The sequence below is a fragment of the Rhyacophila brunnea genome, unplaced genomic scaffold (assembly GCF_057557595.1).
Source record: "Rhyacophila brunnea isolate RB1 unplaced genomic scaffold, BYU_Rbru_1.0 scaffold_3, whole genome shotgun sequence".
Classification (NCBI taxonomy): domain Eukaryota; kingdom Metazoa; phylum Arthropoda; class Insecta; order Trichoptera; family Rhyacophilidae; genus Rhyacophila; species Rhyacophila brunnea.
The window spans coordinates 18,257,609-18,401,787 of NW_028232965.1; the positions used below are offsets into that span (position 1 = coordinate 18,257,609).

At 32.6% G+C, this 144,179-nt stretch overlaps 4 protein-coding genes and 1 long non-coding RNA gene across 12 annotated transcripts; 2 read left to right on the plus strand and 3 right to left on the minus strand.

Annotated features, from left to right (window-relative positions):
* Positions 1–495: 495 nt before the first annotated feature.
* On the plus strand, positions 496–81,915 carry Npc1a (Niemann-Pick type C-1a). Of its 6 annotated transcripts, XM_085953134.1 has the most exons (21): positions 496–813; positions 15,147–15,266; positions 55,392–55,626; positions 56,837–56,910; positions 57,027–57,242; positions 57,929–58,124; positions 60,208–60,309; positions 63,248–63,460; positions 63,835–64,113; positions 67,488–67,695; positions 67,816–67,987; positions 68,524–68,785; positions 68,876–69,077; positions 69,172–69,372; positions 69,464–69,638; positions 70,263–70,485; positions 70,721–70,852; positions 70,989–71,770; positions 74,525–74,612; positions 76,637–76,719; positions 79,678–81,915. In XM_085953134.1, exons 1-21 carry the CDS (start codon positions 715–717, stop codon positions 79,681–79,683), a joined length of 4,068 nt encoding a protein of 1,355 aa, XP_085809260.1. In that variant the 5' UTR covers positions 496–714; the 3' UTR covers positions 79,684–81,915. The 6 variants fall into 6 exon arrangements, with proteins under 6 accessions (XP_085809260.1, XP_085809258.1, XP_085809263.1 ...); XM_085953132.1 differs by lacking the exon at positions 76,637–76,719; XM_085953137.1 differs by lacking the exon at positions 60,208–60,309.
* Positions 81,916–82,792: 877 nt separating this feature from the next.
* Positions 82,793–102,498, minus strand: Scp1 (Sarcoplasmic calcium-binding protein 1). Of its 2 annotated transcripts, none has more exons than XM_085952054.1 (4): positions 102,323–102,498; positions 90,821–90,987; positions 84,786–85,019; positions 82,793–83,158 (listed from the first exon to the last, which is right to left on the minus strand). In XM_085952054.1, exons 1-4 carry the CDS (start codon positions 102,372–102,374, stop codon positions 83,033–83,035), a joined length of 579 nt encoding a protein of 192 aa, XP_085808180.1. In that variant the 5' UTR covers positions 102,375–102,498; the 3' UTR covers positions 82,793–83,032. The 2 variants fall into 2 exon arrangements, with proteins under 2 accessions (XP_085808180.1, XP_085808179.1); XM_085952053.1 differs by having other exon boundaries at positions 90,806–90,987.
* Positions 102,499–110,140: 7,642 nt separating this feature from the next.
* On the plus strand, positions 110,141–125,210 carry Mlf (myeloid leukemia factor). 2 transcript variants are annotated; one of them, XM_085951953.1, is made up of 8 exons: positions 110,141–110,311; positions 110,601–110,779; positions 114,655–114,743; positions 115,080–115,182; positions 115,592–115,712; positions 116,366–116,470; positions 120,440–120,532; positions 122,933–125,210. In XM_085951953.1, the coding sequence occupies exons 1-8, from the start codon at positions 110,259–110,261 to the stop codon at positions 123,039–123,041; spliced, it is 852 nt and encodes a 283-aa protein (XP_085808079.1). In that variant the 5' UTR covers positions 110,141–110,258; the 3' UTR covers positions 123,042–125,210. The 2 variants fall into 2 exon arrangements, with proteins under 2 accessions (XP_085808079.1, XP_085808080.1); XM_085951954.1 differs by lacking the exon at positions 120,440–120,532.
* Positions 125,211–126,350: 1,140 nt separating this feature from the next.
* On the minus strand, positions 126,351–129,218 carry LOC147068008 (uncharacterized). The gene is made up of 4 exons (XM_085952225.1): positions 128,959–129,218; positions 128,376–128,580; positions 127,270–127,423; positions 126,351–126,897 (listed from the first exon to the last, which is right to left on the minus strand). The coding sequence occupies exons 1-4, from the start codon at positions 129,071–129,073 to the stop codon at positions 126,724–126,726; spliced, it is 648 nt and encodes a 215-aa protein (XP_085808351.1). The 5' UTR covers positions 129,074–129,218; the 3' UTR covers positions 126,351–126,723.
* Positions 129,219–129,429: 211 nt separating this feature from the next.
* On the minus strand, positions 129,430–131,158 carry LOC147068009 (uncharacterized). Its single transcript, XR_015071320.1, has 2 exons — positions 131,066–131,158; positions 129,430–129,711 (listed from the first exon to the last, which is right to left on the minus strand). It is a non-coding gene; the product is annotated as an uncharacterized LOC147068009 (long non-coding RNA).
* Positions 131,159–144,179: the final 13,021 nt, after the last annotated feature.

Genomic DNA, 144,179 nt, shown 5'->3' on the forward strand with positions numbered 1-144,179 from the left:
CTTTGCATAGAAAATATGGCTGGATTTTGAGATAATAAGACCAAAAGCGGTGTCTTGTTCGCGTATGGTTACTTATGAATAATAGGTATTGATTATTAATCTATAATATATTTATAATTCAAGTGAACTCCTATGGTGTAAATATCTAACATATTAATATGAACACCTCACGATATATAAATGCCGAATAATGCTTATCAACACTTTGACAGATTGCCATTAGTCTATGGATCGTCCGAATTGGTTTGACGTTTCATGTCAAACCATTTCTGATGATCCGAGAACGGTTTGATTTTCAATGATACACTGAACCAAACGTCAAATCTCAAACCATTTCCGGTCAACTACAATTTGTATGTATATTGTCTATGGTTTAATTTGATTTGTTTCGTCCATGTTGAAAGAAACGAACCTGATAAGGCTCTTTTGTCGGATTATTCTCACCTAATAAATTTCGGCATTCAAGTTGGGAAAAATAGAATTGAGTAGTGAAGTAGTCGCAATACTGGCAATACTAGCTAGCTCAGTTTTCTTGCTGTCGTGATCTGCGCCTAGTTCGTTTAGTATCGCTATCGCATTAACAATTACTCGACTTCCGTAGATATAAATCAGATTGTGCTTATGGAATACTTTTGACAACGGGTGTTTTTCAATGAGGTGTGGTGTGTTAAATTGTATATTCCATCAGTTCTCATTGTGACTGGACTAAATAAAATGGCACGCCATGTCGAGTCCAGTAGTGTATTTTCAAGGTTGTTTATGTCTTCGAACCGAATTTACTTCTTCTTTATCACAATATGCGTCATAGCTAAGGTGAGTGTATCTAATTATTCTTGTTTATCTTCATACACCTAAAACCCAATTAACGATAGTCTTTGATTGGCAAAAACCGCCGAGTGCGGCGTATTTCTGTGTAGTAAAAATTGTTTCTTTTTACCTGTCAATTTCACCGATCGGAATTTGTAGGTGGGCATTCCACTGCCATATTTACATATTTTTATTTTCCTTGGTTTACATTCTCTAATCTTTGTATAATTGAATCTATTATGAAATATTTTGCAAGCCTTGTGAAATAGTTCATCCAGTTTGACGTCATTTTTTTCGTGTTTATGACATTCCAATAAGTTTTTGCCAACCTACCCAACTCGACTTTCCCCGTTTCTGTTGGCTTGTCATTCATTAGTCATTTTTTTATCACAGACAATGTTTGATAGCAGTAAAGTAGGTAGGTACCTAATATAATAATTAGTTCAATGCATTGATTTTATCAATTTGTCAAAAAAATTGTACCTAACTGATGTGTATGGATGCGTCAGATTATAGAAAAATATGATGCGTATTCTAACTCTGCCAGGGGCGGATTAATGCCTTGAGACCGGCGCAGGAAATTCTCTAGTAAAAGTATATTCATGCATGAATATATTATAATACCTTCCAACCTCTTTGGAACACCGTGCACTGTAACCGAAAAATAACTAGTTAAGTTGTTTTTTGGTTTGTCATCAAGTTAGGGTTTTGGTTTGGTTTTTATCTCAAAAACTATATGGAGTATTTTTTCTTCTTCTGTAGAAAGTAGGCTTAGGGGACGTCAATGTGATAAACACAACACGATAAGGCGCCAGAAATTACTGCATGCGATCTCGTCCGACTCACCCTTAAGCAAACATTCCCTTTCATTTTAAGATACAAATTATCTGAAATTTCGTTAGGTACCTACCTACTTACCTATCCTATCATTTATTTTCATAAATTTTAAACATACAAATATGCAAAATAAAATCAAATTTACGTACCCACCATATACCTATCTATGTAGGTATCTACTCCGAATTAGACCATTTCCACGGTTTGTAGGTACCCTTATAAAATTGTTGCCTGTGTGATAAACCGCCATTACAAAGGGTATATTAAAATACAGTAATAGTTATGATTTTTTATGGTTCGATTAGTTTTTAAACTAAGTGTACTTAGATACTTTTTATTAAAACTACCGCATCTTCTGCATGATTGGAAACCGTCACTGCTCTTAAAAGTTGTAATATTTGCATTTGTTTCTTTATTCGCCGCCCTTTATAATGTGCCGCCCCTATACAACGCGTGACCCGCCTACCCCTACGGGACGGCACTGTCTACGTGTGTTTTAAAAATGTTTAGCAATAAATACATTTGGGACTCGTTGTCCTACTGGGATTTCTGAGATTTCCCTCGGTCTCGCCGGACCAACTCGCCCCTGTTCACTGCCATCGTAAATACGCTATCAGGATTCTATATAATAAAAACTGGAAGCAAAATTCCGAATAACAGAATTTCAAGTGAATGTCAGATAAAATAATAATACTTCGGAATAAAACCCTTCCGTATCTAATTTTAAGTAGATTAGTCCCACGAGAATACCATCGCCTTTTGAATGGAATTCTTACTATTAATAAGTCATCACTAAACTGTGATGTACTTACTTACCTAAAACATAATATATTATGAACACCCTTGTATAATACAAAAATTCTCTTCCGTCAGAGTGTGAATCATTTGACCCTCCACACAGTACCTATTGTTACATATAGAGCATTTTACTAAGAATGGTTGTTAACCATTGGTTCAACCACCGCTATCTTTAGAATAACACAGCCTGAGCATAACTTTTTGCACAAGCAACGAGTGGTCCACTTTTCGGCTGTCAAAATCAGATCCCAGATTGCTTCACATATTGATTCGCCCTCTCTCGTTTCAAATTGAATTATAAAAAATTCTCACATCCAATATATTAACTATCAGTGTTACTCAATAAATAATATACATTCCTGTTATTCATCAGCTGTCAAAAGTCAGACTAACCCTTCACACAAAAACCGGTGGTAATATCGATTTCCAAAAAATATGTAGCATTGATCTATGCATTACATTTGTAGAAGGTGTGTTAATGCTAGTGTATTATTTGTCATGTAACTCATCTATCCAAATCAAACCATTCCCTGTGTGAACACGACAGACGCGTCAGTATGAGCACTCTATAGAATAGTGACAGGCAATAGCTCCCCATACACATACAGTTTGAGTAGTAGGTTGAACATGGCACAGACAATAACTTTACGTTAGTGGGCACACCACAGATCAGTTCAAACTACCCCATTTAAATATGTCGAACTGTCAACCGACGTGCCAATATACGTACAGTTATTGTCTGTGGCAGAGCAAGTGTCAAAAACTATGGAGGTTAGCTTCGCGGAGATAATACACAGGGGTAGTGTTTAAATTAGTTTTAAGTAGGGTATACTTGAACGATATTGATACACGAATAATTTTACTCTGAATTTATTATGATTATTATAGTTTTTATTACAAACAAATTGACATAAAATACACACCAATGACGTTGGTAAAATAAATGATGATTTCACTAGTGCAGGGGGGGGGGGCAAACTGCGGGCCGCATGTGGCCCGCCGGGTATTTTTGTGCGGCCCGATATCATTAATTGTACTTCTGATAACGAATAACTTTTTTATATTTTTTGAAAAATATTGACAATCGATTAAAATTTGTTTAGTAGTACGCGATCCATTTTCAATAGATATTGATAGTGTACCGACAGAGCTACAACTTGAGATTATTGATCTGCAGTGTGACACTGATTTAAGAGAATTGCTTCAAATTTTGCAATGCCCTTAATTCAGAAAAATTCGACCAACGTAAAGATTATGCAAGAAAAATGTTCGTTATTTTTGGATCAACCTATATAATTATGTGAACAAACATTTTCGATCATGAACCTCAATAAAAATTCTTTACGATCAAATGTCTCCGATGTCCATGTACAAGCAGTTTTGAGAATATCAACTGCAAAATTAACACCTGAATTTAAAAAAATGTACAAGTTTCATTCTTCTCATTAATTTTTTTTGCAATGTTTATTTTTCGTGATAATAAATAGTGTATATCTAAAAATGGTATTTTACTTGCGGCCCGCCGCTCATTTTGAATTCTTGAATTTGGCCCTCCAGCCAAAAAGTTTGCACCCCCTGCACTAGTGGATTGTGTTTTTTATCGATTCACCGAAACAATATTATACACATTCATGTAAATATAAAATATGATCGATAATCTGTTCTTTTAAATAAAATATTCCGTTTAATGGACATATGAGTCAGTATTTATCTATTTGGTCATATTTTTAGAATACGGTAATATTTATAAATTGATTTTATAAACAATAAATTTAAACAAAATTATATTTACATCAATTATCAGTATAATATTTAATTACTTAACTATGATATTATTAAAATATATACGTAAATTTTATTTAGATTTACTGATTCACAATTAGGCATATTAATTTATGTTGTGAACGTCTTAAATTAATAATTTGTAATATACACAACATACAATAAATAAAATTTGAATACTGAGTTATTAAGTGTCACCCGAGAACTTTCGGCGAGTCGAAATTCCAACAGTTTTACAAAAACACGGGAGTAGGGGGTCGCCGGCAGTTTGAACATGGCAAACATCTGGCAGGTCGAAAACTGTATGTCTATAGCTTCCCATACACGTACAATTTGAGTAGCAGGTTGAACATGGCACAGACAATAACTGTTCAATAACTGTACGTTAGTGGGGACACCAAAAATCAGTTTAACTACCCCATTTAAATCTGTCGAACTGTCAACAGAATCTGCTGTGCCTATAGATACGTACAGTTATTGTCTGTGGCAGAGCAAGTGTCAAAAACTATGGAGGTTAAGTTCGCGGAGATAATACACAGGGGTAGTGTTAAATTAGTTTTAAGTAGGGTATATTTAAACAATATTGATAGATACACGAATAATTTTACTTTGAATTTATTATGATTATGATTGTTTTTATTAGAAACAAATTGACATTGACACACCAATGACGTTGGTAAAATAAATCATGATTTCGCTAGTGGATTGTGTATTTTATCGATTCACCGAAACATTATATACACATTCGTGTAAATATAAAATATGAACTATAATCTTTTCTTTTGAATAAATTATTCCCTTTAATCGACATATGAGTCAGTATTTATCTATTTGGTCATATTTTTAGAATACGGTAATATTTATATAGGTATTGATATTATATACAATAAATTTAAACATGCCACAAAATTATATTTACGTCAATCATCAGTATAATAATTAATTACTATGATATTATTAAAATATATACGTAAATTTTATTTAGATTTACCGACATTGTCATTCACAATTAGGTACCTATATTAATTTATGTTCATTCATTCATTCAATTCTATTCATTTATTTTGCATATTGTGGACATTACAAATTATAAGTTAAAGAAGTTCACAACATGACATTTAGAAACAACAATGTTAGGTACATAATAAAAGAGACAGTTTGAACCTGGCAGACATCTGACAGGTCGAAAACTGTCCGTCTGTGGGCGCAGCAGATTATCTACCAAAGATAACTTAAAAAAAGGTCATCTTGAAAATCATTTGAAGACGGAAGCATAGCACAAGGATCGCACTAATTTTATTTTCTTCCGACTTTTACATGTAACGTAATGCATATACATTTACCTACTTACGAAAGTTAAATTAAAAATAGTTTTGCCTATGTGCATTTTTCATTTGAAGCAATTCATTTTTTTTTTCAGAATTAGTTAGGTAACTATAAAATTTTGGTAAGTGGGGGTGGGGTAAGGTTGGGAACTTGGAACTTAGACGCTAAGGGAAAAGGCCACCGAATGATGTATCTATAGTCTAAGCACCGAATACAGTTTAGTGCGGTGTAATGAATTCAAATTCTTTGTTTTTACATACCGTGAACATTACAAATTTAAGACGTTCACAACATGACGTTTAAAAACAAAGAAACAGTATAAAGAAGAAATAAATATATGCAGTATCACAAAAACAGTACATATGAAAAGTAAAATAAAAGGTACAAAATTATAAAAAGAAAATATATATAACTTATAAAGCATGGAAGCACACTGAATGAGCTAAGTGGACCCTATATTAAGAAATTATAAAACAACATCCACCTGTACTCATCCTCATGTAGATGGAATATATCAACATCCGAAGAGACTTGGTTGAACAGAGTTATTGCCCTCCCAATTGGCACCGCCAATGGCAGGTTGAATAAATTACTGATTACGTTGCTGCCTTTGCTTAAAACATTCTAAAATGAATAATAGCTGACTATACAAAAAAATTAATATACCGTCGTCTCACAATAAAACAGCCTCCTAATGTAAATGAAATGCCTTCAAGATATTATTACAACATCTATGATCTGTTGATGTGTTATGTTGATATTTTTAATACCATACATTTCTGCGGCCTTCGTGAAGTTTATTGTTTTTTTTAATGTGCTATTTTTATAAATACAGTTAATAATCTGTCAAATTTGCAAATCTATCTCGCGTTTGGCTACAACTGTATTTTTATGATATTTTGTTCACTGTTCAAAACTATCACGTATAATGTATATTGTATCGTAATAGGTAATATTGTTATAATTATAAATGATTTAAGTACGTACCCATACTCATACGTAAATTATATTAGACGTCGCAGGATAGTTCAATTTTGAATACTAACTTTACTAATGTATGTAGGTATACGTATAATCTTTGCATGTGTTCCGTGAGGTGCCTTGGGCAATACCTTTTTTCCCGCACGTATCTATCAATGCTCCTTCTTTTATACAAATGAATTAATACTGATTGAAATAAAAAATCCACGATTACTAGACGTGTGGTGTTATACAATTACATACTATGCAACTCTAGATACAAATACAAAGTTTATATAAAATCTTATACGAATAATCGAATAAATAAAATAAATTATTCGCCTTCAATTAGTTTGGTAAATTGACCCTAATACTAAGGTCACCAGTGGAGTTGGTTGGTATTCGGTAGCCAGTTTAGTGCCGTGCCTATTCAATGACAGGTACCTACTGATAGATACTTTATCAGTTCGTCTCCGCCATTTTTATCATTAAAAAATCATTTTATTGGTACATTGGTAAGCATATTATATTGTCCACAGGGATATAACGTAAATTCCACGTGTATAAAATATAATAAGCACAATGCAGGGAGCACATAAATAATGGGAAGTGTGTTACTTTCTGAGCCTAGTTAGTTTAGTAGTAACAAGGTTTAATTCTGAAGTGTGTAGACTAGATACATGGGATAAACTTAAACACGTGTTAAAGAATAATTATGTTATTTTAAATACGTCTGTAAGTATGTATTAAAGTTTGTCATGTAACCGAAACGCACATTCAATGTGTGCATTGGTAATATTTAAAGATATTCCGGAGGCTTTGTATTTCAAGCATTTATGACCTGGCCGTCGTTACGTCATAATATACAAAATTCGGCTTCAAAACCTTGGTAGGTATATTGTGTGATTAATAATGAAACAATCTCACCAAAAAGCGGCGCGGCGTCCGTTTGCTCGTGTTGTATGAATATTTTTACACACATTGGAGACATTATGTGAGGTCCCCAACTGCAAAACTCGCTGAATAATAAAAAACGGTTTTTCGCACCATATTATTCTCTGGACAATTCATTCACCTATGAGAAAACACCTTCTAAACGGTTGCTTAAGTTGTCTAAACTCTTTAAATTGAACCCCAAAAAGAAGTTACATCAGAAAAAGTTGCATAGGTATATTTTTGTTTGGCGCTGAACTTACTATATTATTCTTTGTTGTCATTCAGACGCTACAGATTTTTTTTATTAAACCCATAAGATTTGTCGTTTATTTTCAAAATCGTACCTACTTTATATTTGCTCAATCCGAGAGAAAATCCGGTACAGCAGAACTTGGGATTCACGTATTTTCTTCAGAAAAAGTCAAAATAGCGTTAAAAACTTGATTCTGAGCGGAAATTGTTTAACTTTACGAGTGTTACAAATCAATAATATTATTATGATCTTTGAAATATTATTTTTATTGCTACGATCACTGCGGTGTTATTCCGCAACAGACACGCAGCACCAATTCTCAATAATCAACTAATGTCTAATTGGATACATGAACGTTTTAACAATTTTGGTCGTTGGAAGAATTTTTTTTTTATTACCTATGCATACTGACAAAATCCCCAAAATGATAGTTCACATCAGTTTGACAGTTTAAAATCTTTAAAAGATAACATTCGTTTTAAGCGTGGTTAGGAGTATTTTGGTTTGTCACGATATCTACAACATGACAGGCGCTTGTATACATAAGTAGCTGATCTAAATAATCTTATTCTGAATTATTATTCGGTTGTCCCTACCATTCCGGTGGCTGGTATATACTTCGTGGCAATACTGCTAGGGTGAACTCTTGAACTTGAATCCGATGAATAAGATTAATATTAATTTGTGTCAGACTACTGATTGGTTTCTCAGTTATAAGAGGATCATTTAATAAATTATTTAATACAATTGTACCTACTGTGCGGTCAAAATAGGAGATGTGCAACAAATTGTGATAAATGGCGTATTAAAAGACAGTCGTTATAGTTTATGGAATATTGGGAGACAAGATCAAAGTAAACAATGACATAAAACAATATATTATTTAACAACATTGACATTTTACCGGAATAACAAAACAACTGCTTTGTAAGTACGAACATGAATGTAGACTTTCAATTTGTTTGATAGTCTCTGAAAAACTTGATTTGTCTCAATAACAACAGGAATGGGAGGCTCGCCATCATCGAGCGTTTGTAACAACAGTAAATGGTCTTATTAAAATGATTATAAATATCTAATTATATTTTAATTTTGGCGTCCAATAAACAGTGTTACCAACCCTTTTACATTTGAGATGGTGACCGTTGAAAAACGAAAACTTGACGTAGAAAAAACTATTATTTATTTCATTGGGTATGAGTATTTTGTTTATTAGTTTTTTAAATAAAATACATATCAGTCATGTTGCGAATATATTTTTTTACATACAAATTCGATTGTTAATTGAAATATTCAGAAACCAATCAGTAAATAAATTGTTATTAATAATAGAATAGACCTTCTGGAATTTAGAGAAAGCAATATTTTTTTTTAAAATATTGCGAAATCTGCTACTGCATTAGCTAGAATATATACACAACAACGGATATTTTCATAGATGTAGGTAATATATTTTGAGCGTATGTTACGTTTATAAATGTTTAGGAAAATACATAAGAAATTCAAACCAATTGCTTATTTTTATAAACTAATTATAACAAACCAATTAAGCTTTTGAAATTTCATCGATTTAGCGTACCTATTCATCAGTAGTAATATTGGGTTCTTCTTATTTCCCGTAAATATATCTGACAAGCATGGTTACTCCCACAGCCTGCCTCTTTCAAAAAGTCACCCTTCGCCACTGATAAGTAGTCCCAGGATATTGCAATAATTTATTTATCTAATGTCGACGTGAATAGATATAGCTATATTATTATGTAAGGGGGTAGTTAAATATACGTTGATTTAAAAATATAGGTATAACGACGCACTTTCTATTTAGGACATTGCCAACGTAAATTCAGATTAGTGTATACACCTACATTCTGCAGTCTACACTCTACACTACAATCTACCTACATAGTACCAACCTGTCTACTACAAGTAAATGACTGTTCGCATGTCAATCTGCATTCCTTGGGCTGCAGACGACACCCATTGTATAGTAGCTTATCAACTTTATCATTCCTATTGTTGTTTGCTTTTATGATTGATTATGGTTACGTTAATTCTTACAGCATAAATACGAAGCTTATTGTACCTACTGCAAGTTGAAACCCTTAACGGCTCTGATTAACAGAAGTTGACGATATTAGTAAACATGTATTTGTAAACACATTACTTACCAGTTAAAATGATCTTTTTATGAACATTATTCATTTCCGTTGCATATGACCTAACGACATTGCTGTCGAATTCTTTGGAAGTGATTTGCAAAAATGTCATATAGGTATGTGGTTATTTTTAGATAACTTAATTGATAATAATATACCATTATGTTGATAATACATAAAAAAATATTCTTAAAAGCCTTCGGCATTATTTTACCATTAAGGTATAAACACGGTACAATGTAGAATTAAAACAACAATAAATAACCTACGTAAGTGCCTACCTAACATTTTTTTATTTTTTTTAAGGAAATGAAGTTCCATATATGGGGACTGCACTTTGGTCATAGAATTAATACCGACTAAAAAATATGGTTATGATAATTACGGAGTGGATTTATATGCAACAAAAAACTATTATATGCACTTAAAATCATTAAAATACGCATTAAAAATGAAAAATATGCAGTAAAAAATTGGTTTTTATGTGAGAAAAAAATTGTCGATACCCACTTCCCCCAATATTACTGATAAAAATCGAAAAATGAATTATACATTTTAATCATTAGGTATAATACCATATCAATGAAAAAAGTGCAAATAATTGAATAAGAAATACAATATAAACTAAGCACAACTTTAATAAACAAAAACAACACGCTTAACTGTTTCTAAATACCATTTACTATTTTTTTCCTCCGAACCAATATTTTTTATTTAAATTTAAAATGTGTTAAATTTTTCCGCATTTTAGCTAGTACCTATACGTTTATATGCGGAAAACGACCTCTCAACGTCCACAGAGATGATTAGGCAAAATTTAAATAAAGTTGTCTGACTGTTTTTACTTTTTCTGGTAAAGCCACACCTGTTCAGTTATGTAAGCATTAATTTTGTCAATGATTTTCTAAATCTAGATTTCTAGATAAAATATTAGCGAATTTTTCGTTTATGTCTCCCATCACCACATGGTAGACAATATTTTTCTACATCTTCCACCTTGTCCAGTGACGAAGTTCTCATGTCTCCTCCGGTTTTTTTAATACTTCGGGTAAAAAAATGAGTCCTCGATCACAGCTATCGTCGGGAAATCTATGATATTTTATAAATATGCATTTATTTATGGAATATGCATTAATGTCTCAAAAATTGAGACATTTCATATGCTCTAAGGAAGTCTAACGTCTCCAATATGCATTTATATGCACAATAAATTTTTATTTGATTCTGTGTGCTGAAAACGGATTTGTGTGTAACTCTCATAAGTGTGCATACACCCTAACAAAACATGCACTAGCACTAGCATATAAATTAAATCCTGCCCCTAATAATAATATACATAATATTATTACAATGTTGTGGCAATTTATTCTGAATTTATCAAAAATCGTCATAACTATGATATCTTTACAACCTTCAAAATAAGTTAATCTTTTTCTAGTTAAAATTATATTAGGTACCTACATTATTTATGGTAGGTGGTACTGAGAATATTTAATATAATTTTTTTTTTACTAAATACTGGTCCGGTGTTAGAAATAACAAGCACAACTAGTTTTATTTTTTGTACTTGCCCCAATTATTGCCCATGCTCAGTGCGGTGACTTTTTATGTGATAGATTCAACTGTTGTTTTTTGTGTGTATTTTAATAATTGTATTATCAATACTAACAGAAATCTTATAATTATTTGACACCAGCGAAGAGTTATAATCAGAAAACTGACAAAAAATCGAAATGGCGAAGTTAACATCCGAAAAAAGCATACCAAAATAGATACAAGCTACTCAAGCAAGTAGGTATCAAAACTCCTGCGAAACTTTCTGTATAAAATGACCAAATGACTGACAACCGCCATGGAGAACTTTACTAGATTTAAAAAAAATCGATGATACTTATTGTTCAGTATGATTATCTGTTGAAGCCAATGAAATATAACATCATTGGTTGAAGCAGTTTAATATCTGAAACATAATTTGTCAAAAATTTACGTTTTTTCCCATATTGAATGATACACATACCCGATGAACAGCTACATTTAACATGCGATGTATCCTCAATTAAATTCTCACTATACTTAATTATAATACAAACATAAAAGTAAACATACGGAAGACCTATACAAATGCAACGATAGCTCATTTCCGATAAATGAAAGCCTCCACGTATATTAAAAAGAACGTAATATTCACAAGGTCCCATACTTCCTTGGCTTTAGCTAAAATCATGTAGGTAGTTTAAAAAAACTAAAGTATGGATTTATGATCATTTTACTGATAATGTTTCGTCTCGATTCGAAAATTGGTAAGCTTGCAACTTGCAAGTCTCATGAATTCTCGCCGTCATTCATGAGCTGTCAGTTTTCAATTCAATTTGTCAAATTAACTTCGTTTAGCGTCGATGCTCGAGTAAATTGGTCCTCCAGTCTCCTGTTAGACTGTTATTTGTGATACACTATACTAAATTGCTACATCTCGGCTCGAAATAAAGGTAAGTTAATTGACTACGCTGTGGTCTCTGATACTAGATCCATTATTGCTTTCTCCGAATTGAAAGTCTTGTCCCTCGTATCGGGTAAGTTTTCATTTTACTACTTGACAAACTGAATAGTGATGATGACGTCTTATCTAATACAAATTAATTAAATACGTAGATACCTCCGCTAACATAGTGGTATTATTGTATCGGTATAAATACCGACTTATAATTAATTAATTTTTAGATTAGAAATATAACATAGCAATCAGTTTTTGTGGTAGGTAGGTAGGTAGGTAAACCTATGAAATTTAAATATGATTATTGATTAAGTATGCACGTGCAGCGATTACCTGTAGTTTTTTTTAATCGTATTCTGTTATCATTGTAAACAATGAAATTAGATCGATATCAAAAAAAATAATGATTATTGCCCATATACGTATTCTACTTGCTGTATGTATGTATAATGTTTATGTGATCTGTATAATATGCCTATTAGGTTCAGGGCTTTGATGTATCAGATTTATGTCGCTTGTAGAGGAAACTGCACTTTTTAAAGAGAGTACTAAACTTGGCATACGTCATGTCCACACTCCACACTTAAGGAAAGGCAGCCACCGGAAATTTGCCCACCCAACAAAATGGCCGTCGTGCTTTCCAAATTATCCCCCGTAACTGTGGGGGGTGCTGAATTAAAGAAATTAGTATATGTATAATGTTTTTAAATGTCCATATGACAAGATATCCTACGTGGCGACCAAAATGGCCGCCTTATAATAACATAAGTTTTTATTATTATTATTATTTTTCGATTAACATATTTTATGCATGCAACCTTTAATGTTTTACAGTAGAAAACACTGTGTCGATTCTATAAATTTAAGATTGACATCACTTTTGCCTTCGCGTTGAGATATTTATATTCTCTAAAATACACTATGTGTAAATCTACTGTGCCTTTATCAATTTATTAACACGTTTGTATGATTTAGTTAGGTATTATAATATAATATATTATTTTATTCGACAAAAAGTGGTACCAAAACGAAGCAATCCGTGTCTTAATCAAGTCATTTCATTGGCTGCCAACCGCGCACTGCGTAAAGACCAACCAATGACTGGCTGCAGGGTTTTTTTTTTTAAATTTTCCTTCACTTTCATGGCCTTGCTAGTTGTCCTGGTTATTTATGTTTACCCGTTATAGAGCTCTCATAAGTTGGTAGCTTGTTGGATATTTGCAAAGAAATTTTTATGAAAAACTCTTTGAAAGGGAGCTTGTTAGTCAAAGTTTTCATTCCGATTTGAAGGCGAAGCCCACACGGACCTTCAACATAATATTATTTTAATTCGCTCGTTAGAAGTTAGATTGACAGTGGATGGTCGGTGAAATGAAACGCCAGAAGCCGCTGAAATAGTCTAATTTTAAAACAGCGCGAGGCCAGGGGTAAACCCTGCGTGTGGCGCAAAACACCCGTTGTATACATTATTATTTTCATATTTCAATGAAAGATTCATTTCTTCGCTGTAAATTCGTGAAAGCATTTTATTTGGTTGTTGTATTCCGGCAGTAGGTTTGTCCTACCGGAATGGCCGAACAAAATAACGGCGTCCTTCGCCTTCACCTCTTCGTTGGCGCTTTTCCAACTCGTTTGCACTTTTAGTGTTATTGAAACCAGTCTCTTTGAACACAACGAACTTTTTATTATGTTTCGAACTTCCATATAAAATGACCATCGACACTCACGGTATATTAAAACTATTTTTTTTTGCAAATTTAAATTATGTAATTAGTATACATATTAATTTACATAAAAATTGATCGAAATATATTGGATGTTGAAGATATTTCCATATTTTATAGGTAGATTATCAACGAGTATTTTCCTACCGTTGACGACATTTTCGAATTAATTCTTGGTTAAATTAGTTCCTGTATCATAAAATAATAATTAATTTACCGTTCTTTTATAGCATGCGGAAAATATTTGAATTTTCCGTTTTCCTATCACACAATATTTTACCTCCAGAAAAAGTACCACTTCTTTCGCAACAATGACTAAAAAGAAACAGATTGCCAATATCTGAGGTGCCGAATGTATTCTCCGTTTCTGGAAAAATAAAGTACGACTTTGTAATTGTTACAATAAGTGTTAATATTTCGATACTTTCCTACTTTAGTCAGCTGCCGTAAAGGCCGAAAGCAGTCTTGTGTATAGATAAAGGACGAATGATCACCCGTCACCGTATTATAGGCACCAGTACCAATAAACATATCACAGTAGGCGTAAGGTTCGATAGTTTAAACAGAAAATAAGACAAACCGCGACAATATATAATGATTCTTCCTCAATTCCTGCGCAGTTGAAAAAATTACATCTTCGCATGTTTATTCTACTATAATCCGTAGTAATTGAATTTTGATGCACACCTCCGAATTATCCCTAATGCTGTATAGTCTTCCTGTCAGGCATGGGAAATCTTTTCCATTTCCTATCCGAATATATCAAAATAACCACCATGTACCGATGAGGGAATGGAGTAGGTACCAAAATAAATGAATTCCAATATTATATTATGATAGCAATAATTAAATAACTTGTTATAGGAATACGTGATTTTTAATTTATACAAAAATGGGTTGTAATTTATTTAAAATGTATGTTTTACAGCAGGTACCATCTGAAATTACAAATTTAATTCTAGATATATCTTTGTTATCGATATATATATAACATACTGTTTGTAGTGAATGGATCACTGTGTTTGATATAAGCGTGAAAATGGTGACTAATTGTTTAAATTTCTTCTGTTTCAAAGGTTGCTTCGGCGGCGGACGACGGCCACTGCATCTGGTACGACGAGTGTTACACGGACGCGGACAAAACGAAGAACTGCTATTACAACGGCACGGCCAAAGTACTGCCGGTCGAAGGACATGTAAGTTTGCATGCTATCAGTTAATTATCACCCTGGATCTGATTATTACTTTTATTTTAAACTGTGTCGTAAACTCATAAAACTCATGAGTCATAAAACACCCAGTATTCAAAGTTAAATAAATTTTGAATAAATTGTACTTTACATCAAGCGTAAAGAATCAGACATAAAATTCCAAACTTGGAGGAATGTTTACTCAATCCCCGTGAATTTCCACTTCTCTATTACCATGTCGCCCTTTAAATTTTCGAGCCAACCCGAACTTGTTTTGACGTTTAAATCTCCACTCAATCTTGTGTTTAAAAATCTCGCTTTTTCACATAATAATAGACCATATTATATTGACTGTCCAGATGACCGCTTTTGAATGGACCACATCAAAGTACACTCTTCGACTTCTTTATTTCGCGATTTTTTCATAACTTTCCGTTCTAAGTTGCCATCCTAGTATGTTATAGGTACAATTCGTAAACTGTGTAATTTCTTCACCTCTTTTCAAAGCATTGCTTATACCCACTTTGTCTTTTAATGATAATACAACACGTTTTTTTCTGATGGCATATCGATAATATTAAAAATAAATATTTAAATCGCGGAAATAAACGTCTAAGAAAGCTAACCTGTGTTTGTTTTGAATAATCCGGATAAACGAGGTTCTGCAGAGTTTATTGAAACCTACGATCAAGGAACACTACATACGGCATCTATTATAGTTCCCCTGTATTAACAATAATTCGAAGGACATTATATTGCCTTGCCTTAGGGATTAGCGGACCGGACCGCGCCCCAAAAATTTAATATAAATTAATTATATTGCCATCGCAATTGTTGCAATAATAATGGATGAAAAAGCCACGGCAGATCAGCGGAAAGATATAAAAGAATATTAATAGCAGATACAGTTATCTTATCAATCATATTAATAATATAAAAGACGATGTTAAGCTTGGTTAGTAACTAAAGTGATTAGGGTTATAATTAAATTACTTTACATAGAAAATGTCCTTATAAACACGAAATATAAGTGCACACTGTTCCGGTAAACCGTACATAAAATGAAAAATAATATTTTTATATTATTGTTATGTATTCCCAGAGATTTTGCAAAATATGTTAAGGATTCCTTCCTATGAAAAGGTTGGGAATCTGTCGTTATAACCAATACAAACATATTATTATTATGTATATGCCTGACGATAATAAATACGACAAAATAGCAAAAGAAAAAAGTATGGCAATAATTAGCAAATAATCATAATTATCAGTTATCAGTGTCATCACAAATCTCTTGCATCTCATCAATATTCTCGTTCCAGTTATTAGCCGTTGGTCTACCAACAAAATCATGGAGATTTGCAACAGTAGAAAGTAGATATCATTTTTTCTCCCACTTTTTCGTTATCATTACGAAGTAGTGATGTTGGAATATATTATTTTACCAGTCTTATATAATTTCTATTTCGAAAACATTGTGGCCATCAAATTGATTTTTGACTAATGGTTGATTGATTTCAACCTCGGTTTAGGTTAATAAGGCACAGTATAGTTTTATAATATATTTATGGTATGTAATGTATACTTAGAATGTAATGTATATTAGTGATTATCAACCTGTTTTGGTCGGCGGAACACTTAAATTTTCTCGCTAACACGCAGTAACACGCATAAACAAAATGGTGTCGAGTTCTACTTTTTCCCTCGAATTCTTTATACAGCTCGCGGACCTGACTGGGAATCACTGATTTAGGTACCATAGGTTGGTCGGTACTATTTATTGTTGAGTTATTATTCAGGCAATAACGTAGAACGGAAATTAAAACATATGCTTTTAACATCACTCGATGCTCAACGTAATAAGTATGTTTTCTTTATTAATTAACGCTTTGATCAATTTACACAACATATTTTTGTAGTTGGCCTGGACCAAAGCAGTTTGGGCGGCATACCATAATATTGACGATGTTAAAAACTCTAATCAAAGTGTTATTAGTTAAAGTCGATTATTGTTATTTTTACGTACGACGCAGGTAAGTGCTATTCGTGAATATTTCACACGCCTCTGAAGTCGTGGGTTGCCGGTTCGAATCCCGCGTCTGGCAAAAAATTATATGCCGTTTCTTCAATGTGTGTTTGATCTATATTGCAAGGAACGCGGGTTGGGCGATTGGCTAACCATTCCACGTTAGATCGCCTATTTATACAACCTCCACTCGGTGGAAGTTTATAATATGCTCCTCTTAGTACCGAAAATAGTAAGAAGTAATATACCACTTTTTTATTCGTAAACATCGATGTCGACCGACTAATATGACTTCATTACCTATATACTTAAAATATTGTATTACAGCGTGTTAGTAATTTTTTGTTGTTTTAATAAACATCATACTGATGATGACACCATTATTTTTGGTTACATTTTTGTTAGTGTTGTCACCGAAAAAAATGTTCTATCAAATTAATCAAACTAGCTGAGCCAGCTGGCTCTCGCCAGTCTTGTCTCGCTAGGTCTTGCAGACGGCTTGGCGTCCTAATGACATGGTGTTGGATTTTAATATAATTGTAAAGTATGTATAGACGGCGCCATAGTTTTCCTTTCGGGATGGATTTTCATTCACGTCAGACAGTTTGACATTTCGCTGTTTTGTCAGTTTTACGATTTGCATGTCGTCACTGCCAATACAAATTTGTAGTCATATGCGTAGTCTATTCTAGAGTCGGGCCTTCACAATATCGTCTGACACCATTTCAGGCTGCTAGGCCTAGCAGAACAGCTGGCAATCGCCGATTGCTACCACTGACATTTAAATTTTAATACAATATATGTGTAGATATGTGCATTTAAATTTATGATAAATAATTATACATCTCAATCGTGATTATCATAAATAGCGATCCAATATAACGCGAATATTAATCTCTTTCGGGTACCATTTACATAATAGAAAAAGGTTAGCAGCATAAAAAAATTAATTTAAACATTATTTTGTTTCATTGTCTATAAAAAAATAAATGCTTACAGCCATAGAATAATATTTAAAAAATCATATTTTGAATTAAAAATTAACCTTAAACAATATAGTTTCCCGGTGCGGGACATTCATATCGAGACAAATGTTGATAAATAATAAAGCAATACATATTATATCTGAGTCTATTCTAGACCAATTCTGATAAGAATAGGAATTTATAAGACCTTAAGATGTGGAATCAGCTTAAAGAGGCCTTCCTCCAGCAGTGGATTGATACAGGTTGATGACGATAATGACGATATAAATGGGTAGGTATATAAAATCACAAGTTTAAAAAAAATATAGCAGTTTACATGATCAAGAAGAGTAGATTTATGTTGGGATAACCTTCATCCAGCAGTGAATTGATCTTGGTTGATGATGATAATGACGATATTATGAATGGTTAAATATAATATCAGCAATTTTGATAAATATAGCAATTCATATGACCGACAGAAATGCAAACAACTTAAAGAGGCCTTCATCCAACAGTGGATTGATTCAGGCTCACGGGCAATATCTAATATATAAAAATTAATATTTGTTTGTTTGTGTGTTTGTTTGTTTGTTCGTATTTAATGCGCTGCCATACCGTTCATCCGATTGCGATAAAACTTTGTCAACTTATTGCTTGCACTTGCGCGAAGAGTATAGGCTATACTAATATATAAAAATGAATGTCTGTCTGTCTGTATGTCTGTCTGTCTGTCCCGTATGCGTTCCTATACCATTAATCCGATTGCGATGAAATTTTGGTAAGTGGTTGTATGCACACCCATGAAGGTTTCTGAATTAGAAAAATCATCATCTACTTCTTCTTCTTCATTCTATTTTCTTTTTTTCGTATGGTTCCTATACCATTCATCCGATTGCGATGATACTTTCATCAGTTGTTGTGGTAACACCCGTAAAAGTTTCTGAATTAGTACAACCATCTTCTTCTTCATTCTATCTTCTTTTATTCGTATGGTCCCTATATCATTCATCCGATTGCGATGACACTTTCGTCAGTGGTTGTGCCAACACCCGCGAAGGTTTCTGAATTTGTACAACCATCTTCTTCTTCTTCTTCTTCATTATATCTTCTTTTATTCGTATGGATCCTATACCATTCATCCGATTGCGATGAAACCTTCGTCAGTCGTTGTGGTTACACCCGTAAAGGTTTCTGAATTAGTACAACCATCTTCTTCTTCTTCGTCATTCTATCTTCATCTATTCGTATGGTCCCTATATCATTCATCCGATTGCGATGAAACTTTTGTCAGTGGTTGTGCCAACACCCGCGAAGGTTTCTGAATTTGTACAACCATTTTCTTCTTCTTCTTCTTCATTATATCTTCTTTTATTCGTATGGTTCCTATACCATTCATCCGATTGCGATGAAACCTTCGTCAGTTGTGGTAACACCCGCAAAGGTTTCTGAATTAGTACAACCATCTTCTTCTTCTATCCGTATGCGTTCCTATTCCATTCATCCGATTGCAATAAAACTTTCGTCAGTAATTGTGCCAACACCCGCGAAGGTTTCTGAATTAGTACAACCATCTTCTTCTTCTATTCCATCTTCGTCTATTCGTATGCGTTCGTATACCATTCATCTGATTGCAATGAAATTTTGATCAAGTGTTGTGCTCACGCCCGCAAAGGTTTATGAATTGATACAACTATTTTCTTCTTCTTTTTCTTGTATTCTATCTTCTATTCGTATGCGTTCTTATACTATTCATCCGATTGCGATGACATTTTGACCAGTTGTTGTGCGCTCGCCCGCGAAGGTTTCTGAATTAGTACAACCGTCCTCTCCTTCTATTCGTATGCGTTCCTATACCATTCATCCGATTGCAATGAAATTTTGATTAAGTATTATGCTCACGCCCGCAAAGGTTTCTGAATTGATACAACCATTTCTTCTTCTTTTTCATCTATTCTATCTTCTTCTATTCGTATGCGTTCTTATACAATTCATTTGATTGCGATGAAATTTTGACAAGTTGTTGTGCGCACGCCCGCAAAGGTTTCTGAATTAGTACAATCATCTTCTTCTATTCGTATGCGTTCCTATACCGTTCATTCGTTTACAATGAAACTTTGGTGAGTTGTCGTGCGCATGCCCACGAAGATTTCTGAATTAGAAAATCATCATCTTCTTCTATTCGTATGCGTTCCTATACCATTCATCCGATTGCGATGAAACTTTTGTCAGAAGTTGTGCGCACACCTGCAAAGGTTTCTTAATTAGTATTATATAAAATACAAAGTTTGTTGTTTGTTTGTACCATCCAATTTTGGTTTTTCACTGCATATTAATAGCATTAATAACGTTTGCATATTTTGGATTCGATTTTAATTTAGTGTTCTTTTGTTTGACCTTTACTCCTATTAGAATTATTTTCATATTGCCATATTGTATTACACAGATGTTTTAATATTAAAAAAATAATTACCTCTTATTATTTTTTAAATATTTAAGATAAATATAACCACGAAGCGATCCTGTGCGAAGCCGGGTACTTCAGCTAGTAAATAGATATAATTTAATAGCAATTCAAATGACAGAAAGGAATAGAATCAGGCTAGGGAGGGCTTTATCCAGCAGTGGGTTGGTTCAGGTCGATGTTGATAAGGATGATAGAAATAGGTATAATATCACAAATTCGTTTAACCGCTAGTAGAAGAATCAGGTTGCGGAACCCTTCATCCTGGAGTGGATTGATAATGATTTAAATAATATGTATATTACAACACCAATTATTGTTGAATACCTTTTAAATATTTTTGGGTTATATGAGCTAATTAAATGTATATACGTTTCATTGGTTCAAAAAAAAATATAGCAGCCATACAAAAATTAAAAAAAAAACAAAACAGAACGTTATCAAATTTTGAAATATTATTCTAAGGTTGATCGTGAAAATGCGGAAAAATGCCCGCGGTTAAAATGAAATAAGTAAACAGTTTTAATGGGAATTCGTATAAATGTTATTGTTTATTTGAATAATTATAGTTATCTATAGGTACTTGCTATAAATGTGAGTAATTATAGTGCTGTGCATTTTCAACATCGATAAATTATTATAAGACGTAAATAATATCAGCTGTCATTTTTTACATAAACAACTACCTAATGAAATGACGGATGGTACGTTTTTAAAAGTGGTTTTTTTGTGACTATGTTGAGTTTTATAAAATTGTGCTGGATTCAAATTGAAGCTACTCAAATGCATCCGATAAGTAAATATGTGGTGAGTAAATTAAAATAATGTAATTTAGTATACATATCGTACAATATAATCAATAAATACATTGTGTCAAAAGACTTTCTTTCCGTCAGAGGTGTCGAAACTTACCTTAAAACAAAGAACTTAATTCATAAAAATATAAATAAATCAGTTCTAATATGTTTATCGGTTAATCTTATTATGATTAGTTTGTGAAAATTGATTGTATATCGGTTAAAACGCATTTTAAATTTAAAGCTGTCATCTTGTGAGTGTTGCAAACACTGTGAAAAAATAAATTCCCCGATATAATATCAGTTGTCAATAAAGTCACGTGTCGATCGAAAATATATTGAGAAATGAACAAAAATCACTGAATTGGTATGGAAAGTAATGATCGGGTGTCAACTGTGAAATAACCATTTTATACGATTCGAGAACGGATTATTTTTTTGAACCCATCGGTCATAACCAATAAGGCACATAATCGCTCGCCAAAACGGGAAAAGCTGTAGCATTATAATATATAAAAGATTATCCCGTCATACTTGCATAATAACAATAATGTAATTTATATCACTTACTTTTATTATTCTATTTGGACTTTGAGGCAAGAATTATTAATAAATGATAGGTCATTTGGGAAACATATGACAAAGTCATAAAATATGGCATTCGTAACAATATATCGATCGCCTTCGCATCATGCATAATAAAAATTACAATATATTGTTTTTATTATTCATCTTGTTAGGTACCCACTGTAAAAGATAATAATTTTATTAATGATTATGCCAGTTTTAACGCAATGTATGAGACATTGCAATGCTATTTATTAGTGTTGCTAATTTCCAATTCAACTGCCAATTAGAATATTAATATATTTCAGTAATTTAATACTTGTGGTACTTTTTTATATTTTTAACAAGCAGTTATTATAATATCACATTAGTACCACCACATCGACCATTAAGGTAATCGATGATTTACATTTTAATATGTTTTAATTAATCAACACGTAAGGGGAAAAAAATAATCATCGAGTTATGTTTCTATTTGTATCAAATCGATCTTCGTTATTAGAAATTAGATTCGATATAAATAAAAAGGCTTTCTAGTTATGTATATTTACTTACTTCCATATTTTTATCTTCTAGAAAAATCAATGTAATTGAAAATAAAATATAAATTACATTCAAACTATGAATTATTCAAAAATACTGTTAATAGGTACTTACACAGAAAACTTATAAACAAAAGTAAAATAATATTGTAATAATAAGATCGGGGATCCGTTCGAATTCACATTTTGTAATGTATTTTTTTAAAAAATAAATTTTAGGTTCATCTTTGTTTTTGGTGTTTTTAGATGAATTGATTAAATAAAACACTTTAAAAATGTAAAATATCAATAATTTGTTTCAAATTACAAAACATAGCTTACTACAACAGCCGTAGAAATATTGTTTTTTTCAATAAACTGTCGAATTAGTATTCAATTTAAATATTACATAATAAAAAAGAGGCTCTCAATTTTGACGGATTGGTAGACACCTAATCTGATAGTGGAGGTCGTTATTTACCATCTTGACATACTTTTTATTTGACATTGGACGGAATTTGGTATTCATAAAACGCACAAGTGTACCTATTTGTCGGCAGAAGTTCGAAATGGGCATCCTTATCCTTGCTGACCTTACCTGTTTCAGGATGATGCTCTAGTTTTTCATGATTTATTATTGTAAAAAAATTGAGGAATATTTTGATCGAATACATACACAATTTCATTTGTGACTCGTATGAGTAAAGAGTAAAGCATATTTGAAAATTAGTTAACCGTATAATATTTTTTTTTCAATAAATTCGCTTGCTTTGAGGATGTAATGTTCGTTTAAGTAAAGATCTTAATATGTATATTATTTTAATGCGATAACCTTGGTTTGGAATATATTATTATGAATAAACTACGAAAATATAATAAAGGAGTATCCTATATGGATTTGGATACTATGTGTTTTTATTGTTATTTTGGTATGCTTTGATGTAAACGACGATCTAACGTGAGTTTTTGACTGCTTGTTATTTATTTTCGGCTTGAATGATTGGTATACTTATAAACATACTTAGTAGTACTCCTCAAGGTCTAAACACGACAGATAGTTTAATTTGTCATTTGAAAGTTTCCCCAAAATGTCCACTAAACTAAACCAACAAAGTATATGAACCAAAAATTCATTTACGTAAATGCCTAGTTGTAAAGTAACACGCACGTGTATATTACATTATCATCAGTCATCACTAGACACCGGATATCTGGAGTCCTTTTTTTTTTGGGACGGACTCGAATATTACAACATTTTTTAATTAAAAAATGCGTTAATAATTTATGGAACCTATGTTTTTCAGAAAAATAAGTTGTACGATGTAGTAGGTACAATGAAATATGAAATAAATGATATTGATAATATGTGCAAGAGACTTTATCGATACTTAATTATATAGAAACGCTGCTATTAGTAGGTAGATATACTATACTATTTAGAGAAATTAATGAAGCGCTTACGTATAGAGTGGAAAAATTAGTTGTTAATAGTAATATCTATAATATTTAATAATATTCCACTTTTTATATACATACCTATTATTGTAATCAAAGTTTAAAATTTCTACTAAACTACTTTTATTTTCACTATCAAATAACAAATCACACTTGCTCCCATAATGAGAAGGACCTGACAGCTAGTGTATTATTAAAATCGTACCAAATCTGAATGATTTCGTATATTATGTTGATACTACGAAAATATATAATATGAAAACATATTATTATATTATATGGATTTATGGATGGGTAAAATGGGGAATATCGGACCTATGTGGTTAATGAAACCCTTTAGAAAAAGTTTCGTACGAAAGATACTTCAAATCGTACTTTTGTGTTTCAAGCAAGTGGTTGGACATATTGAGATATTCAATTTTAATATATAGGTACTGATGTTGTAATGTTTTTTTTGACATTTTATAGGCCATTTTCAAAAACTTTATATTCATCATGCAAAATATGTAAGTACATGCGTTTTCTGTTAATTGCTACTCCCTAATACTATAAATTATATATCATAGTATTATTTCAATGAAATATATAAACCCGATATAATTATTTATTTCGGAAGTTATCAAAATGATACAATCATAATTAGTCGACATTGATACATTGTGTATATATAGTACCTAATACCATTGATAATAAATTATTTTATCAAGAAAATATTAGATATAAATAGGTATAACACAGTTGCAGTGCCTACCATTTGCCTTAACAAGTTGACCTTGGTTCTAATAGTTCATTGATTTATCCAATCTGGGAGTTCACACATGAAACTATAATTTGATGTTATAGTAATATGGTAGAAAAAACAAAAAAAACTTAACCTGCGCGTTTGTTAACTGATCTACGTATTTTCTTAAAATCCGAGATCACTTCAGTTTTAACGATTATGGATTATAGCTTAAAATTGTTTATTTGTTTTTATTTAGTGAGTAGGTATATTTTGTGATATTTCACATTAGCTGGTTCCATTGTTTACGGGAAATGACGATTTAACGGGCTTACCTATTGAATGTATTAATAGTATGTAATATATTCATTACGGGTTTTTCACAAACACTTCAGATAATCAAAATTTGTTTTTTACTTGATCCTTTACTAATAGGTAAGAAGGTTTTAACAATCTTTTATTATGTCAATGTGCATTTACGATCGGTGAGTGCGCATAGTGCACGAAGAAGCCAGAAGGCCATAAGCCAGAAGGCATAAGCCGGGTCGTAAATAATGACTAATAGAATACCTAGTACAAAACATACATCAATTAGAATTTATTGATTAATATTTTTGCCACTCGTACCCGTTAGATATAGGGACCATTATACCACTTTCCTCTAGAAGGTGTATAAGGTACTTTTAAACACTTTGTACATTTTGCATTTTTGTTTATTGTTATTAAATCTTAGTTGATATTATTCTTTTGACTTATTAACTTAAAAATAACAACAATGGATGAAATATAATATTCCTAAATATTATAATATGTCACATATATAATATTGTGTAAGTATATAATATATAATTATCAAGCCTCGATAGCGAAGGCTGCGTGACTAGCAAATGCACTTACGACCTATGTAAACCTGCCGCTTTGTAATTTTATTCTTGTAAATCCACGGTATTATAGATGGTTGCACTATTATATCTAAAATGTAAACATAAATTTATATGCAATATTGGTATATACTACAGCTGATGATGATACATACTATCGTATGGAAAATAATTCATTTTTAAGTTGTGGGTTTCTTGTACGTATCATGCGATAAAAGCAATAAAATCGTCTTCAAGTTTTTGTCATTGGTCGGGAACCTTTTTTGATACATACACCTACGGCAGGTGAATTTTAAACACAGCAAATTTTTCACAGTTTTGAAGTTACGCTATTTCGTAATGTATATAAACCAGTCATTTTATAAATAAGGACAAATATCACCAACAAGTTAGTTCAAGTAAACAATCGACTCCCACGTCCTCTATACTTAATTGACTTTTTATGCAATAATATGTACCTAGTACCTACCTATATTTTGTACTGTTATTCAATTGAAAATGTCCATTAGGATAAAATCGGTTGAATATCAACATTATGGAATAAATGTGGAAATAGTACGAAAGTACATATTATAAAGTGTTTTAATGAAATATGTATCTAGGTACCAGTCGTTTTATGTGATGAATAGTTCTTTACACTTTATAATATGTAAGTATTTAAATCATATATCAGATAATTTCTTTTTAATAACAACATTTAAATATAATGCTAATTATGTCGAATGGCCACCTAATCGGCGCGCCTTTAGCGTACAATGTATTAAATGGGACGGCGGGACTTTTTTTAATGTTACACACCTACAAACTTACCTGTAGAATGGCCAAAAATGGAACTACGAATTACCATAGGACGCCATTTTGAAAATTTCATTCGAATGTCAGATTTTGTCCAGTTACTAGTCTTGATTGGGTAGTTTTCGACAATGGCTCCATTTTTTTTGTAGTACTTATTCCACTTTTAATCAATAAATTAGGACCGGTTTCATCCGCCTCAGAGGGACATTTTCAACTGAATCTTCCCTTGTTCGGTTGAAAATGTCCCTCTGATGCGAACGAAACCGGTCCTAATTTATTGATTAAAAGTGGAATAAGTACTACAAAAAAAATGCGTTTTTTTAATTAAACAACAATAAATATTAACGTAATACAATCACTAAGTGAAAATCTGAAGTATTACATGGGACGGCGGGACTTTTTTTTAACGTTACACACCTACAAACTTACCTGTAGAATGGCCAAAAATGGAACTACGAACTACCATAGGACGCCATTTTGAAAATTTCATTCGAATGTCAGATTTTGTCCAGTTACGAGTCTTGATTGGGTAGTTTTCGACAATGGCTCCATTTTTTTTGTAGTACTTATTCCACTTTTAATCTATAAATTAGGACCGGTTTTGTCCGCCTCAGAGGGACATTTTCAACTGAATCTTCCCTTGTTCAGTTGAAAATGTCCCTCTGATGCGAACGAAACTGGTCCTAATTTATTGATTAAAAGTGGAATAAGTACTACAAAAAAATGCGTTTTATTAAATTAAACAACAATAAATATTAACGTAATACAATGACTAAGTGAAAATCTGAAGCAATATTATATTGCAAAACCTTTAGAAGAATGCAATTACGGCTTACGCAATACATAATATTATAATAGTAGGTTCAAACGAATATTTTCAGGGATGTCTCGCATCTTCAGATGTACGCCACTGGTATTTTGAAGATGAAATTTCTTACGATCGATTTGATGAAATTCTTCAATGTTAATAGTTTATAATCAAATAGACCAGTTTGGGCAGAGCATCCTCAAAATATTTAAATATCTAAAGAAATAAACAAGTAGGTATGTGACTTTTTTATCGATATGTAGGTACGGTATTGTTGCTTGTAATACTAATAGGTATCAATATGATACATTAAGAACATAAAACGGGTCAGCGGACAAAATCTTCCAATATTTGTATTTATATTAGTGGTAGGTACGCAAAAGCTATTCGATATTTAATTATGAAAAAACATATTCTACACGCATTTTATAAAAATGGTTTACCATTACTTACCTGCAATAAAACAAACCATCAATTTTGTAATGCGATCTTTTTAATTGCATTTTGCGAATTTGAATTCGTTTGTCGTAGCCGCAAGTCGCGTTATAATATTGGCAAGACGATTATCTTAATTACAATAATTACCATCGCACCTGAGCTGCCAGAAAAAACAACTGACAAATTGTAGAAATCCATACTAAGAATCATTTGGGCAAAAGTCTCCTTAGGATATTGGATTCGTCCACCATTTTAATGTGTTTTTTTATGGGTTGACGGTTAAAAACTTGAAAGATCCGGCCTTTAGTCATCACTGTCCATTTGTATTGATCGTAAATAAAACTGCGAACAAAAAAATAAAACAAGTATTGAGGAAAAAAATAAATTTAACTAATCAGGTAGTGGGAGTCGCCAACCCCCACCCTTTCAAATTTAATTAAATATTCTTTGGTACACGTCAGAGTACCGCTGCCAGGTGATCCATTATGATTGATGTTATCACTTATCAGAATATTATACATGCAGATTTACAGAAACTCACTCGGGCGAAGGCGCGTGTTATCGGTACTAGGAAAGCAACTTGGCGTGTCTATTATGATTAAAAAATAATGTAGGTACCTACCGATGTAAACATCTTTGGCTAGTGATTCAATTATTAACAATATAAAATAATGTGCTACTAGTCATACAGTACCCGTGGATAGATTAACTGATTATGGTCTTTGACATAATTGACATGTTTATTTCAACTTCCATCACAATCATAATATATTAATAAATAATTGCACCTAAAATGTAACCACTTTGTAGTCAAAAATAATTGTCTATCTATCGCTATTTCGGTGTTGGATCTGTTACTGGCTGTCGTCCAAAATACTAGAGTAAGTGTGTAAACATAGTTATAGCATCCGCCCAAAAGACGTCATTACTTGTGGGAGTTTTTTCTAAAATCAAATAAACAACCATATAACGTTATAAATGTTATAATGCTATGATTTTGATTATGATGTAATTAATATTACCTGCTTTCGATTTATACACTCGTCAAGCGAGTAGCCATACTCCATAGTGAGTTAGCTACCTACTAACAACTTATCCAATTAAATTTACTAAATCAAATACGGTGTGTAATTTGAACAATATGTATATTTTTAGCTTCTTGTAAGTACTGATTAGGCAACATTGTTTACTCAATTTACTCAAAGTAAAGGAAAAAAAAAGAACTTACGATTCGTAAATATTTTTAAAATCCTTCACTGGAGGGAGGGGAGCCTCGTGTTTTTTTTTTCTATTAAGCACTACTTAATAATCTTGTTATTGATAATAATAAAACGCAAACTACACCCGGAAATATGGCATATTAATTAATAGAGTACGTATAATGTAGATACATTTACGAATTTACCACAGTGGTGTCTTAGTTTGTAAAAAAGACTTAGTAATTAATATACCTATACAGTTTGTTGAGCTTTAGAGTAAATTCTTAATTAAATTAACAGAAACTAGGTATGGCAATATTAGTGTATACTAATTTAAACCCATAACTTTAAGTAGACATTCACAATTTTTAGCATGAATTGTTTGTTGTTGTTTTTTTTATTTAATCATGTACTTATTGTTTTTATTGTAACAAAATTGTGTGGAAAAAATGATAATAGTATAAATAATATTAAATTTCCCTGGGCTTAAAAAATATAATTTACATTATCATTAAATGGTTGTTCGTGTAATTTGAATACAAATTGACAAATTATTATATCTACTCCTTTGGTATATATTATTTATTTCAAAATAAATGATATTTTATTTACCTCAAATTCAATATTTCCTTAATAACATATTATGTCATTTATATAGATTTTTTTAACTTAATTGTAAAAAAATTATGAAACCATAGAATTTTATTAATAATAATAATATGTCCTCTGGATGAAACAAACGGATCACTCCAAACGGATACGGAAATGAGTAATCACCTGTATGTATTTATATTATTGTAGATATTAATATACTAGCAAAAAAAAAATTTTTTTTATTGTAACTAGATATAATATAATAGGTACCTAGCAACGGTTTTAGAATACTCGTTATAGATAAGAGTATATTATATTTATTGTGATTATGCATATTTCCAAATTTGATAATAATATATTCTTTGTTATTGCACTTATTTCATTAATTAGGGCGTATTACTTGTAAGTACGTACATATGTATATTACGGCGTTTTGTGTCACTCGGGTTAATACTTATAATTGATTATATTTTATGAAGGTATCTAACTATCATTCGTCGCAAACTTTCGTTTGCGTCTTACCTTTTACATCACTTTTTGTCTTTTCGCGTGATGCCCAATATATACCTTTATGCCACGTTGTGGCTATTAATGTATGAATTTCTCTGTTAATGGGAGATCAAACTTCGCATGTATACATGAGCACTGGAACCACACATTGGTTGTGTGTGTGGCCCTACGGTTGAGGCACGGTCTTCAGTGACGTTTAGATCTTCGAATGCACTCCTCGCCAACTTTGTTTTTCTTTTCAATCTTTATCTCAATCTTTATACCTACTCAATGGCTTTTTTCTGCTAGTGATAACTACGAAAGTTTCAAATTTTGGAGCTCATCGAATCTCTTGGGAAGACATTGTCATCCGCAAAGCGTATATAACTGAGATAATCGCCATTAATTCGAATACCTTTGTTTGTATTCCCAATTGAGTTGTCTGAACACATTTTTGACAGTGCCTGGCCATAAAACGTTTAGGTTGGCTTGTATCACCTTGACAGACACGTTTGCTGGAAGGGAAATCTGCGAGACGGTTTGTGACGATTGACGGATGCTGTTGTATGTACACATTTGGATTTATATATTATATTGGATGTTAAATGGTATCTAGGTATATTTACAAGCTATTTAAATTTTAAAAAAGATGGTCTTTATCAATTTGTCTACGTGATAAATCATATGTATTAAAATAAAACAGTATGTTGTGCCAATTACTTAGTTTAATAATAATTATCAGGACCGATTTCGTCCGCCTCAATGAAATATTTTGTATAAGTTGACAATGTCCCACTGAAGCGGAAGTAACTAGTCCTGCTGATTATTGAATATGCGGACTAAGTAGGTAGGTAAGTTCCTACGGAATAATTATTGTGTTTTATTTTACAACGTTTTTCTTAGCTCGTATTCTTATTTGTCCGGTGGTTGTTTGTTCGGTACAAATCTTGCAATCGATTTTTAACTAACTTCCCGACTAGCTAGTCATTTGATACTTTTAGAATATATCAGAACACGATGCCAATGCATTTTTTAAATACTTTTAGCCATCTTTGAGTAGAATTTAATTTATTTTCAGTTAATTCTGTTTTGTATGAAAAGTTATTTCGATACCATTATTGGTTGCTAGGGGGTCCTAGCAACTAAATTATTAATATAGGTATACGTGCGTTACTATGGAAATCAATATGAAATGACATTTCATTATTCAGTATTTCTATCAAGTACATTTTTTTTTTATCATTTAAGCTAGTCAAGTCAAGTTTATATGATTCAACAGAAAATTTAAAAACGTATATAAAAATTTCTTTTTATCTTGTAATTATTAACTAATCTTTCCACCGAGAATTGTCAATTGACATTATTAAATAAATTTACTAATTGAACATACATAAATTTCGAAAATACTTCTGAAAAAATAATATATTACCAATGGAAAAAATCTTTTTTGAAAAAAAAATATGACACCCAGCAGGAATCGAATCTGCGTTTTTCGGGATTCGACCACAATGCTATTATAGGCATCCTATCTAATTGCGACAATTTTTAACTAATCTTCAGATAGTGTTGTAAGAAGTATTTTTAAATCTTGTGAATTATTCGTCGAATAAAAAAAATAGTTAATTTACTTTAAATCCCATGGGGGTCAATCTTCGTGATTTTTTTTCCTTCGGTTATCTAGCACCGGAGTCTCATTAGTAAAGGCCGGCCTGTTGGAGTTTTTAACCGTCAACCCATAAAAAAACACATTAAATTGGTGGACGAATCCAATATCCTAAGGAGACTTTTGCCCAAATGATTCTTAGTATGGATTTCTACAATTAGTCAGTTGTTTTTTCTGGCAGCTCAGGTGCGATGGTAATTATTGTAATTAAGATAATCGTCTTGCCAATATTATAACGCGACTTGCGGCCACCACAAACGAATTCAAATTCGCAAAATGCAATTAAAAAGGTCGCATTACAAAATTGATGGTTTGTTTTATTGCAGGTAAGTAATGGTAAACCATTTTTATAAAATGCGTGTAGAATATGTTTTTTCATAATTAAATATCGAATAGCTTTTGCGTACCTACCACTAATATAAATACAAATATTGGAAGATTTTGTCCGCTGACCCGTTTTATGTTCTAAATGTATCATATTGATACCTATTAGTATTACCAAGCAACAATACCGTACCTACATATCGATAAAAAAGTCACATACCTACTTGTTTATTTCTTTAGATATTTAAGTATTTTGAGGATGCTCTGCCCAAACTGGTCTATTTGATTATAAACTATTGACATTGAAGAATTTCATCAAATCGATCGTAAGAAATTTCATCTTCAAAATACCAGTGGCGTACATCTGTAGATGCGAGACATCCCTGAAAATATTCGTTTGAACCTACTATTATAATATTATGTATTGCGTAAGCCGTAATTGCATTGTTCTAAAGGTTTTGCAATATAATATTGCTTCAGATTTTCACTTAGTCATTGTATTACGTTAATATTTATTGTTGTTTAATTTAATAAAACGCATTTTTTTGTAGTACTTATTCCACTTTTAATCAATAAATTAGGACCGGTTTCGTTCGCATCAGAGGGACATTTTCAACTAATATACCAGTGGCGTACATCTGTAGATGCGAGACATCCCTGAAAATATTCGTTTGAACCCACTATTATAATATTATGTATTGCGTAAGCCGTAATTGCATTCTTCTAAAGGTTTTGCAATATAATATTGCTTCAGATTTTCACTTAGTCATTGTATTACGTTAATATTTATTGTTGTTTAATTTAATAAAACGCATTTTTTTGTAGTACTTATTCCACTTTTAATCAATAAATTAGGACCGGTTTCGTTCGCATCAGAGGGACATTTTCAACCGAACAAGGGAAGATTCAGTTGAAAATGTCCCTCTGAGGCGGACGAAACCGGTCCTAATTTATTGATAAAAAGTGGAATAAGTACTACAAAAAAAAGGAGCCATTGTCGAAAACTACCCAATCAAGACTAGTAACTGGAAAAAATCTGACATTCGAATGAAATTTTCAAAATGGTGTCCTATGGTAATTCGTAGTTCCATTTTTGGCCATTCTACAGGTAAGTTTGTAGGTGTGTAACGTTAAAAAAAGTCCCGCCGTCCCATTTAATACATTGTACGCTAAAGGCGCGCCGATTAGGTGGCCATTCGACATAATTAGCATTATATTTAAATGTTGTTATTAAAAAGAAATTATCTGATATATGATTATATTATGTATTTGATTTAAATACTTACATATTATAAAGTGTAAAGAACTATTCATCACATAAAACGACTGGTACCTAGATACATATTTCATTAAAACACTTTACAATATGTACTTTCGTACTTTTTCCACATTTATTCCATAATGTTGATACTCAACCGATTTTATCCTAATGGACATTTTCAATTGAATAACAGTACAAAATATAGGTAGGTATATATTATTGCATAAAAAGTCAATTAAGTATAGAGGACGTGGGAGTCGATTGTTTACTTGAACTAACTTGTTGGTGATATTTGTCCTTATTTATTAAATGACTGGTTTATATACATTAAGAAATAGCGTAACTTCAAAACTGTGAAAAATTTGATGTGTTTAAAATTCACCTGCCGTAGGTGTATGTATCAAAAAAGGTTCCCGACCAATGACAAAAACTTGAAGACGATTTTATTGCTTTTGTCGCATGATACGTACAAGAAACCCACAACTTAAAAATGAATTATTTTCCATACGATAGTATGTATCATCATCAGCTGTAGTATATACCAATATTGCATATAAATTTATGTTTACATTTTAGATATAATAGTGCAACCATCTATAATACCGTGGATTTACAAGAATAAAATTACAGAGCGGCAGGTTTACATAGGTCGTAAGTGCATTTGCTAGTCACGCAGCCTTCGCTATCGAGGCTTGATAATTATATATTATATACTTACACAATATTATATATGTGACATATTATAATATTTAGAAATATTATATTTCATCCATTGTTGTTATTTTTAAGTTAATAAGTCAAAAGAATAATATCAACTAAGATTTAATAACAATAAACAAAAATGCAAAATGTACAAAGTGTTTAAAAGTACCTTATACACCTTCTAGAGGAAAGTGGTATAATGGTCCCTATATCTAACGGGTACGAGTGGCAAAAATATTAATCAATAAATTCTAATTGATTTATGTTTTGTACTAGGTATTCTATTAGTCATTATTTACGACCCGGTTTATGCCTTCTGGCTTATGGCCTTCTGGCTTCTTCGTGCACTATGCGCACTCACCGATCGTAAATGCACATTGACATAATAAAAGATTGTTAAAACCTTCTTACCTATTAGTAAAGGATCAAGTAAAAAACAAATTTTGATTATCTGAAGTGTTTGTGAAAACTCGTAATGAATATATTGCATACTATTAATAGATTCAATAGGTAAGCCCGTTAAATCGTCATTTCCCGTAAACAATGGAACCAGCTAATGTGAAATATCACGAAATATACCTACCCACTAAATAAAAACAAATAAACAATTTTAAGCTATAATCCATAATCGTCAAAACTGAAGTGATCTCGGATTTTAAGAAAATACGTAGATCAGTTAACAAACGCGCAGGTTAATTTTTTTTTGCTTTTTCTACCATATTACTATTCCTACATCAAATTATAGTTTCATGTGTGAACTCCCAGATTGGATAAAGCAATGAACTATTAGAACCAAGGTCAACTTGTTAAGGCAAATGGTAGGCACTGCAACTGTGTTATACCTATTTATATCTAATATTTTCTTGATAAAATAATTTATTATCAATGGTATTAGGTACTATATATACACAATGTATCAATGTCGACTAATTATGATTGTATCATTTTGATAACTTCCGAAATAAATAATTATATCGGGTTTATATATTTCATTGAAATAATACTATGATATATAATTTATAGTATTAGGGAGTAGCAATTAACAGAAAACGCATGTACTTACATATTTTGCATGATGAATATAAAGTGTTTGAAAATGGCCTATAAAATGTCAAAAAAAACATTACAACATCAGTACCTATATATTAAAATTGAATATCTCAATATGTCCAACCACTTGCTTGAAACACCAAAGTACGATTTAAAGTATCTTTCGTACGAAACTTTTTCTAAAGGGTTTCATTAACCACGTAGGTCCGATATTCCCCATTTTACCCATCCATAAATCCATATAATATAATAATATGTTTTCATATTATATATTTTCGTAGTATCAACATAATATACGAAATCATTCAGATTTGGTACGATTTTCATAATACGCTAGCTGTCAGGTCCTTCTCATTATGGGAGCAAGTGTGATTTGTTATTTGATAGTGAAAATAAAAGTAGTTTAGTAGAAATTTTAAACTTTGATTTCAATAATAGGTATATAAAAAGTGGAATATTATTAAATATTATAGATATTACTATTAACAACTAATTCTTCCACTCTATACGTAAGCGCTTCATTAATTTCTCTAAATAGTATAGTATATCTACTAATAGCAGCGTTTCTATATAATTGAGTATCGATAAAGTCTCTTGCACATATTATCAATATCATTTATTTCATATTTCATTGTACCTACTACATCGTACAACTTAATTTTCTGAAAAACATAGGTTCCATAAATTATTAACGCATTTTTTAATTAAAAAATGTTGTAATATTCGAGTCCGTCCCAAAAAAAAAAGGACTCCAGATGTCCGGTGTCTACTCATTAGGCATTATTTAAGTAGTATAGAAGTAGCAATCACTACAAAAAATCAAATTACCTACTTATTACTCAGATTCAGTGATACCAACTAAAACTCGTGCTGACAAAATTATGCCAGTCGAATGTGAGAAATGTGAGTCAAATTCAAATTATATGATGCAATAAACGCTTAGGCAGAGTTAATCGCGGGATATAATACAAAACATTAAATTTGATATCATAAACCGATGTATATTTTTTGCAACCCTAATGAAAAATGATAGATTTGATGAGAAAAACACTAACTTGCCAATGGTAAGTAGATATTATTATGTATTGTCCTTTGAGTAAAGTCATTTTAATTGTTATACAATATACGGTATGTAACCTCAGTATAGGAATAAAATTATTTATTTTACGCAGAACCAGTAGTGCCTCGTAGTACGAAAAACGTTTGGTAGATTTCATTGTAGGTTGGTTGTCTATATATTTTTTCTTTTAACCAAACAAACTTATTGTTGGTTTAATACATTATTTACGTATGTATTTACACCATTAATAATACATGTGTTTATATTGCATCTATAAATAATTAGTGGTACTGTAATCAACTGCAATTGCTTAGTGTTGGGCAAAAAAAATGGGTTCATTTGATTAACTGCTTTGTATTTTTAGTTCCAATTTTCCTATTATAATTATCAATTATTGGTAAACGCGAATGAAAAGTATTTTAATACTAACTTATAATGCTCCGACAGTTTTGATAATTTTAGATATATGTTTATGTGATGTTGTTAATTAAATTTAATCCCTTCATTGTTTCGAAGAGTTGTGCGAAATGCGAATGTAGGCTGCAGTCCCGTTATATTTCCGAGACATAATTTAGTGGGTAGTTATTGTGAATACATAACATTGAATGCAACATTAAATTATTTATAGATTCATCAGCATTTATAGACTGCACTAGCGGTTGGTTATCCGAGAAAATAGTTGCAGTACGAACTGTCGTAAAGCTCTTTATTTTCATGTACCCAAATCAATGGTTTTAGAGATCGTATTTACTGGTGTCGATAAAAAATGTAATAATATGGCTTATTAAAATATCTCTCATTTATTTTCTACTGAATACTGATGTATCAATGTTATTTTGTGTTTGTACATTTTAAACTACACGGGTTTTTTTTTCGACCATGTCCGATCCTAATAGGATCATATGGGGGGTCTCCAAAGAGTAGAGGTTTGTATTAACAGATTTAGCTTTTTTTTTACGAGAAATGGATGTCAGCCACTTGCTCAACCTATTAGGTCCATACCCTGACTCACACACAAATTGAAAAACAATATATACACGGGTTTACGATGGTATAATAATTATGTAGGGTCGTCAAGTTTTAGTTTCATAGGATTATTCTATGTAATGTAAACATAAACAAACCTTGTTCTACTAATTAGAAATCGCAAATTGTACCTGAACACGTTTGCTATGTGGCTCAATTTGTCGACCGATGGTAATCTTGCCTGCCTTGATGTGGTGGGGTATAAAATCACAGGCGGTTGAAGTCAGCTACTCGTAGTGCCTATTTTATATCAAAGTCCTAAATCAAGATAGTATTATGGCGCATATTGAAGATGAGACTTTTTAAACAAATGTTCATTTCATTATTACGGCTGTTTTGTGGCTTAGGAGAAAAGTGGTTGCCATGTTTAATAATCGGCTCGAATATGAGTTTTAATAATCAATTCAAATAAGATGATTGTAAGTTTTCGGTATTTTTTTGTTGGCAATGATTGTGTAGTGCCAAATTTCCTCTAAAAATATGGGTGGAAAATAGTAATTATTTCCCATTAAAAAAATCGTCATCTAAGTCGGAAACACTCTCAAATACAATTGCTTTACTAAGTTTACTAGGTCTACGTGTGCCGATATAATATAAAATTTGATTTTGAATAAATTCAATTCGACCTGGATAATTATTATTGTATTCATTTTCGTCCCAACAACCCGCCCCAGCATTTAAGGAGTTGACTAGATCTCTCGTGGTGAATAGGTAATACATTAAAACATTATATTGTACCTACCTAGCCTCATATTGAGTTATTTTTTTATAATTACTATTGGTATCAGGGTCATATTTAAATATTACCAAAATTGTTGTGTACAAAATACATTTATAATTATTATAATACTTAGTGTTTATTACGAATTGTTTGCCATTATCGAAGTTTTGTAGTAACAATAATAGTATTATAACACCAGTTTCCGCCGTTTACCTGCTGATTCCATCAATGTTGCTTTAATCTTAATAGCACCTTAATAACATTTAATCGGCTACTATATAAAACACTCGATGCAAATGATAAGCATACTAATTATAGTACCCATATATAATTGTAATATTCCCGTATCAATGTAATTTTCGTGACGTGTAGATAGTGTTAAATATTCGTGTGTTTGACTTTGTCTATCGAAGTATACATACCTACTAACATTACATATTAATAGTATAAATCAGTTTTTTCAATCTTTTTGAGTAAGTGACACTTTTTAAAATTAATTTGAATTTGGCGACACACCAGAATTGTTGGATTTAAGAGTTTTGAATAAATAATAGCACTTATTATATTTTACGAAAAAAACTGGTATAGATTTATAGTAGCTTGACTTCTTACATCATGCTGTTATTATTTATCGATAATCCAACAGTCGCTCGCTGCAGTCAATAAAATTAATAGTAGGACAAGTTCCTTGTTGCACATTGTACATTACCAATTAGGATAATATTTCGTACTCTGTATACCTATAAGGTTAATAATAATCAAAGATGACTGTTTAACGAATTTGGTATTGAATTAAATGATGGCTGAAAAATAAAACTAAGAACGGAAGGATGAACCACGAATGAACACGCCATGTTCCGACGTACACAGTAGCCACATATTTATGCATCACCACGAATCGAGTCATCATATTTTGGCTAATTAATTAATATTTTAAACATGATTTCCATCATAAGGAGTTGCGGCACGCGTATTTTGATTTAATAAAACAATTTAGGTATCAGTGCAATACATTCTTTCTATGTATATTCATGTACTTACGTCATACGTGCTAGGGATTATAAAAAATCCGGTTTTAGGGATCTGTATTTTGTTGCAACCCCCCCACATCAGATTTTTTTTACAAACAATATTGTCTGGTTCTGGTAAGCCCTTGCCTAGGTACAACATGAAATTTATATAAACGTACAAAACGATAAATATAATTTATTTATCGATAATTTAGTATATACCTAAGTGCCTACTCACTATGGAGATTTCAATACATTTGTATGTATACTAACCGCTGAATTTATGTTTATATATTAGGTATATTATATATTATGTTTATTATCAAAATACTTAAAATTATATAAAAAGTAATCTCGAAATCTTGAAATTCCACATTTTAAAAAACAGGTATTTAGGGATGAAGAAATTGAGAACGATCCCAGTGTCGCAAACCCTATTACATGCCCAATATATGTGTGTATTCATAATAAAATGATTGCATCATATTATTATTATGAAATTACATTTCGTTCTTCACGTTGGTACCTTTCACATCTGTCGTTTTTTTACCATGTCAATTATTCTTCTAAAAAAGTGATTAATAAAATAGTATTCTACTCGTATCGTTTGATATAGATTCAGATCGATATTTTGATTGATACTATTTTCAGTATTACAATAATTGTTGTTTTTTTATATTAATATTAAATTTAGATACAGAAATCGGTTTATACGTTCTATGTACTTACATACCTACTGTTATTTTCTTATCTGGGTTATGCGTATTACGCTGTGAGGATGCTAGAGCGTAGTGAAAATAAATATTAATGTTTACGTTTACATTGTACGCAACTACTAAATGACTCAGTGTTTTTTTGTATTACATTACGATTACATTTTCATTAATAATTATAGCAAAAATTTGATATCACTTAATATGTGTAAAAATTACACATCATTACGAACGGTCGCGTGGTCTGTTATCTTGGTTAACATGGGGCCCACAGGAAATACCGGACAATGGTTAGACACTTTTTTTTATCTCTACGTGCATACTATTATAATAATCTTTCAACTTAATAATAGGTATTTGTTTTGTTTCATTTAACTTTTAAGTATTTTTGCGGGAACCCGTTCGTGCATTATGTATACCTACATTGTATTGTACTGAAACCTCTTCGGAAGGCGTCCAAGATCTACAATCTACATACTTATTAAATATGATTGTGACGTTAGAGCCAGTAATAATTATAAGTATATACCTAGATCTCGGAAATGTATGAAAAATTATTTGTAGTGTTTTATCAAATATTTCTGTATTCTTATTCTTTATTTTTTTATTTCGTAAATTTAGGAGCGTGTGTTGTGTGGTCAGTGTAATAAAATCAGTCTGCTGCCATTCATTATTCATTTGAAATATATCAACATTCATCTGTATCGATTATTTTCGTCTGAATTCAAAATGGAGAACGGACTAGGTATATTATTTTCCTACGACTCCACCTTTGTCGGCGATGCTATTTTCTTTTTGATGGTATTTATTACGCCTTTTTAGCACGGGGGGGGGGGGGGGTTGTGTATTCGTGACTATTTTGAGTCACCACACTCTAGCTGCGTATGTAAAAACTAAATAAGGCTGTGCTGCGGCGTAAAAGGCATCGGCGGTCATCGATCGGACTTCGCGTCAATTTGTTTACGTAAAATACCGGTTGGAAAGAATTTCTTCAATATTGCATAGGTTTAGTAATTATTCATTTGGGATTTATTTTTATTATGGAATCATGGTCGTTGCACGGATTATTATGCTATATATTATTAATTAATATCTACATGAAGATGGTACTATGTAAATTATGGACTGGAGGTTTTCGTTTTCTTAGCATTCGAATGAAATATCTATATACCTACATATATATTTACGCAGTTAGTATATTTTAGGGCACTAATTTATTTTCATTGGGTAGATCGAATTTGTTATTGGTTGAATTTGTTTGACTAGATCACGGGTAATTAATTAATGTACACATGTACTTGTTTCACCCTTCATCTACTTATTTTTACTGTGATCATATTTTCTCACCGGAAATAGGGGACATATCGACTTTTTGAGCGTTTCGTGATGTTACTGAACTGTCGTAAAATTTCGTCTTAATAACAAAAGTAATAGTAAGTATTCCGAAAAATATATTTTCTAACTGATTCCAGAAAATTTTATCTCACCCAACTTATATTATTCCATCCATAATCAAAGACGACTCATTCTAAGTATTTTGATATAAAAATATACATACGTTGAAATGCGTATTGTTTTCAAAAATAATGAAAGTTATCAATAAAATGTATTCAATTTACAGTTTTTACGTAAAACGTTTCTCTCATAAGGCGCCGGCGCTCTACTTATTGATAAAATAATAAATGTTGAATTAACTAAATCATGTGTCCAATGTGTCGGTCTATAACTCCATACTTATGTATGGTCGAAGCATGATTAATTTTCCCTATCAATCTCATAATATCGCTATCTTCCCTATAGTCTTATCTAGATCAGTTTATCATTTTTACCAATGTTATCTTATCATCAACCACGACGAGCCAGAAACGTTTATTACGTTCCTAATTTGCAGCCCTGTAGAATTACCTATTACCTATTTATAGGTAGATTAAAGTAGCCATGTGATTAAACTTATAATTCAATACATAATTAAAAGGTATTTAACAGTAGGCCGATTTCAAAATGAACTAATAATTTCGACCGGTTTAAGTTTTGTGAGTCATTCGTTTAATTTGCGAGTTAGTAGTCATCGATATCATCTGACTCGAATAACCCAAACGAAAACGAAATTATAATATTTTAGTAAGTAAATGAAAATGTGATGATCATATTATGTAATTAAATTCATTTTTAATGGTAATTAAATAAAATGTCTCCCATTCAATTGTCATCCAGGAGTTACCATTTTTATTATTATTTCAGATTGGAGGATCGCACATCTCATTATAGTTTAACCACGAATATGCGCAGATGCGATTTCTTGTTATTTTCGACTCTAAGTACTTACAACAAGCATATTGCATAGCTTTTGCCCTTCTGACTATATTATCTAGTATGCACGAAAACAATCAAACCTCACGCGTTGTATGATTATCACTGCAACTATGGATGGGTAACTGAACACCGACTGAAAAATGAATCTTTCTATATACATCGACCCCAGTGGTGTAAACATCTTACACCCCTATTTATACATCATCAGTACGATGCCGCCTTGCGTAAATATCATAAATTATTCATACAAAAAAAAAAACCATTTGTTTTTAAATATTAGTTAGTGCCAAGTACGTAGAAAGTAAAATCTTAATAAATCTAGACGATGCCGTCCAGGAATCAACCGCTAGGTAGGTACTTATTTTAATGCGTTGATTTAAAATCACAAAAGATTGTGATGGTTGTGGGTTCGAGTCCCATTTGTTAGGTAGGTACCATTTTTTATAATAAATGTATATATAATATAATATATATATATAAATACATATTATTCTTTTGTAACACTACAACAGGACATGCGGCCCAATGGCAGTAAGTAGAAATGAAACATCCAGACTTTGAGAAAATCTTCTAACATATATTGTGACTTGTAACATCGGAAATCGAGCCCGGAGCCCTCGATAATAAGTCATTCCCTTACGCATTGGACTACGAAAGATGCCCATATTTCTCAGATTGTTCCAAATTACGTATTTTCAAGAAAGCATGTTACTTTCTTAAATTTTGTCATTGAATAAAATAAAATAAATGTATAATAAAGTGAATTTTGATTGAACGTCGATTCATTAAGTATTTTAGTATAGTTAGCAAGTTGTAGGCACGGACTTATTTGCGTTTCGTCAAACATGGTATTTATTATGTATGTTTCGGGCGGTTTTTGCCACTCCCATTCGCAATATTACATAACGCACCCTTATTGAGAACAGCTATATAGTAATATTGCGTCCATCGGAAAAGCAATGTCACTTTACGTCGTTTTCCGGCCGGCGTCAATCGCATTAGGAGTGTGGCGTGTTGTTTTCCAGTGCGGCCGGCTGCCTCAGGGCGGGGGCTGGGGGTGCGCCGGGGGTGGTGAGGAGTATTGATTTTCCTTCGGAGGCGCCAAGGTTGCCTCCACAGGTTGCGGCCGCCACGGCGCGCTGATGACGCGACGGCTCACGCCACTTCCATACGTACCTTCTTTCACTATAGATGTGTCCGAGTAGCTATGTTTTTCACAGTGGCCATAAAGAGAAAAATTAATAACTGTTTAGTAAGTTAAATTTCGGGTGGATAAATACGATTATATTATGCTATATTTCATTTACTGTTCGTTTGAATTTAGTTCTCGCATTATAGGCATTTCGACATCGGAAAATTGAAATAATAATAATACTGAGGTAGGTAACTGTACCTAATCAAAAAGTCACGTACAGCTTAATTATATTATTGAGACTTTCTTCTTATCCATGATCTATCTAATCTATGAAAAATGGCATATGTTGGGCCTGTAATATCAATGTTTAATGATTTTTCCCCATGTCGTCAAAAACGAAACTGATTTTAGCAAAATGGCAGAACTATATTGGACCAGAATTTTTTAACACTATGATTTAGATTCACGGCGAATATCAATCTATTTTATCTCATGATTGTATTTCTCCTCATTGCTTACTACTGTTAAAATACTAGTAATATAATGCGCCTGCTATTTCTGTATGCTGGTGGTAAACTACGGCAAGTCCATATTTGGTGAAAATTAGTTGTTATTTTATTACCATATTAAGATTTCATTTTTCGTCCTCTATAATAACATGTAGTACAAATAGTAGTAACTAATAATATTTTTAATAATAATAAAAAATGTCTTTCAAGGTAAATTAAAAAATGCCCGTTTTGAACACGAAAACAACTAAAAGCAAAAAAAATATTTTAAATTTAGAAAGAGCATAAAACAAACAATATATTATATTAAAGGAAAACTGTTGGTACCTTAAATGTTATCCTTCAAAATCGTCTTCGGCCATCAACGCCCCTTAGCTGGAGCATATGGACACCACACGGCGCCGTCAAGAATCCCTTTCGCTCGCCAGTCTTCTTGCGTCATTCCAGATCATACTAGCATCCCGTATCTTTGCCGTATACCTATATTCTATAGATAGTATTTAGCGGTCTTCCAGGACGCCGGAAACCGATTGGTTTGTAGAACAGGCAAGCCAGGTTGAAATTCTCGTCTGGCGTCCGCACCACGTGGCCGAGCCAGGTCCATCGTCGCCTCTTCACTCTCAGCGTGATAAGAGGCTCTCTTATCACTTAAAATACCAGATGTTTAATGTGCGAAAAATCAATTTGTCTCCCGTAGAGTTGTCCATATTGACTTACCTCGCACACAGATTTTTCGTAAATAATATATAGGTATGTTTTATTACTGTTATTTCCTACACCAGTGTTTATGTTATAAGTAATTTTATAAAGCTGTGGGGATTTATTTATACATTACATTTGGTAATCCCCATAATGTGTATATTATTAATTATAGGTATTACTCAATCTAGTCCAGAACCCCACGCTTTAAATTTAAATATTATCTTTTTGGGACCCTACTACAAGAAAATGGAAAGATTTAATCGTCACTGACAATAGCTAGTAGACTTGTAGAGTTGACTTATTTTTTATATCTCGTACATTATATAACGAAAGCGCGTTCCCCGAAGTGAAGAAGTTCGTCATATTATTTGAAAAGAAAACAAAATATTGTTGACGTATTTATTGAGAATTCAAAGAAAATCCTGTTCGCAACGGTGTCGTATCAAAAGCGAGAAATTAGCATAAGGAAATGATAGGTGAACGAACCGGAGTCAACTTTTTAGCGGCATTTCAAAACAAAAGAAAAATCAATATGGTGAAGTCAATCAACCGAGATGATGCGGTATTAGTATTATTTCATATCGGTCATTCTCTGACATTATGCACCTAAGAGATAAATGAAATAATAGTTCATTGGGGTTAATATGAAAATAAACACGATATTGTAATATTAGGTGTATGGTATTACGAGCATAATATTATAGCGTAATTCTGTAATCTCAGTTTATATTATTGCGTATTTCGTATGTTGTCTATACTCTGTATTTTATTTTTTAACTGGCTCTATAATCCGATATGGAAATTGGCCGCCCGCCCCCTGCCATATCCATACTCTGTGTCGAAACACACATTGCAAAATAACATGTGAATTTTCGTGGCCCGGGATTTTAACTCGAGATTAACGACTTCACACGCCGAGGCCACTACCACTCATCCACCATGGGCGCATTAGTTTTTAGTGTTAGGTATAGTAAGTACACATTTTCTTTATATTTAACGGTTGCAAAAACCATCCAAAGGTTAGTAAGCACCACGCAGTTAGAATAGGCACTAAACAAAGAGAAACAATACATATATCTGGGATAACAAGAAATCGTCTATAGACCAAAGCTGGCTGGAGTGTTTTTGGCCACCTGAATACATAATTTCAAAAGTGACCTGCCATTGTATAATCCGTAATAATTATATGCGTGCGAAACATAGGCTCTCAGCAGACGATAGGTCTAGACCACTACGTGGTATGGAAGGTGCATGCTAAGCATAACGTGTTAAGTGCATAAAAACGAAATATTTTGATATTGGACATTAATAAACCAAATGGGCATGATGCATAGCTCGAAGAAGACACAATCATTGGACAAATCTAACCACCAAGTAATACCAGTACCCAAGAGTTAGAAAACATGCGAAAGATACACTTAATGGGTGGGGAAACGATGGTTTAGTTAGGTTTTGCGGATGATGTACGTGGCAAAAGTCCGAGGGCCGAGAAGAATGCAGTCATCTTTGGACGCCTTCATTCAGTAGTGAATTGTCTGAAGCTGATTATAATATATTAAGAAACTAACCAAAATATGTGTAAAATATTCCATATAGATTATTGAATTTTAGTTCTAACGTTGAACTATTGCCAGTAAATGGAGTACGATACTTTATTAAATGTATAGCTACTACAGAGGGTGACTGAAGTTACCCTGAAGTTTATTGTGTTTACTTTTTATACGATAAATGTATGTAATCATTTTGATATTGAGAATGTTTTGATTTTCATTCGTGATACATTTTCATTTGACATTGTATGCCGTCCTTTAAAACTGCTTGTTACGCCGGTCTACTGAAAAACAAAACTATGCCGCTTTTCGTATAATTTTCCTTTTGAGAATTTAGTTCAAGGATAGCTGTGAGTGTACACATCGTATTATAGGGTGAATAACGTCGTATTCACTTTACATATTGTACCAATCCCTGTTCGTAATGAGCGTATCAGGGGAAATAAATTGCCCTCTTGAGTGCTTCCATTTCATTAAAACTTATTCGGTCCATACCGAGCGTCGTATGAATTTGGAAGTAGGTATCGGAAGTGGGTTAATAGTATGTATATTTTGATATAATATGCGGATATGATATGGGATTTTGTTATCCATGACTATATCTATATCTACATATTGTATTATTGTATCAAATGTCGCAGTAATTTACTACATCAATACATTGTCATACATATTCTTTTCTGGCGCTATATCCGGTAAGTATCTCTGTAAAGTGTAAGCCATCTAGCCATCGAAGTCATTGTCTTTACGCATTCCGCTGATCTTCTGGTCCTCTAAAACGTGAGGCGATTCGTCGGTTTTTGATAATAATAAATAAATAATAATACATAAAACTCATCAAAGAGCTTATAGAGCTCACGATTGAAGCGACAGCACTAGACAGATTATACGTTCAAATATCTGTAACATCTGGGAGTCACTGGCAATTTATGATTACGTCTTTGAACCGTAGTACATGTTTGATAGTATACATTACGAATTTTCGCATTTCTATAGAGCATTTTATGTGTCTATCTATAAGACAATTTTAACACCAATTAATTATTATGTTATATCTATTAACCTGTTAAACAAGGTGGACAAGCTTAGTTGCGATATGTACAATGTACATCGTCCCTAGATAATAAAATTGCACATATCCTTACTATGCTAGTAAGTCTGTTAGTAATTTTCGTGTAGGTACGTCTTATAATTAATTATCTACGAGATCCTGCTATTTACATAATATTATTATATTGCCAACGGAAATTGTAGTAACTATGTAAGGGTAAGCAGTCCCCGGAGAGCAAGAAGCCTTACATCATGATTAAGCATGATCTTGTACTTATGTTAAGTATTTACCTAGCTGTATTACTTATTGGTTATTATATCATACGAAACCATATTTGTGCTTGTTTCTCCCGTCTCTGGAACGTTCATTTCACACGAACCATCGAAATAAGACAGTCGGGTAGGCGCCGAGATAGAGAAAATGCTATAGGCTTGATGTATGATGTTCTGTCGACGATAGAAATCGTTTCAATAATCCCATTAACCTTGTCTAATTCCTGCGCATAGGAAGAAATTCCATCTGAGCATATTCACGGGTAAATATTTTGTTAAATATACCTATAACGTCGTCTAAACTCACTTCTCACTATAATACTATAGTACTCTTATTATGTCGATGTCCTAACTAAACGGTTTAGTTAAACATGGCCATTGGCATTGATTGAGCTCTTTATTGACGTTTTTCGCCATAAGACATAAAATGTTATATTATTTAGTTGTACAGTAATAAAATTGTCAACGGACTACATTGCGGTTGGCGCATCGACTTTTAATGTGAAATTTCGTGATCCATTTTTCAGTTGCAGACAATGATTCCCGTGCCTCATCTCGAATTAACATCAATTTTTATCTATGACATTTCAATTTTATAATAATTATTGCTTGCGTTTCTTTTCTTGACTTCTGCACTGCGAAGCCGCCGTTCGTTTGGTCAGTCAGACCTTCGATATTGTGTCGAATCGTTATTAAAATCTTTGGTAACCATCGCATTCTGAGATGTCGCCTTTGATGGATTAGCATAAACGTTGCATCGACCCAATGTCGTTTTCAATTGAAGGCGGTTGTAACATTTTTTAGTACTACAAACCAACTCATTGCATTTTAAATGTTATTCATATTTTATATGAGCGACATCATACGGCCTTTCATTGTACTATGTACTTTTAATATACATATCTTATAAGGAATGGAATTAAAAATTCAATGTTAAATAATTATGGGATGTAAAAACTTCTTATCAAAAACTATCGATAGAAGATACGTAATATGTTTAACATCATCGTTAGCCTTAGTTGAGATCGATCCAGAGCTGGATGATTCCCGGTAACTCCTTCCACTACTCGGTGCCTACTTCACTGCCTCGCGTTTCTGCATCTTCGATGACTTCCTCGATCCGGCAGGCTTGGGGCACCTGTAGCCAATTATTCTTCCGATACTACTGTTTGACTGCATCTGTCCAGTGGTTATCCATCCACCTGCCGAGTGACATGCGAGCCCAGTGCAATTTCACCAGTTTGGCAACATCGGATATTCTTGCCTATCGGTATATTCTGTAGTCTTTCCGGGTTATGGCGTATGTGTCCCTTTCCAGGTCACATCGATTAAAACCAGAGTTGCATGTTTGTTCATTTATGCCAAATTCGTTAAGTAGATATTTGGCGTACGTGATTGAATATAGAATAAACTGCATGCAGGTCTAATGGTATAGTTTTCCTCACTATTCCCGATCGCATATAAAATATTCGCAATATTATAAAATCGACCGTGGCATTATAGTTCAGTTTGAATTAAATGAAATAAAAACTACGTTATACATATATTATTGATAATGGATTAGCATTGAGTCTGAAAGTTGGGTCGATACTTTCCAAATAGTCGTAATACTGCTCATCAATAAACTCATTATTTCTTGTTCATTGTTACCTGCGTACACGAATTATTATAGTAATTTTGTTTAGTGATTATCAATTGATTGTGGGTTCACATGGCACGATGTATATTATGTAGAAGTCCACTACTATAATGTAGACAAGCGATGTCGAACCTTTTCCCACGTGTATTTCAAATTATTTCGAGCATCAAATCTCAAATTAAGTGTTTATTTTAGGTATCGTGACGTGACATGCGGTGACTTTTACCTGTCGGGATGGTTTTGGAAAAATAAATACACACCTGTCTATTATTGCCACATATTATTATTTATCTATTTAGTGTTTTGTAACAAATTGAATTATGGCGTACATATTGTGATGAAGTAATATGGTATGCGGCTTAAGCGTTTGCGTATAGTGTCGTGGGTCCCAAGTTCGAATCCTGGGTCTAGCAAAAGTTTGTTTTTAAATTTATGTATGAGTCAGAGTTTGGACCTAATAGGTTGAGCAAGTGGCTGACATCCATTTCTCGTAAAAACAAAATCTGTCAATACAAACCTCCACGATGTGGAGGCCCATATGATCTTATTAGGATCGGACATAGTTGAATATAATATAGAAAGTCAACAATGAAAGTCTCTAGTACTATATTATGATTAAATACATTCCAGAGTAATTTATAAAATATTTCTGGGGATGCTCCTTATATACTGCATCTATGAACATTGCTGCTTACAATTTTTTTATTTAACTTTTTTATGTTATATTACACAAATGACGAAAATTATACCCCAGAAAGTGAAAAAAAATAATGAATAATGAATTATAGCGTGTCAACAAATTTCATTCGCTGGAAAATGCATTGCTGGTTGGTTACCTGTGCGGCCTAAATTCAACAAATGAATAAGAAATCGAACTTGTTTTCTGGTAAAGAATGTATTTATGACATATTATATTATGTGAATTCAGGTGAATTAATGAATAGGTACTGAATACGAGGAAAATGCGAAAAGTGTCATGGTGTGTGTTGATTTATACCTAGTATTTATTTTATGGAAACAGCTTGTTATTAAATGCTTATTAGGTGTGTGGGTACATTGCTTAAATATTGGTGATTCTATTTTATCATGTTATCTTTATTAATCTGCTATATTAATCACTATCACTATCCTCTCACCATCTCGATTTGTCTCATTGTGTGAAACAGACACTCCCTTAGACCTAGCTAGACTATGTGTAAAAATCAGCGGTCTTCTGAATGAATTCATAATATGTATCTCCATTTTGAAGTTAGTATGTACATACTTGTAGTAACTACCCAGTTAGATTTCTACAAAATAATGTACAATTTGAAGGACATACTGGGCATATTAAGTTACCGCTAACTTAATGCGGCCTTCAAACATGAAAAGTTTCCTTGCTCCTGGCATATACTGTGTATACATGTGTGTGTTGTGTTCCAATCACAACACAACACTGGTTCCAACAATCATATCCCAAGAAATAATACATAGGTATTATCAAGGCATGTCAGCAGAAACCATTATCACATCCTACAGATACATCAGTGAAACGGTAAATAATTTTCAACTATAGGCGCGACAAAATTTTGGAGTCGCTGGCATTCGGAGAGCGAACGTCGAGGTGTCAATACGTAAATTTGTTTCGTGATGGCGACGGGGGTATTAATTTTTAAATCGTGTAAAGGTGACTAAAAACGTTACCCATTTACTTGAAAAACAAAACATGTCAGTGAATATATTATTATTGTTACTAATAGAACAATAAACAGAACATTAAATGGACGCATGTTGGATTTATATGACAAATCATATTTCGTTCGGCATGCGTCATTTGCACCCGCAATCCGCGTATCGCCTAGCCACGATCTTTTTAGACCATGCCTCAGGAATTATCCCATCCTCCATACAATGCAGCATTTTTTTCAAATGCCTCAAAGTTTACCTTGGTTGATGTCAAGTCGGTATAATCAGTTCAAAAGATCTTTTTAGACCATGCCTCAACTGAGGTATAGCCGTGATGTGTGCCCGCATTGTGCTTTGATCATTATGAAAAAAAATATATACCTACACATTATTATACTATCGTATTATTCCCAGTCTGTTGGTCAGAAAGAAGTCTTCAAAGTGGGTGCGTGCATCTCTAGTGGGCTGTGAGTGTAGATTAGGGAATCATCATCATCATCAGCCTGAATCTATCCACTGCTGGATGAAGGCCTCTTCAAGTTGCTTCCACTTCTCTCGGTCCTGTGAATTGCGTTGCCACGTACTTCCGCAGAACTTTATCATTTCATCGATCCAGCGGCCTCTAGGTCTACCTTGTGGACGTTTGGTACTTCTTGGATACCACTGGATGACTAGATTTGTCCAACGATTGTCTCTTCTTCGAGCTATGTGTCCAGCCCATCTCCATTTAAGGCTTTTAATAAACTCTATTACATCGCAAACCCTTGTCTGCTTCCTTATCCACTCATTCCTCTTTTTGTCCTTTCGCGTTATGCCCAGCATGCACCTCTCCATACCACGTTGTGCTACTCTGAGTTTCTGGATCTCTCTTTTACTTCGGGTTCATGTTTCACACGCATATGTCATCACGGGAAGCACACACTGGTTGAACACTTTGCGCTTTAGGCACAGTGGAAGGTCACTTTTGAAGATATTATTCAGGCAGCCAAAAGCACTCCAGCCTAGCTTTACTCTGCGAACAATTTCATCAAATATACATCCATCTATAGACACTTGTTGTCCCAGATAGATGTAGCTTTTCACCTGTTCGAGCTGAGTGCCATTGATGAGGATCTCTTTTTGGCCTGCAAAGCAGTTGAACATGACTTTCGTCTTTGTTACATTTATTTTCAAACCTACTTTGTTGCTTACTTCAGCGAGTTCCTGCATTCTGCTTTGGAGGTCTTCTGAGTCTTGCGAGAAAATTACTATGTCATCGGCAAAGCGCAGATGACTCAGGTATTCTCCATTTATGGGGATCCCTTTGTCATTCCAGTCAAGTTGCCTGAATAAGTCTTCAAGGGTAGCTGTAAATAGTTTAGGTGAGATTGTATCACCTTGTCGGACTCCTTTGCTGATAGGAAATCTGCGCGATGGTTTATGGAGATTTACAGATGCTGTTGCGCTACTGTATATATTATTGAAAATATTTATATATCGCCCAGGGATTCCTTGTTTTCTGAGTGCGTCGAGTATTGAACATGTCTTTATCGAATCAAACGCCTTCTCATAGTCTATAAAACCCATGCATAGTGGCAGTTTGTATTCCTGGCACCGCTCTATGATTTCTCTGACGACTTGGATATGGTCCATAGTGCTGTATCCTCCTCTAAATCCGGCTTGTTCTCTCGGTTGGTTCTCGTCTAGTACATTTTGCAGACGGTTTGAGAGAATTTTTGTGAACGTCTTGTAGAGAATAGGGAGTAGACTTATTGGACGATAATTTGCTAGGTCTTCTCTGTCACCTTTTTTGTGAAGAATGACAATGCTGGCCATACCTCTGGGACATCCTCTTTGCATATGCAGGCTGTGAACAATTGTGCAAGTACTTCATTTGCATCCTTTCCCGCTTTTTTGAGGATATCTATCGTTAAACCGTCTTCCCCGGGGGCTTTCCCACTTTTCATGTAATTTAAAGCATGGGTTACTTCAACTTACAACTAAGGATCGTCTGTTGGATTTGCGTATGAGGAAATTAACGTCAACTAATAGATGAATCTAGCGAAATTTAGTATAAATCGTCTGTTTATAAATGATTTTCTTCAGCTTATTCTATAATAGGTATGTATTGTAAAATGTTCTCGTCTGCGGTGGTTCATTTTTTTTTTAATAAGGGCATAATATAAATGCCACGATATGTACACAGATTACATTTGTGGAGTATGCGCGCGCTTATACCTATTATTATACGTACTAAGTGAAAACAGTTTGGTGACCACTTTCATAGATACATGCTACGATTATATTATGAACAAATCAGTAAAAGGACAAGGGCGACTGATTAAATAAATTAATATCAATATATTTTTTTTATTGAATTCGTCCATTATGAATTTATGACGATGTTGATTGATATCCACTGAATAAAAATTCTATTCCTGGTTTGGCCGCGTACATAATTTATAAACGTTGTTTGTTGAAAAAAAATATAAGAACCTAAGTATACGGAGAATGCGAACAGATAGATCTGTATGATGAAAACTATCGGCATGGAATTTTATAAATATTGCAAGCCAATAATAGAGACAGAAACAATCGAACGTTTATTCACGTACCTATTAATTTTATTTTAATACTTTTGAAACGAGAGTGCATGTAATTGAAAAGGGAAATAGTTTATTGCATTTCGAAAGTAAACAAGATGGGTAGGTACCTACCTACTGATTAAACAATGCCAATTTTCTTCGTTAATTGCGCTGTCATGCTATTTCTTCATTTGCTTGTTATCAACAATCATCATAATGTCATTATGTACTAATAGTCAAGTAAGTAGTAATTCATAAAACTGAAACATTATACACTTGAAAACTTATCGTAGTGCAGTCAAGTTATGCACCGATAATAATGTAGTGTGATAGGTGACGTCATGCGCACCACGTGATCGTTGGGTGTGACGCGCGCGCGAGGAAAACTTTATCGCGTGATTAGTATTCAGTCTATGCAAGATCACTATTATAAAATTTTATAATATTCTATAATAATTTATTTGCCAAGGGACATTCGCACGTATGCTATTTTATACCGACTCACATTTTCTCTATGAATTTTTTATACATTATTCGCACGTATGCTATTTTATACCGACTCACATTTTCTCTATGAATTTTTTATACATTTTTTTCGGATTACCAACGTAAATTATGTGCGTCAAGGAATGTCTTAACGGCGGAAATCGTTAACATCATGAAAAACCTTGGTACAAAGTAAGAATTATATTAACGCTACAATTATTTTTTTACGGAATTTTTTGTACTGCTAATAACATTTTTTTTTCATTATTATGAAAATTAATCATTGATGAATGATGCATGCATCAAGTAAACAGGCGTCCAATCAAAACTGTTTTTAATGAATAACAAATAAAAACATTATAAAATTATATACTTTGCATTAAGTAGCTAATCATTTATTATAAACAATAATTTCCCTGAGAAATAAGGATTATGGTAGGTACTTAGTATTTTATATTATTTCAATGATTGTAAAAATCAAAATATCAATGGGTGGTCAAACATTTTCTTATTATCTATTCTTTTTCATTCCATTCAACTTTGTCAATCCAGGTCTATACCTGCTTCCCAACCGGAGTTTTAAAGTCTTCAGATTCGACACAGTCTTGTACGAAGTTGACAAGCCCTTCGTTTACCTCCCAGTTTCCCGAATGTAAATTTTATATCATGCCGTGACTCGTCCGTCCTACGCGTCGGCCTAGCCACCTGATTTGATGCACTACTATGCGATGCGTGAACCCATACAAAGCGTAGGGATGGTGGTTGTATCTTAGCCTCCACCTCAACTGTGTAGCATAGAAGGGTCTAAAGTCTTATTGGAAATGACTATTGTATCCTTGGATTTATTTACAAACTATGATAAATTTTCTATATTATATTATGTACACCTGTAATATTTCACATTTTGTGTAAGACTAAATTTATATTATCTTATCATAATCTTATTCATAATAAGCAATAATTACCTATGTTGGCAACTCAACATGCACCTGCTGTTTTGTCACTGTTAATCTTTGATTTCTTGAAATCAGGTGGCTGTTTCGACATTTTCAGTGTTACTTTCTTGACTCATCAATCTATGAAAGATAAAAACTCATTTAACATTAACTTTTCATTTTGAAAGGATCATTCATCATTTTAAAAAATAAGCCTTTATTAAATATCATTCACGTTATGATTTCAAATGATGAGTATAATAGCTATAGATTTTGTTGCCTTAGCATACATAGTATACATTTTAATATTCAGGTAGTTTCAAAACTTGTAAAAATAGAGTTATGGAATTATAGTGAATAAGTAGAATACTGCACTCTTTTCACCCGAATAAATCTCAATTTTGTAACTATGTATTAAAATAATATATACTTATGGTTAAACGAATATAGTGTCACTATTATCCATCAAATAACTCTTTTGCATGTGATATTGGGTCCTTTTTTTGCTTCGCTTTTTTGGGTTTCTTCAACATTCTTGTATACCACCTATATTTTGAAAAGTAATGGCAATCCTGTAAAATTTAGCTTTTTCAGAAAAATTCTCAAAAGAAATTTCAAAGAGACAGTATCTTAGTATGTACTGGATTTAGCAGATATTGTGCCATGCTATATTATAATTCCTTTGTGATAATTATCATATTATAACTGGATTTTTTTTCAAATGCTACATAATCGATAATATAATTATTATTGTCATCAGTTTATGAAATAAAAATCTGAAGTCTTCTGAAATTTGATGAGATTCCTATCTTTTTCAATGCAGATATAATATGTTAATATTATTTTATTTTATAGATTCGGCATTTTACTTTGTGGTAATCAATTCAGAGAATGTTTGACTTTCAATCTTAGGAAATGAAATGTTTTCTTTTATAAATTTCAATAATTAAGGGTATACTAGGTATTCTACTATCTCTATAGGACATAGGTGATCCCTGTTTAGGGCTGGTTATATAATATTTTACTGTATGTTTTAAAATGTTTTTTTTTTTCATTCCAGAAACTCCTAGCGCAATGGTGTCCGGAACTAGTGGTAGACACGGGGTCAGGGGTGCGCACATGTTGCAGTACGAAGCAGTTGGAGTCATTCACAAGGAGTGTGAAGATAGCGGCGAGTTTCCTCAGTCGCTGCCCCACCTGCATGGACAATTTTGTCCATCATCTGTGTGCGCTAACGTGCTCCCCTCACCAATCTGACTTCATCGAAGTAGTAACCACTGAAAACACAACAAAAGGTAATCGCTGTCTTTATACACAAAGCATTTGCATAATATATATATATTTGAACCTTTTCTAATAATCAGAGAAATACCCATTTTAAAGCAGTCTTTATATAGGGAAGTTAATTCACGATAACCAATCATCCACGCCCTGAAACACGGGTACATATTAATCCTATGTAGAGCAGGGCTTGATATCTAATCTTACTCATCCTACTCGGTATGATCCAACTATTGTCAGAGTAATGAAAATTTAAGCGAATATTTCATTATATTGGAAGCATGTGACCACTGCGATGAACGAGTGGCAGAATGTCTATTTCCAAAGTCGTTGGTTGTGAGTACAAGTCCTGCATCTTAAATTCACATTTTGTTTTTAACCCAGAGCAAAGTAAGCTATTTGGGAGGTGTCCAAGATCCACATCAGGTTATGCATGAAGTATCCTTTTTGTATTACTTTTGTAACAGTTACTCCCAACCTGGAAAAAAAGCAGTTATCTGATGGATATGCCAAATAATTTTAACCATAATTAATTTTTTTTTTGTACATGGGTGACTTAAAATTATATGTGAAATAGTTAAAAAATTGAAAATTGTTTGAGTGAGAATAGTGCAGTACCTATATAAGATGCAAAACCCATAGAAGGCGACAGGGTGATGACACGTTAGTAAATTTTGCGAATGGCGTGACCACTAAGTGAAACAGGGCAGAGGGGGCCACTCAATTTATGCATGTAGAGGTTAGGTTAAGCGACATCACTACTTGACTATTTTTTCTTTGTATTTTGGTCGAATTGTTCCTTTTCCGCCTATCGAATCTTTGTAGTTGGTTTCCAAATTGAAATGTTGAAAAAAATATGCCGTCAATCTACTTTCTGATATAACAAAAGGCAAATATTCCACTACTTCGAAACTGACACGTGCAGTGCGGTTAGTGTATGCTTCTTATGTGCGTTGAGCATTGTCTCGTAAATCTATCGCAAATTTCACAGCAAACCACTGCCTTCTGTGAGTGCCATATGAGAGTCATTTTGGCATTCTCAACGTAGAAAAAAAATACCTATTTATGTTGAACATAGTGCACTATAATTTCAATATTTTAGATTTATTAATTGAGTCGCAATTGGCAGAATTTGACTTTCCAATAGTATAATATTTGATAATATGATCATTATTATAATATTGTTAATTTGACATTTTTGTGAATCTATTTTTTTGTCTACAGGTGAAGTAGTTTCATCCATTAAAGTGTACTTACAAGAGACGTATATGAATGGAGTCTTTGATTCCTGCAAACAGGTTAGATTTTCATATATAATTTTTATTTAAATTAATGAACTGCTGAAATTATGCATGATTTATTTATTGGCTTAATTGCTTTTTAATCGATAATACATTTGTCTTTAAATTTACAGGTTCAAGTGCCTTCTTCCGGCCAATTGGCCTTAGATATGATGTGTGGAACCTGGGGAGCATCGCGGTGCACGCCCCATAGGTGGTTTGAGTACATGGGAGACGCTGAGGGAAATCCTTATGTTCCATTTCAAATTACATACATAGGGACAGAGACACCGATTGGCGATTTCTCTCCTATTAAACTACCCGTTTACCCGTGCAGTGTCAGTGTAAATGTAAGAAAATATATATTTTACAAAAATTTTATGAACAATACTATTTTATTTATTATTATTATATCGTTTAAAATTATATTTAAAATCCAGAAACATTCTATTTACACTTTCATCTGTTTGTCAATCACACAATCACATCCAGAAGATATGTTTTTTCAATTGTTTTTGTGTTCCCTGTGATTTTGATATAATTAAAAGACTTTCATAGTTTTAATTTGAAGTACCTACTGACTTGAACATAACAGCGGTGAAGACTCATTACTAAGTGATTATTTTAACGTTTACCTTGACTCATAAAAATAATTTTGACGCGAGAATTTTTTGAAATGAATTTATCTACAAAGTAGTTTTCACAAACAGCATGAATTGATTTATTATTCCATACTGAAATACATTAGAAACTAGCTACACCTTTAAACAGTATGAAATTATTGAGACTGTAATTGCAACTAATGGTACTTTGGAGAAATAAAAAGATCAGTTTGTATACAAAATTAATTGAACATATTCAGTTCATTCTGAAATTTTTGATTTAAACCAAATATTATCGACCAAAAAAGCACTTGTTGGTTGGTATTGCAGGTGTTGTTTTCGTATCTTTTAATAGTTAACCTCTGTCCAGCAAGCAGTCTTTGCAGATGTATATTACATTTATACAAATTTTGATGTTTTTTATGATTGTGTAGAATGGAACGGCGTGCGCATGTTTGGATTGCGAATCGTCTTGTCCAGTGGCACCCCCTCTGCCCCCGCCACCCATCCCCTTCACAGTGGCCGGCCTTGACGGATATGCTCTCATCATGCTTCTTGTCTTCCTTTTGGGATCGCTCATGTTCCTCGGGGGCGTGTTCTGTTGCACGCCCTCTGCAAACAACAACGTCGGTAAGTCATTGCTCGCATTAGTATCAGTTGTACCCTCACCCGTCATATTCGGTGTGTCGCTCTCACTGTGCTACTCATGCCATTCACCATTTTTCTGGCTAGTATAATATTCATCATTGTTATTGTGTTCTAACAAATTTCATATCTTCTCGATTTCACTATAGTGAATTTTTTTTCTATATACCCGAGTGAGTTTCAAAGTTTATTATGATGTTCGGGATGAATTGTTAATTAACACCGTGTTTAATCTCAAATTTTTGCATAGTCAAATAAGTTGGTTATAAATAATGCATTGACTTAACCTATAAAGATGCTTGACTGACACAAAAGCTGATTAACCTTTAAATGAATTCATTTTGATGGTAATTAATTCATGATTCATTTAATATTCTAAATATGAATTGACAATGTGTGCTATATTATAATTTATAGCATCTATAATAATTGATGTGTACAAGTGTCTCTTAAAAATTGTTTAATTTGATAAATCTACATTTTTTTATTCAGCAAATAATTAGTCTGGTTAATGCATTAATTTACAACATAGTGGAAAATTGTTTTGATTTGTGTTTGTAAATAACATTTTTATATCATTTAAGGTATATTATATTATTAAAAGATTTTTGTGACTAACAATTTTAGGTCAGGTATCTAGTATAACATTCTCTCAAAGCCCAAAAGTCATTGTCAATGTTTTTAAAATTCACTGTGATAGTCGTTTGCTCTTCAAGAGTGTGGTAGATATATTTTTGTAGCTAGTGGTTAGTGCACTAACAAGTGCTTCCATTTTCAAGACATTACTTACCTATGTCAATTCTGAATAATCATATTTTCCTTTTGAATGAAATTATCTTGCTATCACTAGATGTAATGTATACCTACCACATAAAATTCCTTGTTAGAGACAATTTATATTTTCTATATATTTTTTTATGATGGCAATTTTTTTGTCTCTGTCATGTAGCCCACCACCGTGAGTCAGTTAGATAGCCATTGTTATAATATGGAATGATTTCCAAGTAGGAACATGAGTTTCAAGAACTAAATTTATACACAAGCTTCATTTATGACATATTTATCTGTTACCCAACACACATCATTATTTATGTATACCAAATAGCTGTTTAAAATGCATAGGGCTAAAAGTTTTTTTACTGTCTCGAAAGAATACGTAGTATTATACAACATAATATACATAACAAATTATTATATTTATATATAAATTCACATAATTTATATTAATCGTTTTCATTGAAAATTAATGTGATAGTTTTTCATTGAACAGGATCATATATTTCAGTTATGAGAAAACATCTGATCAGTATATTTTTCTTACGCATAGCTTTTTACCAGCCATTTTCACTGCTCTCGTGAAGAGCCACCTTCATTGCATACTTTCCCATATTTGATTGACTTTAGAGGCCGCCGATCATTGATGATCCTGCACATTGATTTAGATCCTTTTACATACCAGATTTTTTCAAGTCGAATTCGTAATTTCAATGGATAGAGTTGATAAAATGTATTCGTTCGAAATATTCATGAATTAAATTATCTAATATCGATTCCAAGGCGTGCCATTTTTGTCAAATCAATAAAGATCAATTGATTAAACAAATTAACACATTTTTTTAAAGTAAATGTGGAAATAAATATTGTATTATACTTTTGGAAGTAGCACTCTCAGATCTCTCAATATTTTGAGTTTCATTTAAACCTATATTTATATTATAAATTTTGTTTCTTTGGTGATAGATTTCATTTTGATATCATATATATTTAAATATGAATACATAGCATTCAATTAAGTCTGCTATTTATTAGTATTTGTCAAAGTGATATTTTTGCTGATATTTTATGAAATCAGTGTCTGCTTATTGATTTGTTGCCGGCGTTAGTACCTGCGACAAAAGCACACGTCCGGTCTTAAAATCGACGGAATACAGTTAATATTTTATTAGCAACATACGGCACAGAAAAACAATCTCGAAGAATGTGCGGCTATCTGTTGAGAGACAGAGAGCAGCGGCATTGGCTTTGGGGTGCATGTAGTGAGATGGAAAGGTTGGGGTGTGTTTTTTAGATGGTTGGATGAGGGCGGGCGGTGTGGAAGCAGTGGGGCGGCGGCTGGCGGTCGGCACGAGGCAGGGGCCCGAAACTTCGCCGCTCCAATCGCACCGATCCAGTACGTCTAATCTTCAAATCAAACAATCATTGTCGACATCAACGCACCCGCAAACTTCATTCTGACCGAGGTTCTTCCGTAGGGAATAACGCAGTCATAGGCTACACATTACCAGTTTTGAGCTGAATCGAATCCTGATCACGGATCCAAGGATTGCACCAACCCATTTGTGTCGTTGTACTTTGTTGACATATCAATATTATGAATCCTCATGTTTATTACTGCGATTTCAACCTCCCTATGAATCCTGACTTTCAACTTCATTCCTCAAGAGATATAAAGTAGATCTTGATTTGCCTCAAAGATCATTTCAAATCATGAAAGCTTCATTCGTCTTAATAATTAATCATCATTAATTGGGTCTGACTCAAAATACACATGTTACACCGAAATCCCCAAAGATATTAATATTATACCAACTTTAAAATGACACTAGTATGTATATCAAAGAGTTTTCGTCCGTTGCTAATGAATAGCTCTATATCTTAAAAGTAGTAAATTCAATGTCAAACTGATTTAAACAAAACTAAAGCCATGGGTTGTGGGTTTCATTCCGCCGTTGACAAAAGTGCGTGTTGTTGTTTTTTCAATACCTATGTGTTTGATCTAGCGCAAGAATCCAATGGGTCGAGCGAATACCTAACATGTCTGTTATTATAACCTTTACTCTATGAAGGCCGGTTATACTCCGCTTGGGAGTAAACATGGTTATTTACTTTAATCTTTTTTATGTGTATTGATTGACTGGGTATTGATAACATCCTATTAATGGACCAAAAATTGTATTCTTACTTTCCGAATTTTTAAAACCTTCCTTAAATCCACACGAGGTTGAAATCATTGACATATTTAAAAAAAAAAAATGTAATTTACCATTATTAAACATATAAAAACTTAAAAACAGGTAATGGGTGGCTCACATTTTCATCATCACAATATCATTTTTCACATATTTTTATTATTTTAGTCATTCAAATTATAAAAATATAATAAATGAATTTGTTTCAGACCATTCTTCATCTCATTTTAGTAACAGATATAATCATTTTACATTTTGGTTTTTCTCAATATTATCTCTGTAATATTTCCCTCGGTTTTTCATAACTTTATTTGGCAAAATCAACATAATTATTATGCGTAATGAAAGACAATTAACTAAGTCTCGCTGCTTTATGTTGTTATTGTTTCATTGTAGTGTTGCCCATACCTTAGAGCAGGGGTGGCGAACCTATGGCACGCGAAATGATTTTGCATGGCACGCGAATGCTTCATTTTGAAGTGAAATTACTATTTTATATATACATAGGTACTTATTTAAAAAATGTTTTTATATAAAAAAAGTTTTACAAATAAATATTTAAGTACCTACTTACTTATATATAGTATTAAAAAATAATGACGACATAGCCATGCATATTTTTTTCGGTTTTTCATATTATGTTTACCAATCGATGAGCAAACGGAAACGACGAAATTCGTGCATAAATGACAAATCGCATTGTAAAAATAGCAGGCAAATCCTTTTCAAGAATATTCATTATGTTTAATGTAAATATGCAATTGCATAGGTTGATCCTCAGGATCGGGAAATTAAAAATAAAAATATTCAATCTACAAACCTTATGAAATTAATTATCGACAGTCATTCAAATATAATAAATGCTTGTTATTTTGCCTCAAACATAATCGCTAAAAATGGAAAACTGTTCAGTGATGGAGAATATAATATGAAAGAAGAGTGGTTTAAATGCTTCCACGATCTCTTTGAGAATTTTGAAAACAAGGGAAAAAATATTCAAAGAATAAAAGATATGCCTTCGGCTAGAAATACGATGAAAAATAGAATATCAAGAACTCAATTGTAATTTTTAAACTTTTAGAAATCTAGAATTCTTAAAAAATATTTTTTTCGAAAACTTTTTTTCCGCCATGAAAAACTGCTTGGCACGTACAGTCGAAAAATATTATTCAGGTAATTTTGGCACGCAAACGTAAAAAGGTTCACCACCCTGCCTTAGAGAATCTTGTTGTTACCATAAAATACATAACACTGATTATCATAATATTCATAGCAACCATAAAACTTGTCATTGATCTAACACTCTTACATTGATATACCTATATACTCATAATGAAACTTTACCACATGAAATCCATATTTATCATTTATTAAGAAAACACCGATGTATCACATTCTGATAAGAATTATCAAGTAAATAAACACAATCATTCGAACATGACTAATAATTAACTTGTGAGAACAATAATTAATTTATATGCTGTTATAAAATTGGCATTTTAAATACAATAAGTCTTTTTATGGACGTTTTTATTAATACTGCATGTATTATATATATTGGAAATGTTGATATTGTTTTTGTTACTATCCATATTTTCTTTCTTTTATTTTATGTTTCTGGTTGAGTTGGATGCAAGAAAGATTTTAATAATTGTCATATTCGATTTGTAATGACATCCAGATGATAAGCTGATTTGACTGTCATTAAATCTAATAATGCATGTTGTTATTGTGAGATTAACTATGATCATTTAACGTAAATTACATATGTATTTATTTGATTTTGATGTTTGAAATTACATATTTTTTATTCATTTCAAATTAAATTAGTGGTATCTATGTATACAAAACTGTTCATTTAGTTCATTTTTGTTGTAAAATATTACAATGTAGTACCTATATTATAAAGATATGGATATTGCAACTGCAAATTTAAAGTCATATAGAAAAGTAATAGTACATTTTCATATTTATAATATACAAATCTTTTATATTGAGACTATCACGGTGAACTTTAAAAGCATTTTTTTTTCAGATTATATCTACTGTTGAAGTATGTAATTTGTGTAATAATATACAACATGCTCTATGGATTATCAGTATTGTAAAAAGTATTTGTGTTGATATTTTCATTATTAGGCATTGCATCTGATACCGAGCAAGAGCTATCGAGTGCCCCCCGAGGAACATCCATCGATCAACCGGATGCGGTGGACGACGACGGAATCAGCCCCGCCCCGGCTTCATCGTTCATGGAGAGAATCGGAGCCGACACCGAGACCAAACTGGAAGACTTCTTCTGCTGGTGGGGCACGCTGTGCGCCGCTAGACCCTGGCCCGTGTTATTTTTTGGTAATAATTGAAAACCTAAAATAATATTCTAATTATTACTGTCGAATTTGGCTATTTTGTTCATAATTGAATTTTTTTTTCCGACCATGTCCGATCCTAATGGGATCATAGGGCCTACACAGAGTGGAGGTTTGTATTAACAGATAGTTTTTACGAGAAATGGATGTCAGCCACTTGCTCAACCTATTAGGTCCATACTCTGGCTCATACAAAAATTGAAAAACAATATGTGTAATTGCCAGATCCAGGATTCGAACCTGGGACCCACGATGTCATAGGCCGATGCTTACGCCGCGCTGCCATTGTGGGTTCATCGTGGAATTTATACTTAATCTTTATTTACACGTCATTTACATTTGATTGTATTGTTACAGGTCTGTGTGTCGTAACCGCTCTAGGACATGGAATAAAATACATGAAAGTGACCACCGACCCTGTGGAGCTGTGGGCGTCACCGAGTTCGAGGGCCAGATTGGAGAGAGAGTATTTCGACGCTCACTTCGAACCTTTCTACAGAACTGAAATGATCATCATCAAGGCTGTCGATCTACCGTCCATTGTACATAACACTTCCAATGGTCAAATAACATTCGGTCCGGTATTCAATAAGACCTTCATGAAAACTGTTTTTGATTTGCAAGAAAAAATCAAAGGTGTGTATTGATTTGTGTTGGTTATAGGATTTTTCCGTAGGTTCCACATTTTCATTAACAATCACCGAACAATCTAAGTGAAAATTGTGTTGCAAAATAAGAATCAAGAGTTTAAAAAATATGAGTTTATGTAATTACTCATCCAACATAGGTAGTTATGACAGCTATTTGTTTCATTTGTATTTCTATCCCCTGTTTTGTCATGTTGCGGAACATAACAGTCATGTTATCTGCTGAAGACCCTGCATAATGTATGGAAATCGTCTTGTCTTGACCAGTGGCGGCCGGTGGTTACCAAAATTGCTTTCATAGGGGGTGCACTAAAAACTTTCTTACCTTATTTAAAAAGAAGATCAATTCGGCGTTGTTTCTGCTTAGCGAACACCTCAATCACTTTCTCATTAAAGTCTGGAACTGATTGTAAAAGTTTTTTCTCGATGCTTAACACAGATAGACAATTAAGTCTGTCCTGGTTCATGGTATTTCTTAAAAACGATTTAATTCTTTTAAGGGTTGAAAAACACCTTTCACTTTCCACAGATGTCATCGGAATTGTACAAATGATTTTTAAAAGTTTAGTACATTGGGAAAATGATGTCATTAAATTATTATTATAAAACAATTGTAAAATAGCTATAGCACCATCCGCGTTTTTAAAATCGTCTCTATTGTAAATAGCTGATAATTCGTGTTTAAGTTTAAATTTATCCAAAAAGTCATATGATTCCAGGGTCATTTTAAAATCATTCTCAGGAAAATTAACCCTGTATCCTTCAAAATGTTCACAATAAAAAAGTTTCGCCGCTAGCAAATGTTTATTATATTCAAGCCTATCTTTAATTTGGACTAATATTAAATCGCACACATCTTTACACATTTCTATATTGTTAAATTTTATTCGTTTACTGGGAGGCTCGGATAAACTTTCAAGGGAACTTTTAACATTATTAACAGACACTTCAAAATCACAAATAAAACGTTTTATCAATGCGGAGTCTAAGTTTCGAGATTGCAATTGTTTAAATAAAATGTCACAATGAGGCATTATCCGCCGAAAAAATGATAGCCAAAACATGAAATGTTCATCTGTGAGATACCGCAGAAGCATATCTGCTTGATTTATTGTATTGCTATCATTTTCACTGTTTAATATTGCTTCCATACACTCCTTAAGTGGTTCGTAATATATGTAAACGGTGTCAACAGTTTTAATGTTAAAATTCCACCTAGTTTGTGGGGCTGATGGAATTTTTTTCTTCACGATCTCAGATAGAAATTTTACTCGTTTTGGGGACCGTGAAAAAAATTTGGGAAACGCTTGTAGATTGGCAAAAAAATTCTGCACTGGCTTGTGTTTTGATACACTTTTTTGAATTATTAAATTTAGTTGATGTGCATAACAGTGTACATAGTGTGCATGAGGAAATCTTTCTCTTATTTTGGATTGCACACCGTTGATTTTCCGCTCATTACTGATGCACCATCGTAGCACTGCGCGATTAATTTATTTGGAGAAATATTTAAATAAGTCAATTCTTCTAAAATTGCTGCTGACAAATTTTCAGCACAGTGTGATTTTGGTGTTAAATATTTCCAAAAGCGCTCATAAACATTTCCTTTCCATTCATAACGAATTATTAATACCATTTGCATTACCGTTGACACATCTGTAGTCTCATCAGCTTGTATTGACAAAAATTCAGATTCAGAGATTTGATTCTTCACCTCATCCCGATAGACTTCAAAAATCGAATCTAAAATATCATTTTGTATTGTTTTTGACGTTCCCTTAAAAACAGTAGATTCTTTCAAATGAGTCTGCATTACAGTGTCAATCTCAGCAACAAAATCAATCAGTCCACGGAATACACCTCGATTTAACGATTCTTCAGTTTCATCGTGATTGCTAATTCAAATGCACCACAAAATTTTACACAGTCAATTAACTTTGATAAAATATACCGATTGTTTTCAACATTTTTATTAAATTGTTTAGTTTCAGCACGATACGCAGAATCCAATTGTTGCCTTATATCAACCGAACCCAGAATCGATAAATTTATTATATTATCTAGATGTTTCTGTGAGAAATCATGTTTTTTAACCTTCTCGCCAAAGTGGGTTAAATCATTGACACCTTTCTCTGTCCAGTTATAATCTCCTCCAAAAATTAGACAAGGAAAACAAAAAAACGTATTCAATCTCTCACAACCACATAACCATAAAGCCTTGTCATACATTTCCTTTCGAAAAGGACGTGTAAAGACTTTTTGTTTTAATCCAAATATTTTTTTAATATTTAATTCAGGCTTCGGTGGACCAGCCTTTTTTATTTTGATTCTTTCTTCGAAGGAACTCTTGTTATGTTTAATATAGTCTACATTTATCGACATCATTATAAAACACACACACTTCACTGATTAAACAATCATATAATATTATTCATAATTTCTTTTTACGAAGAAAATTATCGAAATAAAGTGATAGACAGAACGTGGCTTTACGTCGCGGCAGCAGAAACTGAACTGCAATAATTTTTCAAGACAATATAAAAAAAATCGTTTGTTTTGAATACGTATTTTTCGACACAGGATATTGAATTATCGACGACAAGGCAGACAAGGTCAGACCCTTCGTCTACAAAATAAAATAAAGTCTAAAAAATTGCGTCGGCAGTAAAACTTAACGCGAGTCGGGTATTGTTAAACATATGACATCATGTTAACAGAACATGATAACTCAGATATTATTTTTTTATAAATTATATTCAAATATTTGTAAATATAGAACGATTTAAGGATTGTAACCATAATTTTTATGTTGATAGTCAATTTGTATTCAATATCAGCCTATTTCCAATGAATTTATATGAGATTTAAATAAAAAAAATCTTTTTTTTATCAATCCTGCTAAATCTCAGTTACTACACTTTTCCGCGTATTCCTACTGTTTTTTTTTTCTGTGTCGAATTTCATGAACTGGTCGGCGTCCCAGAAAGCAATAAAATCTTGGGTTTTTATGACATGTTTATGAGTTTCACGTGTCGGGTTGATCTGTTATTACCCAATGTAATATGAATGGCAAACTAAGATCGATATTAGTGCGTTACCACGAGCGCTCTCTTATGGTGACTGTTCACTGAGTACATGATTTTGGTATAAATTTACATGGATTAAATTGCGATAAACGAGTGATGACTTATGAATAGCATTGTTGCACATTGAGTGATGTTTAGGAAAAAGCAGTGCAGCGCACATGCATGGTGTTAGAGGAGCCGCCGCTGGTCTTGACAGTTTATTTGTATGGCGCTTACAATAAGATATTTTATAGTTTTTTGATTTCAGATCTCATATTGCGATGTTTTTTCTTTACAGCAATCGGTAAAGAAGACGGATCGGGTCTAGAGCATATTTGCTTCGCTCCATTGACATCCCCTTTCTCAGGGCCGCCTACTGTCGAACAGTGTGTCGTCCAATCCGTGTGGGGCTACTACCAAGACGATCTTGAAACTTTCGACTATGAAGACGTAGATCCTGACGGCAATGTCATCAATTATCTTGACACTTTCAAAGCATGCACTCAGTAAGAATTTTATCAAAATGTGTTCATACATAACATCATAATTGACATGAAATAATCAAAAGAATTTTTTGCTTGAATTGAAATTTGTGATATTTTAATAATTTGAAATGATGTTTGTAGGAATCCATACAACCCGGACTGTCTGGCACCATATGGCGGTCCCGTTGATCCCGCTGTGGCATTGGGAGGATTCCTGCAGCCAGGAGAGGTTCTCAGCAAGCAGGCTAAATACGAACAGGCCACGTCCATCATCCTCACATTTATTGTCAACAATTATCACAATAAAACGAAGGTGAAAATTTACCTTTTAAAATTGAATTTTTTCCGCATTCTGTAGGACATGATAAGATACGTCAGTTGGTGTCTTAAAATTTCAGAATTGACCAAAAGTCTTGTTATTCTAAATCAATAGTTTGTCTAAACCATGCATACTGATTACTGTGAACAAAAAAACTGTGTATGAACCATTCAGCGGAAGAACCATTTTTTAATAAGGTACAGTACGCAAAGCCAAACCCATGTAACAAGATTTTTTTGCTACTCTATTTTCAAAAATAGTTTATTTGTTGAATTGCACTTGCTCTAACGGTATTTTACTGTTTCTTTTCATTGGATTTTTTTTGTTAGGAGATACTGTCAATTCAGTATATTGATAATTCTATCTGGATAATTAACAAATTGAATTATACTATGGAGAGATCAATCGTCACATCGATTTGAGAACATGCCAGAAGCAGTAAACTCTTTACAAAATACATAGTATGTATTTATAAGGACTCTCTTGATTATGTTTGATTTCATTTAGTAATTCATCATTGCAATTTCTAGCTCGTGCCGGCTATGGAATGGGAGAGAAAATATGTCAGTCTGATGAAAAATTGGACCAAGACAGAGATGCCGGCTTACATGGACATAGCGTTTACATCCGAGAGATCAATCGAGGATGAATTATACCGAGAATCTCAATCGGATGTGCTCACCATATTGGTGTCGTATATCATCATGTTCGCTTACATCGCCATCAGCTTGGGACAATTGAACTCCTGTGGCCGACTGCTTATCGACAGCAAAATCACATTGGGCTTAGGAGGTAAAGTGGCTATTTGAAAATAATCGCGCATGACTTAATGATATCACTACTATTTTTTTTTTATTATCTAATTTGCCATTTTCTTTCCAGGTGTCTTCATAGTCTTAGCATCGGTGGCTTGTTCCGTGGGCTTATTCGGCTTTGTTGGTCTTCCGGCAACTCTCATCATCATAGAAGTCATTCCTTTCCTGGTATTGGCCGTGGGAGTCGACAATATATTCATCTTAGTTCAGACACACCAACGAGAAGGACGGAGACCTAATGAAACTGTCGCTGAACATATCGGAAGAACGTGAGTGTCACTATTTCTTAACTCGTTAAACACAATTTATTAAACGTCATTGTTTTTGATAATATTTGCATAAAATTGTTTTCATTGTCTATAGGTTAGGTCAAGTGGGACCTTCTATGCTCCTGACATCAGTATCAGAGTCGTGCTGCTTTTTCTTGGGTGGCTTGAGCGATATGCCGGCAGTGCGAGCTTTTGCGCTGTACGCTGGTATGGCTCTACTAATCGATTTCCTCCTCCAAGTCACAAGCTTCGTCAGTCTCCTGTCCTTGGATACCATGCGACAAAACTCAAATAGGTTCATTACTTTTTCTTCAGTACACCAAAACATATTTTAGATATCTAGGCCGGGAGTAGATTTTTATCTTACTTTGGACTATTATTTTCAGATATGATATTGTGTGCTGTTTGCGAGGAAACAAAAAGGAAATAAACCCGGAAGATGCATCAGATGGCATGTTATATAAATTTTTCAAGAGTATTTATGCTCCGTTCCTAATGAACAAAAAAGTGAGAGCCGGCGTGATGGTTGTATTCTTTGGATGGCTATGTTCTAGTATTGCAGTAAGTATTTATATCATCTAAATTTACATGTCAAAATTGATGTAACTCAATGTGTAATTACTATATTTGAATGTACAACTAGAAGACCTTCTTCTATACATTTTGTTTATTGCAAGTGAGAATATATTGTATCACATTAGTTCATCTATTTACTTTCACCCACGACACTTGACACCAACGGTGGCCGCGCGGCTTAGGCGTTGGACTATCACGCCGTGGGTCCCAGGTTCGAATCCTGGGTCTGGCAAGTGCACATATTGTTTTTCAATTTGTGCGTGAGTCAGGGTATGGACCTAATAGGTTGAGCAAGTGGCTGACATCCATTTCTCGTAAAAACAAAATCTGTTAACACAAACCTCTACTCTGTGGAGGCCCATATGATCCTATTAGGATCGGACATGGTCGGAGATTTACTTTCACTATAATGTTAATATTAATTTGCTTTAAAAAAAAATCTCTTTATGGTACAATTGGCCATCTATATATGTAGGCATATTATATTATTTCAAGATGACAATCAAGAAAAACGAAGAAAGATAAAATATCATTTATGCCCTTCTTACGTGTGCATCAATTAGGTATTGTGGACCCGGTGAATTTAATAAAAATAAAATTTTGTTTCAGGTCGCCCCTCATATTGAGATCGGGCTCGATCAAGAATTGTCTATGCCCCATGACAGCCACGTGCTGAAGTATTTCAAATATCTCAAGTCATATTTAAATATTGGACCGCCTGTATATTTTGTTGTCGGAGAGGGATTAGATTATAGCGAGACAAAGGTGCAAAATCTGCTTTGTGGCGGGCAGTATTGCAACTCAGACAGTTTGTCAACACAGCTTTATCTTGGTGAGTACCTATCTGCAATACTTTTCATATTCAAAATTATATTAATTATTATAAGTACCTACTTATTGTTTTGATTTGCAAAATAATTAAATGCGATGGTGCTGAATCGTTGTTTGGGATGGACAAAATTTTTAGAGGAGGCCCAAGAACCTCCGAGGGTTTGTTTTGAAATTATAGTAGGTACTGATAGAAAATGGGCATAGTATGTACTGATAATTATTTTTTTATTTTTCAGCGTCGAAGACAGGAAAGCAGACATACATTGGAAGGCCTTCGAATTCGTGGATTGATGACTATATGGATTGGTCTGCAATCGATCAATGCTGCAGATATTTCAAAAACAACGGCAGTATTTGTCCGCATGATAGTAAGTGGAATTTCATTTCATCTGTTATATTTTGGTCTCATTTTACCTTAGGGATAGTTTTGCTCATATCTTCATAGCTTATAATATTTTAATATCTGCATATTATATTTAAATTTCAATAAAATATTTCTTTCAGATCGTTCTTGTCCAACATGCGAGATCGCTCTTACTGGGAAAGAAAACAGACCGAACGCGACAGGCTTCAAATATTACACGCCATTCTTTTTGCAAGACAATCCGACCGCCACATGTGCCAAGGCCGGCCACGCGGCATACGGCCAAGGAGTGAATTACGATTTCCCCGACCCCAAAAATCCAAAACTGGCAAGAATCGGCGCTTCATATTTCAGTGCGTATCACACCGTATTGAAAAGCAGCAGCGACTATTACGAAGCGCTGAGAGCCGCCCGGAAGATAGCGGCAAATCTCACCCAGATGATCAATACGAACTTACGAGAACAAGGAAAGAAGGAGACCGTCACAGTATTCCCGTACTCAGTGTTTTATGTATTCTATGAACAATATTTGACCATGTGGCCGGATACATTGAAGTCGATGGGAATATCTGTGTTGGCCATATTTGTCGTGACATTCTTGTTGATGGGTTTCGATACGTTTTCATCTCTGGTCGTTGTAATCACCATCACCATGATAGTAGTGAACATCGGAGGACTGATGTACTGGTGGAACATCACCCTGAACGCTGTTTCTCTAGTCAACCTGGTGATGGCGGTGGGCATCGCTGTGGAGTTCTGCTCTCATTTAGTTCACAGCTTCTCTGTCAGCGTGGAAGGGTCAAGAGTTCTGCGAGCGACGGACGCTCTTACCAAAATGGGAAGCTCTGTCTTCTCAGGAATCACCCTGACCAAATTTGGAGGTATCATCGTGCTGGGCTTTGCCAAGAGTCAAATATTCCAAGTAAGTTATAGCAAACATTAGTATAATACTGTTAATTGAAGGTTATAATTTGGTAGGTCTAGTAACGGTTTTGCGAATCTGACAATAATATTAACCATAATAATTATATAATATATAAGTACTTACACCATTTTTCATTACACATCAGAAACATACCTATTTCAATTTTTCCAATTCGGACACAAGATCCCAAATCCCATTGGGTGCAAAAATTTTTCGAATAGGTTTCAGATGTGTTACTAAAAATATGTAACTACAGTAGAAGAACCGCTATAATTCGAAAAACGATAAATCGAATTTCGCCATTTTTTTGTCAATTTTAACCCCCAAGAATCATTTTTCATACAAAAAGTTCGTTATAATTCAAAATATTCGTTATTTCGTAATTCGAAATAAAATTTGGTCCCAAAGGCCATTTTTATCCATATAAATCGAAATAAATAATAGTAAAATACTTATTTTCTTGTACAGTAATAAATTTAATGACTGCAATTAAATAGGCTAACACCTGCAAATTTACTGATGGGAGGCAAAACCCAAAGTTTAAGTTGTGGAAATACCCAAAAACTCCTAATATACTATGACACAAATGACTTATCCAAGCATCAACATTATTGCAGTGGATGTCAATCAAGGTTCATTTACTTGTCATTCATGTAAATTCAGAATCCATTATTTTATTAATGTGAAAAACATGTTTTACAAGGTAAGCTTAGCACATAGCCATTAAATGTTTTACAGTGAAAAAAAAAACATTTATTCCCGAAATTTCGTAATTATTAAGTAACTAACTTGTGACATTTTTTTATAACTGACAGAATTACGTTTTTAATATGTATTTTAATAAACAATGAGTTTCTTTTCTTTTAAAATTTAAGTTGATTACAACTGAATGTTAAGAATAAACTGGCAATAATGAATACACAGTGACCCTTTGTTTGACAGGACTAGTTCACTACATAATTGACTTAATGAGTTCACTTGACATTTTTATTATTGTTTATAGGATATTAAAGAATTTTATTTTAAATAAGTACAATATACACCTACATAGGTACCGGTTTTTACTGTGAATTTGTATGAATCTAGATTAGATTTTTGTAAGGAACAATATTCTTATTTAAGAATTTTTATTCTTGGTAGGTAGGTACCTAGCTAACTGGATGTCTGATTACTCAGTAATTAGTGCTTAATTACAAAGTGTAAAAAACACATATTTCGAACTAGTTCACCATTGAATTACTTTTTTCACTGGTAAATACCACATAACACTATTTTTCAATACTACATCGTCTTCATACAAATTGACGATTTTTTTTTTTTTTTTCGAAAAATTCGATTTATAGCGATTTTCGCTAATTCGAAATCAAATTTTCAGGGTCCCTTGGATTTCGAATTATCGAGGTTATACTGTACATATTTTTATTAAATAATGAATGTTACAGTCCTAAATTTTGTGTTTCATTCATTATAAAAGATGGTTTAATTAATATCTCTTCCCATGATGGCCGAGCTACTAACGCATCAGCTTATAATGCCATTGGTTCCAGGTTCTAGCAAATACACATAATATTGTTAATAAATGCGTGTTTGGTGTCAGAGTATGGACCTAATAGGTTGAGCATGTGGTTAACATCCATATCGAGGGTATACTGACAGAACGCATTATTTCAGTTTTTGCCGTTTTTCTGTTTTAAATGCCAAAATGTATACAATTTTACGTTCTACGTCCTGGTAAAACGCACAAAGGCATAGGATATAATGGCGAGAAAATAGAAACATTATTAAATTATATTGTTATTTTTTTATTCTGATAGAAAGCATGATAATGACCTAATGCGTTCTGTGTATACAAAATACAGGACTTGTAACATGTCGTATATTGTGTTTTCCATAAAGGTTAGTCTTTATAATGTAGAAAAAATGTTTTTAAATCATAAAAAAAACTACGTGGGAGAACGCTTTGAAAAAAAAATTAAAGTCCTTTTTGCGATTATCTCAGAACTTGTTTTAATGAGTTAATGCTTTCTGTCAGTATACCCTCGATATGTTGTAAAAACAAAATCTGTTAATATATACCTCCACTCTGTGGAGGACCATTTATTATTATGATCTTCTTAAGATCGGACATAGTACAAAAAAAAATTCTTTGTAGTTTTACTGGAGTGAAGTGAAGTGAGTTTTGTGAAATTAATTACACTACATACATAATATTATATTTCCAATGACATTAGTATGGACGAATCATCTGGGAAAGAAAATGACACTCACTTTATTGTCGGGTCTGCCGAATGGCATAATCTGTTTTAACGCCGTTACAATAAAGGTGATATTGCTATAAATTCCTGATGCTTTTTGTTGGGTCTGCCGAATGGTTCGGTTCGAACGGGTTCACTCAAATGAACATTGACATTAGAAACACTGCTCTAACGCCATTACAATTGAGGTCATATTGCGATGCGTGATATCGCATAATGGAAATTGCGTGACGTCTACCTATACATGCAAATGCGCGAATTTACTTGCTAGCTACTGTATTGAGTGCGTCGTCCATTAATAATGTCATTGTATATTTCTTATTGTAAAATAAAAATTCAGTAAATAAATGCTATTTCAATGAACAAATTTAATTGCATAGAAGGTTTCATTTTATTCTTTTTGTTTTGTTACCTGTTGAAATGAAAGTTCCATACACTATTACATATTAAATAATTAAATCCATTTTAAATACAATACACTGATGATTGCTTTTAGGTGTTCTACTTCCGGATGTACCTCGGTATTGTGCTGTTTGGCGCGGCTCATGGATTAATATTTTTACCGGTGCTGCTCAGTTATATTGGTGAGAATATTTATTTTCAATTCGGTCTGTCCTCTTTCTTACTTTTCCATCATTATAACTTTCATGGCCCATCCACTTAATCAAATGCTTCGAAATTTATGGATCAATTCTCTACAGTAAGCTCTCACGCGTAAATGTATGTTTTGCATTAAGACAATTTAATATTTTCGATTTCATTAATGGTGTTGAAAATCGGCAATAATATATATAAATCTCTTCAATTAAAAATATTATAATATATGAAATGAATTACCCTTGGCCTGCAGCATTTAAAACATTATTTATATATTGTATACCACTAACAATCTGCATGATAATGTATTGTTAAGCATTGTTCTTAAATAGATACATACTTGTATTGATATATCAATATATTATTACTCCGTTAAATTATAAATACTTACAATATTATCTTGCTTCTTGTTATTTAATGCATATTGTGTTTTTTTTTATAATTTTCGACTGCCGGCCGGTACATGGGAGTAAAATCAGTCTTGGTATTATAGTGTTTTCATTTGATAAAAATTTGGCATATATATATTATGAAATTGCAAATTCAATCAGACATATTGTCATGTTCACATATTAATCTTTTAATAGAAATTCATTTACATATTATTTAGTAACTCATTTGAAAATTTGACATCACCACATATTTTTGCGTCGGACTAACATGCACTTGTGTGATTTTTGAATTCATTAAGCTAACTTTGCACATAATGTACTATTATGCTAATTATTAAGTTATAATGCGGTTCTTTACTGTGGAAATAATATATTAAGGTGTTATATTGAACACTATTTCTGATTAATTTTGTATTATTCAGGTGGAACTAGTCTTGTTAATTTTGTATACTATAAACCAGGGGTGGGCAAACTGCGGGCCGCATGTGGCCTGCCGGGTATTTTTTTGCGGCCCGCCATCATTAATTGTACTTCTGATCATGAATAACTTTTTTATAATTTTTTAACAAATATTGACAATAGATTAAAATTTGAAGAATTTGTTGTTTCGTAAATGTATTATCTCAGTACGTCTTTCTTGCGTCTCGTCTCACACTATGTAACCACTATTTTCTACGTTGAACATCGTGACGCATTTAAATACTTTTAACTCCGCGTTGCAAGGAAAAAAAATATATCCCCATGATATGATAAAAAGTTGAATGGATTTCAATTAAAACTCAAGTTATTCCTTCGACAAATATCGAATAACAACGTGGACGACTTTCCAACTTTGAAGTTGCTGAATATACCAGAATATAAATTTGAAGAATATGGTAAAATTATTAGCTGTGAATGACGATTTTTCACAAAGATTTGGTGACTTTAAAAAAAATTGAGACAAGTTTAGCAATAGTACGCGATCCATTTTCAATAGATATTGATAGTGAACCGACAGAGCTACAACTTAAGATTATTGATCTGCAGTGTGACACTGATTTGAGAGAATTGCATCGTCGTGAAGAAATCTCCAAATTTTACAATGCCCTTAATTCAGACAAATTGAACCAACTTAAAGATTATGCAAGAAAAATGTTATTTTTGGATCAACCTATATATGTGAACAAACATTTTCGATCATGAACCTCAATAAAAATTCTTTACGATCAAATATCTTCGATGTCCATTTACAAGCAGTTTTGAGAATATCAACTACAAAATAACACCCGAATTTAAAAAAAAAAGTTAAAAAATGTACAAGTTTCATTCTTCTCATTAATTTTTTTGTAATGTTTATTTTTCGTGATAATAAATAGTGTATATCTAAAAATGGTATTTCACTTGCGGCCCGCCGCTCATTTTGAATTCTTGAATTTGGCCCTCCATCCAAAAAGTTTGCCCCCCCCTGCTATAAACCTATTTATAAACGTATATTATCGTTCTATCAACGACTGACTTTAATTATATAAAATTTATGACAGGGTATATCGGTTAGAAAATGTTTTTCCCTTCAAAATGTATTATGTATGTTAACTTACTGTCTTGACATTAGAAACATGGGGGCATATTAAATTTCACAGGTTCACCGATAAACAAGGAGAAACTGGCCAATCATAGACGAGCTCAATCGCAGAAAGGCGTCCAAGAGACATCGCTAACAAGAGTAAGGACCAATCAGAGGACGGTAGATCCTCGAGACTACAGACACAACCAATCTCTCTTGGGCTGACTAATGTTACACCTTCTAAGCCTTTAAATAACTATCTTATCAGCACCTCATATTATTAACATTTTTTAAATAAACTATGTTTATAATGATAATGACGTTAATGTTTGACTGATTCTTTTTACAAAAAAAGTTTACAGACTGTTCCGTTAATTTTTGAATGTGATTCATCTCTTCTGAGAGGATATGATTTTTTCGTCCACGTGAGTGTAATTTTATTCGTAGTTTTAGTTATTTTTAAATGGTTCACTGCAATTCGTAAATCCATATCTGCAATTGAGTATTATAGATGCGGTCAAAGCTGCGTCAGTATTTTACAGTTATCGATTTAAACAATTTGATGCAATATCATTTCATGGCTTAAATGCAATACATATTTTTTGCATTTAATCACAATATATTATACCTACATGAATAGTGTCCATGAGCAATAAATTTCTGTATATTCATTTATTCAGAGTAATCTTGGTATCGTAAGTTATTATGTCATTAGCATTGTAACACATATTGAAGATATTAATTAACACTTAGTAATGCATGAACAAATTTTATTTATTTATAGTCGCATGAAGTTTTGCCTGGCCTCTCAAATGTGTTAACAAAAACCTGTATATGTACTAAAATATATTTTACAATATTTATTACTCATTCATTTTTATTTTTTATTAAATTGAATGATTAAATTATATGATTTTTCTTATTATTTCGTTTTATTTGTTGCCACTAAATAACTCTTCACATTTTTCAGTAATTAAAAAAAATACTTATTACACAATATCTGGGATTGAAGATTTTATTAAAAATTCTTCCCTTTTTAATTTTGTTACATTGCATCGTTTTAATAATACATGTAAAAATGTTAAGATATTAGTTAATATAATACATAATTGCCTCAACTGTTTATGGAGAATATGACATCGTTGTATAAAAATTAATAGTCAGTATTCAAATGCATTCAACAATAACATAAACCATAATAATTTTTCTTTCTTTATAATTCCAATCAACAATGCCAGTAGAAGTTATGCTTAATATGCAATTAAAAGTATTTTTTATCTGTATACTACATATATCTATGAAAAACTTTGTACAATAACCTGAAGAGATTTTATTATTTTTGCTTACTTTCACCACTTGCATTATTGTTGATTTTTTTGGAACTACAGTATAACCTCGTTTTTACGTGCCCGGAATTCACATTTTCCCGGCAATTGCGTGTAATTTTATCAGTCCCGATGTATTTCAGTACATTTAATACCCGCATTTACGTTTTTCTTTCCCGCGATTTACGTCGGAAATATTCAAAATATGCGAGTTACGCGCGTTTGAAAATGATTGGGCCGTGAACGTCGAACGGCGTAAGGTGTTTGGAGGGAAAACTCCATGTCTTTAGAACGGCACAAACTATACACGATTTTTTTAATAAAAAATAAAAAAAATTTCAATAAAAATTTAAATTGAATGTTGTTTTTTAAGAAAACGTTATTTTTTTGAAACATAAAATTTAAATGTTCCTTTTTTTCAATACCCCCCTTTTACATTTTCCCTTCAATTAGGATTTTTTTCAGTCCCTTAAAAAACGTAAAATAGGGGTTATACTGTATACACATTTTTTCATATAAAAGTTTTAAACTGAAAAACATCTAATAAATAGTTATTATTCCGCACACCACCTACTTACTTACTATTGGTTTATTTGCCTTCGTTTTGACCATACAGAAGTTATTTTTCAAGAAATGACAACCATCAAAGTGTTGTTTTTATATTAAACATTCTAACTATAGTTACTTTGACAGAATATGCATTTATAATATATATAAATTAAGTCAATTTTATAATATGCTTACCTAAAAATATTATAACCATCATTTACAGCCGGTTTATAATATTATATTTCCACCGCTGTCTTAATTATTGCATATTGCTTATTGCTATGAATAGAATAATATCATTTGTGTCAAAGTGATTTTAGTGAGATACCTTCTTTAGAGAATTTTTTCTTCACTAGCCTAAATATTTTGTAAATAACTCAGGAGACCAATGTTCTCATTTTCTATCCAGAAAGTATTATTTGTCACATTATTTTCTGGGTTTTACAAACTTCAATATTATCTATAATTAATTCCCTGCTTAATTTACCTAAACCATCTATTCGTTTCTTTTTTCTATAAATTACCTAAAGTATTTATTTGTAGACATATAACTTGGCTTAAACCTTTACCATTTAACAGACTTGAAAGACGCAACTGTAGTCTTTTTTTAATTGTAAATAATTAATCTTGCTCTTCTATTACTATAATATCGCTACTGAAAAAACCCATTGTTTCATGCTACTTTTAAGAATACTAGTATTTTCTGTGTTAATAAATTAGTAAATATTGTGGTAATTAAATATAATTTTAAATGTACATACATCAGACCAAACTCTTATCAAAAGAGTGTCATACATCGCTAATAACATTCCTTATAAAATGTGGTACATTAACAAGGTTATTTTTTGCTGGGTAATTCAAAAGTACAGTGCAATTTTTCAGATCGTTAAATTTTAATTGAGACATTCACGTGAATTCAAGATTGTATGTCTTGTATAATTTCCTTTACCTGGACTGATTAAATTACCCAAGTAAGTAAGATGCTATCTACATTTTGCAATTTGAAGACTTTTTAGTCAGTGTTTGTAACATTTCATAAATTTTTAAGATCAACATTTTTTGTGCTTGGAATTAATATTTTTCATCATTTCTTCCGCAAGCTTTATTTAGGCAATGGTTTCTCTATCTTTATTCTGGGGCCATTGGAATTGTAGTTTTTAAAATAAGGAAATACGGGATTGTTTAAAATTTATTGTAATATAAAACCGGCTGATATCTTTACGATGTACTGTTACTTACGCAGGCATAACGCGAAGAAGAGGCAGGTTCTGCTCCGGAAGCGGTCACCTGTCTGAATTTCAATCTGACAGCTCTCACTTGCTGGACGGCCCCTCAGGAAGGTCTCACCACTCCTACCGAAGTATAAATGCTGACCGACCTGAACCGCATTCTTCCTCATTCACTCGCTCATGAATCACGTTCAATGACATCTGTGTGTGTGGCAGTGAAGTTTTTTTTTAAACACTACTGTTGGCCTTTTATCGTAACTAATAGGTAATAAAATATTATATAAACTAAATGAATGTACTCTCGAGTATACATTACCTGAGTGATCTTTAACAATTGCTGACTATGTCCTTACTAAATTATCTTTGGTCGGCCGGTGCGTGGGTCTCTGGCAATGTACGAGTCTAACAATATTTGGTGTGAAAGAAAGTGTTTTTTGTACTGATGTTCCAATTTTATAAAGAGGCCACCAAATATCATTCAATTTGTAAGATTATTTTTAGCGATTAATGAATATAATATCAGAGTTTAAAAATACAATATTTCTTCTGCGGTACTTACTGATTCACACTCAGTGAAAAAGTTTCGTGTATGATGAGTAAATCTGATAATATCTCAAGAACTACTGTCTGTGTCGGAAAGACCTACCATTAGAGTTTGATGGTTTTACTTTAATGCAGGGTAATTTTCATATTTTTATCATAATTGAAACACTCCTTAGAATGAGAAAAAAATCAAAGAAAACGAACTCATTGAAAGATGTATTATTTTTTTCGAAATTGTCTCGAAATCAAATCAATTCTCCCCATTTGCTGGATCTTGTACCCTCGAGACGAATATTCTATTTAATTTGGTGATGTAATTTACTTGAATAGTCAATATTCTCTACCTCCTCTACGTAGGATTACTAAATGACTAAGATTTCAATAGTGAACAAAAAGTACTTTTATGTCATAAGCTAGTCTTATTTTCCTATATTATATTATAGCCCATTCTGAGGAGTGTTGCGTGTTCGTTTCTTTCAAAAATCCAAACAAGCAGATAGTTTTCTTTATTGAGATTATTTTAACGAGTGTGGTACATAATAATATGCAGTATCTGAAAATTTTCAATGACAATGTACTTAAACTCTGATTATAAACGTGTATACCTAACAGCTGTGGACATATTTAATATGTGATCGGTTACTTTTTCCTTACGAGTGTGCTAAATAGGCAGAAAATATACTGCGTAATATAAACTTTCCAATTATTTTTTACTTAGAGAATGGGGTATTTAATATTTTTTAGTGAAATTAAATTATCGAATAAAACATAGGTATACTTGTAAGATAGGTGTCCCCAGAGGAAACGTGTTTCATATATCAATTAACTGCATAGCAAATTAAAAAGATTTTTATAAAATACCTGTTTCTAATTAACTAATTTGGACAGCTCAGGAAAATTACTAACATGTTGTATATGTGTATGTGTAAGAATAAATAAATAAAGGTGGCGAATGATGTTGACTGAATAATGTTTAATGTACTTTCTTATCATGGCCACTTTACCTGTTAATAGCTGTGATTGAGTATGCCGTGATCATATAATATAAAAGGGGTACCGAATGGTATATCTCCAAACCTAAATTACTGCGAGGCAGATCAAAATTTATAGGTTAAAATTAGTATAAAAAGCTTCTGTATTTTTTAAGTTAAATTAAGGTATAATAATAATTGTATTTTTCATAACTGTCCAAGAACTCAGTATTTTTTATTATTATTATTATTATTTCAATTGGATATGTTTTTTTCTTGGATGAAAATTATTCTATGGTTGCCTTTGTAAATTAATTAGATTAACTAAAATGTAGGTCTGTTCTGATTTTTATTTTTGATTGTTTCAAAAGCCTGTAATTGAATCATATTTTTTTGTATTTCACAATTTGTTCAGTCAGATTAATCTTATTTTTTTTACATTCCAATACATTTACTATATATTTTTTTTTCAAATGCATTTGTGATTATTATTTTGGGTATTTTAAAATGTTTCATTATCATAATGAAGCAAGCTTTTTTGAGTTACTCTGCCATCTTTTGGATAACACAAGTAACCTATGGATATGAAAGGAAAGGCTCTGGTGGTGACGTTTGATTTCTCTTGAACAAATTGTGACTGATTTATAGAAATAAGTTGCTTTACTTGTTTAAAGTGCAGGCTTTGATTGAATCGTGTAATTTGGTTTTATTAAAATTTCCTAAAATAATTTACTATAATCTCAGACTTTTAATTACCTACTTTCCCTATTACAGAAATTATTATTGCTGTCAACTGAAGATATCGATTGCACATAATGTTGAATTTAGATAAAATATGACTTTTTTTTTTGACCATGTCCGATCCTAATGGATCCTAATGGCAGGATTAGGGATGGGAATACTACAAAATTTATATATTTTTTATACGATACAAACAAGTCAAATTTTGCAAAAATAAACAGTTTTTATTCCGTAGTTTTGTACCAATATCAGTTGTTGATCCTCAAAGTTTGGACTGCTAAACTTGTGTGTGCGTCTCGCAATCAACATAATATTATGTTCCTGAAATTCTTTCATCCTCAAATGCAACTACGCCACTCATGTGTGAAAAAGGAAACATCGATTAACACAATGTGCATTCTCTTTTCGTCAAGTCTTGTTATCTACAAAAATTTATTTTTAAGTCTAGGAAATCTGTTGAGTATATTATATAGTTTTGTTTTGACAATATGTTCAGCGCTCGAAATAGACCGGAACGCATCGGAGCCCACCTTTAGTTCGTAAAATTTTCGAAAGATCACTTAGAAAAATTATAAAATAGCACTTTAGCACAAGAATTATTATGAAAAACATTACATTAATTTACATTTTTTGATTTAAGAAGAAATTTGACATGTAACAATAATAAAATGTTATGTAACATAATCTTAATTAATGTCTATTCAATTTTGATCTTCAGTGGACAGATTTTGTTTTTTTTTTATTTTAAAAGAGAATGTACAATTTTTACATACAAACAAGTTTACCTTATTGTGAAAAATAGTTTTTATAGTGGGGATGGAATTCAACAGTTCTCGAAACCAAATACATAAATAGGTAAATGAAAATACACACATAATATATAATTTTTATTATATATAGGGATTTTTTAAAGGAAGTGTTATATACTCATAATAATATAACTTTTACTATTTATTTATTTTTAAAAAAGTATTGAAATATCCTTAAAGCTAATGTATATTAAATTTAATGACATTTGGTTATTGCAGATAAAATACCTCGATGGATGGTGGATTATATTTCTTAGTTTTTTAATAACCTCGTGTGATATTTTTATTGATAATATAACTTAATTCTATGCAAATTCGAGGGGGCCGAATAGGTACACCGATGAATTATTATCACTTTGATCGCCCAAGAACTGTGCAAATAAATCTTGATAGCGTGCCAATGTCAGACCGCCCAGTCTTCGATCGTCATCCTATAACAGTAAAAACAAAATTAATTAAACATAAACATTAAATCGACATGGTCATTGCAAGATGAAATTAGACTCAAAGTTATAAAAATATTTGCCTTCACGACACAAGCAATGTATAAATATGGTCTTCTATCATTTTAAATTCAAATTAGATCGGAGAAGATATAAGAGGTTGTATTTTTTGTCCAGTATTTGTCTTTGATTAACATTTATTTGTTTATAAATAGCGCATTCACCTTAAAATAACAATTTATGTAGTTTCAGTTATACTCGTAAATGAGAATGTAATAAGATAAATCATTATATAGTGGCACAATAGGCGATTCGCAGATGTGTTGGCATTTCAATGTTGGCAAACATTGTTGCTTATGGTGTCACTGTAGAATGATTTACTATACACAAACTCTATACTTAATAAAAACAATAATTATTATTTTTAGATAGGTGGTACCTACACTTTTATTAATAATTATTTTTTTTATCATTAAAACACTAATAAATTTTATTTGAATAAATATTTCGTTTTTCACTAGGTGTCTTTATAGTACACACATCCTTTAGGTCAGTGGTTTCCAAACTTTATGTTACTACGCCTCCCTTTAAAAAAATCTAATCTTGGCGCCTCCCCCCCTTTATTTCATTAAATAATGAAAAAAAATAAACAAGGTTTTACTAAGTACTTAGATTATATTAATTTGTTTTTCATGCGATGAATGTGTTTGTAAATAAACATGTGCTAATAAGCACAATCAATTTCAATAGTAGTCAATCCAAATTCATCATCGTTAATTGACAAATGGATTCTACCATGGGCCCCACATCCTGAAGCGGGCCCCCAGGCCAGGATCTTTGCCGGGCACACCTACCTGTGGTGCTCAAATGTAATGTTTCCTAAATTATACATGGGAGTTATCAATTAAGTATATCAATCATCATATAGATATCACGTCAAATTGCAACACACAATCACATATTTAAAATATCTAATAATCCTGAAACAAAGCAGCGCCTTTTTTTACTATTAATGAAATAATGTGAAAAATGCATTTAGCAAACTAACCAAGAACTCAGTAAATAGATTTTTGTTTGCTCCAATATATCTGGCGCAGAAATCATTTAAAAGTGGGAACATGGCGAACTTATTTTTTTGTAATTTTGATTTCCAAAGCTCCAATTTTTTTATGAATGCCTTCACTTTGTCTTTTTAAATCAGTGAATGCATTAGTGGTCCTTGCATTGATTTATTCGCTCAATTTTTAAAAAAATTCAATAAAATTATCATACCTAAATAAATTTCCTCAAATTTCAACATTATAATTTGACCCGTTTATTTCATTTTTTCACGAGATAGCCACCACGCTTCACAATTGTATTGAATTAGTCTCCATATTTTCAGACAGGTTGCAAACAACCTTTTATAGGACTGTTTTTTTTATGTAGTTTATAACTAGCGGCTGTTTTATAAACTATGCATTTGCAAACTCCAAACCTGTGGCTACATTAATTGTGTTAAACTTTTCGCGCCTCCAGTTTGGTGAAAGTACATCAAAAAGCTGACAAGAAGAATATTATTAAGTGATTATCTATAACAGGTTGAATAGATACGGAATCATAACATCGAACTTACGGTAAGAAGATGGTCAAATGCATCATTTACTACTTGGATATCTTCGATTACCATTCTTTGTACGCAATCGTATCTAAACTCATCGGCTCCCAGGACACCATCTTGGTTGAGATCAAGCTGTCTAAAATTGGCTTCAATAAATGCTCGCATTGCTTGAGGAAACTCTGGATACTTTCTGCCTACGCAACTATTTTGGACTGCAAGCTTAAATTCGTCAACTGTCACAATTCCATCCTGAAAATTCAAATCGGCTAAATTTATAAACAGTTATATTATTTAATGACTGCTTGATTTTATTGCTGTCAGTTAAAGATAGTCTTGTACTATGAAGAAGTATGTAACTATATATATTTCATAAAACAAGTCATTCAGATTTGTCATATTCAAAGGAATACATTTGGCCGTGAAACACTAAAATAGTAAAATGTTAATTATTATAATATTAGACGTAAAACTCATAATTCTAAGATGTTACCAGTTGGCCAATGCAGACACGTAGTATTCATTAATAAATACTAATTATTTAATTTAAAATACAAAATAAAATGGGAAACGAATCGTTATTATCTTAGGATTCCATTTTATTAGTTAGAATTACCTTATGAACATGGAATTTATATCTTATAACTACAATGACCATAAATCCTGAATTTTAGAGTGTTGTATTTTTATTGTTTTTGCTTTAAATTCACTTTTGTCCTTAAGTCTAGAACCTGACTGACAGGAAAGTTTTCAATTTGTCGCTCAAAACATTTAATGAAAAGATCCAAAATTCGTTGCAGAGGAAAAAAACATCACAAGTTGTTCATTACTTTTTCCAAGAAAATATAGTCACCATATTTATAAATTGTCAATAAGCCTTATGTGGGCATGGCTTGCCTATAAATATTATTATAAAATTCCTAAATATTAAAATTGGTGGCCCGTTTTGACAGATTTTTTTTATTATACATAGATAGTTAATAAATATACCTAACTAGGTCTACTTAATTTAAATTTAGTGTCTACATTCTACTGTCTAGTTTTACACAATTTATTTCACATTACATACATCCATGCAATCAAGACATCTATTATTGACCTTCCAATCTACACTTGAATGTCATAGGTACAAATTAGAATTTTGTAACTACTCTAATAATATCATTATTATTATCTAATGACAATATTCATTCTTAATGACCCTACATACATTTTTTAATACAGTAGAATTAGTATTAGAGTATTTAAAAAAATATAATATTAATATTCTGTTTTTTTAACATCAAAAGTAAGCTAAAATTAGTGCTGACACACAAGTCTACTACATAATTATTGTTTATGAATGCCCCTACACCGCCTAATTGTGAAATTTTGAAAGAAAAATGCATTTTCAGTGATTGATATTGGCCATAATGGATTTAGCCGCCCCTGTGTGAATTCAAAAAGCTGCTCTCCGGCTAAGACGATATACCTATCTACGATCTTTTATTTTAAATGTCTTCTGGAATCGTGTTTAATACATTCCTTTCTATTATAGCTGCAAGTATGTATAATATGGCCTACCTATCTCAGACGGTCAAATTAATTTTTCAACAAGAGGGAGAGATAATTCCGGGGATTTCATGAACCCTTCACTTCGCTCCGGTGCACTTCGGTCCATTTCGAGCCCCAAATAAAACTAATATCGAAACAAATAAATACGTCATATTGCACCCATTGCAATGATTCCCATTTTAATTAAGTGAAGCAAGAGCTACCTATGTGTCGGTGGTCAATGACACGTACCTTTTGAACGAGAAAAAATCAGCTGATGTTTGGGTAAAGTAACTATCAATATTCATAAGCAAATTACTCGAAAGCAAGGCGGCTTACTATTTATTGTAGGGTGAACTATTGTTAAGGATAGGTACAATGTATTACTATGTAGATACTTAATGGTTTTTCTTTTTTACTTTAAACATCAATTCTTAGTGGAGAGATATTTGATTAATTAAAATAAAACCCACTATACAATACCTACTTATTCCACACATAATGTAATAAAAATTTGGGCGAAACCCGTCCTGATATTTATTATTACAGTAAGGGGAATAATTAGTAGTTGCCTATTATACCTATTTTCTTTCTTTTAATCAATACATTGGTTATTATTGGTGAACATACTGTGAGAAAAAATATTAAGTAGTAGGTATACGCTTCATATCTTTGCACTTTTTACTGTACTGATATGCCTCTTTGCCTGATTGATTACCCTCGCATACAATTAGATCAAATTTAATGATATTCACTTGTACTAATATAATATAACGTAGTAGGTAATAAATAAATACATCGATAATATATGTAAAAAATATATTTTTAGAATATATTACATCATTGTCACCCTAAAGCCGGAGTGCAAAGTCATGCAGCGTATACTCTATTAGTCTAATACCTCCACTCTCGTACAGCTAGCAGCTTCTAGACCAGGGGTGGGCAAACTGCGGCCCGCGGGCCGCATGTGGCCCGCCGGGTATTTTTTTGCGGCCCGCCATCATTAATTGTACTTCTGATTACGAATAACTATTTTACTATTTTTTAAAAAATATTGACAATAGATTAAAATTTGAAGAATTTGTTGTTTTGTAAATGTATTATCTCAGTACGTCTTCCTTGCATCTCGTCTACACTATGTAACCACTATTTTCTACGTTGAACATCATGACACATTTAAATACTTTTAACTCCGCGTTGGAAGGAAACAAAATATATGCCCATGATATGGTAAAAAGTTTGAATGGATTTCAATTAAAACTCAAGTTATTCCTTCGACAAATATCGAATAACAACGTGGACCACTTTCCAACTTTGAAGTTGCTGAATATACCAGAATATAAATTTGAAGAATATGGTAAAATTATTGAAGCTCTGAATGACAATTTTTCACAAAGATTTTTTGGTGAGCTACAACTTGCGATTATTGATCTGCAGTGTGACACTGATTTAAGAGAATTGCATCGTCGTGAAGAAATCTCCAATTTTTATAATGCCCTTAATTCAGACAAATTCGACCAACTTAAAGATTATGCAAGAAAAATGTTCGTTATTTTTGGATCAACCTATATATGTGAACAAACATTTTCGATCATGGACCTCAATAAAAATCCTTGACGGTCAAATATCTCCGATGCCCATTTACAAGCAGTTTTGAGAATATCAACTACAAAATTAACACCTGAATTAAAAAAAAAAAATTTTCTTCTCATTAATTTCATTACAACATTTTCACAACAACATTAAAACAGTTTCATTCTTCTCATTAATTTTTTTTTTTTTGTTTTTGTAATGTTTATTTTTCGTGATAATAAATAGTGTATATCTAAAAATGATATTCTACTTGCGGCCCGCCGCTCATTTTGAATTCTTGAATTTGGCCCACCATCCAAAAAGTTTGCCCCCCCCCTGTGCTAGACTGAAAATCTCGTAATCTTTCGTCTGGATGGTATCAAAATCTCAGCACAAAAAATATCTGCGTTTTAAATTTGAGTAGAACTAGAAAATACTCGAATGAGAAAAGCGTCAGTGGTCTAATTATAAATTATATCCATCAGTTTGTTACTTACTAGTGTTTCCTGGCTGAAATTTGAATACTGTACAAAGTGATTAATGATTATAATAATATATTATTTTGAAGTGATATTTCCAGTATACGCTAATTCTATTTTGATGTTCGCAAAATATGCCAATTTTCTGCATTCGAATAAATTCTAAATCAAGGTTAAAACATGTGCTTGGCAAGATCAAACTCCGCCAACTCCAATTTCAGTTTTCTTAAAACGACTTATCAGAACGTTTAGGTATTCATCATGTGAGTTAGTAGAAGAGGTAGCTGAATTTAGAAAGATACGCCTCGTTTAATAAATCCCAATTTAACATGGGCAGTAAGTAGTTGCCACGAAAAGATATTAAATTTAAGAAATAGTGGCACCATTGATTGCCGCGCGTGTCCTACTATCTTGTCGTTTTTGGTTCACTCTTGCCAATTTCGTTCGCGCAGCCCAATAAGATTCTGGCTAGACCGGCGGCCTGAGAAAGCATTGTGAAGATTGATGATTGTTGATTACGGCATCGCAGAAATGGTTCACCGGATAATAAAAATAGGCAATACACAATGTACGAATCGCCATTAAATTAAAACTTGGACGACTTCACGCGAAATGATTTATTTTATTTGATAGTTTTTTAAATTTTCTCTACAAAGCTGATAATGTGCCTAAAGATCACAAGAATTCTGGCAGCCATATTATAATAATATTCATTCAACCAATTTTATTATTCTTGGACAATACAACTCTTTGCTCTAAAATACCACGATGTGATTTAGGTCGCACGGTTATATTATGTACTATGTCAATATTATTTTTATTACATGACAAAACATAATTAAACTACTTTTAACTATCTGCTAAAACTACTTGTGCAGTTGCATACATGTATATTGTATCACTTTTGTATGAGTTTTGTGTGACTATGTGAATTATAATGATTTTTCTAGTGTGTGATAAATTAGACGCCATACCATTTTTTATTTTGTCAATTTCAATGTCCAACAAATTGATTCACACAATGAAGTAAATAAGCAAAATATTATGTTGTGTATAAAAATAATATCAGCGTAATGCGAGTGATATGAGTTAGGTGATTTATGTAGGTATTTTTTTTTACATGAAGGCACTATTTTATTCGTGAAATCCTTTGACACCACTCGTACTACTCGTAGTGATCTATTATGCAAAACTGATTAAGTAACATTATTATTAATAATAGCTGTGCTTATTTTTTAATGTTTGGTATCAGGGCTCGGAATGATAAAAAAATACTAACCGTAACTTAAAATCTGTCTAAAATAATCATAAGTATTATTTGTTTTGTGTACTGTGTGTAGTAGATCTTAAAGAAAAGTGTGTAGGTAAGTTTTAAAAAATCTGAACTTTTGAAATTATAATAATAATACTTTGTATTACCTATTTCTTTGAGATCGCATGGATGCTATTGGGTACCTATATTATTTCGACTCCTGTGCGGTTTGATACACTCCGAACCCTGTTATATACGCATTAATTTATTGAAAATAATTAATATGATATCCAAGCAGGTTTAAAATGAAAATATTTGTTGAAATTGACAAATTTTGACCGAATGGTTTGACATGAAAACTACGGCTTAGTTGTATGGTATAGTGTGCATACATGGTGAGTACAACATCCTAGTATAAAAATGAATTATTTGTGTAGGTACCGTAAAATAATAAAGTATGGCACATTGGCACACACCGGTATGCTAAGGCAAATACATATTTTACTATTGGTAGGTACCTATATACTGTATCAATAATAGACACTATTATTTTATGTGGATCCTTATATTCTATCAGTGAGTACCTACTTACATCACGAAATCGATGTATTTTGCATTGTGCTATTTATTGAAATGAATTAATGAATAGTTAGGTATAATATTTTTTGTATTGTTAAAACAATCTGCATGTTGAACTGGTATGTGAAAAATAAAACAGCATTGTAAACAACCATCTCCATTGAGTCGGAGAAACTGACAAAGTGGTTGAACATTAATTATTATCTCCATCCACATTTCAATAAAAGGTAAATTTACAAATACTATTCTGCTAAAGCGTCTACTGCTTTGTAGTTAAGATGAACTCTTACTAGATACAATACAATAAGCGTGATTTTTATGTTTTGTCAGCTTGACCAATTCTGCAAAACATGTCTACTTTAGTGTTGAAATAGGTACTGTATGACTTACCTACTATACTATGTAAACAAATAATACATTATAGGTACTCACTGAAACGTCTGAAAAGATACACCATAAACTATATTGCTATGGTTTTTAAGAACACTGTGTAAATTGATAATATTCCTATAAAATAATATCATAATTCATTTTTTTTAAATTATATTAATAATCACTCAGGAGTTAGACGTTGTATTCCAGAAGCCAGAAGCCATTCGAATAAGAGGAAAAGGGTAACCGACATAGTCTGGTGGAACCTTATCAAAATCTGCGAGTTGAGCTATCTCCTCCCAGAGACTTAACATTATGTGTTGGTATTTAGCAAGTCTTTGCGTACTACAGTCTCCTTTTCCCTCCAACACACAAGCTCTGACGGCCAAGCATTCAAAATCGTGGGCGTCCAGGTATCCATTATTGTCGATATCTAAAAAAAAGAAAAAAATTACATATTAGACGTCGAAAAAAAATACATCTATACAGTGACGTTCCGTGGGGGTAGGCAAGTCAAACGCTGATTAAGGGTGACCCACCAAACGGGGCAGCAAATAATGGAAGGAATGAGATTACTTCAAGTTTTGAGAGTAGGTAAGTATGTTTCGTGGTAATGAGATTTTTGCTTGGAGCACTGATAAATTGTCCTTCCTATGGTATGTGGTAAATGTAGAGGCGTCTATCTATATCAAAAATTTAAAGGTTATTAATGTATTTGTCTGTGTACGGTAGCCTAGCAGAAATAGCATCATGACAACAAATTAATTTACATACAGTTAGTTAGAGACATTGATGTATTAACAATGATTCAAATGGAAGTAGACGGCATTTTGTACTCTTATTAGGGAATTCACTACATCCATAATGTTTTTATCCGTGACAGGCATGGCGAACCTTTTTATACTTATGTGGCAAATAAATAATTGTGATACTGGGTGGCGTGTCAAGGACTTTTTTAAATAAAGTTTTTTTTCGCATTGTTTGAATGAGAAGCAGGAATTAAGAAGTCATAAAATTTTATAACATAAGAATTAATTTTTAAAAAGTCCTTCAAATGTTTTGTAAGGGGTGCAATCAAACATTTCATAGAGGTGCGTGGTGTAGAAAAGTTTGAGAACTCCATGACTAAATATCTAATAAATGAAAATGTTACCTAATCCTATGTTTTGTATAATATCTACTACATTGTAATAATATTAACGATATGTTTTATTATGAACCTATGTAATTATTACAATCTGACCACATATTTTGTATTCCATTGGGACCAGGGCGGAAGAATAAAATTTAATATGGTTTTTACCGGATATCGTTATATTGTAGGCAAACCTGTCGCATGTTTTTGTCAAATTTTTATTCATGTGATTGGAAAAATAATATAATAATTCTAGTTTATTTAAGATTTTCACTTTCCTATTTGAAAAAGGCGTACGAGACTTAAATCATTTACAATATAAATTCAGATTCCCTCAGTTGATTGTATTAATTTTTAGAAATATACTACTTAGTAGTACAATTCCAAAAGCAATACTACAAAATTCTATGCTTCCACAAAATAAAACATTTCAAACAATATTTTCTCCAAGGTCAAATAACGATAAGGAATAATTGTGATACATTTGAATTTAGTAAACAACAAAAGCTTTATTTGGTGTATCATAATAACGAGAAGTTTGATGACGAAAAGTCACGCATCATACATTTGTGGAGGATTACGAATATTTTTGCAAGTGGAGAACATTCAAGCTATTTATTATACATACCGCCCAACAATAATGATAATCCTATTAATTTTGTCTAGTAGATAAGCCGTGGGGATCAGTATTACAGTCGCTACATTATCGATAATATAGATAATTATATTGTCTAATCTAATACAATCCCGAATTGAGTTTTACTCGACATTTTAAGCTAGCAGAAAATTTAAATATTCATGAAGATGTCAGAAATAATAACATCAGGCTCTGGATTTCAGATGAGTCAACATATTCATCAAATATGCATTACAGCCAATTCAACTCGAAGAATACTAATTATAATAATATAGGTATTAAGCTTTCCATGCGTCGTGGTTTGACCCGGATTGTCCCGGTTTGGGGTCCGTCATGAAGTTCATATCTCAAACACTATATTTGAGATAGAGATATTAGATAGAGAATTTAAAGGGTACACAATATTTGAATACATATTGAATCTAAGTCGAGTTATGAAGTATGTTTTCCACTGACTACTGATAAATGTTTCATTCAATTCTTAACTAGGAATTAAGACGGAAAACTTTTTTGGGAAGAAACCTAAAAAATGTTTTCGACATTGAATCTGAACGGAAACCAGTTTTGGCCGGTCGGGTGGATGACAAAAAATGGAAATCTAAAAAAGATCTGACACCTAAATCTGAGAAAGATCCAACATTATGTTATTTTCTTGTCGTTTGAAAATATAAAATATGGTAATCCTAACTATGTACATATTTGGATACCTAATCAACACAAAATTAATTATTTCTCAAATACTGATTTGTAAAAATTGTTATGTTGAGCACACAAAGGCAATGTTGCTGGAGTTTTTCAATGTACGTTTTAATTGTCTTTAATTTTTGGACTGCCATAGTTTATTCTTAATTTTCTTTTATTTCCTCAACATTTCATGATTTTTTTTTCTAAACAGTGAAGTTTTCAAACGAAGCTTATAAATATTGTCACGGTTCCTACGTTGATGGTCTCCTTTACTCGAAGTTAGATTTATGAGCACTATCCATAGAGTGTCCGGAAAATCAATTAACATCGTCAATTAATATCTAGCCCTTTTACTATGAATTAACAGTTAACCTGAAAATATTTCGATACATTTGGAGCGACGTAGTGGACCCATAATTTCCGAGGAAATTAGGAGAAGGAAGAATTCCCAGTGACATCCCAAAACCAATTAAGCACAACAAATTATTGCAGAATTTTTAAGATACTGCGTAGTTAGCTGGACAAAAAATATAAATATGTATTAGGTACATTAATGCACTTAAATTATATTAGGTATATCATTCAACCTAATTCTATTAAAACGTCCAAGTCCATTTACCTTTCAAGAATTTATAAATATACTTTCCTCGAAATTCGCGTCAAGCGTGGGTGTCACGTTATTAAGTCAACTCAACTAGGAAGTCGGCCACAATGAATTTCTGAGATATTTTCAAAACAAAACTGTCATAATTTGAAATGTTTTAACATTTCGCGAAGAATATTGTTCTTCTATGATATTGATCAAACTGTAGATATCTTGCCTAGTAACACTGAAACGTAAAGCTATCATAATCATATTAAATAATTAATAAATATTGTAAAATGGATTCCGCGACGATCGAGTGGTAAACTTATCTATGGTGGTAAACGCTTATGGAGTCGTTTCGTCTTGGGCTCGAATCACGTGTCTGGCAATTGCATAATATGTTTTTGGATCCAGAGTATGGATCGAATACGTCGAGCAAGTGGGTAATATATATTTCTCGTTAAAATCTAATAACAAAACTCCTTCGCGAGGCTGCCAAGTTTCACATCCGATTATAGTGTCAAAAAATGGAATAGTATTATTCCAAACAAATATCATGATTAATAAATCTGTCAGTATACGACATAATATTCATTGGTTTATTTTTATATTTAAACAATGAGCCAAGAAAATTTATTCATACGCCCTGGCTATTGATAGAAGAAAAGTATTTTGTAATTTAAAAGGCATAAGTAGAGCATTGTAGGGATAATTATTTATTATGACGAAAGTTTTCACTTAAAACTGGATTACTTATGACACCGTTGTAGCCTGAAATTACTGTCAATATTCTGAATACCATATAAGCTACATTGCTTCATAATACATGAAAATAAATTGAATTATCTACTACATAATAATATGAATTTAAAAAAAAATGTGCCATAGTATGTGGATAGATTTTCACCATAGGGCATCATTAGAAAAGGGGAAATGGAGTAAGTCGATTCTACCATCACCACGAGAGGTGCCCTGGTTTGTAGGGTCTTCTTTGACGAGGAATGAGCTTAAGTTAATACTGAGGCTAAGAACAGGGCACACCATGGGCAAAAGATTTGATGTCCTCATGGGAAGAAGCGAATCGCAGCTCTGCGATGAATGTCATGTTTTAGAGGACATTGTACATATAGCACTGCAATGCCCCAAATATGAAATTCACAGAGTACAGCTGCGAATTGCAGATATCTATGAGAATATCGACGAATTGAAGGGTGTCCTGGCGGTGGGTAAGACGGAAGAGCTAGGCAAAATTGTAAAGTTATTTAACAGAATAGGAGTGAGGACCTGATCGACGGATCCCCTTCTAGAAGAGAAGAGGCGATATGACAGCGAGTCGCAGTCAAAGCCTCGGTAAAATCACAAAAAAAAAAACATCATAATATATATACATGCATAAAATACCTAACTACCCTTTTCCTGTGTGATAATTTTAGTCATTTGAACTTTGAACACTATTTTCTTACTTTAAGTCATCTAATAGAAATTCTGGATGTTTCCTCATTAGAACACGTCATAATATCTTTGGATTTTTCTGAAGGTGGATTTAGTTGGCACGTGTATTTGAACCAAAAAGAAAACAATAGGTAGGTAGAAATTAATAATTATTGGAAATATCTTTTGAGTCAGATGGAAATCATTAGATATATCATAATATTATGTATTCTCACCGCGTTGAATTTAATTCGGTAGGTACCTACACATTTCACATTATTATTGAAACGCTATGGACACGGACACGTCTCACATACAAAATTAATTAAATATTGGTGAAATTTTCCTGCTATATTTTAAATAATACACATATATTATTTACCAACCAGTAGGTAGGTACGTCAGGGAACTAGGTTAAATAACCCCGAGTAGGATAAATGCAAATATTAGATTTAATAAAGGCTCAAAGAACTGGCATTTACGTAGTAGAAGTCCATTGTAATGATTTAAAAACATTTTTTTTTATTAATTTTAGAGATATTTGAGGTGTTTATGTTGACAGCTGTTTTGGGCTACAAATCCACCCTAAGAACGGTTTACTATAAAAACTAGTTTTTTAGACAACAAAGTATTAACGTTTATACTCAGATTAACATAATAGGACGAGAGGGTGTACTTATAATATATTACATATTGTTTTATTTCCCCTCGTTTACATAAGTGTGTAGCTTCACCCATTTATTTTATTTTTATTATTTTTTATTACCATTTATTCTAGAAAGCTATATTTCTTCTTACTTAAATGTCTTTCAGTATTGAAATAGTTTTAGGAGAGGACCATTAACAGATTAACATATACATTAATAAGGGCATCTCTAGATTTTTTCAATGTATTCAGTGACGTCCCATGGGGGTAGGCAGATTGAGCGTCGCTTGTGGGGGGCAGTTACTCGGAGGGCGGCAAACCGAGGAGAATCATTTGGAATATATAGAAATAGCTACCTAAACTAAGTAATAACGAAAATATATTTCCATTAAAAAAATCAGCTCTCTGTTTCTATCGGGTTTGCGATATCTAGTTTATTTCCGTTGCCCTCCGACGTCCTTGGTGACCAGAAATGACACGTCTAGATTTTAGAATAATTAGTCTGATAATTTGTTAGTAATGTATCCTTACAACACATTTCTTAGATATTGGACTCATGAAAGGATGATAAAAAATACTGAATAAAAAATGAGGCGGCTTTTTGACGCTGCCTAGGGGCGGCATTTTATCTAGGGACGTTACTGAATGTATTTATTTATCTCAATTTGCAGAAGGTACCTATAAAGGATTATTGTCGTATATTATATTATGTACAACGATAGGACCATAAGTTGGATCTACAATATGAGTATTCTCTGATTACGAAGAGGTGACTTTCGAATTTGCTGAATTTGATTTGACGAATTAACAATATTAATTCAGATATTGATTCACACACCCCCTTCAACTGTGAAATTGCAGATGTGCTGGAAGAACGAAGGACATGTAGGATTGGCAGAAGGTTTTCTTGAACTCCGCTTCAACAATGAAGCACGTATTGAATTTCAGAATAAAACGAATCTGTCATTATTAGGGTATTAATAGCTGCAAAGGCTTTCAAAATTGCATACGAGGAAGCAATACAAATGCTGCTACTGTTTGCAACAACCTATATTATATGCTAAAACAGGAATTCCTGTGCTCATAAACTTAAAAATAATTGGCTGAAATGAATTGGCTCGGAAATGAAAAGTCCAAATTTAGATGTTGTTCCTGACGTAAAAAATATGTTTTCAATGAAAATCTATGAAGATGGCTTGAATGGCGGGAGAAAATCGGGGACTTAGTGCTAAGGCTCTTAAAGGTCGCATATGGCGCAATATTTATCGGGATTGCCGGTTACGCCCTCAACGTATGGCTCCTAGAATAAAATCATCCAAAGTAAGAAGTACTTTAATTAGCCGACAGCGACTCTCGCTAATCTCATTGACAAAAGCCTACAGGACATCATCAGACGAGCTTCCTGTTCTGGCAGGGGTGCTGCCCCTCGAACTGCACGTCCAAGTACGAGGATCGATCACCATTCTCTTGAGAGGGTGAACAGTGAGAACACCACCATTGAGGGCGTCCATCTGACTCCTCCGCCTAGATCTGAAGACGTACCTTACAGACATACTGTTAGCACGTTAGCTACAAGATAGCGCTCGGTACATGGCAGTCGAGGTGGTCAGCATCCACCAAGGGACGACAAACGTATCTGTTTTTTCCAGATGTGTCCTGCAGGCTTTAGATGAGACAACTAAAACCAACACACTGGGTAAGCCAGTTCCTGACCGGCCATGGTGACTTCGCAGCCAAGCTGCATGGTTTTCACTTGATAGGGCATGGGCCGAAATGCACATGCGGGCACGACCATCAAGACGCTGAAAACGTCCTCTGGGACTGCCCGTTGATGGGATCCGACCGAGCGGAGCTGTTTTCCAGGGTCCGCCCACACACGGGCCCGATTGGACACGCCGACTTGATATCAACAAAGGCCAACTTTGAGGCATTCGAAAAATTTGCTGCGTCATACGGAAGACGGAATAATTCCGATCCCTACTTAGATTTATCACTTTCAACTCCTGACTCTGTTTCGGCAGAGTTTCAGTATATGGGCACAGAGGACACTTCATGCCATTAAAAATAAATGACGGCAGAGCAAGTCAAGATTCTTTTTATTTTCTAAAACTCTTTCTTTAAGCACTAAGGTGCATGGTTGCTACATCAGTCCCGTGCAGCATCGCTTCGAGACAAGGAAGTGTGGCACTAAAATCTTTTCATTCTGACACGTTTATAGCGTCATTGAAGGCGGCTGTGCACAAACTGCGGCTGCATATACATGGCGGTCCATACTGATATAACATAGTAATTTTGTTTACTATCTACTTTTTTATTCCATGCAGTTTATTTTGCAGTGTTTTATTTTTAAACCTTATTTATTATGTTGTATTATATTATACTGTATTCTCCATACTACTACGATTGAACAAACTGTAAGGGAAAATGCGGGTTGGAAAACCTAGATTACAATGTATCAGCGTCTCTGAGGCTAAAGCGGTGGAAGGATCTTGCATCAGACAAAGGGTAGTGAAGCCGTTTGTTGGGGTCGACCAAGACCCACATTTGACTGAATTGTTGATGAAGATGAATAGATTCAATAAACTATTTTGAATATAAATAGGTACATACTCATTCCATTTTTAGTTTTAAGTTTACTGAAACCTGTAGAATTTAAGTGGAAAAAAAACTTTCATTTCATATTTCATATTTATTTGGGGTGCGAAATACTGTGTGCACAAAGTTGTATTATAATATTGTATAGAGACCGACAACTATAACTTGATGCACGACCTTGGACCTAGCATTGCGATGATCTGATTATTATCAGTGTATTGCGAGCCATTACTTCTGCAAACCAACGCACCCCAAGTTATAGTTGTCGATAACTAGTAACCTATACTGCCCTTCCTATGCTTACGTCTACTAGACATGTACATTAGATTTATAAAAAAATATTTTATACGAATGACCATTTTTTTTATTCCACTGTGAACCGAAAATTTGTACAAACGTACTCACAAAAAGGAAGTGTAGCTATATTTGATGAGAAAATTATACAGCTGTTTTATAGAATGTTATGTTGAATAACGCGCGAAAATGCTTACGGTAAGGACTATCTGAACTACATTTAATTTTATAGCAATGTCTGTAGGTGTGGACGTGTTTTCAGTTTCCAAAAAATGATTGTGTGGCGGCAAAAGTTCACAAACAATTGTATGCTTTGTTTACGGGCAGGTGTATTTTAACCTGGATAAGGTGATATGGAGATAAATTGCTCCAAAGAAAGTTTAAAACATAAAAATGTTCTTCTTTAGCAAACACGTAAATGGAATAGATACCTACTAATATATAATTTAAAAAAATACAATTAGAATAAAACACGTTAATGCTTGGAACCAGTTTCGTCCTCTTATGACATTTTCAACGGTTATTAATTCAAATGGATATTGAAAGACATGTAGACAAAACATAGAAAATAAACAACTTCCTAAACCGTAACCTTACCTCCTCCGTTGTGACAAGAACGTGAATTTAGGCTACGTACATAAATTCTTTTTATGAGGACAGAAGGTATAGCTACCAAATAGTTCAATACATTTCTTTATATTCGTAGAAATACAAGGCTTGTGGTATGTTATATCTATAGGTAGGTGTACTTCGCTATGGACGCACTCTGCCGTGGATAAGGACATTTGAAGAGAGTTGTTAGAGGAGACAGGGTATCTGGCATAAACATCGTTTTTCAAATAGTTTTTTAATTAAGTTTAATTTAATAAAGTGTCAAAACTATACAAATATAACAGAAAAGTTGTAGCTTTAGTTTTTTTCGTATATTCATTGTGTATTCAACTAAAACCACCATAGGGTCGGGTCGCACCTCCGATGGCACGTTTTTGCATACACATAACGTGAAGAAAAAACAAACACATTGTGTAGGATCTTAACAAATCAAAATATCTGTTATTTTACACTACCTAGTACCAATGCTGACATATAAAAAAATAGGTTGAACGTTTTCATCTCTTAGAAACCTATAAGTATTAATTAATATTGTTGTTTCGTTTGATATAGGTAGATACATATTGTAAGCTGGAAAAATTGGTAAGTTTCAAAAATATTTAGCTATATTTATAATGGGTCGACTTTTAAAATGCAATTATTATAATATATATTATTTAGTACACGTTAGGTATGTACTTTGTGCGAAATGAGCCGAAAGCGTTAAGTATTGGTATACAATATACATACTATTAAATAACTGCATTGTTAAATTAAAATGGCAACAATGCGACCGAGAATTAGAGAATCTCGATCGCGATGCTGTTCCGGAGTGCATAGCGACCGTTGAATGTCGGAGGAATGCAGATTAAATAGATTCTGTGTTAGTAGGCAAGCAGTCCCTCTCGACTATTATCTCTATGCTGTCGACCAGCCACTAGCCAGCCTGGGAAAGCAAAACAATAGACAAAACGATCATCGCCAATCGGCGTTTTATCGGTCCCGCCAAATTTATCGCGGCCGAGTTTATTGCCAATATACTGGCATGGAAACCTTTCAAATTGTATATACTCTCCCATCCCATCATAACATTGTGCAGTCTACAACAGTGTAGAAAGAAAGCTCCAGAAATAATTGAATTTGTATCTGTGTTCATTGCGTCATGGATGATAACTCCGAGACCACTGTATTTTATTAATAGAAAATTATTTGCGAGAACGATACGCGTCGAATAGTTTTATTTTGCATTCATAACAAAATGGTTACATATTAAAAATAAATTTTACACTAAATTACAGCGTTCAACTACGAACCTAGCAACTTTAACAAGATAACAAATACTACAGAAGGTAGTGATTAGTAAAGGAAGTGAATTTTCCTAATTTTGGATAGGTTTTTAAGATTTAGATTTTTAATAAAATTGTAAATGCTTCTATTTGCTTTTATAAGAGAAAAAAATACAGCATAACATATTTTTATTATTCCGTAACGTGTGCCTTTCATTTTTGTGAACACGAGTTACTACTAGTGGATTCAAATAATTACACAGATTCTACAACTATAAGAAAAAAACGAACAAAAAATAAGTTGAAGTCGATACCGAACAAATACGAATAAAGCTTTCATAATCAATTATTTACTACACTTAGCTCAGAAAAATTTAACCCTGTCAAGTTAATTATTATATTATGTATTCACTGCCGTGTGCTCGGGGTACTGAATTGAAAAGCGTTCACTTTTTGTGAGCAGACTTTTCCAGGTCATGGACTAGTACTTCTAATTTGCTGTCTTCGTCCAGCACATATTTACATCAGTGTATGGTACATATTATAATCATAATTACAATATATTATCAAATTGGTACTGCTGTATGAATATTTATTTAAATTAAAAGCATCAAAGCGTTCAGGTAATATAAAAAATATAATTTTATAAAGTTATGAAAGTTCATATATAAATTACTAACAAATAATCGTATGTGATACCTACAGGAATGCTATGTTAACTTAATTATATTATTTAAATATATATAAAACAAACATAGATACAGTTAAATACGATGATTTTTTAAACGTTTAAAACTAGAACACTTTTCTTCAACGATTAGATTCCAAAATTAAGGATCTGAACTGTCAGCTATTAGATTTATGGACCTTTAAATAAGAAGAGTTTTATTTTCTACAAAAGAAAAAGAATACGTATTTATCTCGATTTTGATAAAAATACATTTTGGTATTTAAAAAAAATCGTATCTGTTATCTTAATTCAGGCGGTCACTCCAAATTTTTCTAACGATCCAACGGTAGACCGCAATCAACGTCTTTCCCAGATCTGTTCTAGATCTTTGATAAATAAAAAAATCATTTTATATTATGTGGTTGTGTGTTCGTTTTTCGTCTATTTATTGTGCTTTTAGAAACTATATGTAGGGTCACGGTTATAAATAAATATTCATCAATTAAATACACGATTATTTATTTCGCCATATAGAAAATAAAATTATATTTATTTAAAATCCGCATTTATCTATAACTCTTGCGGATAATAATATTGTTGGAATGATGAAAAAATTTAAGGTTTAGTATGCACACATAAGATTAGTAGTTTGGCATTAAATGGTAGTCACCATTTACATTGATTTATCGATTTAGATTTTAGAATGACTGCTGTAATTTATATAAATTCTTATTTCAAATATTGTTACTTAATCACAAATTTAATGTCAATTCTATATTATAATAAAGTATCGATTTATAATTTATTATAATACAAAATTTTTGCATTCATATAAATATTTTTGTTTAGAAAATAATGTGTAATTGGGTACCTACATAATATTATCTAATATTATTTTTTATAAAAAGTTTATGGACCTCCGTATTTGAAATTCTTTCAATTATTGTCTAAAATGATCACCAGAGAAAGAACATTGAACCATGCCTAAAAAAACATTAAGTTGACAGCATGACAGCTTGTTAGAGAAACTTATCATCTGGCTAACTATGTGAGACTAGCCGATGATAGCATCTTTTAACCACCTGTCACCCGATTAAATCACATTCACATTGTAGGCTTCAATCACAATAACAATTAACATAGTTACTTTAAAATCTGCAGGTGCATGCACTGAATTTTAATATCAAATAACAGCGAACTATTAATTGCATACCGTATAGAAATCTGACGATAAACGACACTCGATTTTCCCAACTGTATGCCATTATACAGTAGATTTTGTCGGTGCCCTAATGTCTCGTTGTAACTATGGTACTGTTGTGAAAATTCACGTATCTACGATCGCGGTCGTTTCCGCACTGCCCACTGAGGTTTCCCACTGCTCACACGATCGCCTATATCTTCTGATCTTCGGATAAAATAAGAATAACACGTAAACGCTAAATAGAGTTGACGTCAAGGAGTAGGGCAGTAATATCGCGAAAATAGATAAGTATATGAAAAATATCCCAATCAATGTTTCACTATAGCCAATTATACAAAATACATAATATCATTATACTGAACTGGTGCTTATATTATACAATTTTCGCTGAAAAATTCCATAATATAACTGTAAAATCAAAGGGAGTTATTTACCTGCAGTAAATAGGGGTCAATTCAATAGCTTGACGGTTCGGCGATACCTATAGCAAATATGTAGGTATTATAGGTACTCAATGATTTCTAAAACCAATAATACAATAATTACACGTTTGCCGCCAATATAAAGCCATCAATTATAAGTAAAGTATATTTTTGAATAAGACGTTATTGGACTTATTGTTAGTTGTATTGAGAATTAAATATTTTCACGTTATGATTAAACATACATAATACCAGCGATTTCCAAATTGGGAGGCGCGGAGTGTTGCTAAGGGAGGCGAGAAAAGTTTAACACAAATAAATGTAGCCACAGGTTTGCAGTTTGCAATTGCATAGTTTATAAAACGGCCGCTAGTTATAAACTACACAAAAAATAGTACTATAAAAGGTTGTTTGAAAACCTGTCTGAATATTTGGAGACTAATTTTATCTCACCTTACCTCACTTCTATACTGTTGTGAAGTGCGCTGGCTGTCTTGTGAAAAAATGATATAATAGGGTCAAAACATGATATTGAAATTTGAGGCAAATTTGTTTACGAACGATAACTTTGTTGTTAAACTTGTCTATTTGGTTAATATTTAAAAAAACATTGAGTGAATAAATCAATGCAATGACCACTAAAGCATTCACTGGTTTAAAAAGACAAAGTGAAGGCATACATAAAAAATTGGAGCTTTGGAAAGCAAAATTACAAAAAAAAAAATCGTCATGTTTCCACTTTTAAATGATTTCTGTGCTGACATATTGAAGCAAACAAAAATCTATTTACTGAGCACTTTGATAGTTTGTTAATGCACTTTTCACATTATTTATTTCACAAATTTACTCTAATAGTAAAAACAATTACCTGCGGCGCCACTTGGTTTCAGGGCTATGAAATATTTTAAATATGTACCTAGTTGTGCGTTTGATGTGATATCTATATGGTGATTGATATACTTAAATGATAACTCCCGTGTATAATTTAGGAAACACTACATTAGAGCACCATACTGCCCTTAACCTCAGAGAGAACCTCGTAGGTGGGCCCGCAAAGATCCTGGCCTGGGGGCCCGCTTCAGGATGTGGGGCTCATGATAGAATCCATTTGTCAATGAACAATGATGAATTTGGATTGACTACTATTGAAATCTTATTTGCACATCCAGCGCATGAAAAACAAATTAAGGGGGGACATGCTCGTCGAAGGTCAAAATTGAGTTTTTATTGTATTTTCAAACCATGATCCTGGACACTCCTTAAACGTTGTAGATGATCTTTTTATAGAATTTTGAAGCCTTATTATCCTTTATAGTTATTTTCAACATTTGATGACTGCATGAAGTATTTTTGTTACACAAAATAGTATTCTTTTAAACCTCTCGCTCTAATATTTTAGAATATAGTCATATTTCGGTACATAACTGTGCAGTGGTATTAAGATTTTTTACATTTATTAATTTTTAAACGCATTTAATTAACCATTAGCATAATTTATTACGAGATAATTTTTGTAAAATATTCACGATAAAAAATTATATTGCTAATCTCTGTGATCCCAAATTTGACAAGAATTAGGCATTTTATTATTCAAAAAATTCGGCAAGATTAACACATTTGAAGATGATTCTAAAGATATTTATTATAAGCTATGTCTTTGACCATTCAAGTGTGATAAACATCTTATGAATAATGATTGCTTTATAATAATTATTGACCTAAGAATAAGGTAGTGTTTTTTTGAAATACGCCATTTCTTTTGTCATTCCCCAGTGGTTAAGCTACAACATACGGCCGTAGCCATAAAATGACAAACTATAATTAAAGTAGGAAGTAAAATTATGTTAACGCGCGTGTTTGAACATGTACCTAACCGAATTTTTTTTTATTTTTTTTTAAACGGTACATGTTCAAACACGCGCGTCAATATCATTTTACTCCCTACTTCAATTATAGTTTGACGGCCGTATGTTGTAGCTTAACCACTGGGGAATGACAAAAGAAATGGCGTATTTCAAAAAAACACTACCTTATTATTAGGTCAATAATTATTATAAAGCAATCATTATTCATAAGATGTTTATCACACTTAATGGTCAAAAACATAGCTTATAATAAGTATCTTTAGAATTATCTTCAAATGTGTTAATCTGGCCGATTTTTTGAATAATAAAATGCCTAATTCTTGTCAAATTTGGGATCACAGAGATTATCAAAATATTTTTTTATCGTGAATATTTTACAAAAATTATCTCGTAATAAATTATACTAATGATTTTATAAATGCGTTTAAAAATTAATAAATGTAAAAAATCTTAACACCACTGCACAGTTATGTACTGAAATATGACTATATTCTAAAACATTAGAGCGAGAGGTTTAAAAGAATACTATTTTATGTAACAAAAATACTTAATGCAGTCATCAAATGTTTAAAATAACTATAAAGGATAATAAGGCTTCAAAATTATATAAATAGATTATCTACAACGTTTAAGGAGTGTCCAGGATCATGGTTTGAAAATACAATAAAAACTCAATTTTGACCTTCGACGAGCATGTCCCCCCTTAATTTAAAAATTAATATATTATTACCTATAAGTAGTAAAATCTTGTTTATGCATAACTAAGTTTTTTTTCATTTTTGTATTAGTAATTACCTAGATTTTTGACTATTTAAAAAGGTGTCTGTATTATTTAATGAAATAAAGGTGGGGGAGGCGCCAAGATTAGATTTTTTTAAAAGGGAGGCGTAATAACATACAGTTTGGAAACCACTGCATTATACAGTCTCATACAGATGTTTATGGATACAGAAAAAGCGAAAAGAACCGAAGGATAAATTTTCATTCGTTAACATTAAAATTTATTATTATATTTTTCTATGCCATTTTAATGGCGATTCCATAACATTTTTAGTGTAGATGAATTGGAATGAATGGACATAATAATAATTCTGCATGTCGGACAATAAAATTGAGCGATGGGTACATACTATAAACTTTTGTTTATAATCGTCATCGTTGACGACTTATTTTGACCCCTGTCATAATGTACGGTCGTACGGACCACGTAGATTGTAGGACTATAGATGAAAAGGTTGCGATTTTTTGAGATTGTTCAATCTATATAATACGCAGCAGCGGTGGCATAGCAGGAGGTGGGCTAGGGGTATTGCTGCTCCAGGCGCAGCCCGGGTGGGAGCGCAGAAGAACGAAAAAAAAACGACATTCAAAAAATTCGTAAATGAATGTGTGCATATTTTAAGGAAAAGGCGACGATAAAACGTATTTTTTACTTGTAGGTGTACTAGTAGAATAACTTTGTGAGAAAGTGTAGGTACTACAGGGGTCTAAATGGACCGGAGCGCTGTTCCGGTTCATGAAATCCCCAAAAATAACGCTCCGTCTCGTAGAACAACACCTTGATACATCAGAACTAAATAGGCGGTCTCACAAAAAAATCTAACATTTATTTTTATTAAATATAGGGAAGTACATAAAATTGATACCTAGGTATGTAATATTTTCGAAAAAATATTAAGCGCTCCGGTTCGTAACATTTTCCATTTCGAGCGCTGTAGGTACAGCAATATTGAAGGAGATGGAATGAAATTCTGCAGCACCAAAGATGTTGAAAAAATGTTCTTCTATAGAGATGGAGCATACATGTATGGTATTGAAGCAAAAAATGACCTCTGCTCCATTGATTAAATTAAGAGAACTTCACGCTCCCCCTATGACCAATTTGCAGGGCGTATGAAAAGACCATATATTACTAGATAAGCATACTACACTTCGGCATTATTATTTAGTTAAAAAAGCATATGATAATTGTGTATATCCATTTAACTGCACTCGAGTAAGTATCTAATCACAGTGATCATAAAAATGGCAACCATTGCGTGAGTAGGAATATTATCCGAATATCGCAATGGGCGATGTAAATATTTTTGGAGTTTACCAACATAACCGTGCTTTATGCGTCTCTAGATAAGTATTATAACATAGATAACGTAATAGACTCCTATTTAGTCCACATTTTTATGCGGCACACTTCCCAGTCACTTGCGGCACACCGGTTGGGAATCACTGCAATCACCAAATGTATCATTGAGTTATTTAAATAAGATTTTAATTCAAACAATACACATTATATTCACCAATGTGGAACAATACGCCGAGCTTATAATGTAGCCCAGGTCACGCTGGGTTGTTGCTATGTTTAGAAACTCTGACCGTAGTGATTTTGACAGTTCATTTTCACTAAAATTACGTTAATTGCTAAAAAAATTCCACTAGGTATGTAATGCCGACAAAAGTATATCACTTACAGTAAAAATGGAATAATTGAAAATCGTATAACTACATAAAACCTATACCTACAGTTGGCTTACTTACAAAAATTATTCGCGGCATCAATAATTTATGACTTGAGATAATTTAAAATAAGTAAGTAATTTATTTTACTAGACCGATGAAATATGTATGAACCATTTTCCTTAGCGTAAATTTAATTCCTACGTGGTTTTTAATATAAACAAATAAAATTTATAGGTAATATTTTGAAGAATAATAATTTAGTGATATTATACCTACGTAGGTACCTTAGTACTACTGGAATATTGTCAATTCTTGTTAGAAAAACATTATAGGTATTATAATTGAAACAAAACACAATATACTGATATAGTACCTTTGTAACACATTCCACTAACTAAGAAATGACTATAGGACTGATTTCATCCACTTAAGTAATTCGACAGATATTCTCAACTGATACAAAAATACAAAACTTATTTTCTATAGAATAAAATATTTATCAAGACATGGATAATAATTATTATAAATACATACAAAAAAAACACGTCGTCACGATCTGCTGCTTGGGAAAAGAAGGAGCTTCTTGGAGTCTGTTGACAAGATGGTAATCGGACGATGGTATAATGATGATTACAAAGCGAGACGGGAATTGGGATGCCACCATGGTGGATACACCCGCATAAATCTGTTGAGGAGTCGCAGGCCTCAACAGCTTACTGAGGCGAACATAGTCAAAAAATACTACTACTTGCCACAAATTATATCGTCCGTCCCTTGGGTTTCGAATTTTCGAGACGTCTGGACCCCGAAGAACCTCTGCTTTTTGAACAGTAACAAATATCAGTATAATCAAAATAGGTAATGCGGCAGTTGTTTTGAATAGGTTCAGAGGTTGAGATTGTAAGAGAATACCGAGGGACACCTAGGGTATTTAGACGTGTATAGGGGTTTGTATCTATGGATTGTATGTATTTAATTGTGTTCACGGTGGCCGCGCGGCATAAGCGTTGGACTATAAAGCCGTGGGTCCCAGGTTCGAATCCTGGGTCTGGCAAGTACACATATTGTTTTTCAATTTGTGTGTGTCAGGGTATGGACCTAATAGGTTGAGCAATTGGCTGACATCCATTTCTCGTAAAAAACAAAATCTGTCAATACAAACCTCCACTCTGTGGAGGCCCATATGATCCTATCAGGATCGGACATGGTCGAAAAAAAAATGTGTTTATACCTATATATGTGTATGTATACTATTAATTTTAGATTAGTATTTCTTTTTATTCTGTATAATATATTAAATCTCTATAATGCAATATCATAGAGATTTAATAGTAATGAATCGTGTAAAATATCAAGAACAATAATGTTGTACCTGGGTGATAAAAATATGTACTGACTATACCGAGGATATTTTGGGTTCAATTTATTGTGCTTAACAACTTATCGTATAAATACAATGTAAGTGTTAGTGTTAGTAATATTCTGCATACATTGATTGATAATACATTTTGTTATGATTAATTACATATTTGAATAAATATGTGTATAAATGTATTTATTGTTGCAGTTGATAAAGCGGAGGAAATAGGGTCTGATTTTAATTAAATTGTCTGGACTCGTGTTTCATCTTAATAAATACATATACGTTAAACTTATTTGGCTATTACATCTCATTTCACAAACAAACTACAAAATACTGGTCCATTGGTCCGATGGGATACTGGTAAATAATTGATGAAGGGGTTATTACCATGTTATCCTCGTTGTGAATGTATTTAAAATAGCCGCAAAATTTTGAGATCGATGCGCAAGCGCGTTTATATTAATGCGCGCGCATTACATTTTCTAGAATATAATGAACGACAGATTTCTTCTATACCATCTGGATTTAGAGATGTTAACAAATAAAGTATCGATACTTTTGGTGGTACTGATATGTACAAGAAAGTATTATCAAAAAAGTCGACACAAGAAAGTATCGTATAGAAAGAATTTTATTAATTTCGATGAAAATATTTTTAGATCTTCCTAAATTGAATTCTTATTGCCGATTATTTTCTTTCAAAAAATATTTTCATGAAGACAATATTAAGGGGACGCTCTACAGAATTGCCATTGAGAATTGAAAATATGATTTTTTTATATGTGGTCCGGAATTGTTGGTCTACTAGTAATATACAAAGGTCGCCGACAATGCTTTAGTCAAAAGTAAATAATGATCTCTTAATTAAATTTAATTCATAAACACTGTCGACGTGAACAAACTATGGGGTGACCAATAACGATGTCTTCTAATATACGTAAATGTTACTAAATTCAATTTGTTAATCATCTGTTTGGTGGGAAGTATTTCAATCAATAATATGATGAATAGCCATGATATAAACTTAACAACTTTTTAACCTGAAATTGTCCTAGAACTAAACATACGAAGGATGTCCAAATACATATTATCTACCTACCTACATTTTTATTTCATGTGCTATCCAAAAAACATTATTAGACCTATAACATCATTATTAAAAAAATAAGTAAATATTGTTTAATTCTAATGGCCATGTCTGTTTATTATAAAAAGAAAGTGACTTTTTATTACTTACCCGATTGGTTTAAATTTAGTCTGACACTTTTACAAACAAGTAACGCAATTTTACTTTTATCCTAGTGAAACAATAGGTAGGTACAATGTACAATAATCATTGAATTTTGTTGGTAAGTAAAGCCAATGCAAGAAATAATTTATATCAAAAATAATTATTAAGTGCAGTCACCCACAGATTATATTTTATTCAAAGCTAGCGGATCACTGAGAATATCTCAAAGGTGCCGACAAAAGCGTCAAACACGCCAGGGCTGTCGGAAGACGTATTATTTATTCTTATGATAAGTTGTTTTAAATTGTGTGTTTCTCATTTACGTAAGTAGGTATATACAAATTTTGATGTTATATTGCAAAATCTATGACTAAATTATAACTCAATATTGATGTCTTGGGCCCCCTCTTAATGCTGCTCGGATGGTATCGATAGTACTATACTATTGAGGTTTGATAGAAAGGTTTCAAATTACGTGTAAGCATCCCTACTTCTGGTTCATTCTATAAGAATTGTTCCGTGTTTTTATTCGTTCGTCCCCGTTTTTGATGATAAATATTGCAAACCTGCAGTCTGCTTAGTGGACATTATTTGTGAACCTTGCAAAATGTCTCTATTTGGAGCAGCTGTTGGAGATTTTGACGATGATCCGTTCTATGGGTTAGTCATGTTATTTGATCTTTTTGATATAGTATTTTGTAAACTGACGTTTGTTAATGGCGCGAGGCGATAACTTTCTCCGATGTTTAGATTGATTTTGTACCTCTTTTGGTGATTTGAATAGTTTCGAATTTTTACCATAAGCCAGTTTATGTTGATGAAGCTTTATTTCTTCACATTCTTTTAAAGCGGATCGACGAATATACCTATTTAAATTGTATCTCCACGAGAACATCGCGTCGATTACATTCATCCTTCTTTGAATACAACATTTTTCCTTATTTTTCAGATCTCATATGCGACAGATGAGACATGTGAATCAAATGATGAATTCTCTTTTCGCCAGCCCTTTTGGAATGGGAATGATGCCCGATATGGGGGGACCACTATCAATAATGGGATCACATCATCCCCACACTTCAATGATGCCCTTTATGCCACAAATGAACATGAATAGATTAATGCCAGGTGAGAAAAGACGCAGTGATGCACAACTTCTTATTGGCAGGGCCAATATATCCATTTTCGAATTATTTGCGGCCCATGCAGGAAATGAGTGTTGCGGATATTGATATACTCTGTTCTCTTCCACGTCTCGACAGCTATTCTTAAAATTTAAATAAGCACTAACCAGATTCTCAGGTCACTCTCCACTCAGCATTACCTACACGTTTACAAGATGAAACTCAATGGCAGCGCTAGTGAGATCGCTTACACTGCGTGGTGGTATCCCTTTTAATGTTTGAATTTTAGAAACCCATGATCACCGAATATCATAACTACTATATACATTTCTCATTTAGTAATTTTAGTATACGACAACACCGTGAGTATGATATTGTGTTGGCGGAACGTTAGCTGTCTTATAAAGAAAGCTAAGTACCTGCCTATTATTATTTGACAAAACACAAAAGAATTAAATAAAATTTATCAATCCAGTCACAATAAATGCTTTATATTATTAGAAAACATACTATTACATAGGTACTAACTACATGTATATGTTTTACCGCTCGACGCAATATTCAAATTGTGTGCATAAATTCGAATGTAGCGGAGGTACTCATCATGAGGCTACTGATGATTTTACATAATAATTGTGTTTAAATTTGGTAGCCTTACTGAGAATTTTATCAAGCATTTCTGTCCCCGTCTACCTATCTACAGCATATATGACTCCATACGCTACTGGTCTTATATACTTGTTATATTAGGTAAAATATTGTATTGAGTAAAATAAAAAAATTGTCTAGTGTCTCTAAAACATTTTTTTTTTTTTTTCGACCATGTCCGATCCTAATAGGATCATATGGGCCTCCACAAAGTAGAGAGTTGTATTAACAGATTTTTGTTTTTTTTACGAGAAATGGATGTCAGCCACTTGCTCAACCTATTAGGTCCATACCCTGACTCACACACAAATTGAAAAACAATATGTGTTCTTGTCAGACCCAGGATTCGAACCTGAGACCCACGGCGTGATAGTCCAGCGCTTAAGCCACGCGGCCACCGTGGGTGTAATAACATTACAACACATTTTCTTTGAAAAATAATTACAATTGTCAAAAGTATATACATTTCAATCGATATTCTAATCGCTGTTTACATGACACAATATAGACATGTTCGATCCTATGAAGATCATATCGGCCTCCACAGAGTCGACATTTTAGAGACATGGAGAATAGATGCCTAATCAAAGAAGTCTGTTGAGTGAGTTAATTAAGATTTTTTACACCTAAATCATCTGTATTCACCTCATGCAGGTCGAATATATCGATATCCAAAGCAGTATGGTTAATCAATCAATAATTGGCATCACTGATGTCAGGTCAGTTTTACATGTCAAGACAAGAAACAAGTGATATGACATACATGTGAAAATCCTTAACACATTGATCGCCAACTAGTTTTACATAAAATAGTTAAAAAATGATTATTTGTTTTTAATGTATTATTTGATAGGTTATGAAAGAATATAATGTTTTTTTTTTCATTTTGATGACTTTTCTACGTAAATATTGGTTTTTATGATGTGCCGGCCACATGTGTCCGTCGCGGCGCAAACAAGTTAATTTATTCTATTGCGCCGTGCCGGCCATTTCACCAGTCACCTGTCCATATGTGTTGACGAGAGCATGGTGCCATTTCGCGGTCGAATTATATTTAGATTTAGATAGTATAATAAACAGAAAAGGCACAAATACGGAATAAAAGTTTTCAAATTGGGTAGTATAATACCTGGATACACATAAACTGGAAATATACGTATACATACCTTATAATCATTTTTGTTATTCTATTTTTTTATTATTTACATATTTTTTATAACTTACATTTTTATAATCTATTTAATTTTTATTTTTATATCAATAAAAACACATTTAAAATTTAAAAGGAAAACTTTTTTTTTCATTATGTACATTCTTTACATTAGTGAGCCTATATTTTGTGACTGGGAAGACATATTTTCAGGCCAAGTGGCAGTAATATACAGAAGGGCCATGCCGGTCACCGCGTATCGAAAAATGCACTGCGAGCGTGCCCGCCGGCGCTGTAGAACAACTCTAAGGCAGGTCTTCATTGCCGGTCACCGGTGACCCCCATGGCCCCCTGAACGTAATCCAATGCCGGTCACCGGTGACCCCCATGGCGATCAACGTGTTAAGGGGACGTTTTACAGAATTGGCCTTGAGAATTGAAAATATGATTTTTTTACATGTGGTCCATAATATCTGGTCTACTAGTTAATATAAAAAGGTCGCGTCAAAGTTGTTTATGTCAATAAACTTGCTCGACGACTCGATCGACTCATATTAATTTCATCAGGGCTGTCGAAGACATAAATCATAAATATTTATAATTTTAAATTTTTATTTATAATATATATTTAAATTTTTGTGCATCTAATGCCGGGTCAACACTGGCAACAAGTTGCTGGCAACCTCGTTAGATTTTACGATAATTATGATAATTATCGTAAAATTTCTTAAGCAATTATGGTAAGTATCGTACAATTTAATGAGGTTGCCAGCAACTTGTTGCCAGTGTGGATATGGCTTAATATCCACTGTGGTTCACGTAGTGGCATGGACCTGGGGTTATCTAATTCAGGAAGTCAACACCCATGATAGAATTTTTTCCAGTTTTGGTTGCATTATATTCCAAAACTCTTCTGTAAAAAATCGTTTCCGATTTTATAAATGGAAATTTCTCGGTGTACATAGTACACAAACCTACGAATAAAAAAAGACAAGAAGGAACATACTGATTCATCGCAGTAAAATCTGGCAATCAAATTCGCCATTTTGAAAAGCGACGATTATGCGTAAACAAATATCACGTGGTCTGTACGTGTGCGGCAAACTTCGAATGTGTTTGTAATTTTGTGTATCACGCATTGTCGGCCATATTTGCCGGCCTTTCTGATTAACAAACAGTATTTTTTATTAGTTATATGAAGTTGGCCTTGAATCTGTAATAAAATAATACACAATTAAAAGATTTTGAAATAGAAAAAAACACATTTCCAAGCTTTCAGCCATGCTCACTCATGAATGTCACTCATGAATGTCATTCGTCATTTAGATAAATATATACACATTTTGATGTTATCTTGCAAAGTAAACAATTATCTGATCTTTACACTATATATGTACTTACATGCGAATGTAATGTTTTCAAATAATTGATATGGATTATATACCATCGTATTATTTTCTCGAAATCATAAACATACTATAATAGTATTTGAGTATCAACCTATGTTCAATTTGAATTGGGTTATAATAATAATATACCCGTATCATTATTATAACCAATCAATAGTATGTTTGCTACGAAATCCACCCAAGTTATCAGTATGTACTTGCAGAGGTTTGATTAAAAACTATGATGAAATTAACATTTTAAAAATATTAATTCTTATGACAGCCCTGTTTTCTGATCGGCGTATATCTTGCAGGTGTTTATGAAATAATAATGATCAGTGGCCGACAATATCAAAAATAATAATAATGTTTCTTGAAATAAAATCTCCGATGATTAGTGATTTTTGCGAAAAAATCGATTTAAATGAACGTGCTAACGACGCCGAGATCCTTTTTATGCTAAATTATATTTGAATGTCGAGTTGTCGCCAGTTGGATATAATCATGTATTGTATCTGTACAGTCTCAAGTAAAGAAGTCTCAGACTTTATATAAGTTACATAATGTAATATAGAATATTTTGGAGAAATTGACAGAGGTTATAAACTCTTTATCATTTTTTAAATTTGAATATTGTATCATGTGTAAATTTTTTTGTATTTCTTTTTATGTTGATTTATTCATTCATTTTAGGTGGCCTTCATAATGGATTTATGAATGGAATGGGAAATTCATACAGCAGCGTTTTGGTCACTTCGAATGGTCCAGATGGCAGACCTTTGGTTTGTGAAATTAATTTTATTATAACCCTTACATAATAAATACAACACATCAATTTAAGTAACACATTGATTTTATTTTAATGCGAGTCATCTAAGAGAATCTGACCAATTTAAAAAAAAAAGTCCAACTTTCAAATTATTTACATTTAAGGTTTGTAGACATACTTACCGATTAAATAAAAAACCATATACATATTATTATGTATTTTATAAAATACCATAAATCACGAGTCGGACTCTTATTCCTCTTGTTAAATTAACCATATAATAATATTTATCAACGGTGAAAAACTTACGCCAGTCATTTCCCTAATCATTTTGTTTTTGTACCGACAGGTATATAGCTCTACAAGCAGCACACAACTAGGCCCTGACGGAGTCAAAGAAACTCGAAGGACAGTTCAAGACTCTCGTACTGGCACCAAGAAAATGTCTATTGGTATGCTATGTTGCTATGCTTTAGTAAAACCTTATGTTAATAACATTAAATTTTATAAATAATATTTTTTTTACCCAATAGTTATCCTAAAAAAAAGTATTAAACACATATGCTACTGATCACGATCAATCAGCCAATGATGCGATGATCTTACAGCAAGTTTTAGGTGGAGGAATGGTATATAGAAAACTCTCACTTAGTATTTGTCGTCCAAAGTCTAACCAGATCGTCAACACAGTTTTGGGATTTATCATTTTTTACTTGTAAGAATGGAAGTTTTATTATGTAAAAAAACAAATCCGCAGTTGAACATGTTGAGATGACATGCAATATGGAGCAAAGTAAAATATTACAATATATTATCATTTTTCCTTGTCTTCTAGTTTTGTAATGCTGTGTTTATATATAGGTCACCACATTCATGACCGTGCGCATTTAATCGAGCGGGAACAGAATGTTCGATCGGGTGACCTGGAAGAGAGGCAGGAATTTATCAATATTGAGGAAGAGGAAGCCGATGAGTTTAACAGGTGATTCTTTTTTATTGATTTTATGATTGGCAAATTTTTACTATCCAGGAGGATTCAAATAGACTTTTTGTTTGTTATAGAATTTGATCTCAATTTCAGGAGGCTTTTAAGTGTTATTAATATTTTATACCTTTGCGCTGTATAAACAGATTTGCAGCCTGAAATGACATTTTGTTATACTACAGACAATGGACATATTTGCTATTTTCTATGGCCGTTCATATAATAATGCATTGTATAAAAAACTTGTTTTACGCTAAACACTGATGCAAGGTGCTTTTTCCTTGAGTAATCCTGGTAAAAATATCTCAGCACAAAAGTGCGAATTTCGCTAGAAATGTTTCTATTGCTGTATATTTTTCACCTATCGATTCTACATGATTACTTTCCAGATAGGAATGTAAAAAAAGATGATGTCAATGTACTTTTCTAGATAACGAAAGGCAAACATTTCATTACTACAAAACCAAAATGTACTGCAAGAGCGTCTGATTTTTGTTTGGTTTGAGCAATGCTTTGTTAACCCATTGTGAATTACACACCTCACCACCCGCCCTTTTGTGGACTTTCTCAATTAGAGGCGGACAGTCTGCCCTACTGCTTTCTTCACTGCCCGGCGACTGCATCCATATTAATTAATATTGACATTTTAGAGAGTTCGACGAGCGTTCGAGGGCACATAGAAACGCTACCAATGCACAAATCTTACCACGCAGCGCTCCACTGTTGGCTTTGACAGCACCTCCGACCCCTAACAGGTAAAATTTACCAAATCTTATAATGGTTTCTGCTTGAGGTATTCCCATAATAGTATTATGTAGTAATTGTTAGGTACGTAGTGAAAGGGATACATTCCACTTAAAGTAATTATTGGTTAAAATATAAATTATCTTTTTACTCTCTACTTTCTCCCTTGTTTTCCCATTAATATTTTTAAACCTCAAAATGAGAAATCTTATTATTTTAGTACCTAGTGGATGTATATTAAAATTTTATAAACTATTATTTAATTTTATTATAATATGTATACTGTTGGTGTATGTACATACCTATTTACTAAATATTATTTCCCTGCAAACCATTGAACTTTTGTCTAATTTAGTGATTCCTAACCTTTTTTGGTTGGAGGACCCCTGTACATGCTGACACATCTACAGGATTGAAAAAAATGACAGAACATGTCTACATATTATGTCTCGCTTACTTCATAGTTACAAAGAAACTTTGCATAAATATAATATATTATATGAACGATTTTGAATACAACTGTTTTGTTATAAAATTGTTCAATTATGCGAATATATAACCAAAATAAACTTTTAAAATACTTTGTTGCTTTATAATAGGTCACATGAGGCGCCGAGTCGCTAAACTGGCTCCTGGGGGTTTTTTGAGTTTTGAGTAAATCACGAAAAACTGTTATGGGCAGTGTGATAACTTTAAGTGTAATTTAAGTTATTTTCTAGTTTCCGGTTTATATAGAATAGTAAATTAAAACGTCAAATTCAATTTATATGCGCCAATATTCCAAATAAATGCATTTTAATTGTCCGGAGAGCGCACTTGCATCACTCGCTGTCACAAGGGGCCAAATTTGTGACTCACACTTTGACGTTACATGTCAATAGAGTCGAGTTTCGCACTTATGGAATAAGGTCGGCCGGAAATGACTGTTCAGTAGCGGGCCGTATTTATTTCAATTAATATAGATATTTTAGAATTTATTTTGCCAAACAAATATTTTCTCACCATACTTACCTACTACACGGTAAATCCTTTTTTACATTGCATCTTTTTAGCATTTATAGCGGTAGGTATGTATGTATGTACATAGAAAAAAAACATTTTTTCAAAATAAAGAATCGTGTTTATTAATGAGAAGCGAGCAAGAAATAACGCAAGTATACCAAATATGTGAATAAGTGATGGTCCCAATAACACATACATATAAAGCATAATCATTGATGATCTAGTTGTTCCAAGGTGGAGAGAGGAATTAAAAGTAGGTAGGTCACTATAAAATTAAAAAGATTTTTTTCTTTCAGCCCCACTGTGTGACATCACTGAAACTCCTTTACAATACTTCACTATAAATGTATCTTGAGCAAGTTTCACTGCCTTTCCATAAAATGCAGTATGGAAATGTCTAATATCAGTTCCATTTAATGAACTGCCCTTGAAGTTCCTAGTGTCATGATTACACTGAGGATACTCGGGCAATTTTTTAGATGAATATCTGCAAAATGAATATCTGCAAAAAAATACAATAATTAATAACTTTGAAAATAAAAAGTAAAGATAGAGGTTAATAAAATATATATACAAAAGTATAAAATAATGACTATACTTAGATATTATGTAAATATATATAATGAGATTTATGGCGGTTATCTTAAATCAATTTATTATAAGTCATCAAGTGATTAAAAAATAATGTCCAATTATTAAAGGTCCCAATATTATTTTTTGAAACAAGCAAAATATGTTATATATATAATGAGATTTATGGCGGTTATCTTAAATCAATTTATTATAAGTCATCAAGTGATTAAAAAATAATGTCCAATTATTAAAGGTCCCAATATTATTTTTTTGAAACAAGCAAAATATGTTAAAAATCTGTACTTATAGATCTCATAATAATTACATCACGCTAAATATACAATATTATGTATCTACGGCATAATTTAAAAAAAGCGTACGAAACAAAAAATAATAAGTATTATGAAACACCACTGGATTATTGAAACATCTATAGCAAAAATTAATGTTAGGAATGTCAAATTTTAAATACCTTTCTTGGCGTAACACGTTACATTTCCAGCCAGCTGGATTTCTTAAACGCTTCCTTGATTCTCCTGGTAGAGATTCCGTTACACTTACTAATGAAACATCCATTATTAATTAGTAAAAACAATCAAATAGACGAAGCAAAATCAAGGCTTTCTCACTGCACAGACGCGAACGGTTTGACGCGGTTGTATAGAGATTTTACCGTACGTTTGAAATCAGTATTTGAATGGCGGCGTCTGATTGGTCGGTTAAGAAGAGACAATTTAGCGACTCCATATTTTTTCAAAGAGCGCGCTTGGCGACTCACGTCAATATTCATTTTAATTTTTTGATGAAATTGGGAGGAATTTGAAACTCTCAACTGGAAAAGTCGATAGATCTATCGATAGAGCATCTAAGTACATTCAAAACTCATTTTATCGAAAAATCGCCAGGAGCCAGTTTAGCGACTCGGCGCCTCACATAATTTATTTTTTACGGAATTCCTACAGATAAGTTTGAATGTTATTCAATCTTTTTCAAATTATCGGAGAACATCGGGATATCAAGGTACCCGGTTGGGAATCACTGGCCCACACATATAAAAAGTTTTAGATGGACGCAGGAGGAAACATTCTGAAGGTCTAGCGATGAGGAAAATGTATTACCATGGAGACATTATTGCAATACATACTGTAGTCATCCATAGAAATAAAAAGCCATCTATTTTATATTATATCACAATTTCCATTTCAAAATGGTTATTTATGAGGATTGGATGTCAGCCATTTGTTTAACCCACTGTATTCACTTGTACATATTGTTTGAAAAAGAAAACAACATGTGTATTTGATTGAGCTGCGATGACTTCTATCCTCAAAAAACGTACAAAATCTTCACAGAAGTTATAGCTGCTTAAATCTTGATATTGCTTTTGTGAATATCGTCTATATTATCGTCAGTGGCGAAGGGTAGAGGTAGGCTGTTAAGATCCGCCATAAATAATGCACATTAATCTTTGTCAGTCATATGTATTTGTTTTCATTAAAATAAGACTACAATTTACGAATGGTGTTGGTTAGTTTTTAAAATTCAATTAAACCCTGCGAAAACCAAACCATAATCGTTATGATATATTTTGGGCGATACGATAAAATTGTGCACATTTTTTCGTTCATTCTTATTTGTTTTCGTTGAATTAAGAATACATATTACATATATTGTTGGTTATTTTTTGAAATGCATTAAACTCAGCCTAAACCAAACTATAATAGATAAAAAATATTCTTCTATCTATAAAATATCCAAAGTTATGTATGATTTAATTGCATAATTTTAGATATTTTATAGATATTTGAGTATTTTGTGACTATTACCTATTATGCCTTTGTTTATGCAAGGGTTTAATTGAATTTGAAAAACTAACCAACACTATCTGCAATTCGTAGTATTAGTTCAGTAAAAACAAATACGTATGACTAACAAAGTTTAATGTGCACTATTTATGGCGGATCTTAACAGCCTACCTCCACCCTTCGCTACTGATATTTAGCACCTCTTTTAATTACAGTAGAACCTTGATTATGATGACTAATCAGGGATGAAGGTAGTCCAGATAATGAGACATCTGGAAAATCGAAAAGGATGTGTTTACTTGTAGAGTACCTAAATGTTTTTTCATAAAATATTCTTTGGTTTAACCATCGATTATAGTGAAACCTGAATAACCGAGGTTCTACTGTTTTCTTATTGGAATTTTACATATATTTTTTGTACAATGGTCTTATTAAAGTTTTTGACTTCCTTTATCTGTTATTATGAATGCATACTATTTTTATGTATAATATTTTGTAATTATATTATGCATTGTTGTGGTATTTAGTTAGTGCTTTCATGCATATCTATTATATGGTAGTTTAGTGTGATGCGGGTGTTGTATAAATGTTTTGCTGTAGGCGAGCGCAATCGAGAAGTAATATAGCCCCCCGTCGGGGGTACCGCCCGCTCTCCTCCGGCGCCCTCGCTCTCACTTCAGGATCCTCAGCCAGGTGAGCGCCTTTCAGCCCCCACTAACAAGTTACAATAACCGGTAACCCTCAAATCGAGCATGTGTACAATATTGATCGAGACCATTGGTGATTGTTTCCACACATCTGCACTGTGACAGAGGGCACTGTTATTTCAATAATTAATTGTATCTACTTCTATTGACAAAGAATATTTGCTAACACTGTCTATATGTTTATTTTTAATCTTAATTTTTTTTTCACTGCACATGAAATATTAGTCAAAACGTCATGCCAACAGTCACCGGTCAATGCGCTTCATGTAAATGTATACAGCAGTATAAAATGTATCCTAAAAACCCGACAATGAAATGAAAGTTTGGGTCGGTGACCGTTTGTTAAATTTTGAGAATTTTGTAAATTAAGAAAAATATTAGAATTCATATTATAGTAAAGTCAACTCTCGGTCGGACCGTGGCATTTTTTATATGAGATGATTCTTACATAAAGCAGCTACACGAGAAGCTCCTAACGTATGCCCCCAACCCTATTTGAGTGTGTTTAAAACAAAAAACGAGAAAATGATTTTATATTAAATTTTTAAGAAATTTTTAAAATGTATTGGGTAAGCTAGTCAGTATTTAAGTACATGGCAGAATTAATCGTGTGATGTAATTTTACTTGGAGAAGCAATATATATAATATAAGAATATTAGATTCTGCTTGATCAAAAAAAAAAAATAGTTATTCGTAAAATTATATATCGTTTCCATTCTATAAAATTATGGACATTCCGTTGCAAAAATAGGTGCCCGCCTTATTCATCTTAAATATGAACGTAAGAGAATTATAGATTTTATATACCTATGTAATGAAAATTCTTACTGAAAGTTTGTAAATTATGACGTAAAATAAAAGTTCCAGATTATATAACAGGAGGAGACGATACTATTAATCAACATAGTGGTTGTGAGTTTTATTTCTCTATTTGCATTTTGCTATGTGTGATCTTTAACCTGCATGATGCTATAATTCTCATCGATAGTTCGATATAAACGAAAAAAAATATAAACAAACGCAATGACACGTTTAATTACAAAAACCAATTTCGTGTTTAAAACCAATAATGATAAATATCGTTTTTGAGCATCAATCGTTGCATTTAACATTAGTTTCTGTTTTCTATTGTATTTTATTTTCAAATTGATGGATGAACTTTGCAATAAATATATGAAAAATAAAATTGGACATAATATAACACTTCAAATAATCTGTTTCTATAAATCGTTAAGTTTTATTATAAATTTTGGCACATTTTAGAATTCATAGATTATTACATCTTGTGTAAAATTGGACATAGAATATATAGATATTTTTTGATCAATTTTGACCATCGACCACTGGTTTTTGAAATTAGACACTTATATAAAATATATTGCATTGAAGCTACAACATATATGCTTGTCTTGTGATATTTATATGCTGTTTGAATATTTGCTATTGGATTAAGAAAATAATATTTCATTAGGCTTTCCGCAAACGGGTAGATGGAAAAAAACCAATATGTATATTATTTTATTCCAAGAAGATATATGGTCCTGGTAGACACATATCGTCATTAAAACTAGGAAAAAGTGTAACTCCAAAAATGCTATTTCACAGGAGAGACAATAAACATTATGGTTTTGTATACAAATTAACATATGGTTATGGAGTTAAAATTAAATCATCCATGATTTAACGATGATACAATTTTTTTGGAACCACATCATTTGCAGGACGGGTTGATATTAACAGAATTCAAAGTCAATTTTTGATTAAAATAGAGTTACACATTTTTCTAGTTTCAATGATGAATTATGTTCTAATTTTTTGAGGGCTCCAAATTCTCTCAATCCAGTCTTGCACTTATATAATAAATGTGCTAGTTAACCCTAAGAGTTTCAAGTCAAAATGCGTTTTAATGAATCATATTAATGATTATTAAATTCCAATAATATTCATATGCCTACATGTGTACCAATTTTGTGATTGAGTCTGAAATATTCTGTATTGCCAATATTTTTGAACATACAAACCTTTTGTTTTACATAAGACATAAGTTTCGACCCTCTTCATTTATTTATGTACATATTTTAATTTCATTTATTTTAGAGTGTGTTAAATTTCAGCTAATAAGATTTGTTGCTTATTTACCTAGATGCCTTGGGTCTTTAAAAATTTATTGTTTGTTAAGTCTTGCAATTGGGTCATGGACATATTATTATCTTTATTTTATTTATGATTATGATTTTATTGGTGATATTGAAAAGCAAATCAATTCACATCATTTATCAGACAATTTTGTATTGTAATGTCAGACTCTATTTTAAAATTATTTTCTAGCATGATATGCATATTATAGTGGACGTTGAATTGATTTTGTAATATAAATTTTTTCAGTGCGGGAGCTGGAGCGGGAACAGGAGTTCGTCACACATACAGTTCACTGCATCCGCAAAGGTCTAAACAGAGAGGACACAAATCTCATCACAATACTTCCGATTACTAAATATCCTTCTACACCCATTATACATGGCTGTGTAACTAAACTATTGAGAATATTGTGATTGATTATATTGTGTCAATCTAGTTTTGTAAGAAACCATGAAACAAAATTTTGTCTATATAAATTTCAACTCGACTGTTGACTTTGATATCGGACAATATGGCTTTTAATATGATGCGACTGTCAAATTCTGCGGTTAAATATTTTCATGTACAATTTTCTATTTTATTTGATGTTAGACATAACACTAATGACATTAAATTATTAAGTTATTTAGTTTTGGGTGTGCTCGGGGTATAATCTCATTTTTGTTATTCGTAGCGGATAGGAAATTTATCATATTATTTTTTTTCTTTTTCTGATCATTTGCCTGTGTTTAAGTTTATACAAAACTTTTGATTTGTTTATAATTCATTCATGAAACAATATTTAAACGGTAAGCGGGTGTCGATTGGCATTATAAAAACAAAAATATCAATGACATTTTCCAATTTCAATATCTTTTTATGTGTTACATCGTATTTTAATAACATTAAGATAACACTTCAGTTATAATATCTTAACTGGCACAATATCCCAGTTTCAATTTGTGTTTTTTTTTTAAATTACGATAGCACCCTATTATTCAAGAACTGAAATGATAAAGTGGATTAATCTCACGTCAATTGTCTTTTGTTTGAGGTTATAAATGGATCCTGACTCGCTTGATTAATGGCAATGTAGCCGGAGATCTTTGAAAATCCATACCCAATTTTATAATTAGGTACATGTAAAAGTAAATTAGCGAATCCTTTAATCTTCACATAAAATTAATTACCGGATGAGTTTATCTTTTGTTATGTTTTTTATGTCTTTCTCATAATGATAGTTTTAATTCGATATTCCTGATTATTTTAGAATAAAGTTAGCTTGGATGTAACGAAGTGCTAAAAAGGAAATCTGATTAAGATTTTTTTTTTAAATTAGTTAATAATATATATCTTTCCTGTCTACTATATTATCTGCATAACCTTCACCAGCATTATATCTTAATTTACATGGACGTAATATTAAATTCTGATATGTACGTTCTACTTTTCAAATGCTCGTAAATTGTTGAATACTGATTAATTCTCCACGATGCAGACAGATGATTGATTATCAGCTCTTAAGATAAAGTTTTTATCATATCTTGTAGCCAAATAAATGTGAAGTCTCATAATAAATTAAAGGAATTTGATTTTCCTTATCAATTTTAATAAATACAGAAAAGGTATTCGCAGACAATAAGATATAATGTTTATTCAATGGCATCGACAATTTGCACATTTTTAATTCTCACATGTTGAAAAATATGTTTGTACGATTCACTGCAGTTGATTTATTGTGGTTTTGTGGGTAATGTTTTTTTTAAATGCCGTTCGATCATTGAATGCGTCTGACAGGTTATGTATAGATTTACGTTGGAGGTGTTTGGGAATATCCCAAATCATTGGCCCTCATATTATAATATTTAGTAGTCTTTGTTCAGGTCTAATTATTACCGATTTTGTTTCAAAAATGATAGTCATACACATATATATTATATATTATTCCCTTGACTGTTGCAAAGTGTATAACTAATCAATATCTTATTTTTAATATTATTTGGTCAATTTGTATTGTTAAATTCAAATGATAAAACATATCGGTTACTCTAATTTGTTCATCAGTAAATTTACCGAAATAAACTCATATTGTAAACGATGTCTACTTGTAATCGTTTCTTGTTTCTGAGACACTGATAATTGGGCTTGAAGTTTATAATATAAAGTTGGTAGTTTTCAATAATGAAACGATTGTTCTCTGTAGATTGTCCACCAATGTCCTGCATTGTTTTACTTGTTAAATTTGAAACTTAACTCCAATATTATGAAAAAGAAAATTATGACCAACTTGAACTGATTTAAAAATATTAGAATATTTATTTAGTTTAGTGTCTCGCCTCTACCAATAGTGTTGTAATTAATTGTTGTACTTGTCTAGTTTAAGACGTATTGTCAGAGTAACAGATTGTATTTTGGTAATTGGATGATGTGATATGCTTAGCGCTAAAATATTTGAGTATATTATGTTTAACTTTCAATGCTATTTTTGGTAGGTTATCATAATCTGTTACATCCACAATTAAAAAAATAAAAGTTTTCAATGAATCATCTGCTTTTTATTAAATATAAATAACCCACCCACCCATTAATTTGTTTAAAAATAACTCTTTTATTTATATACAGTAGAACCTCGATATAATGGACTAATGCGGGGGTGTGTCCGTTTAAGCCGAAAGTTCATTATATAAAAACACAAACAAAATCCTGTTTATTTGTCTTCGGATGATGTATCCAGACACACCCGTTGTGGAGTGATGCTAATGTTCCATGACGACGTGCTTGCTTTCGGTAATCCTGCTTTTAAAAAAGAATCATGTGTTTGTACTTTTAAAGTCTGCTATTTTTTATAATCTACTTTCTAAAATTACGAAAATGGATATGTAGTTGAATTTTGTTATCTGACGAATAGTCAATAAATGTTATTAGATTATCATGCGCAGAGCATTGTCTGCAAGCGGTGACACTTGGATTTAAACATGTATAACATTAACAGGATGTTTAACAATTTTCACATTTGACCGCATAGTTTGTCTGTTATATCGAGGTTATACTGTATTCTCATTATTCCTCCATATAAATATTAAGTAAATTTACCTGTGCCCTTGTGATTTTGAACATTAAGTGTTGTCCATATTATGATGTAATAATAGCTAATCGAAAAAGGAAGGTATGTGATATAATGTGCTGATTTGTGAAGGGGTTATAGAAAATATTCTGTTAACTGAAATTGATCATTTTTAACTAATGGGGTGGAGGGACACACAGGTTACATATTTTAAGTAGGGGTATAAATTGTTTTGACAATGAGGTAAGGGTCAAAAAATTACCAAAATCATGTGACATTGAATGACCCTTCATGGCAGTTTAATATTTTTTCAATGTCTGGTGTTTTCAGAGCGCAGTCCCATTGGGTTGGGCCATTGGGTCCTACAGAAAAGAACAGTCTGTTAATTCTGTGCAGACCTATATGCTTCGCTCAGGAGTGAAAATGATAGTTTACCTTTTTGTCATGCATTTTCTGTGTGGGCAAGGTTGTATGTAACATGTAAATTCTAAATAGTACCAGTATATGGGTTCATAAAAAACACATTATTAGGAGTAAATATTTTTTTATTCAGTTACGAAATTTTAATAACTCAAAAATATTCTACAAAATAATAAATGCCGTGCATATTTCGGCAATTCAACAGTTTATTGAAACAAATAAGATTGTCTATTTTGAAACTATAAATTTATTTTAAAGAGTAAAGAGATATTGAATACAATTTGTATATAATATATTGTATATTATTAATTTATTATGTGTGGTATTTCCTATCACCATTATTTAAAGAGTAATAATTTTTAATCTGCAGATTTTGCAAGGGAGCTAAGTGTAACAATGATTGAAAAGTTAAAAATAATAGAAGGAAAATTAAAATGATTTCTTAAACTTAAAACTACCGTCAACCGAATATAATGTATAAATAAAAACAAGTGATGACGCAATACGAAATAAAAATTTGCGAAAAAATATTCTCGGTAAGGATGGCCAGAAATTCAACTTCCTAGGGTTAAACTTAATTATCAGCTGACAGAGAACAGATGTCTTCATTGATGGCCAAAACTTGGCCGATGAAAGATACGTCGGTCATAATTTCAGCCAGATTTGTTATCATACTCAGCAATTCTCCATCTTCATAATTCATCTGATTGTTGCACAGAGATATTTGATCCTGAACTTGGTCGGGAAGCTGAAAAATAAGAAATAATTTATTAGTATGTATTTCCAGTGTACCAAATAGTAGAAATTCATTCACCATTTTAAAGAAAGGGGTTTTTGCTTGACTCAAAAGATTTCATTACAATAACTGCAAAATATATGAATTTAAAAAATCAACTCGCGAGTGGAGAACTACAAGGTTTTACGTGTTTGTCCTTAACAAAAGTAACAATGAGGCAGCTTAAAATAGTACTTCATTGTTGGTTTGTTTTCTCAAGGACGGCTCAAGGAGGCTCGCGAACTGTTGGCAAATGTTGTGAACATCCTGAATTTTGATTTCTTATGTCCACAATGTTGTTTTCTTAAATAAATAAATTAAGTATTTGAGAAAATGTAGATTTACCTTTTCGGTGTCGAGGAACATGGAAAATTTGTATTTGATCCTTTGTTTTCCTGATTTGTCTTCGAAAAACAAGGTGAACAAGCCATCCTTTGTAACCACAGGGAAGTAAATACCGGCCACTAACTGTCCTTTCTGATTTCTTGTCAATAAACTCCTAAAAAAAATAAACATTTTAGTTACATAAGGGTGATGTTTATTATAGGTAAATCAGTATACAGTGGCACCATGTACACGATAAAACCACCATGCAGTTGTAGTGGTATTGTTTACTAGCATAGAAACAAGCATTGCAGAAAACTATTCCAATACAACCGCTTGTCGCCTATAGTGCCACTGTAGAATGATTTACCTATACCAAGGGGTGGACTGCAAACGTATATAATCGGCAGCTCTCGTGGTGCAGTGCGTAAGGCGCTTGCCTTCCACCCGAGAGTTCTGGGTTCGATTCCCGGTCAGGACACAATATGTATGTGTTTTTCTCAAAGCCTGGGTGTTTGTGATTGTTCAAAATTACTAACAACTACCTTGTGCGAAAAAGCAAGGACATGGTTAATCATGATTCTAAAAAAAGAACGTATATAATCATTTAAATTCCAGTATTTTTTTCACATTCTTGTATTATTCGGGAATGGATAAAAAGAAAAATCCAGGGGTGAAACACTGCAATTCATCTAATTGATGAATTGAATTATTCAAGATTCTAAAGGAAATACTCGTATCCGCACAATCAAATGTTTGTGATGAAACAAAGTATGTTAAGTATGTAATTACTAGGGCTGCATAGGGGTCAGAAGCCCGACAAATAAAGTCATAGAAATTACGATTAAACAAATACATATGAAAAAATAAACCTTCTAAATTAGGTTTTAATAATAAGTTGAGTTTCTTTGGGAGCCCACTAAGTATCAGCCTGGAACCCTTTAAAATGTAAATCCAGTCTTGATAATAATTACTGTGTTGTAATGTCATAATGAATATTAATTTTATTCAATATCACAGAGCGTAAGTTGGAGTAAGTAATAGACTTTCATAGACTTGAATCTGTTGTCCAGGTATGTCAAAGAATTCAGAGATCGAATCAAAGTAGGTAGCAGTTTGAAACTTACCTAAAATTATAAACCAAATTTCTTCTTTCAGTCACGTCAACTGCACTGCAAAATGGTCGATCGACATACACCAAAGATGTTTGGTATTTGACGTTCGTCCCGCGTGTTTCTCTCTCGGCCCACTCCACATAACCGGGGTTGTTAATGTTGAAACTGTAGTTGTACTCTTTTTTGCAATGAGGTTCATCTGACTGCACGAACCAACCTGAAAATAACATTATTGATAATTATTGTATTTATTTAATTAATAAGAGCCATATTATAATTGTTAGAGGTTCACGGACAATAATTGTATTTTACTCCCAGGATTCTTTTACCATTAATTTAGGAATAATTAAAAAGAAAAGGCACTCATTGAATTAATTGTAATCTCGAATTATTCAAAATTCCATAAGAAACACTTCAAATCAATTATTAATTAAATTAATATAGAATAATTGTTTTGTATTTTATTTTTAATCAATTGCAACATTCAATATCACAGTGAGTAGGTGGCATTTTTTTGAGTGACCTTGCAAATCTGTCTGCGTGCGTAATTGGGTACCTACAGCAGTGAGGAGGTGTAAAGAGAATAGTCAATCACCTGTATGAGGATAACAGCGATCGTGCATGACAGTGATGACTCGGGCGACGTGGTAGCCGGGGTCGCACAGCATCAGGCCGTGTCGCCCGTCCACCACGATGCGGATGGCCACCATCACGTGCTCCTTCTCCACGGAATCTGCGATCAGCTCCGGCCCCGCGTCCCCCGACAGGTAGTCCCTGATGTCGTCTATGCTTTCCTCGCAGGACACGAGGAAAGCGGGCCCGAGCCCCGGCGGCAAGCGCCGCAGGAGCTCGAGGCCGAGACCGACGCAGGTGTGGCGATGAGGCCTGATCGGGGGGCGGTACTTCCTGAAGAAAGCGGGCAGGCCCGGCCTTCGGGCGGCATTGTAAGCCTCCCAGAGGGCGCGGAAGTTGCTGACGGTATCGTAGTTATCGTCGAGGAGGAGACGCTGCAGCGCGGCTTCCGCTCTCCCGGCGAGGTCCTCATAGTCCGCTAACCGCGCGAAGCGGGTCGCCGGACGGGGGATTCCCCACGCGGGCAGCGGCAGCGGATGACCGAGCGGCCAGGCGCCGGTCAGGCGGGCGGCGGATTCTGCTCTCGGCGTTTCGAGTCAACTCGGCCATTCGGATCCCCAGCGGCCCACGGAGGGCGCGTCTCCTCCCTCCCGCTCGGCGCACGAGGGCGCCGGCGAAGCGCGCGCGCCGCCGGACTCGTCATATTCGCGGCTCGCCGCGCCGGGAACCGGAGCCCCCGAACACTCTGCACTTAATATTGATGATTTTTCACGCTCTGGAAAAAAAAGCACATTTAGTAATTTGTTACCTATTAAAGGTAAGAAAGGTAGACACTCACTAGAGAGTATCATTCTACAGTTGCACCATGGCCCATGGGTACCGCAAAGCGATTTGTAGTTGTAGTGATATTGTTTGGTAGCATTGAAACAGGTAGGTACTTATTGTAATCGATTCGCATACTATAATAAATACTGACGCTGTTTAGAAATTCACCTCAATTTGAATAGGCATTGAAGAACATCTCTGTTCTGAACGCTCTTTCTTAAATTTAGAATTTACTTACAAAAATGCACGTCACGATAAAGCTAATATTCAAAATATGACGTAGTGCGAATAGTTTCCTGGGATTAGAAAAATTATTAAATTACCAGTGACGACATCATAAGTCCAATATGTACAGTAATTATGTTCTAATGACGTACGCACGATCACAAAACAGCTGATAATAATGTGACTCACGATTTCCCAGAAGCGTAAGTATAGGTAATTTTATTTATTCCGCGTAAATTTGCTATCGGATATTTTAAACAGGTATTTCTTAATAACCATAGAATTAAACTATCATTATTTATTTAAGTAAATACATATGCATGAAAATCAGGAAAACTGGATAACATAACGTGTAATTTCATGACCTACTAACAAAAAAACCCCTTTGAAAATTATTTATCTACATACTCGTATATTCTATTCCGCGATATTGATTTTTAAATATTTTATGAAAATGTTGATTGTTTGAAATATTTATTGAAGACTTACGCAATTTGAAAGTGTCCTCATTTTTGGGAAATGGGTAGCCACGCTTTTAGTTCATTTAAAAGCGTGGACGTCAGAAATGGAGAACATCGCCATAGTATTGCAGTATCTGTTTCAAAAACATTTTCCTATGACGCAAACGTCAGTTTGAAAGCCAATGAGTAGATCCGTCGCGACGCCACGTGAGCGTCCCGACGGTCGATACGACGCCATAACAAAACGCTGCTCAAGACAAAAAAAACACCAACACGCTCCTTAGCAAAACCTCACTGATTTGAACAAAGGTCGAGACGAGTACTTTGCACCGTATAACATTGATTATTGAAAATTATTAAATGTATTAATATTTTCTTTGAATAATTAGAATACCATTGTATTTGATGCATACTATTTAACATTTTAATGAAACAACGATAATGTTAAATTATCTCAAGCTGTGCTGTGTTGAAAACGAGTGACGTTAGCTTGACACAGTTCATTGTTCACGTAACGGATTTCTTTTTAGGCCACTAAATCAAAATTGTTTTTGATATTTAATTAAACATAGTTAAAATTATACTGTATTAAATGAAATATTATTGTAATAAACTCACCCATACAACGGCTAACAGCCAAATTAAAAAAAAAAATATTCGCCCCTTCTTGTAAAACTCTCCTGGCACAAGCTTTGCGATTGACAGTCAGACACAAACTGTTTGTCTACTCGCCACGAGAGGGGCTCTTTAAAACAAGTTTCCTCCCCTCCTTTCCCTCTTCGCGCCTCAGTCATTCAATTGAAAAATATCTACGTAGGTATTCTACATAACTGCACAAATACAAATTAAACCTGTGGTTGTAGTGGGTTTAATAAATTAATGACGACAATATGGTAGATAATAATTTCGTCTGCATATGTAATAGTAAATATTGACGTATTTGTTTTGAAAAAAACCGGAAACGTGATGATTTCATGATAATTTAATAATAGATATGTAAGTTTTTAGCGGATGTTTGAATACGGCCACATATACAATGTAAATAAAACGGGGTCAACGGAAGATTTTGCCCGTGTCCTTTTGTTGTACAAAATACAACACCGCTGCATCAAAAATGTACCTACGTTTTTTTATAAATTCTATGAATAGTTATAAATTTATAATCATCATAAACAACACATTTAAACGTATCTCACTGTATGTAGTTTTTAAGAAACATTGTTAAAACATATATTTTTTTGCTTTTTTTTGTCCCCAACCCGTATTTTGATAAATAATGCCATCCTGTTGAATTAGGTAATTCATTAAATTGTATAAAGTCATCCACTAACTTATTAAGTTTATGGATTACTAATTTGGTGTCCCTGTACTATAGCCACATAGCAAATCCGACCCTGGGTTGCTCGTTAGACAGCGACAAAATACTTCTGAGTGTTAAAAGCATAAAAAATCCATCGAATCGTATAAAACACAATCATATGTCAAAATACGAACACTTGTATGTTTAACACTGAAAACGTGCATCTTTAAACCTCTCGGCGCCCCGGGCCTTCAAGTACCTTAAACCACGTCTGATCAACCTGAAGCTTTTAAAATTATAATGCCTTGATGAATAAATTACTCACAATTCAAACAAAAAATGCCGAATAAACAAACGTAAAAAATAAATATTACCTACTATGTATATAAATACATATTATCATTAGAACGTCAAAGTCAAATAAAATAGATAATACTTATTATGTACGGATTAAAATGAGAAGGATAGGGAGGGGGCTTCCCAAAACCAAATGTAAACCTTCTTCCAAATGAAGACTTCTGTGATTTTTCTGTAAACACCACGGAAGGCAATTTCATTTTGACGTACCTAATTGCTAAGTTTGTATGCAAAAAAAAACCTAAATCAATCTTTCATCTTCAGAGTTTGTATGAAAATTAGTGATAACGATGATTCTTTTTGCCATCACTTCCATACGTTTAGTCTCCATCTCTATAGGTAGGTACAAGAAGGTCTTCGTCAACATCTAATACTAATAAGTACTGCCCTACCAAGCACGGAGAGTTTATCTAAAATTTATTTAGCTATGCAAAAGAAATTGACAAAAAAGTTTTTAATCTACTATCATAATTTAAATAGAAAACTACAGATATTGCGAATACGTTATTGACTTTGAACTGTTTTACCAACGATTGTAAAAATAATATAAAATCTGAATTAATTTATATCTCCAAACACCTGGAGGTGCCGTGATTAATAGATAAATAGTATCATAGTGATAATTGTCCGATAATAATTTATTATATTATTTATAAGCAAGACATGTGTATGTTTACAAATTTAAAATAGTCTTGTGTCTCGGAAAATTGAGTACCTAAGATTAAAGTTTAGCAAAGTATGTAAATATTCTAAAAACTACAATACTACGACATGATAATCAAACAGAAATAGGTATTATACGTATTGTACAATCTGCGTTGTTTCAAGGTATCTTACTAGTATAATTATTATTATTATTGACTTCTAAATAAAAAAAACCCTACGTAGTAGGTAGGTGCGTATAAGATGCACAATATATTATTATAAAGATACTTTGTAAGCACTCACTTTGTAGATGGGTACAGTACAAAATTGTTTAGCATTTAATATATCATATTGATACAATACTTCATGACCCCCACAAGGGGGGGGGGGGCTGACAGGGCTCTAGCCTGGGGGCCCAGGCTCAGGAGAGGCCCGGCGAGGCCAGTCGACCAGATAAGCGAGATAAACACACAACAAAAATTTGCTTTAATGGTAAAAAAAGTCGCCTGCGACGCTATTTTCCTTCAATAATGATATTACATAAAATTATATGGTTGTACGATAAAAATTTTAATTGTGTGTCGACACTCGACAACTCCTTAATTCAAATGGATGTATTAAGTTATTAGATATAAGTAGGGGTGCCCGCCAAAGATCCTAGCATGGGGGGGGCATGCAATACTTAGTAATCTTAGTGCTCAGCCGTAGTGGTTTGGCGGGCGCGGCGGCGTCTTGTGAAACTCAAACGTATAACCGTGTGTGAAATGTTCGTAGACAGTGTCTTTTTTGGGGCATAATGCACACACACGGTTAAACGTTTGAGTTTCGCAAGACGCCGTCGAGCCGCGCCCGCCAAACCACTACGGCCGAGCACTTAGTATAATAGTTTGATTAAAAGCATATATGTACTCAAATGTTTCGCGTAATATGTATGTAATATTATTATATTACATACCTACCTATTTTCAACTTGTGTCGGCAACATTTTTTCGTGCATCTCCAATTTTCATACAAACTATTGTGGGGAGCGATATTGTGGGGAGCGATTTTTATAGAATGATCTATATGGAAGAAGATTCAATACCTTTAGTAGAATTAGTTAAAATAAAACACAATATGACGTAGTACTAATTCCGCTTAATTTAATAGTAAACAAGACTGGTTTTGTCCGCTTCGAAGGGACATTTTCAACAGGTGAAGTTGGTTAATGCGGATGAAATCAGTTTTATTTATCATTAAATTAAGTAAAATTAGAACTACATTGTGTTTTATTTAAATTAATACAATGTATTTCATCCAAGAACTGAGAGCTAACACCATAAACGATATGTTTCGCAGAACTAGATAAATAATATGTCATTACATATTATTATTGTAAATATGTACGTTGGTCACATTTGGTTGTATGTATTAATAGTTCCCGACTCCTTACTAAAGTAACAAAATGAGTTTTCTGGAGTATGTCTTATACCAGCGATGGCGGACATTTTTATGCTTACTTGCCAAAAACTAATAAAATATTTCAAATAATAATAGGTGGCGTGTCAACGGACAATATTGTGAAAGAATATATTATCATAAATAATGATGTACGGAATATTGTGTGTACCTATTAGTAGTATTGTATTGTACAAATTTACAGATAAGTATATATAAATATATATCTATATCTTTACTCCATTACCCCACTTCTCCATAAAATGGTAATGAAAATAAAATTATGTTAAAAGCACTTATTGGTAAAAACAAAGTTTTTATAAAATAAATACGTTTACATTCAAATGCAGTTGTAATCACTTAAATCAGGGGGGGGGGCAAACTGCGACCCGCCGGGTATTTTATTGCGGCCCGCCATCATTAATTGTACTTCTGATTACGAATAACTTTTTTATATTTTTTTAAAAAATATTGACAATAGATTAAAATTTGAAGAATTTGTTGTTTCGTAAATGTATTATCTCAGTACGTCTTCCTTGCGTCTCGTCTTACACTATGTAACCACTATTTTCTAGGTTGAACATCGTGACACATTTAAATACTTTTAACTCCGCGTTGCAAGGACAAAAAATATATGCCCATGATATGAAAACAGTTTGAATGGATTTCAATTAAAACTCAAGTTATTCCTTCGACAAATATCGAATAACAACGTGGACCACTTTCCAACTTTGAAGTTTCTGAATATACCAGAATATAAATTTGAAGAATATGGTAAAATTATTAAAGCTCTGAATGACGATTTTTCGACTTTTCGACTTTTTTCGAATTGACGACTTCCGAAAAATTGAGACAAGTTTAGCAATACTACGCGATCCATTTTCAATAGATATTGATAGTGTACCGACAGAGCTACAACTTGAGATTATTGATCTGCAGTGTGACACTGATTTAAGAGAATTGTATCGTCGTGAAGAAATCTCCAAATTTTACAATGCCCTTAATTCAGACAAATTCGACCAATCAAGGCAATTCGGCAAGAAAAATGTTCGTTATTTTTGGATCAACCTATATATGTGAACAAACATTTTCGATCATGAACCTCAATAAAAATTCTTTACGGTCAAACAATATCTCCGATGCCCATTTACAAGCAGTTTTGAGAATATCAACTACAAAGTTAACACCCGAATTTTAAAAAAATGTTAAAAAATGTACAACAGTTTCATTCTTCTCATTAATTTTTTTTGTAATGTTTATTTTTCGTGATAATAAATAGTGTATATCTAAAATTAGTATTTTACTTGAGGCCCGCCGCTCATTTTGAATTCTTGAATTTGGCCCTCCATCCAAAAAGTTTGCCCCCCCTGACTTAAATTGTATAAATGATATATACCTACTGGCGAAAACCTATACAAGTGTGATGTTTGATCATAAATAGATATACGTAGAAGTTATGACCAACCAAAAAATGTTACTGTTGAAAACCCATTTATTTCGGAAGTTTGTTCATAATATGAATAATATAATATTATTGTAGGACTCCCGGGCGACTTTGTCAACGAACGCAGCATCGCAAGTGCCCAAATTCATCTTTTTTTTTTAATTTCATGTGTATAAAACTCTTTCGCCTGCCATAGGTTCGCCACCACCGTACTTGTATACCTACTTTAAAATCACTTAAATACGTCACAGTATGCGGATTAAATGATGATTGACGAGTTAACTCCATGTTGAATTAAAGATAAAGACATCAAGAGTTATGACATCAATTTACTTAACGATTTATTTCCTTAAAAACCACAAATGGATGTTTACAACTTCCATGACTTATATTATATACTTACTATTTCATACGTGTATTTCTAATACAATATTATAATTTCAATGGTATTTAACTATATCTGACAGGTAAATATTATACTAAACGTAAGGAAAGAAGAATAAGAAAGTGCCTGCTCGTGGTCGTAGGTTAAAAACGAAATACATTAATGGGTATCATCAAGATGATCGCCAAACTCAAATAAATGGTACGTTAAGAAGAGAAAATCCAAATTGAATCCACGTGCAGTCCGATTTCCCTGGCTGGAACAATTATAAGGAAATTCCCATACAAAATCAAGGAAGCTTATATTTTAAAAATATCGGGATTTTCTTCGCAGATTTGTGGCTTTATAAGTTTGACAAACGCTGTTCTAAACACACGTACTACTTTGTTTAGAAACGGATATGTTCGTAACTAGAAGGTAGGTAGAGAAATACATTTTTTATTCATAATACGAGCCCTGACCGTGAGATAGGTGGTGTGCCAGTTTTCCTTCGGCTTCTAGTTAGGCTACATATGATATGTATGTATAGTTAGTGTTAAAATTTATGTTTCAATGTACACTGCGATGTGTATCCTAAGAAAAGCCTTGAGTTTTGTAAATGTATGTTTTTAAAGTAGGTACCATAGGTACTATGTATTTTAAGCATTAGCGTTGAAACAACGGTAGCTTATGCAAAACAATGTTTAGTTGTTATGAAGTTATGATTGTTATGAATTATGATATGACTATTATGTCAAGGTAATCGTTCAATGCAAATATTAAAAATACTGCATGCGTTTATAAAGTTGGGACGTCATCTTGTTACTCTAGAAATGGATCAATAATAAACAATTTACTTCGTTAGATAATTAATAATTAATAGAGCTATTGTGGTAATTATTGAAGAATAATGATTGGTTTCTTTCAGTTCGTGTTAATGTCCGACCTCAGTAAAATCGTGAACCCGCACTTTCTCAATGTTACTTACATACTAAAGCTGTCTGCCAAATTTACACATTTACCTTTTTACATGAACCAGGGCAATGTCCTCGAGACTAACCCTCGAGCTCCAGACATAGCTGAGAAAGAATAATGCATAAACGAGAAGACATTAAGCATATTATTAAAAAAAGAGGGTTCTCATTACCTACTTACATCAGCATGTGAAATCATAAAATCCGAGTTTAAAAATCAGTTCTATGGTAGGTGTCGTAGGTGGATATCATTGCATCCAGTCCTATCCAGGAGAAGATAATTTCTAGGTAAAAAATATATATTTGATGCAAATAATTATATCTTCTTCCAGAGTAAGTCTTCGCTCTATCTCTATACCTATATGAAGATTTTCTTTTTTGATAATTTCATATTATTATAATTATTAATTATTATCAGGAGGTGTTTTCAAAATTGGGCGAATCCATTTTTTGACAAAGTGAGAAAATTCAATAGGTATTTTCATTCCTCCTTCCTAAAACGTTTGTGTTTATTAGCAATAAAACAATCGCATCATTTCTCTAATCACGTATAATAATGGATGGGATTCAGCAAGATGGCATCTGTCTTTAAAATGACATGATTGGTTGAAATGGATCGGTTGCTGTTTGAAAATAAACCTGCTGGATTTGATTGCTATCTAAAATTTGTCCACTATTTGTAAGCTTTTTACGGTATTTGATGTTGAATTTCATGAGTTCTCAAAATTACATAATTATTGTCAAGCACTCTCAAGAGAGTGGTATTTAATAGTATTGCCATTAAAAATATTTTATTTGAGTTGAGCACTTTTGAAAATTACCTCCTGATATAAGTAATAATATTTCTTCGTATTGTAAATAGTCATTTTCCCAATTATGATTGTGTTGTTATATTAAAATTAAAAGAGGGTGTGTATGAATTCAAAATAGTAGGTACCTACAAGGTCTGTAAATATTATTTTAAATACATTTGCATTATATATATATATTTATATTACGTAACATAATATAATAACATGTAAGAAAATAATAAATAAACAAATGATAGAAATCTAATTTTGATTCAGCATTAAAAGGTATTTTCGTACGTATATTATTGATAAAGCATTTTGTTTATGTTGGTATTGTATATGTCACAATATATGTGCAAAATATAATACTTACATCAAAATTTATGTTTCAGCTGCCTAAGTGTGTATGTGCAATATTATTATGGATAATGTATATCAATATCATACATACGTTTACTAAAACATTTTTGTAAGTGTAGCTGAGCAGTCATAACAAATTGCTATTGACCTTGCAAGGTGAGAGATAGATTACATAAAATTAATAACAGTTACCTACCACAAAAGTAATTGAATCACATTATATAAAGTTGCTCTGCAGTAATGACATCCATCTGGGGGGTCGTAGGCCCATGGGGGTTAGCGAATTATTATGTACCAAGAGTGGGGTAGCCAAATTTGGAAAATGGGAATATGGGACATTTTCGACGCTAACCACTTTCAGTATTATGATGATTGATGACTGTCATCTGTTGATAGAAACAAGTGGGGTTTTTTTGATTCATTCGATATTTTATTTTTACAAAATGGATTAAGACGGTACTTCAGTGATACGGCAAACAATTTTCAACTATAGGTGCGACGAAATTTTGGACTCGCTGGCAATCGGAGAGCGAACGTCGAGCTGTGAACACGTCAATTTGTTTCGTGATGGCGATGGGGGTATTAATTCTTATATCGTGTAAAGATGACTAAAAAACGTTACCCATTTACTTGAAAAAGAAAACATGTGAATGAATATATTATTATTGTTACTAATAGAACAATAAACAGGACATTAAATGGACGCATGTTGGATTTATATGACAAATTATATTTCGTTCGGCATGCGTCATTTGCACAATCCGCGCATCGCCTAGCCACGATCTTTTTAGACCATGCCTCAACTGAGGTAAGTTTAGCATTAAAAAGATTTTTTTAAAGGGTATGTAATTTCGTCTTTCCACGCGATTTTTTGTGCAATTTATCTGGGTTATGAATACAGATTTTTACCAATAATTTTATTGTGTAAATGAGTAACATATCGGAAAGTATTTCGACAAATTTTAGAACGGGATAAAATATTAAAAACACCGGAATACCTATATGTATGTACACCCGGGTCACCCAATCTAAGAGTCGTTCTAAAATCTATAACGGCGTCTACTTCAAATTCATAAAAGTAATTTCATAAACAAAATACTGTTATGAAAGAGACAGTAAATCATCAATCTTTCAACTAGAATTTGTGTAAAATACGAATGAAATTGGCATGTTATGTGATAAGATAACTACGAAATTTGCGCATTTGGCAAAAAGTTTTGTCTATAGATTTTTTTAATGCATACCAAAACAAACAATTCTTATAAAAACCATCCACGAGTTGATAATTATCAGTTTCTTCGCAGTCGGATTACATTTTATGTCACGTTTGATAATGCGTGACTGGAAAATTTTCTTGTTGATATTTTGTTCGTTTCTCATTTAGTCGTAACAACTTTATCAACCCAAAATAAATCTTTTTACATAAGTACCTGCATGTTTTCTTATAATATCTATGTTATATAAAAAAAACAAAAATATAATTTTAGCATATTTGCAGTATTAATAATACCATACACTAAAGTAGGTAGGTATACGTATTATGTAGGTTGTGTGTTATTTTATTCTGGAAATTTCCATAGTTTCAATCTCAATAAGTCAAAGACTACGAAAAAAGTGGAGATAAAATAATTACTATTCATTGTGCTGTTATTTTTAAATACGAGGGTAGTTTGAAAAGTTTGTTGGAAATCGAGTAAGTATAACATATCTTTGGAACAAATCAATTATATTTTTCGATATAAGACCCTCTTTTACACCTGTATGATAATTTTAGGGCTGCACACTCGCTGCTGAATTCTAAAAAACGATTACTTCTTGAATTATTGACGAAAATTTCTTCCTATTGAGCCATTTTTTTTTTAAATATGTTCAGGAATAAGTCTCAAGGGACTGAGTCTGTATGCTGAATTATGCTGGATGAGAAACTAATAGGCCCCTGTTATTGTCTTGCCCAATTTCCAAGTAATCAATCGTAATGAATCCTGAAAAATAGTGACCATTACCTTCATAGCAGACAAGACGGTCTTTCACCAGTTCCCCATTCACCGGTTTATCGTTTTAACTGATGTTTGGCCTTTAGTGTACAGTAGTGGATACAAATTTAGCGAACCGACAGATTTTTCATTTTTTTTTCGTGAAGGATATTGTACACAAATTCATTTGTGATAGCAATAGTTTCAGAAATCTCGTAGATATGGACTCGGTGACTACTCGTACCTATGCATGGCAATCATTTTCCCTGCGGTGACCTAAATTGAGCGTCCGGAGGGCGATTAATCGTCGCTACTTTTCTACTAATTTATCCAAAAATAAAGTCTTCAACGTTGGTGCAGTCCCCATGAACTTCATTCAAACTCGGTTTTGATCTACGCGTTCGCTAATTTCTTAAGATAAAAATGTTATAGATTTGATTGAAATTTTGACAGAAGTCGTTTGAAATAATACTTGCCAAGAATGGTTTTACTTCAATAATAATTGCGGCGTCATCTCGTAGAAATTTAACAAATTACCCTAGTATCGATTTGTATACCAATTATAATTCCAACCAAAGGGTTCAGGGTTGGCGAACCTTTTTACGTACGCGTGCCAAAATTTCGCAAATATTTTTTTTTCTGTCTGACGTGCCGAGCAGTTTTTCGAGTGGTTCGATCAGGTAAAAAATGAAAAAATAGTTATAAGAATTCGGATCAGATGAGGCATCCTCTCCACATCGCGGTTTCCCCCGCCGCCTGATGAGGTCAGTGCTACAATATTATTATGTGTGACGCATGAAATATAAGGACCGATCAGTGCAATTTAAATTAATTATAATGCTTATTCTTGAAGAGTATCTGCCTGTTATTTTTTATACAATGCGATCTGTCATTTATGCATGAATTTGGTCGTTTCCGTTTGCGCATTAATTGATAAAATATTATTGGTAAAATATTATTAAAAACCGAATAAAAATATTTATTAAATTATCTATATCCATTTTTTTCTTCAACATAATACATTCGCGTGCCATGCAAAATCATCTCGCGTGTCACTGGTGGCACGCGTGCCATAGGTTCCCCATCCCTGTCCCACATTATTCAGATTTAATATAAATACCCAGCCCATATCAAAATACATCGGTTCGGTGAACATTGAATATTGTCTGCAAACTGTTCGAAAGTTGTATCAAAACTATTATCGAATATGTCTTGATAGAATTGCCTAGGTACCTATATATATATTTTTTTTTTGTTTTTCGACGGGTCTGGAAAACATTGTTTACTGATGTTCTTGGTCTGAACTAGGCTTAAAGTCTCTGCTTTCTAAGTCATTTTTAAGTTTTTGATTTATTATAATAATTATAGGTAATTATGATTGATCTACTATGCCTAATCGTTAGTAAGTAGCAATTATAATTCACACTCATACAGGATTTAATCAGTAAATAATATAATTAGTTTAAAAGAAACGAGTATTTTACGAGAGTTAAAAATAATACTATATTATCATGCGTATAATATTATAATTTATAATAGCATGAGGAATATGCTAAGATAACAAAAATATGTAGATACCTACATGTAGCTCGTTAAATTTTTTCATAATAATAACCTTAAATATTTAATGTGTCTTCAACATCTTAAACATATTACAAATTCTAAAATTCTCTTCAGCGTCAATTACATTGAGCTACTTTACGAGCTGTTTGTTGGCGAATTTAATAGCGGGCGATTCAGCTACTGCGATTGTCATGATGACTAGTGAGCGGATTTATATGCAACAAAAAACATGATTATATGCATGCACGTATGCACTTAAAATCAATAAAATATGCACTAAAACCGAAGAAATATGCAGTTAAAAATTGACATTTTTGTGGGAAAAAATTGTAAATACTCACTTTACCCAATATTACTGACAAAATATCGAATAACTAGTTAATAATTTTTCAACATAATACGATATCAGAACAAAAAAACACAAACAATGAATATAAAGTTAATCAATTACAAATTTCAAAATAGTTTTTTCACAAGTACAAACAATTGAATAATAAATGCAATGTAAACCAAACATAACTTAAGAAACAAAAACGACACACTTAACTATTCCTAAATAAGTACTATTTTCTGTTTTTTTGCCCGAAAAAATATTACAATATTTTTTTCAATATTATGCTCTGGCATTAAATTTTTCCGCATATGTATCTGTCAGTATTTTGTGTATATATTATGCGGAAAACGACCTCTCAACGTCCACATAAGTGATTGGGCAAGTGATAAAAGTGCCCGAGTTGACTTTTTCTGATAAATCCACAGCTCGGAGATGGCATTAAAAAAGCAAGTGCATCTAAACAATCTACCTTCCTAACTTAGTTATATTTCGATAAAATAATTAAAAAAAAAACTAAAATTATAAATTCAAAAGCTCTAAAATATGCATTTATTTACGAAATATGCACTAATGTCTCAAATATGCTCTAACGTCTCAAATATGCATTAATATGCACAATAAAATTTAATTTTTGGATTCTGTGTCTTTCAAAACAGATTTCTGTGCAACTCTCATAGCTGTGCATACACCCTAACAAAACATGCACTAGCATATAAATCCGGGCCTTAATGATGACACACAAAACTTTCCATTCGCCGAGAAGCCACAAGCCAGCGACTATTTTGACAGAACGTAGTTCGTTTTTTTACCGGGAGGTTGCTACTGCGCTCTACACACGCCGGCATGTAGCGTGTAAAGTTAACCGGTTTTCAACTTTTCTCGGTAGAGTGTTTACAATTTGCTTCTTAACTTGTTCGATGATTACAGTGGGCGACTTTACAGGGAGATTGTAAATTCGCCAACAAACAGCTCGTGAAGTAGCTCAATGTAATTGACGCTTTATTATTATCGCGTTGAACAAAGTGATACTAGTGACTAGTGCATGTTTGAATTTAGAATAATATGGACCAAATCGTCCAAATCGATCGTTTGACAGGAAAAATGGCAACATTTTTACATTTTACATTTTAACAAATAATTACAAGATAAAAAGAACTTTTTATATACAACGTTTTTAAATTTTCTGTTGAATCATATAAACTTGATTTAACTAGCTTAAACGATCAAAAAATTTGTATTTGATAGAAATAATACTGAAATGTCATTTTGACACTAACGCACGTATATAGTATTAATTTAGTTGTTAGGACCCTAGCAAACAAGTCAAACAACAATAGTGGATTGGATTAAGGATTTCTTCCGAAATAATTTTTCATACAAGACAAAATTAACTGAAAATGATTTTAAAACTCTCTACTTAAAAATGGCTAAAATTATTAAAAAAATGCATTGGCATCGTGTTCTGATATATTCTAAAAGTTTCGAATGTCTAGCTAGTCGGGAAGTTACTGAAGTTAGTTAAAATCGATTGCAAGATTTGTACCGGACAAACAACCACCGGACAAATAAGAATACGACCTAATAAAAACGTTGTAAAATATTGAAACCTCGTCGAGAGGTGGTCAAGAATAAAGTTCCACAGCAATAACTGGATGATTATGTGTGCTGTTCTTTGGACTCATCGCTCATCCTAGATTCGAAAGGAAGGTTCGAAAAATTAATAGTTCTGACAAATGTGCAAGTAGAAGAAACAAACGAGTGCACCAACGAGGTGGAATAATTAGACCGAATAATTATTCATGTATTGGAAAATTACTAGAACCCGCCTGATATGATCCAGATCACCACAAAAGATATTATAGAGATAAAAGATCCAGGCTGCTACGTGAAGTAAAAATACTGAATGTACCTATTTATAATATTATCATGTACTGATACTAAAAATTGCCTAGAGGTAAAATTTTATGTTCAGGAAATGCAAAAACGTGATTGCTATATTATTATTATTATTACATATTATTATCTGGGTAGGTATGTCAAATTGTGATACAAAGTGTTTCGCAATATTATATTGGTTTATATATTATAGGTTTATATAATATTATGTTATTTAAGATACTCGGATTATGTCTAACACCGATTCGAATTATCGGGGCACACAGACTACATTGTGTAGTAATTTTGTCTAAA

What these genes read in the sequence shown, in the direction of transcription:
- Npc1a (XM_085953132.1), top strand. Translation starts at nt 715, where the DNA reads ATGGCACGCCATGTCGAGTCCAGTAGTGTATTTTCAAGGTTGTTTATG. An exon ending in CACTGAAAACACAACAAAAG is followed by an intron (nt 55,627 to 56,836) that starts GTAATCGCTGTC and finishes TTTTGTCTACAG; the next exon opens with GTGAAGTAGTTTCATCCATT. An exon ending in ATGCGACAAAACTCAAATAG is followed by an intron (nt 69,373 to 69,463) that starts GTTCATTACTTT and finishes TATTATTTTCAG; the next exon opens with ATATGATATTGTGTGCTGTT.
- Scp1 (XM_085952053.1), bottom strand. Translation starts at nt 102,374, where the DNA reads ATGGCATACAGTTGGGAAAATCGAGTGTCGTTTATCGTCAGATTTCTA. An exon ending in ATAAGGTTCCACCAGACTAT is followed by an intron (nt 85,020 to 90,805) that starts GTCGGTTACCCT and finishes TTGAATTTTCAG; the next exon opens with GATGGAATTGTGACAGTTGA. An exon ending in CATTTGACCATCTTCTTACC is followed by an intron (nt 83,159 to 84,785) that starts GTAAGTTCGATG and finishes TTACTGTTATAG; the next exon opens with GATGACGATCGAAGACTGGG.
- Mlf (XM_085951953.1), top strand. Translation starts at nt 110,259, where the DNA reads ATGTCTCTATTTGGAGCAGCTGTTGGAGATTTTGACGATGATCCGTTC. An exon ending in CATGAATAGATTAATGCCAG is followed by an intron (nt 110,780 to 114,654) that starts GTGAGAAAAGAC and finishes CATTCATTTTAG; the next exon opens with GTGGCCTTCATAATGGATTT. An exon ending in GCACCTCCGACCCCTAACAG is followed by an intron (nt 116,471 to 120,439) that starts GTAAAATTTACC and finishes GTTTTGCTGTAG; the next exon opens with GCGAGCGCAATCGAGAAGTA.
- LOC147068008 (XM_085952225.1), bottom strand. Translation starts at nt 129,073, where the DNA reads ATGGTGGCCATCCGCATCGTGGTGGACGGGCGACACGGCCTGATGCTG. An exon ending in TCGCTGTTATCCTCATACAG is followed by an intron (nt 128,581 to 128,958) that starts GTGATTGACTAT and finishes TGTTATTTTCAG; the next exon opens with GTTGGTTCGTGCAGTCAGAT. An exon ending in AATTTGGTTTATAATTTTAG is followed by an intron (nt 127,424 to 128,375) that starts GTAAGTTTCAAA and finishes TATTTTTTTTAG; the next exon opens with GAGTTTATTGACAAGAAATC.